The following is a 109,525-nucleotide window of genomic DNA, read 5'->3' on the forward strand; positions in this document are numbered from 1 at the left end:
AACCATCAGCTTAAGCTTTTGATTGAGTTGGTCCACTAACATATAAAATATGAGTAGCTCGTACATACTTGGTGGCATATATGATGTATAGTACATGTAAACCTACTTGAACGAATGAGGGATTAGGATACGGTTTAGATGGTAAGATCATTTCATTCCGAATAAAAAAAGGGTCTCATCAAGTTCAAAACTGATAAGACGGGATATAGTTTGCGTACAAATGTATGTGTACGTGTTTTTTTAATAATTTTATCGTGTTTCTGAACTTATTACTTCCTATGTCACTGAACTGACACAGGGCCTGTTCTCATTGACTGAACTCAGCTGAACTGAACTGAACTGAACTGAACTCAGCTGAACTGAACTAAACTGAACTGAACTAAACTCAACTGAACTGAACTGAACTGAACTGAATATTTTATAAAAGAAGGAAATTAGGAGCTGAACTGAACTGAACTGAACTGAATTGAGCTGAACTGAACTGAACTGAACTCAGCTGAGCTGAACTGAACTGAACTGAACTGAATTTCAACGTAAGAGAACAGGCCCATAATCAAACTTTACCCACATACCGATGTATTGGTTTGGCTTTATTTTTACATAAGTAAATATTAATTCAAATTATATGTATATATATATATATAAAAAAAAAAGTTATATCATGAAATTTATATCCAATATCTATCTAACAACATATTTTATGATAAAATATGTTGTTATTATGATAATATATAGTCAAAGTTAATATATAAATAGTGAAAAAAAGTCCAATATCAGTTATTCGATCTGGACGATGGAGTACAATACAGACAAATACAGATATTTGAACGAATTGAATGATAAAACTTACCCATGTTGGCAATGAGAAAAAACACGAGGCATAAAACCAAGAAATTGAATGAGCTACGACGAGAAGCCATTGTACTTGCACTAATCTCTTTTTATTTTTACTTGAATTGTATTTTGAGGTAATAGTGTATAGCTTTGAGGTGTGTATGTTATGTACTCTAGGTGCCGGTATTTATAGGAGAGGATCTGCTAACCAGTCACGCAATTTCTTGATTAGTTTATTAAGTAAAACTAGTTTACTTAAATTTCATCTCAAATTAATTTAATTCAAGCTTAGTATAATTATTGATTCAACATTTGACTTTCTCCCTTAGATGCTAAGTCTTATCCTCGAGTGACGCCCCTTGTTCAAAATATGAATATTGAAGCAAAGAAAGATAAGAACAAGTGAAGTTTTGCACATATATATTAATTATATGATCACTTCATTAATTCAAAGATTTGAATCTTTATTAGTGGCATCACATATGGGATATGACAGATTAGCATAATTATAGTACTAATTAACTTAATGATGATTTAATTAAAGTCAGCATTATGATCAATTCAAATTCCTCACCCAAAAAAGTAAATTAAATAATGTAATTTAGCTCGTCTTATGTATGGTTGACTACTGTATATATGACCGATTGTAAAAGAACAAAGTAACTCCTAAAACACTGACCGAGTAACCCTTGTAACACTGACAGAGTAGTCCCTATAACACCAACGAAGTAACCCTTGTAGCACTAAAAAAGTAACCCCTGAACATTGATCGGGTAGTGTAACCCCTATAACACTAACGAAGTAACCCCATTATGAACTGGCTATATATAAGAATTTGTGAATGTCATTAGACTCATTACTATTGGTCTATTGTTATACTAGTTCTATACTTTTCCTAAAAATAAAAATAAAAAAAAACCCTAGTACTATACTTCCCTTTCAAATGAAAAATAAGCATTATAAACTAGATCTCATATCAAAATATTTCAATATTTATAAAAAATGATATATCATTGGATCGAGCAGGAGCGAAGTGTTTTGCGGTGTTTGAGTAGGTCAAAGCTGTGTTCTGACTTGGTTACGTGGCGAGGTCGTCAATCAGTGGAGAACCTCCAGTTGATTGATGGTAGTTGGTTGTCTCACTTGCCCGCGCTAATGTTTAAAAAACTTAATTGGCTGTTGATTTCTGCTTTTGTTGAGAGATGGCAGCCAGATACAAACACTTTTCATATGCCATTTGGGGAGATTACGATCATGTTGCACGATGTGTACAACATTCTTAGGCTACGTGTACATGGCAAGATGGTCACCACTACACCTAGCACGGACTACTTATGGGACGCGTGCTCGATTACCATGGATATGACTCCGGATGATTTGTCTGAGATTTGCGGCACAAAGACGATTTGGCAGGGTAGTGGGGTGTTGACTGATAAGATTTTTGAGTCGACATTGGAGGTTGAGAGGCAGTTTAGTGCTCAGTATACTGCGTACTTGTGGTTAGTGCTTGGAGGTTCACTGTTTATAGACAAGAGTGGTAACCGTACGCATCCTTCCTTCCTCCACGAGCTATGTTATATGGATGTCCCTATTAACGAGTACGCTTGGGGCACAGCTGCACTGGCTTACTTGTTTAGGTAATTGGGCACGGCATCACGGAAAGGTGATGATTCGATCACTGGTTGTCTCACACTTCTGCAAGCGTGGATTTACGAGTACTTTCCGTGCTTTCGGCCTCAGCAGGGTACCTTGACGAGGGACCTCAATATCCCTCGTGCGTCTGCTTGGGATGTTGGAGCGGGATGTCCTAGCACGAACTTGGAGCGCCTGATATCTTTTCGTACTAGAATTGATGCGCTGACTGACCGTGAGGTGAATTGGCTTACGGAGTTGATCCTGGACTTGGAGTGCCCCCCCCCCCCACTTTATTCATTGGCTGCAGCCAGTACCGTGGGACTTCCGCCTAAAATTTCCGGATGTTCCATGGTGGATTCGGAAATTTCAGGCGGATCCACCATGGGACATCCGGAAATTTTGGGCGGATGTCCCATTTTTAGAAAATAAAAAAATAAAAAATAAAAAAAATTACAGAATGTTCCGACACATTCTCCGGCGTACGAATGTTCCAGTCGTCCATCATCCAAGACCCGTCGAAAAAAACTTGATGATTAATTTTTTTTAAAAAAACGATTTAAGGTGGTCGTAGGGACCGATTTGGTTTGAAGGTCGTGGGGATCGATGTGGTGGGCTCGGGATTCACGGTGTAGTACTTTGAGGGGACCGTTAGTATGTAAAATGTGCATGAAGGGATCAAAGTCCATTTTTAATATTACAACTTGCATAAAGGGCATATTTGTCCATTGAAGTCAAAATAGGAGCGTTACTATGTAAAATGGGAGCGACGAATAGCAATTTACAAAACAATTTGTATTGAATAACTGATCGTATACTTTATATGAAACAATTTTTACTTTATTTCCGTATTTGCTAAGGTCTAGCGCATAGCTCCTATATGCAAACATTACATATAAGATGACAATGTAGTAATAAAGTTGAAGTTGTAGTGGGAGTATAAAGTACCATTAAATAGGTAAAAAGTACCACTAAATATTGTAGTGGTATAAATATTATGCTAATACTACAAATAAGTATGTAAATGGTACATCAAATTGTTATAGTACTGTGAGATATAATAGTACTACTAAGATATAAATGGTATAATATACATGTATAATAATACAGAAAATGTACTACTTAAACCATAAAAAGTACCATCTGAGAAACTCCAAATGATGAGCACAAAAGAATGAGTTTACATTGTGTACGTTACATTCGGTACTATATATACAAGGGCAATTTGCCAATTTCCTTGTTCTTTATTACTGCAACCAAAATTATTAACCAAACTCAGAGTTAATCATCCCAATGGATATATCCACTTTTGTGAAAACATAAAACCAATAATAGAGTAGCAACTCATCAATCATCTAACAGGGTTGTTACAACAATTTTTAAGTTTGTACACCAAACAAAAAAATTAAAAAAAAAAAAAAAAAATCTAAATCTATTGTTCTATGTTACATCTAATTCATCAAAAAATCACAAACAATGTGAATGAAAAATAAATCCCATGTAAATTTATAAATCAAGGGAATGTGAACCCTGTACCACCTGAACCCTGAGAAGAAGCTGAGGGTGGATTTATAGCAATGTAAAGCAAAGAGATTGTGATGGCAATTAGTCCTGACCAAACAAACACTATTGTAGGTGTTTTCCTTCTTCTTCCCATCAAACCTTTAGCAAAAGGATACAAATGAGCCAACACCCAGAAACTAAAGAACGCGCCGCCCAAGAACTTACTCCAGGATGGGACTGAGCTGTATATGGTCCTAGCAAATGCATAGCATACTGCTATTATGTTTACCATTGCTATTACTATGGGTGGGAGCATCAGTGAACTCCATTTCACTAGGTAAAGCTCTGCAAACACGTCGTCTTCATCTTCTGATGCTGACTTTGAGGTCAATGTGAATGAGATCTCGATACCTACATGATATACATTACCCACGTATGAGTTGTCCCACATTCAATAACAAAGAGACAGACATTGGTATGATTATAATGAAATGTGATGACTAATAAACAATGGATTATGAGCAGGAAATTTATTGATTTATAAAATTTATACCTGCAATAACTTTGAGAAGGCCTTGAATAACAGCAGCAAGGTGAGAACTAGTCCCGGAAATGAGCCAAAACTGTTCATTTCTCCACCATTCCTCCAACTCGATCCCTGACCATTTCACCTCCAAAATGGCCAAAAATATCAAACAAAGTGTCATGATCAACAAGTATATCAAGAATGTAATGCTAAGCGTCTGCACGATGAACTGCCCAGAGAAAAGTGACAGTGCCGGGAGGAAGCAGTACATGATGAGGAAGAGAGAGGTGAAAGGGTATATCCCAACATTGATGTAGGCCAACCTCTGCAGCAGCTTTAGGCGGCGAGTTCCTAAGAAGGCGTTGTTTCTTGAGAAAAAGATTTCTACTGACCCGGTAGCCCACCGCAGCACCTGGTGTAGCCTGTCTGTCAGGTTAATTGGAGCAGACCCTCTGAAGGAGTCTCGTTTTGTGATGCAGTAGACTGAACGCCACCCACGATTGTGCATCCGATAGCCGGTTACAACGTCTTCTGTTACTGAGCCGTAAATCCATCCTACTCTGTCTCCCCATTCTGTTTTGTCTTCGTACCTGTGTTTGCATATTTTACAAAAAAAAAAAAAAACAATTTCTTTTTCATTAGTAATCCTAAAATACTGACTACGTTTGTTTCTGATACTAATTCTGAATTTTTTTTCAGATGTAAGTTCAGGTACGGAGTATATAAATTAGTGTAAGACGGTCTTACCAGCAAGAGATAACGGATACAGCTTCAGCGACAATGCTAGAATCAAGGGGCTCGCGAGGTACTCTAAGAGCACCCGGAGGCCTTCCATACTTAACTGCAGGATGATCAGCCAAGGGACGCCCTTGATACTCAGCAATAGGTATCGATTCCGACAGCATTGTTGAGTTTCCGAACCTCTTAGGAAGCAGATTCACGTCCAATTCCGGGTCTAGCTCTGAAGAAGTTAGTGCTCGAGTCTCCGAATCTTTGTTGTTGTTAGCTACCCTGTCTGGATTCGGTGGGTCAAAACCATACAACGCGAATCTCCTGAACATAGTACCAGTGCCTACATAAACTGGACCCTGCATCAAGGAACAAAATTAAAGGTTATAATTTTAAGCATCATTTACTGAAATTAGCATGTTTATAATGTTACAATACAATAAAATACATTAGAAACATGCTAATTTCAGGAAAAATTGGACCAGACTAGCTAAGGGATTATTATGTTAAATAGGTACTTAATTAGAAATCCAAGTGTTTAAACCTGAAGACCATCAAGAGCACGCATGTTCCCATCGAAGAACACATTGTTTCGATTAGCGTATCGATCAGAAGGATCAATGCCTTCGAACCTCTGAGGGAACTGTATGTAACATATGTCTTCACCACCTCGATCAAGCATGAAGCACATACCTTCACGAATGGCCTTACAGTTGTAAATGTAGTGATCACAATCAAGGTTAAGGATAAATGGGCCATTAGAGAGGATGGCAGATGATCGCACCAACGCGTTCATAGCTCCAGCCTTCTTGTTGTGATCATACCCTGGCCTCTTTTCACGTGACACGTACACGAACATAGGTAGGCGTATGTCAGTTTCAGAAAAGTCTAGGAGTTTGTCATCTGGTGTTCCCAATATTGGGTCTGGTGGTGGTGGCTTCAACATTACCTGCATTTCGTTTGTGTTATCTTAATGTTATGTAACCTTACTAACTCTTATAATTCCCTAAATAACATTTTCGTAAATAAATCAATAACTTTTTGCTAAATATAAGCCCATAAATATTGATTATTTATGAAAATGTCATGTTATCTGGGATTTTTTTTTTTTGTTGATTTATTTACAGAAATACCACTAGATAAACGACTTTTTATTTATTATAATGATGGGTCTTCAGTCTTCTTTAAATTAAAGTTAGTAGGCAAACCTGAAGGATTCCTGCATGATCACCCTTAGCATGTTCACCAGCAGAGACAACCCAAGTACCAGGCCAGTGAGTTCCATCAGCCATCCAAGTAGCCTTTTGGGCTCGAATAGGTTCGGACCGATCTCCACCACTATCCCTCATTTGTTTCATCATCTTCATTTCCTCCCTAGCATTAAACGCATCAGACCGCCTCCTAATAGAGTCAGGCAACCCATTAATTCGAACCTTAAACTCGTCGTATTTCCTCTTAATCTTCCTCCTATCTTTAACAAAATCAGGTTGCAGCTTATTTTTAGTAGGGTCACCCTTCAATGTAAAATAAGTCTCCGGGTTCCTAGGCTCAATGTCATGTTTCCTACAAAATGGCACCCACAGCTCAGCAAAACTAGCTGCCTCAGCCATTGCCTCAAACGTTAGGAGCGCGCCACCATCATCTGACACGTAACATGCTATCTTCTCGACTGGATAATCAACCGATAAGATTGAAAGGATGGTGTTAGCTGTAACAAGAGGCGGTTCTTTTTCAGGGTCAGCGGTTGAGACAAAAAGATCAACACCAGGTAAGTCAGACCGCCCAGTTGGGTTCGATGGGGAAGGTAGCTCGAATTTTTCCCTTAAGGCGTGGAGGTCCGTAGACCGGTTTATAGGACATATTTTAGGAATGATGTCAAGAAGCCAAGAAAAGGCGAACCATATTTCACAAATAACGGACATTAGCCAAAGCCATACTGCTTCTTCATTTGGATTTTTTACACGCCATGCTAAGAATAGGCCTAAAAAGACCAAACGTATCACAATTAATAACCTGCAAAATTAAAATAAAAAGATTGATTAGAGATGGCAAATATAAATCTTAAGATTACATTAATTGGTGTTATAAAATGTAACTTACAAAAGATAAGATTAAATGGATAATCAACCAAATCAATAATCGATAAAATTGTTACCAAATGAAACTAGGGAAATAATGTTGTGCTACAAAACAATCTTGAGCCAATATTTTTTGTATGAATTGTTTTTACCTCTGATGATAAACAAGTTAACATGGATGATGTGGTGTTTAATTTTATACTGAGAATTTATTGCTATTGCAAATTCGCAGTAGTAATAAATATTACGTAATAATCAAAGAAAATGGTCACGATAGTTAAAATAAAGAACTAACCTGTAAGGGCTAATGATGCCACTAGGAATAGGAATAATCCTACTAAGAGGCTTAAAAGGCTTATCAGCAGCTTCAAGCACACCACTCATTCCATCACCGTCGCCATCATAAGCATCCTCGGGTGGCCAATAAGCTGTCCCATGTCCATAAGTCCCCTGTGTCTCGTTGAACAACCACTTGTTATGGTCGAAATCACCACCTTTCTTCCTGCTCATCATTCGTCGGTCTTCATTCCCCTTGTTTGGAGCTGGCAATGGGAGAGCTCCACCGGAGAAATCCGGGTGTTCATCATCGTAGTCTTCTAGTCTATAGGGTTCCTTGCATCCTGGACATACTCCACTGCCTTTTTGAGCATCGATGAAGCAATCATTGCATATTGTAAATCTACCAAAAAAAAATGGAAAATGGAAATGTAACGGTCCAAATAAACATTCCAAAACAATAACAATACATTCAAAGCCTTTTTTCTGTAAAATAAATGCAAGAGTAGCACGTTTCATTTTGTTAGCAACTTCTGAATATTTGGTATTTTATATATTACAAATAATAATACCTTAAAGTTGCAAATTATAGGAAACATGAATACCTGCATTGACAAGGGTAGACTCGATTTCCACGATCATCTTTCATGCCTTCTCCATCACACACAGGCATTTGACAATAACCCGCCTTTCCACGAGCCACATGATCCGGTGGACATGAATCAGAATCAGTCACCTTATCCATAAGATGAGCCCTTGTGACACTATTGAACCCACCCGTAAATAAGGAATTAGACACGTATTGTTCCTCGGCCTTAGCTGCCACGGATGAGCTATCCATGGGTTGATTATCGGGTGTAGGAGGAATGTGCACGGTATAATTCATGTAATCCCCTGAAAAATCCCCTGACATGTCAAGATCTTCCCTTGAAAGGGTCACATACTTTCCACTTGATGTTCTCCTTGCGAACTTAACTGCTTGGCCATTGCCTCCGGAGGAGGTCCTCGTGTTTTGGGACCCGCCACTCCCCGAGCTCCCTTGGCTTCGGATAGCCTTCTTCGAAGGGTCAGAAGACGGCATCATCTTGTTTGTTATTATATTGTTGTTGCTAGAGAGTGTACGTGTAATAACATGAAATAATTAAATTAAACTATAGGATAATAGAGAATAATTATGTAATTTCAATTATCTACATGTTATTATTATTAATTTTTGTTGGTTTTGGTGAAAATGAGGAGAACAAAGTTAGGGAGAAGCCAGTGATAGAGAATTGCATTGGGGGAGATTAATCCTAGTTGTTTTTAGTTTGTGCTTCCCCTACTTTTAAGGATTGTCATTAGTGGACAAAATTATTTAGAAAGCTAAATAAAAATGTCAACGTGAATCTAGGTTTCAAAATGTTTGTTGGTTTTTAGCATTGCATGAAATCTTCTTGCGTTATATGCTTATAATAATTATGCTATTTTAATGGTAAATTATGAACGTAAATATTTGTGAATTGTGACGCCAACTACCACCTTTAGATGGTCAAACCTTTTGTCATGAAGATAAAAATAAAAAATAAAAAAATGCTCGTAATTGCTTTTTAAATTTATTATTATAAATATAAATGATATAATTAGGACATAATTATACAATTAAGCTGCTTAGTTGCAGGAACTAAAGATTATATAAACCAAATAACAAATTTGTTAAAGGTCAAATATTTCAATTTGATATCCGGTGAATCTGCATGATGATCAGTTGGATATTTGATTAATCAACAAATCTTTATTCAAAAAAAATTATTGTATAAAATTATAATTAAAACTAGTTTTATGCCTGTGCGATGTCTGGGTGGTTTTTAAAATTTTAAGAAAAACTTTTTGTCCCAATTACCAACACTTAACACATATCATTGACACAAATCATATTTTATGAAAAGATACAATTTCTTTTGATTTAAGATATTTTGAGATGAGATACCATTAATTTATTTTATGTGATAATGAATATTATAGAAACAAAAAAAAAGAAATAAAGAAAGAAACTCCGTATGTGAAAACAATGGTGAACTTTTTATAGTTTCAGTAGTATGATGATTTCTATATTATTTCATTCTGCAACCCACTAATTAATGATCAACAAATAGGTATATTTGCAAAATAATTATATTTGTAAAATAATAAATATAATACAACTGGTAAAAGTTGATTGTTAGTAATTTGGGATACAAACTATTTGATGTATCATAGATGTACTATACAAACATACACAAAAATTATTAAAACCAAACTAACTTCTAACCTACCTGACTACCTCTATCAAACTTTAAAAATAATAGGATTAATGGTATCATCATACCGCTTTAGTCTATAAGACAACATGATTATTAAAATTAAAATTAAAAATAATAATAAAATAATAATAAAAAAAACGTACATAATTAACTCCAATATGACCTAAAGCATAATAGTAATTAAAGCTCGATTTTTACTCTTGAAGCAAATACCTGTTGTGGTAGGAAGGGTATGAAGCAAAAATAAGATGTTAAGAGTGGTGCCTAGATTTGTACTGCTAATTATCCGATTAATATAATGTATGATTCCATTTTTTTAATATGTGAAAAGTGTTACCTTCGTGATTTTCTAATTAAGGGAATTATTATTATGGTGTTTCATCACATTATTCTTTGATATCAATAATGGAAGAAAAATAATTATAAGAGGGACATCACCAAATTATATCAATGAATGGTTTAAATATTCATTAGTAACTGATAAGATCATTAAAGAAAAAAAAAATGGAATACTAAGAATGTGACAATTTTGTGTGTCTAAAATCTTTAAGTTTCTCCAAAATCTTATGACATTGGCGAACATTAATCTTTAAGCAAACATAATTTATTCCTGTGCTGGTTTCCTAAAAAGATAATCATAGAAAGGTTTCGTTGCAACAAATGCATTAGTTTACGTACGTAGTTTTAAATTCGATGGAGTACGTCAATACATGTCTATATTTTGTAATCAACCCTGAGATAAAGACATTTGTAAATTGGTGGATAGCTTAAATTTTGCCAAGTGTCATGTCACATAGAGTGCAATTGAATGAGTATCAAAGTTAAAACATTTCTAATTGTACTTTTTGAGAAAATACAAGTTAATATCCTATATTAATAAAACTTATTTTATCAAGGTATATATGTCATTTTCACAAACTATTCAAGGATAGTGTTGTAAATTCACCAACAAAGATCTTCAACCTTCTACCTTGGAGGGTAACTGTGAGTATCCACCGCCGCCACCACCGCCGCCACCACACTCACAACCTTTTACTACGATTTCTCGTCGAACCACCAGAAAGGATGCAATTTTATCTTCTTCAAACGTGTTTTTAGCAATTACATCAACAATTAAACCCATGAAGCTTACTTCAAGCTCGTTTTTCGTCAAATAAAAAATCAGCAAAGCTCCATTGTTATTAAAGCCCAAGTACCGTCGAAAAATTCCTACTATTTTAAGTTACCATTCCCCTAATTTAATTCATGTATAATTTCTTAAGGTTTACTTTAAATTTGGCGTCTTGTCAATATTCATGGAAGAAGGGGATTGTTGGTGGCGTTTATGCTATTCATGCAAGTGTGGTGAACTGGTACGGTGATGGTGTTGTTCTACGGAGTACTATATGTTGTGCTGGGCGGGAGAAGATGAAAAAAAAAAATCGTTTTATAATCTAAAAATAATAGTACTCTGCATTGATACGATATCCTTTATCAATATTCACAAAGTTTCATACGGCTGATTACACCGTGTACAAAGGCAAAACCATTTAAGGAAATCCCCTCCCCCAGCTTGTCTCTAGTAGGTGACACTTTAAATACGAAGTACAACTGTACATGTAATGAATTATACTCCCTCCGTTTTTAAATATTTGCTCCACTTTTCTTTTCCGACCGTTTTTAAATACTTGCTCTATTTCCTTATTTAGAAACCTTTTACAATATTTAATTAATTTCTCTCACCAAGTAGACCCAACAATATTAATTCCATATTTTCTCTCCTTCAATTCTCTCCACTACTTTTAATTTTTTACAATTTTTTATTCTTCTACCAACCCCACTACCTTCATATTTTATTATTTTCTCTAATTTCTCCTAAAACTCCGCTCATGGAGAAATGGAGCAAGTATTTAAAAATGGAGGGAGTAGTATTCTAAAAAAAATGAATTATAACCGTCGATTTTATTTAAGAGTAGATCTGACGGTTGATATTATATGCGAGTCATTAATCGATTAATCGTCCTCTTTTGATTATTATTCCCCTTTTGAAGCTGTTTCACTTAAACGCAGCACCTCCCTCTCTCTCCCTTCCTCCATTGCAGCCTACATTGAGTTCTCCATTGAAGCAGCTTCTGAGATTTCCTTCCTCCATTGAAGAACCTCCCGAGGTTAGATGTTATTCTCTATTTCTTATTTCTTTTAATCATTTAACATATCAATTTCACAATCTAGGGTTTAGTTTCACGCTATTCTTAGTTTAATTGTCACTATAACCAATTTAGGGTTCTTCTAAGGTGGATTATTGAACTATTTGTTATGATTACTGTTGAACTATAACAAGCGATTTTGTTGCTAAAATTTTACGAGCCTATAGTGATATTCTTAAGCGACAGGAATTTATGTGATTTTTCGAGCCTAATTTGACAATTAAGATTAATTTGGTTGCTAATGTGTTGCATTATTCATGTTTAATCGATTCCACAAGCTGAGACCAGAATTGCTTGGGTTTTTAGGCTCGTCGAGCTCCAACCTAGCCTACTCATATTCGGGTTTGGCTCGAAGGTTTAGCACCCTTAACCCCTCTTAAGAAGTTTGGTGATTAGCAGATTTCCAGTACCATATTTGATTGATTATACAGCCTAATTGCAATTCTAATGCTATTATGGATTAATGAAAATGGGCTAACCTATATATTCACCCTAAGTTTGATAATTAATGTTAGGCTGAGAGCTCTGGTTATATATTTTTGACACTGTGAAGTTGTGTCATTGGTTGAGGTAGATAGAAGGAGAAAATGAAGCCAGTGGTGGGGGTGGTGGTCTCAAACAAGATGCAGAAATCGGTAGTGGTGGCAGTTGACCGTCTTTTCCATCATAAGCTCTTCAATCGGTATGTTAAAAGAACTAGCAAATTCATGGCACACGATGAGCAAAACGAGTGCAACATTGGTGACCGGGTAATTCACTTATCTCATACGAGTATCGTCTTACTTGCATTGTTTGTTTTCTTACATTTGGCTTATTTATTAGTTGCTTTGTGTAAGGTGCATTTAGGATAAAGAGAATTAAGATTAATTTTTCTTTTTCCCGTTGCTGATTTGGGTCCTCTTTTGTTGTGTGGATTGTAATACTGCCATTTCTCTGTTTGAGGTGTCCTACTGAAATATTTTGTTTTATCTTCAAACCAAGTTTGTGTGATGAGAATGGCATATAGTCTACCTTTGTAGTGGCATTCTAGTAGTATTGTCAAACAAAAGGCAGAATTTGTTAGGGCTGGATGGATCCTGGCTCCTCCCGAACTTTCAGTTGTCAAAACCTATATAATTCTGCAATTTTTGTCCCTACTAATTGTTGGTGTAAGAAGCATTGGCATTGTCACCAGTATCAACTTCATTATGGCCTTAGAGTTTGAATTATGACATCACCAAGATCACGACTTCATCAGTAGTCAAAAATTTTGTATGAGATTGCATAGTTCAAGTTATTGACTCAGTGATTAGGTCTCCTGGTGAAGTGCTGGAGAAAGTAAATGAAGTGAAGTATAAAAACGAGTGGCTGTAATTTTAAGGCATATTTACAACCAGACATAATATTAATTTATCATTATCAGTAAACTGTGCTGCTGTATATTATTAGTTCCTCAATCCAAGATATTTGGCTTTGCAAGGAGATTATCCACTTCAAATTATTTATGGGCCTTTGCTGAACTTGACTAGGTTGAAAATTTGTGGCTTTAACATAGATTATATAAACGTACTTGTGGATCCTGCTTGTTATGCGGTGAAGGCACTATTTTGGCTTTTTTTTCCCCATAACTCCTGCAGCCTTGTATGGCCCTTGCATGTGGTAAGGGTCAATATGTTGTTCAGATTACATTTTGCCTTAATTGGGTCTCAAACATATGTCTTATTGAACATAATCTACCTTTGTGGTGATTGTGCTCTACATTAATTGGGCTTCAAACATATTTCATATTGATCATAATGGTGAATAGTCAGCTTATCTTTCAAATGAGTATAGGACTATTGGTGACTCAATAAGTAGATTTATAAACCATGGAAGTTTTCCTCTTGGACATTATCTTCTTTTTATCTGTTAGTATGGAATTCAGTTGATTTATGAGTACTCATGCAAGGTTATATTTTGTAACTGCCTCTGTGTTTTAAACAACAAGCTGGACATTTGAATTTTCTAGGTGAAACTATTGTGGTTTGTGAATTGTGAATTGGAATTAGCTTGTTGATAGTTTTGTAATTAAAACCACTTCTCATTAAGAATTAGCTGAAGTGATGAATAGAGTTTGCAAAGCAGTCTCTCTGCTTGTCTAGATCGGCCTCTAATGTTAGACTCAGCCAGACCTCCCAAGAGTCACTGCCATAAGCAAAATCATTACTGGGTGTTGTTTTTAGCTGGGTCTGGAAATGCTTGGAATGGCTGTTTCTCTACCCCCTTAATGACTGGCAAGATGAAATCTTTATGTTCTACTATGATTATGCTCTTGTTATTTACCAAGTACTTCTTATGTTTTCTTTTAATGTACCTTGTTTCTAGGAGAGGTGAGTGAGTGTAGGGAAAAGGTGGAAAAAAAAAATTAGTGAGAAAGGTGAGTGGGTGTAAAACGGTGGAAAAAGTAAGAGAGAAGATGTAGAAAGGTGTAAATAATGTAGAATTAGGGGGTAAGATGGTAAAATTTATTTGCCAAAAACTAAAATAAATTTTGAAGTGGGTACATCAAGTTAAAACACCTCAAAACAGAAAGTGGGTGCATCAATAAAAATCTAAGGAAGTATGCAATATCCTCAGCCAACTTTTTCTTTTTTCTCCTATTTAAGCTTCTTTATTTTGTCTGAAACCTTTTTAAAGATCTATTGTCATATTTCTGAAACTTACTATGATGAGCATAATTGTATTTTCATGTTAATTTTATGCTTGAGTTGCCTTCCAAGTCATAGATGCTCTATTGTAACTCCCCATTCTCACCTAAAACTGCCTTTTCTTTCCCTTTTACCATACTGCATTGGTTGGAGTACTGTGCATTGATACAGTATTTGAAACTGTCATGACTTGTAGGTTCGACTGGATCCTTCAAGGCCACTCAGTAAACGAAAAAATTGGACTGTAGCTGAGATTCTGAAGAAAGCACGGATATATACACCACCACCATCAGCAGGCAAATTTCAGCAATCAAACAGCAATACTGAAGCTTCCTCAACTCCATCTGCATAACTTTTTTCAACCTTGTTTGTTTGCTACAGTGATCTTGAGAGCATTTCTAGGCTATAGGGCTGTACTTGGAAGTCACAAAGAAGCAGATTGTGCTCTCTATATTTTTATTCCTTAGAGAAGTGCCTTGAATTCTCTCAGCAGCACACTAGATTTTCAGTCTTTGATCCGATTTTAGTAGTTCAACCTTGCGTACATTGTATTAGTAGGAGCTATATCTTTTGTGCTTTTAATGAATGTGTTTTGAGCTCACAAGTGCGATTTTTCGATTCTCTCTAGATATGAACAGAGCAACAAGTATGTTGCATTAGACTAAATAATTATCCTTAGATATGGATTTGATTGTTAGTTTAGCTGGTAAGACAGCCAATTGCATATCAATCCAAAATAAGAGATTTTGTTATAAATCAGTGTGCGACCTAAATCACATTCCTTATAATATGGTATCAAAGTCTAATTTGTTATAAAATCTAAATCCAGTAGTTAACAATTGAAGTACAGAGAATTTATTAGAAGTAAGCACTTAGCACTGCAATTACTTTCTTGTGATATGTAGAGAGATCTAAAAATTAAAGGATGATACAATTGCATACTAAAGAGCTGTGTGAACGTAAAATACTGCAAAATAACAATCTCTTGGTATAATTTACATCTTTGCTCTAACAGCTAGCCTTGCTCTCAGCCCCTGAGCCACAGCGTCAATGAATTCCTCAGTGTTCAAATATTGAGATCTCTTGACTCTGAAGTAATGAATTTCACAAATTAGAGGAAAGGTCAATACAAAGGTTTAAAGAGCATGGCATATTTAAGTTCAGAAAACTTAGCAATTCAGCAGTTAACCACACACACACAAGAAGAAGAAACTGCTTTCAATCAGACAACCACCATTAACAGCAAAAATTAAATAAAACCATAATTAAGCTATTCCATGAAAAAAAAATTAATAATAATAATAAAAATCAGAACTCGACTGCAAATGATTGAAAAAAATTGTATAAAAGTTGGGAATAGAGAATGGTGTTTCGTGTTATTTCTGCAGTTATTGTATTTCTAAAGAGTTCAACTTATTGTCTAACTGTTCGGCAACCAACATGGGGTGAAATATCATTTGAGTTTAACCACTGCTCTTTCATTCCAAAGTATACATGACATATTGCCCTCTATTTAGTTGCATAACAAGTTAGGCTAACAGACTTTGACATTTCCGATTGGAAACCCACCCCAAAATTATAGGTGATTGTCTGCTAAACTATCTTACGAAACTTACTTGGGCCCATGAATAAGGAGTGCCAGATCTTTAGTCATCTTCCCTGATTCAACAGTTCCGATACATGCTGCTTCAAGCTTACTTGAAAAGTCTGAGAGCTGAACATTGTCATCTAACCTGGCCCTGGTAATGTCTCCATTCAGTTAAGTGTCATTAAAATTTGGGAACATAATCATTAAAACTTTTTGATACCTGTGTGCAAGCCCACGCGTCCATGCAAAGATGGATGCTATGCTATTTGTGCTGGTTTCACCTCCTTTCTGATGAACACGAAAATGGCGAGTTACAGTTCCATGGGCTGCTTCAGCTTCAATAGTCCGTCCATCTGGACATACCTGGAGCAGAAGATTAAATGTTCAACAAATTTAATGATGGACACAGATGCAAAATTGAAGACGAATATCCATATATAAATGAGCACAAGTATCGACTATGGCACAAACCAAAACAGAGGTCATCAACCCAAGTGATCCAAATCCTGCATTAGTTTAAAAAAAATGTAAGAGAAGTTAGAAAAATTAGTTCATGGGCTTCACACAAGCAGCTTAAGTTTACAGCAGAGCTGATTTCAAACCTTGAGCCAAAAAATCACTTTGGACATCTCCATCATAATTCTTGCATGCCCAAACATAGCCCCCTTCACTCTTCATAGCATAAGCAACCATGTCATCTATAAGACGATGTTCATACCTACATGTTACAGAATATTAGCTACATTACCAGTCAAAAATTTAGTTTAATGCATGATGCAGACTGAGAAAGAGAAGTTTGATCTCACCATATTCCCGCAGTTTCAAATTTTGACTTCCAATTTGCTTCATAAACTTCCTGGAATATATCCTTGAATCTTTAATGAAGAAACCAAAATCAACAGACTAAGTAAATGAGATTGTAATTTGCATGGAACAGACTTAGGGGGAAAAGAAACAGATATTGAATAATCACCTCCCGTCATATTTCTTCAGAATAGTGTTTTTTGTGCTAAGATAAAGTGGCCAGTTCTTTTGAAAAGCAGTATTCATTGAAGCCTCAGCAAAAGCTCGTATAGACTGTCAAACAGATAATTTACATAAAAATATCATATGGCAATCAGCTAGGATAAAGTGGTAGTACCGCAATACCTCATCAGTATTATACATCGACATTGCAACTCCTCCTGGATGTTTAAAACGATAAACTTCTAATTCTGTCTTGTCACCTTCCCCATCTGGAACTGCACATAGTATCACACTATTCTCACTTGAAGATTTTCAAGTAATGGAAAAACAAGCATTTATTAAATAAATTTCAAAAAAAAAAAAAAAAGAAAAAAGAAAAAAATCTGACAGAGAAATGGAAGAAGGCTAAATATTGCACTGGACAAAATTGTCAACTCAATTAACAGATTACATTCTTCAAACTTCTGCCGAGATGTGAAAAACAGTAAAATCTCAGCCAAGGTAGGAATTTACCAAATACCATTTTAAGAGTTCCTGCTCCTCGAATGATCTCTTCGGATGCACGGTACTGATCCCCAAAAGCATGTCTCCCAATGCATATTGGTTTTGTCCAGCCTGATACAATTGGTTTTAGCATGTGAATATAAAGATGATTAGATTTAAATCAGCACAAAAGGACTTTTGAGTTTTGATTACCTGGAACAAGCCTTGGAACATTTTTGCATATTATTGGTTCCCTGAAAACCGTACCTGAAAGGACGATACAACATATCAGTGATAAAGATCCTAAAGCACGATTATTCCAGTTGCAAAATAAGACAATGTCATCAGAAGTGAAGGGAAAGTTCATCATGATGTCAAGAAGTTCCTGCTTCTAGTGGATCTTATTAACAATAAATGTGTTTGCAAACAAGAGGACTTCAGAGAGAAAATAAATGTCTTATTACTATCCTTTTCAAGAAGGTAATGGAAGAAGCAGAAAAGAAATTAAACGAAACCTCCTTCTCACTGGATAGAAAATTTGAACTCAGGATCCCAAAAGGCAGACGTAGTTCAATTTTTCCTCACAAAACAAATTTATACACCTCATGAATCTTCACTGACCCCACAAAGTGATTTGGACGTGGAGAGCAGACACTCTTTTCCTAACTGCTCTACGGAAGACAGCAGACATATACCTAGATATAGAATTAAAAAATGATGAAACATACAGTGTACTAAAAAATCATCACTATAGAAGCCACAAAAGCTAGACCTTGAAATAAGCAAATATGACCCTAGATAGAAGACTTAGCAAAAAAAATCACGAGTATGAAAACATAGTCAGTAACTAGATGATTGCACATTGGTAAGTGAAGAAAATATTATCACCGTTAAGGATGTTTCTGATAGTTCCATTAGGACTCTTCCACATCTGCTTCAAGTTGAATTCCTTAACACGTCCTTCATCTGTTGGACAACAAAGATAGTTAAATACTAACACAATAGTATATATGTTCAACATGGAATTACATGGACAAACTCTAAAAACACTATACATTAAAGGTGATGGAAAATTCAATTACAATGTATAAACAATCCAATAGTTTTTTAGATAAGGAAATATTTTAATGAGACAATAAAAGAAACAAGAAGTCCTCCCTCCACCCCTTCATTTCTCTCTCTCTCTCTCTCTTCTACGTGATGCCTCCAATATTTTTCTAGATAAAATATTTACTGAGACAACAAAATAGGAAAAATAATCAAAGAAACGAGGGAAGAATAATAGCAAAAGAATTTATTCCAGCCTCACTTCACATCATCAAAACATCACAAATCTAAACATCATCATTTCTCTATGGCCACAAAATGGACATGATGACGAGGCAATCCACAAGCCTATCACCAAAGGAACATTGACCAACCCCTAGTTCCTCCCAAATCTAACTTAATTTTACCTTGGGATGGTAAGAAAAATTCAAATTCACCATTGATTATTTTCTATGATATCTAATAGATTGCCTCACTAGAGTCGCTACCCAACATCATGTTACTCAATCCTAAAATAAATCCACTTTAGCACCAAGCCCACTCCAAAAGCATCATACTCAATAGTGCTGCACTCTGACTAAGCCTCCAGGCCCCATGCATCACTAAATTCTGAGGCTGACCACCATTTTCCCTGCTATATTGCCTTTGAAAACAAACCCAATTAATTCATTCCTAGATCAATAGTGAGCTTCCCGTAACTATTGGAAGTTAAGAGAGTTTTGGAAACTATACAAAGACAACGAGAGAGTAGTTTCAAACTAAATTCAATAGTCTCTTTTTATGGTGAAATTAAATGTGGATCAAAACATTAGCACTATTAAAGTACTTATAAATAAAAGGCTCTGTCTCCAGAGGAGAAAAAAAGAATAGATACCTGGTGTTATAGTTGCACATTTGACTGCAACGTTGTACCTGAAACAGAGAAATCAATACACCATTGTGCTAAAATCACAGACAGCAGAAACCAATTTGTCATAGTACAGGCTTTTTAACAGTAACTGAAAGCTAACAGCATAGTTGGAACTTGAAAGTACATAGATAGTTTGGCATTATCAGCTTATAACAATACAATTGTGCACAGAAACAGATCTGAATAGAAGATCCAGTGAAAAAGTCATAGGAGTATTATCTACTTGATCCTGCCACAAATATTTATGACTAGAGACGAGTTAGGAGACAATTTTCAGTTGATTAACTCATCAAAGAGACTGTAATTGTAGCTTCCTCTAAACTTTACTGGTCTGCCAGTTCAAATGTTTTTAGTGCCAGCAAAAAAAAATATGAAGCTTTTGTACCATATCAGAACAAATGAATAAAGAGTCTATTCCTTGAAGTATACTCATGGTACTATGTGACTTGTACGGGAAATAAATAGATAAGATACAATATAGAGATATACTTGAGCGTAGCTTCTGCACTTTCGACTGTGACTTTATCATTGGTGGCCTCACGATTTGGGAGACCAAGATCAAAGTACTTTATATCAAGCTCCAGAAAAGGATATATAAGCTGCTCAACATCGGAAAAAATTGTAATTAGACGTCTTGCAAAATTATACTTCGTATGAAGAAAGTGATGGAACTATTCAACCAGAGTGAAAATATATTCCCGACCTTCTCTTTAATGGAATTCCAAATAATCCTAGTCATTTCATCTCCTGACATGTAAAAAAAGTAAGATTAAGATCTATGGAGACGAATTCAAAAGGAATGAGCATCTTGTAAACAATTTACGGCCACTTGACAATGTCGGCATCAGTTTAAGATCTAACTCAGTATATTGTGTAGAACGCGCTCTAAGGCCTCTATGGCACATTGCAGAGTTAAGGAATCCCAGATTACCAGAAAGAAACCCATGTGATATTGACCAACTATTAGCAAATCATTCAGGTTCAAGGAAAAGCAGCGCCTTTCAATGTTGGAAAATCCGATAAACATTCTTCACTTACTCACAAACACACACTCCATACTAGTTTTCATAGAATGAGTTCAATATACTACACAGTACAATCATACAACACCAAACATACATATTAATAACAAATTGAACAAAATAGCTGCAGAGTTAAATAATGGCCTAGATTAGAACACATTAGGCAAATCAATACATAATTAAATCTTCAAATTCTCGCTAATCGATCCAATAGGCCAATGCAATGTAAAAATTCCGACCTTATATTATATTGGATTGAATCAAAAATTAATCTATATTGTTATGAAGTTGTATGCCAACGAGGGTTCGTGCTTCAAAGTTCAATCTATGAAACAGCAGAAACAATCATTCTCCAACAATAAACCATTTTATTAATTCCTGCAAATCATTCCCAAATTCCCATAATGTAATATTATAAGCTCTATCCAACAATAAATTGAGCTTGAATATTTTGTTCAATTTCAATTTGGTTTCAATAACTCATTTCACATGTCAATTTCTAAGCTCAATTCATCAAAGTAATCATCTTTATCAAGATTTTAAACAAAGAAGGAATGAAACAACAAGAATTATAGTGTATGATTTACCCAAAATTGAATTCTTGCAGATTGGATTATTAATAAGAAAGGAAGAATAAGATAGAATTTTGAAGAAATTACCATCCATCTCAACGATTGGATTGGTGACTTTGATCTTCTGGGAAGCCATTGTTTTTCTCTTTCGATCGTTCGTTCGTTCTCTTTCTCTTTCTGTTTGTTTGTCTGACTGAAATTAATCAGTTGAGAGTCAACAGTCACCACCTCCTAAATTAGGCCCTGTTCATATTTACTGAACTGAGCTGAACTGAACTGAACTGAACTGATTGGAGCTGAATTGAACTGAACTGAACTGATTGAAACTGAACTGAACTGAACTGAACTGAACTGAATTGAGCTGAAATGAATATTTTATGTGAGAGGGAAATTAAGAGCTGAACTGAACTGAACTGATTGGAACTGAACTGAACTGAACTGAACTGATTGGAGCTGAACTGAACTGAACTGAACTGAAATTAAGTAAATATGAACAGGCCCTTAGTTGCATAATAAATCTATACCCCATTTGGTGCCACTGATTTCTGCACACCCAAACTTGATAACCGCATACTCTCTTTTGGCCCCACTATAATTTACTTTCCTAATTTCCTTCTAAGTGCACTAAGTCTCACGTGCCAATGCCAGTATTTTACTTTTTTTTTTTTTAATTTTTATTTTGACTTTGTGTGGGTAAATTACCCAACTCCCAAAATCGTAAACATTGATTTTGCTTTTTACTCTAACTCCCCACAATTAATTTTTAACCCCAAAAGCTTCCACCTTTTTATGGAACTTCACCTTTCCAAAATATCTTAATTGTAATTGCACTTTATTATAATTAGGAAGATGGATGGAGAATTTGATTTTGAAGGGATTAATGATAATGAATTTTGGGAGCTTTTTGGGTTAGATGATTTGCAGAATGTGATAGAGGAGAATAACCCTGAAGACTAGAATTCTTCACATTCTCATATTGATGGTAATAATTTTCAATCTTGTTTTATTTTTTACAAGCATCTTTGTAATTGGGGGTTGGGTTTTACTCAATTATACAATAAAATTAACTTAGGGTTTTAAAGGGAATTTTTCATAATTTTTTATAATGAGTCAAGTTGATTCCAATATTGTTATACCTTAGTATCAAATCAGTTTATTTGCAAATTATATGTCTCAATTTCAGCTTTTTAAGGTTTTGAGATTAAAAATAGTATAATAAGATTAGTTTTTTTTTAACTTTGGTGTTAATCAAAACCAAAAGAGTACTATTGTAAAACCAAAAGAACAAACTCGTATTATCGAACTCTTAGCAATAGGCTAAGTGTATATGTCTAATGGCTTTTTGATTATTCAAAATATAATTTTGTGACTATTCTTGTTAAATTTTTTGATTGTATAGGTTCACCACAGTTTGATAATTATCAACCTCCTCAAATGCCAACTGATATGTATCAACTTTCATCACAAAAAACTTCAAATAGAGAAACATTATTAGAGATTGTTCGAGGAATGGCCTACTCACAAGGCTTTGTTACGGTGATTCAAAAATCCAAAATAAACAGATGGGTTATTATTGGTTGTGATCGTGGTGGATCATATCGAACTAATCGTAGCCGTATCCCTAATAGTGGAAAGAAACAGTCAGGAACTCGATTAATGAATTGCCCATTCCAAATTTGTGGAAGAATGAACCAAGACACTAGTTGGAGAGTCAAAATTAAAGATCTTTCTCATAACCATGATTTATCAAGTGATAGTTTGGGACATCCTTATACCCGGCGTTTCTCAAGGGAGGAAGTTAATGAGATTAAAAAAATGATTGTTGCCGGCATTGCTCCACGGCAGATTCTTACAAAACTTCGAAAAGGTAACACTAATCTAAAAGTAATATCTAGAACACTTTATAATGTGAAGGCTAAAATTATTAAAGATGGGCTAGGAGGCCATTCAATGATCCAAGCTTTGACGGATGAACTTGGTAAAGGTGGTTTTATGTATGATGTTGAGTGTGATAATGAAGGACATGTGACACATTTGTTGTTTTCTCATCCAAGTTCGATTGGATTAGCAAGAATTTACTCATATACTTTTGTGATGGACTGCACTTATAAGACTAACAAGTATAAAATGTCTTTACTTGATATTGTTGGAGTTACTAGTTTTAATACATCATTCTTTTGCAGTTTTGCCTTCTTATTTAGAGAGGAGGAAAGTGATTATGTGTGGGCACTACAAAAATTTGGTAAGATTTTGGGTTATGATAAGCAACCATCGGTGATTGTGACTGATCGAGAATTGGCTTTGATGAATGCAATTAAAGTTGTTTTCCCTAATACTTGTAATTTGTTGTGTGTATGGCACATTGAAAAAAATATTTTAGCAAAGTGCAAGCCTGTTTTTGATGATGGTGATGAATGGGATGTGTTTATGTCCGATTGGACAAATTTGATTGAATCTTCAACTGAAAATCAATTTAATGAAGCTTGGTCTGAAATTGAAGTGAAGTATGGGAAGTACAGGGAGATTCTCATTTACATTCAGAATACTTGATTTCCATGGAAAAAAATATTTTGTTAGAGCATGGTCAAGTGAATATATGCATTTTGGGCATGTTGTTAGTTCTAGAGCCGAAGGTTCACATGCTACTTTGAAGAAATACCTTGAAGTTTCGAGTTGTGACCTTCGCACAGTGAAGGAAAAAATTTGTCATGTTGTTGATCATCAGTATAATGAGATTAAAACACAATTGTCAAGTGAGAAGATACACATTCCTCATGACTTGCGTATCCCCTTCTTAAGTAAGCTCATAGGTCGTGTTTCTCATTTTGCATTAAGAAAACTCCTTAACCAATTTGAGCTAGCTTATTCCGATTCTTTGTCTCCTACTTGTACTGGTCAGTTTTCAAAAACTATGGGCCTCCCTTGTGCTCACGTGATGAGAAGGATGACAAATGAGGATTTAAAGCTTGACAACATTCATTACCAGTGGAAAATTGACAACATATCACTTTCAAAGAACGGAGAGAATCAAGATGTTCATGGAGATCGGATTGATGTGCTTGTACAAGAGTTACAACTCAAATATCAGTAATTGCCTCTTACTCAAAAAGAAGGTATTCGAAAACAAATTTCCCAATTTGTTAGTTCTTCAAGTCCTTTGGTTCTTGAACCCATGATTCGTCAATCTAAAACTCTAAGAACTAATTCAAGAAAAAAGAAAAAACAAAGTACTTCTACAAAGAGGGATCCTTCAGGTTTTGAGATGGTCGAAAAGGTCAGAAGGTGCAGCATGTGTGGCAACACGAATCATGATCGTAGAAGATGTCCTAAAAATACTACTCAAAATTCTTCAATGTCCTTCATGCCTCCAATTTTGAATGACTTGACTAGTCCATCCACCTCTTTTGTTGTTGATTTGAACCTTTTGCCTCCAGACTCGGATTATAATAACCCATCGTAAGGTAAAATTTTTTTAATAAGTTGTGTTTATATTGTCATGCTATTGTATTATTATATAAAAGATATTATACTAACATGTTCAATTAATATTGTGAAGGTCAAGAATATTTGATATTATGTGATGTCCACGATATACAATGCAAAGACACTAATTAAGGTAATGTGTTTTTTCGTAGTTTGGTTTTATGTTTAATTGTCTAAACTAATTATTATATGCTATTGTAGTTTTGTCGTAATGGATGCAGGTTTCGTCATTGGAGTAGTTAGTTCGAAGTTACTGGCACAAGATCTTTGGAGTAGCTGTGGTCGATAAATCGTATTCATGTATCTTTTGAGACAATATTTGTAGATTTAACTTTTGCCAAACATTTGTATTTTGTTAAAAACTTAATTTGAGATAATCATAGCTATTAATTTAAGATGTTTAATATTTTATAATATCAAATTGATTATAAAGTGTCATTTTTTTTAAAGAAAAAAATATGTCATTTTTTTTGAAGAAAAAAAATGTCATTTTTATATTTATGGAAAAAAAAAAATCAGCTAGAAATACTTAACACTTATTTCAGACTTAGAACAAACAAAAGCTACTGCTACAAAAAAAAAATAATAATAATAAAAAAAAATAATACTAATAAAAGAAAATAGATTAATAACTGAAATAAAATGCATAAAGTAAAGAAAAAGTCAAAAAAAAAGTAAAACATTGGCATTGTCACATGAGACTTAGTGCACTTAGAAGGAAATTAGGAGAGTAAATTATAGTGGGGCCAAAAGGGGGTGTGCAGTTATCAAGTTTGGGTGTGCGAAAATCAGTGGCCCCCATTTGGGTGGGATACACATACACAACCATTTTTGCCCATTCTGGATATTTTAAAATGTGTCATTGGGTTGGCACGAGAGAATACAAGTTTATCTTTGTGATTATTAGAGGACAAAAGCGTAAATTTTACGGTGAAAATGGATAAAACCGCTATTTGAGGTAGCAATTTTGCCTTAAAATCTCTACTTTGTCGTGATAAACAAAATTTGGGGCAGCCTCGACCCTCGGTTGGCACAACCGCATAATTGTTCGGAATTTAAGTCTTAATTAATTTGACTTGTCTTGTTTAGATTTTTATTTTATTTTTTTATTTTATTTAATTTATTTATTTATTTTATTTTTTTGAAACCATAGATTCCTTTTAGAGTGATTTTTCAAAATAATGTAATAATATAAACTAATACCTTATATACAATGGTTTAAAAATTATTTTCTACAATACCGTTGCTCGGTTTCAAAGTTCGATATTTGCAAGTGTATTATTGGCGGTTTTAACTAATATAGAACCTCTAATGGTATTAGAGGTATTAGAAGTTCTATGCATAAAACCAATAATACCAACGGTTCTATATAATTTGGTTTTACGGTTTTACCATTAGTGGTATTATATAAACTACCAGAAGTGAAAACAAAAGTAACAAGGTAAGCTTCAACTTAGAACAGCTAATGGTATTAGAGGTTTTGTATAAGCGGTTTTATACTGCAAAATTTCAATCCTAAGAACCAATCATACATGGACAGTATTGCGAGAAATAGTTTTTAAACCAAATTATATAAGGAATAAATTAGTATTTTAGCATTGTTCAGGGACAGTAATCGCTCTTTTATTTTATTTAAAACTATCATAATAATTTAAATTCGCATAATTTTTTGGATTGAAGTCTCATATTAATTGACTTATTTTGTTTATATTTATTTTATGATTTAAAATTATCATAGTTTGATCCCGTTTCCTAAAAAAAAAAATCATAATCTATCAATCATCAATAACTATATACTAAAAGACACACCAGCAATGACACATGTCATCTCCTGGTGTGTCCTTAGTATTTTTTTTTTTTGCTGAATAAAATTTTATTAAAAAAACAAATCTTATACATAAATAATTTCATAATCTTATATGATATTATTACTTAAAATAAAAAAAAGATTTGACGTATCTTTAACACAAATATTTATATAGCTATTTAAAAAATTTCTTAACACAATTTTGATCATTTTCTATATCTTTTACACTCCCTCCGCTTCGGATTACTCGCAACAGTTTCCTTAAATGGGTGCTTCACATTACTTGCAACAACTTATTTTCTTTCCTTTTTTAGTAAGTTTTTTCCTACAAAATGACTATTTTACCCTTACTTTTTTTATAACACCATATTACTACTCTTAATATAATTTTATTAGGATTAACCTTAGTTTACTTATTTTAACCATTCCTACCAAATTTACCCAAATTCTTTTAAACCCCCCATCTCCCAACCACCTTCATTCAATGATTCAGCATTTTCAACTTGAATATGGTTGAATGCATTTAATTCTGGGTTTGATTTTTCCAGAACACACACCCACTCAACCCTAGTTCTTCATATACCCCCATTCTCTCTCTCTTTCTCTCTCCCAAACGGTCCCTTTCTCTCTCTTCTACTACTGACCTTTCTTCTTTCTCTCTCCTCCTTTCTTGGTATTCTCCTCTCTATGTTTGATACTCCCACTGAAAATGGGTTCTTCAGATGAAGAAAACCCAGATCTTCAAGGCTACGAGTCCCTTTCTGCTGCTACTAAACTCTCTTCTCCTCATCCATCTTTTACGACGTACATTCCGCGTCGTGGTACTGGTGTCATGAAACCACTTCGCCGCGCTTCCATCATAGCTAGGAGGAGGATAAGGGGTGCAAAACTGGCGGAGTACATCTCCAGTGACGAGGAGGAGAAACCAATCAAGGCTTCTCGATCTAAAAAAACCCGATCCTCCTACTGTCGTCGTAAATCTGGTCGAAAAACCTACTGTCGTCGTTGATCTGGTGGAAAAACCTGCCGGTGACGATGGATCTATTGCTGTTGTACCTGCTGAACCTGCTTGTAGGGTCCTAGACACTGGATCTGAGACTGGGGAGTCTCAAACCATTGAGCTCACTGCTAAGGAAGTTCTCCGTCCACCTGAGTCCCACCCTATGATGGCTGGGAGTGTTGTTGGGCCTAAATCTGGTGCTAAGCGCATCAAATCTGGGCTCCCTGAAGGTCTTGAGCCATATGACGTGTACATGGCTTATCTTCAGATCTACTACCCCCAGTACTATATTCCCCCAAACTAATTGGGCACCGTAATCTCTTAAACCCTAAATTTAATTTTTTTTTCATGTTGTTTATTTATTGGCTATGTTGCTGGGTGATGATTGTTGGCTATGTCCCTTGTTTGAGCCCTTTTTTTAGGTTTGATCTGATTATGAAGTTCATTTGTTGCCTTGGATTCATGGTGTGGTGTTGATAGTTGGCTGTATATCTTGTTATACTCCTGTTTTATTGGCTCTGATATCATTACGGTGGTGTTTTTTTTTTGCCTTGGATTCATGTGATGGTGTTGATTAGGATGCTATCGGGGATTGAATGTTGTTACCTTGTTGTTTCTGGGTGTAATCTGTTTAAGTTGCTAGTTAGTTGGGTTGAATACATGTTATTCCTGTGTTTGTTGGGTTTGTTGGTTGTTGGTTGATTTGGTTGTGTTTACATGTGGCATGGTACTTATTTAGTTGCCTGAACTGGTGTGGGGTGGCCTGATTATTTTGTGGGGTGGCTGTGAACTGGTGTTTTTAGTGGTGGTAGTTGTTGTTTCCTTATTTGAGTATCTCTGGCTAGTAACATCTGAGTCCCCAAATAGGCCCCTTCTTAGATGCATTGAGTCCCAAAACATGTAATGCATCACTGTTATTATGTTCCAAATGATGAAGGAACTCAACTGATAGCTTATTGTTCAGTGTGGAGGCTTTAGTGACTTCTTTTTGAAGTTGTTGTTGAGGTATCCACTGTCAAGATTGCTTTGACTGACAAAAAACCCTTTCTGATACTGGTTTTTAATTTTCATTCATTCAAAAAGTTGTGTTACTTACAAAAGTTAGGACAATAATCATTTGAGCCCTAATACATGACTGCCTACATAAGAGGACTAACTATTTAGCAAAATACACATAACCAACACTTAAACTAAAACAAAAAAGAAAGTTTAGGGTACAATGGTTATGTGTGGCAGTCTATGAGTCCCAAAAGCATCTTCATTGTTCCATGTTTGCTTAGTCTGCATCCACCTCCATGTTGGCTTCTTGTTGATGGTTGCTTGTTGTTAGCACTTCAATTGTGTTCAAATACTGTACCACTGTGTTCAAAAGCTCCTTATCTACCTCTAGCAAGTCTGGAAGTAGGCCAAGGCTGTCCAAGTGTCTCTTTTTCATGTGGGGGGGGGGGGGCAAAGTTGTTGTTGCCGTTCCTTGCTAGTATTTCAAGCATGACAGATTGTAGGGTAATCCATGTATACTTGTTGACTGTGGGATCAAATTCCTCCCAAGCTTCTTTGACTCTTTCTAGTAATTCATCAAGGTTTTTGGGGAATGATTGATATTGAATGGACTGTATGACCTTAAACAGACCTAAATCTAAAACATTTAAGTCTGGACTTTGTGCTGGTTGATACACAAACTGAATGTTGAACGCATATGCTTCACATGCTGCTGTAAATTCTGCATCTTTAGGTACATGATGTGGCCTAGCATTGTCCATTGGATGATGATATCCTTTGGTAATTAGGGGGGCCATTTCTCATGTACAGTTGGAATTACATGATTGAGTAGCATGTCCCTTATAGCTTCCTTGTTCACACACTGGACTGCCTTAGTTTCTAATATTCCCTTGTCTTTTTTCTTGCTTTTCTTCTTTGCTATTTCATACTTGACAAAAGGGAACAACCCATACTTCCCATCATGCAAGAGGTTCTTGCTTTCATCATACAGTGGGTTTGCCTACCATACCCATGAACATAGCCTTGAGTTTAAATCTCCTAGATTGTTGTGCTCTGTATGGGTCTTCTTCATTTGGTAGAAGATAAAAGGTTCTGGTTTCTGGGTTCAAGTAGAACCATTTCTCATCTATATGGATTGTGTACTGCATATCTCTAAAAGTAGGGTCCCTAACAGCTGGAATAGGGTGCACAAAGCTTAGAACCCACTTAAGTCTAGCAATTTTGTGATTGTCTGTGAGTGCTGGGTGATTAGTTGATGTGTGTGTTCTAAGTCTACCTTTTTTCTTTAACCTATGGATGACTGAGGAAGACACATGAAGGGAAGCAGCATAGCTCCTTTTAGTGGTCCTCTTATACAAAGGGACAGAGACCAACCACTCATCTGAATTTACTTTAGGTTTGGGGCTTGTTTTGCCAAGTTTTTTGGTTCTAACATCAATAACAATCCCCTCTCCTAAGTGTTTCTGATTACCTGGAACCATCTTGTTGTTGTTGATCTGTGGACATTGTGTTTTTCTGGCCAACTTGGCTAAAAATCCAAATGGCAGTGATTCCCCCTCCATGTTGAGCAAGATTTCATAAACAATTGCCTCTTTTCATCCACTGACATTTCTTTGTTGGCCTTGTACCACCTACTTCTTCTTCTTGAGTCCCACCATCATCTGTTTGTGCATCATCATCATCTGCATCATAACCATTATCTACATGTTCACTATTGGTTTGCTGGTTTCCCATGTCTGATTCACCATGGAATGAATCATGAAGTCCCATGCTTTAATAATCCCAATGTTGTTGTTGCTCTTCATAAAGTTGATGCATTCCATAAAAATCAGATTCAAAGAATTCCATGAGTCCCTTTTTTCTTATTTTGCAGATCAGGTGAAAGTGATGAAGTGGCGGTTGTAGGTTTTTTTTGCGGTCTTCAATGGAGCCTAATTTCAGTACATATGCTTGCTGCTAGTTCTAACAGGGCACTTAGAAATTAGGATGATTAACAACTAATTTTAGGAAAATGTAATTTGGTAGGGCTGCCTGTATTTTGTAAACTTAAAATTTGTTGGTTTTTGTTGAAAACAGTTGGAACTTATCCCCCCCCTCCCATCTAATCCCATTGATAGTGAAGAAAAAAAATTGGTTTATTTGGAGGGGAGACCTCTTTATAAAGAGGTCATTTTGGTTAAATTGAATGAATTTCAATTTGGGTGGATTTGGCAAAACATTTGAATTTTCGTGGAAAAATAAGGGAGGGAAAAAGAAAGTACCAAAAAAAAGAGGAACCTTTAAGGGAAATAAAAAAAAAAATAAAAAATAAAAAAAAAAGGTGGGAAAAATCCCACTGAAAAGATTCCCCCACTTTGCATCCTAAAAGTAAATAAGGACTACTATTTTTCCCTCCATTTTATCTCTCCTAATACTATACCCCTCCACTTAATTAATCTCATTTCAATCTTTTGCCTAGGTCTCCGCAAACTTGTACTTTGTTGCAAATAATCCGAAGCAGAGGGAGTATAACATATATTTTGTAATCCTTTATTTTGATCAAAATTTATCAACTACTACCTCCGTTTTTTATTCCTTTTTAGGAAGTTTTTTTTTTTGTTAACACGATTTCTTTTGGGGTAAGTTTTTTACCTTGTATTTTCAAGCTACCCCACTTGCTTTATAATTCTCTCTCACTCTTTCTCCTCTCCTTAATATATGTGCCTAAATTAAATGCGTCAACTAAATAGAAACGGAGGAAGTATATTCTTAGATTTTTTTTATTCATAAAAAAGTTAATTATAATGATAGTTTAATGATGATTATTGAAAATTACCGTGCATAACACGGGAATTAACCTAGTTATAATATATAAGCGTGATGTTTGTTTAAAATTTTCTCAAAAATGTAAATGAATATTCGCTTAAAATAATTTTGTCTGAAAAAATTATTGAATATTTTATGTCAAATTATTTATGGAACAAAATTTTTTACTAATGTAATTTTGCTAGTTTTATTTTCATACCTTAACATTTACTCTTTTCTTTTACTTTTTTTTTTTATTTTTTTTTTATTTATTTTTTTTTATAACTTGGTATCTTGTAGTCTTGTACTACGTAATAAAAAGTTTTTCATTTAAAGTAGTCATTATTTCCGATATATGTAGACGTAGTATATGACCCTTTATTTGAATGAACAAAATTCATTTAAAAAAAAAAAAGGTTTTTAGGGTAGCAAAATGAAATAAAATTACAATGATATGGAGCTAAGGTGTAATAATAGATCCTAACCTTTCCCCTTATTGATTGTGATCCAGGAGATCTATGACTTTTTTTTTATTTTTTTATTTTTACAACCTATTTATCGTTTATTTTCATGACAAAGTTGCTACTTGACATATGTGCGATAATTTATTAATTTATTCCATATCAAATAGTTCGAGTAAAGACCAAATACGGTCCCTAAACTTTGGTATAAGTTTGATTTAGATCCCTCAACTTTCAAAAGTCTGATTTTGATCCCTCCGCCACCACTAAAGACCTATTCCGACGAAAAATTGATGACTAGGCAAAGTTTAGGGACTAAATTGCTGATTTGTCAAATGAAAGGGAAAGTTTAGGGACTTTGCCCATATGACATGTCATTTAATATTAAGAACGGTGAAAGTTTAGGGGCCTTGGTGTTAGATATTTTTTAAGGGGAAAGTTTGGGGATTCAGCAAGACACGTGGCGCAATGAAACACTACAAAAATAAAACGACGCGTTTTGGTCTTCGCTTTGCCCCAAAAACAAAACCACAATAGTAACCTCCACCACCACATCCACCGCCACTACATAAACCACCACCATCACCATCACCATCACCATCATAACACCACAACTATCTTAAAACTAATTAATAAAAAAAAACCAAAATTTTCAACAAATCTAGAAAAACCAGTTAAATTTAACAAAAAAAAATCAAATCGAAAACAATTAGTTTTGTATTTAAGAAAAAAAAATTAAAGGATTAACCCATGTCAAATTCACGAGACGACCACCACCTTGAAGTTTGAGGATATAATATAGATCTGGACGCATTGAAGATCTAGAGGTGGTGGTTTTCGGTGAGTGATGGCGATGTAGGTGATTTTCGCTAAGAGTGGTGGGGGTATTGGTCAATCTTAATTCGAGTGGTGATGGTTTTGGTGAGAGTGATAGAGGTTTTGGTGGTTTTTGGTTGGGGTGTTGATGGTTTTGGTGTTTCGTTTTTTATGGCAGCAGTGTTGGTGGTTCGTTGATGGTGTTGGTGGGGGTTTTGGTGGTTTTCGTAAGGGGTGGCTGGGTTTTGGGTGATTTTAGTGGGAGTGGTACAGTGGGGAATTTGGTGGTTTCGGTTGGGGTTTATGTTCTTTTCGGTGGGAGAAGGTGGTGTTGATGGAAGTGGGTTGGATACGTAGGGTGGTAGAGCTTTAAAAATGGGGAAGGTAAGAAGTTGAGGAGAGAGAAACATAAAGTTATTAAAATTAATGTGGGTAATTAAATAAATTCAATATTAGATTAGATAGAGAAATAAAATAATAGTATTACACTTTTTTTGAAGGGAAATAATGAGTTAAGTATAGAAGGACTTCACTTTTTGATTTTTTCACCTTTAAGGACCTCCCACTTTTTTTTCACCTTTGAAGACCTAAGTTTTGATTTTCGGCCAAAATGGAGTTAAGTTAACTCAAAATGAGTTAAGCATTAAGTTCCGACATCACTAATAAGTAAGTAAACAAAACTCTAGGACCTAACATTTCATATTTTTCACCTTTAAGGACCTCTAACCTTTTTTATTCTTCACTTTAAGCACTTCAATATAAAATTTAAATGTGAACAATTTCTCTTCCTCCATTGCAACATTTTCTATTGAAAACCAAAATCCAACACTAACTCGGATAATTATTGAAGCAGATGCCACAAATTATCAAACTTTCATCAAGTCTCTTTGTCCAAAAATAAAATAAAAAAATGAAAAAAACAAATATTACTTTGGTTTCTTATTATTTATAACAAATGGATTTGTTTATATATATATATATATATTTCACAAATAATAACCCTTTTATTGCAAATAATAAGAAACAAAATTAGTAAATAAAACTTTCATAAAATCTAAAACCACATAAACCGCAAAACAATCAAATATCATCAACCTTATCAAATAATACACCATAAAAAACCGATCAACCAAAAAATTGCAGCAGCTCGGCATTATAATTGAACACACAATAATTTTTTAAATCCGTCAACACTCACGATGATAGTGGTTGTTGTGGCTTTTTCGTCATACAAACAAGGGGAGAGCTAGAGAAAATTAGAGGAAACAAGTTGGGGTTTTGGGATTTCTTTCATTCATACGCCAAACAAATTGAGGAAGGTGGGGGTTTCGTGATGATATATATATATATATCACTCAGTGTGAAATGACTAGCTTAGAACGTCGGCCAGCAAATTCACCGACGTGGTTACGGTGGAGCAACTGTCTAAGAATGAGAAAGAAATAATTCTGATTAAGAAACCATCATTTATGCATGATAATGAATTAATTATGATATGCACTTCGTAATGTATAAAGAATTGATATAAAGAATTTGGTAAGGACCTATATTATATATATATATATATATATATATATATATATAGTTTGGTGCCCCGTGCTATACCCGGTTTGTTTATTAAACTTTAAGATAAACTTTTTATCTATGTACCGAGCTTCAAAATATATAAGGAATCGATGTGATCTTGTGACGATTTAAATCATATTGTAGGCATGTAATGACTATAATATTGGTGAAAATGTTTAACTTAAAAAATAATATAAAAAAAATTAGCAAAGTAAGCTTGAAATATATAAAATATCTTAAAATTAGTCAAAAATACATTAAACAAAAAATTGTTCCAAGCCTGTTGGTTTGACCCGAACCCGAAACTTTGGGTTAGTGTTGAACATTTTGTTAACTCGTGACCTGAAGTGACTCGATACGACTTGAAATGACTCGTGACTCAACCCGATTGACAATTCTATATACAGTAATAAAATCATACTTAGATTGTGAAGTATTTTATTTCAATTGATTTGAATATAATATAAATGAACGTTGCACGTTTTGAACTACGTTACTTCCTTCACTCCAAAAAAATTATGATATAAAAATAAATTTATATGATAAATTAATTAATTGTTGTTTACATGGCACGACATCTGGTGAAAAGTTAAAACGTCAAGTGTCAATGTCTCGTGACCTGGCTAAAATTATAATTTATTTTGTACTTGTGAAATATTGGTATTTTATCGGAAATAAAACTCTAAACAAACAATTTTATCCTGTAAATTTAATAATTTATTTAAATTTTATTAAAAATAAAACTCTAAAATAACTTTTTTATCTTATAAAATCTATCCAAATTTTTAACCTAATAAAAAATATAACTTTTTCATTCATAAAAAATATACCAAATAAATCCTACATGTCATACTAATACTTAATTATTGCTTACGTGTCGCGACAATTGGCGAAAAACTAAAATGCCAAGTGTCACTGTCTTGTGACCTGGCTATATATATATATATATATATAATTAAAGAATTTAGTAAGGACTTAAGTTTTTTTTTTTTTAATAAAATAATTTGCTCCGTGAGTTAAGGTTGAGTTAAGTTGCCGGAAAGTTAACCACGAGTCCTCAAAAGTAAAAAAAAAAAAAGACAAAGTCCCTAAACTTTGGTCCATTCAGTATTAGAAGTCCCTGAACTATGGTCCAGTCAACAATAAAATAAGTCAAGTTCCCTAAACTTTGCTGACTTATTATACTAGCAACCACAATTGATGAGTCATTGGTGGTTGAGGGACCAAAATCAGACATTTGAAAATTTAGGGACCAAAATCAAACTTTTGGCAAAATTTAGGGACCGTATTTTATGTTTACTCCAAATAGTTCGGTTAGATAGAATGTTGATTTGCAAATTCTTTGGATATATAGAGAATTAAAAGTTTGCAGAAGAGTTTTCTAATGAAATACGCAAATTGGCCTAATTGGGTATTTCATCAACACACCACCACAAACAAATTTTTCAAAAAATCGGAAAACAAGAAAGAAAGAAAAAGAACCGGCCAAATTGAACCCACACGCCCACGGTTCCTTTAAGATGACGTGATTATGTAAAAGTATGATTCTAAATTTCCAAAAATATTGACTTTCTCACAATTTTTTTAATGAATAAAATCTAATGTATTGTTTTCCATGAATATACAAATATACTTTCTTTATTCTCCATTAGAATATGTTTGAGCTTGACCAATCCTGTTGATCACCATTTTCGGCCTATTAAATTTCTTCTATCCCAAGCAAATTTACTCTGTCAAACATACTCTGCAAAACTGCATTTCTCCCATTATTTTTTAACAATTTTAAACGCGTTTAATTTTATTATCAAATCCTAAACTAATTAAAACCTCATTATTCTATTTTTCATACAATTGAACCCTTTGAATTTGTATCCAATTTAAACCCCTTTTAAATTCTGATTTTCCCAAATTTTCTGATACCCAAATTTTCAAATACCCAATTTTACAAAACCCAAATCCCCAAATTCCCAAATTTTGAGATACCCAAATTCGTAAAGATGAAATCTTTGATGAAATTTCTTGTGTTTTCTCTGCTTTTTTCTCTGTCTCTTTGTTTCCAAGAATCAGCTAATAGTCATCAACTCCCAAGAAACATGATTCTGGAATACCCAGATGATGGAGGAAAAGCAGACCAAGAAGAAGTGAATTTACAGTGTACAAGTTGGAGGTTTGCAGTGGAGGCTAATAACTTGAATTCATGGAAAACTATCCCACAAGAATGTGCTGATTATGTCAAAGATTATATGATGGGTAAGGGTTATTTATTGGATCTTGAAAGGGTTTCTAATGAAGCTGCTGTTTTTGCTAGAAGTGTGAATGTTGAAGAAGATAGCAAAGATGCTTGGATTTTTGATATTGATGAAACTTTGCTCTCTAATCTTCCCTATTATACTGATCATGGTTATGGGTAAGTTCTTTTTATGTTAATTATTTTGATATTAATATTGTTTAATTTATGGATATTAATGTTTCATTGAGTCATTGAGTTTAGCTTCATTGTTAGGAGTCATTGTCCTAATTGATGTGCCTTATGGGAATTGAATGGTCTCAAAATCGTGTGTTATGGATATTAATGTTTCATTGAGTCATTGAGTTTAGCTTCATTGTTAGGAGTCATTGTCCTAATTGATGTGTCCCTTATGGGAGTTGAATGGTCTCGAAATCTTGTGTTTATGGATATTAATGAGTCATTGAGCTTCATTGTAAGGAGTTATTGTCCTAATTGATGGGCTTTTTGGTAAAATGAATGATCTCGAAATCGTGTGTTTCGATGTATTGTTTTGATTTTGTTTTGTGTTATAAATGTTGATGGTGAGATTGATGGATATATGATTTGTGCAATGGTTTGTGAAAAATTGTAGTTTGGAGGTGTTTGATGGTGTGGAGTTTGATAAGTGGGTTGGCAAAGGAATGGCTCCAGCTATTGAACCCAGTTTAAGGCTCTATGAGGAGGTTTTAAGTCTGGGATTCAAGGTTTTCCTGCTGACCGGACGTAACGAAAAGATGAGGGATGTTACTGCTCAGAATTTGATGAATGTAGGTTATAAGAACTGGGACAAGCTTATATTGAGGTAAAGAATTTGATCATTATTCATTCTCATACTACTTTATGATTATTTTTTATAATGTGATGAGAATTTGGCTGTCATATATTAATACATGTACCTGTCTTAACTTGCTGCTATCTGTTTTTGGGTTAATTTCCAAGTTATTCTGGAGAATGATATATCGTCAAAACTCATTGAGTTGACTTGCCAATTGACTATGATATAATCAATCTACAGAATGAGTATGTGTAGGCTGATACAAGCTTACCAGGTGTTTCTGATCCTTATTTGTTACAGTTGCTAAGTTAGCCTTATATGAGGGGTTGCTTTAAGGTGTTTTTCTGAGGTTTGTGTTTTTTACATTTAGCTGCTGTAGATCAATGTGCACAGTATGCTCTGAATTACCTTGTGGATAAGATGATGATATGTGAAACACCAGAATTTTGCAAGGAAATTATCAAGGGGATAATATGATTTTGGTGTTTCCTTTCACTTATCAAAATGCTTGCTTGAGATTGAGCTTTCAGAAACCCTAGACTTTGCCCTGATGTTCTTGATATTCTGATGTCTAGAATGATGAACTTTTGAAGTTCTTACATGTTACTGAATACAACATTGATTGACTGAGGATGATTTGGACTCTGAGAATTTGCCAACTTCCAGCTCAAAATGGATCACTTGTATCTGAGTCACCATTTCCACTTTCTCCCTATGCTTGCAAAATTGAATAGAATATGTAACCATTAGGCCTACCATTATGATTTCAATGTGAAATTCAACTCCGTATTACTGGTGATCCCTACTTAGCAAATAGCGTGAGAGTAGTTATCATGTGAAAGGCAATAGTAAGCATCGTATATCTACCCTAGAAAATTAAGTCCTTCTGCCCTAATCCCCTATATACTTGTATTAAGATAGAGCTTAATTTGGTTACGAGGCACATATTTATAAGCCAAAATAAGTACCAAACACAAATTTTCGTGTGTGATGCACAAAAACAAAAAATAAAATTTGAACTCCAATAGGGTCTAGTTTTAGGGAGTGAAGTTGCTCTCAGCTGCCCTGATGTGGGAAACACAAGCATATGGTAGCATTAACATCTGAAGTATCAATGCCATTAGTTAATCACTTAATCATAAACTTCTCCTTATGTTTCTTTGTTTTACTCAGCATGTTTTCCTTTTCGTTATCTTCTAAACACCAAGCTCTTTGATAACAGACACAAGCCTTCACAACTTATCTCTTGCTTGTCAAACTACAGAAATATGTTCTGATCTTTTGGTTCATGCTTGTTTGAACACTGATTTCTTTGAAAAACATCCCAGGGACACTGAAGACCATGGAAAATTAGCAACAATATTCAAATCAGAGAAGAGGAGTGAGATGATGAAGGAGGGATTCAGGATCCAAGGCAACTCCGGGGATCAATGGAGTGATCTGTTGGGTTTTCCAATGTCCACTCGTTCGTTCAAGCTCCCTAATCCTATGTATTACATTCCCTAGTGAAAGACCAAATTTATAATTATAAGTAAAACTTCAATAATGAAAATACTAGTCTAAATATTGGAGTAGACAATTGTACATTGTATAGAATTTAATGAATTGATTAGCAAGGACCTCTTATGTAACGAGAGGTGCATTATGTATATTGTGTTAGCTGATTTGGTGATTTAACAGATACAGAAATAACAAAATTTATTGACTGGATCAGGTGTAGTTCTTCACCTTGATGATCTAATGGTCTTAGTGAGATATTTTCTATTTCGCAATTTTATTTCTTGTGATGGGAAGAGGGTTAGAAATCTTATTGATTGTTTTATGATTATGTTTTATCTTAGAAATAATTTTTCAGATGAGGTAACAATAGAGAGAGATGTTGTCCGTTGGCCATAGAGAGAGATGTACGTAGAGAGATGTACGTTGAATGGTACGGAGTAACTTTTTATCTACAACTATACGAGTAGTATACTCTTCTGTAAAAAATTAAAAAAATAAAAATTAAAAAAATAAATTAGAGAGAGAGAGAGAGAGAGAGAGAGAGAGAGAGAGAGAGAGAGGGAGAGAGAGAGAGAGAGAGAGATTGTTTTATAGAAGGAAAAAAGAAGCTTTTAATAGTGAATGCTGCCTGGCATTTACTCATACACATGCAGTCAAAAATAATTAAATGCTAGGAGCCTAGGACCATTTGGTCATTTACCAACTAAGTTTATTTAGTCAGAGAAAACAAAAATGATGATTTTTTATGGGTAGATTTTGTCAAATAGTTGATCCAGATTCATGTTTATATCATATAAAATTATGTTGAATCTAAGACAGACTGTTAAGAATTACTACAGTTCTATATTTTATGTACTGCTTGGTTTTGTTTTTATCACTAGAGACTAAAATCTGAAAACTAATTTACTTAAAAACAATGATAACCACCATTAAGTTGACAATTTCTTTAATTATGTTTAGTTCAGCGGAACAACAAAGTCAGGAATAGATAACAACACTTCACCTACATCAGACAATATCAGCCTCCCACATTATTTGCATTGCCAGCCAAAGTAAAGATTTCACCGAATTAGTTGGAGTTATCGTCATTTCAAATGAGATTGAGATCCTATCTAATTATTGGACGGACCTATTAGCAATGTTGAAGACGACCTTAACAATTTGTCGTAGGGTGAAATGAGAGATTCAAATGATCAGCATAGATTTAAACTACTACAGAGTAACATTTTACAACATAATTTGAGTTCTCTGTGCTTTCGTTGTACAAGAATTTACTTCATTGCTCGAATTTGGGTGTTCGAGTTGAGTATAAATATCTACATCCCACAAAAAATACTATGCAGGCTTTGCCTCCCCACCCCTAAAAAATGAATAGAGCAAAAATCATTCTGTTAAGCATCATCATTAGCAAGATCTTGTTAAGCTTTCCTTTAGCCAAATTCTTGGGTAATCTCCAGACAAGAAGATCATTATGAGGGCCCCAATAAAATCCAGCATCCCATGTTTCCCTGATACTAGGCAATTAAATAAATCTTGGAAATTCCAGCAGCCTGAGAACAAATTCCAATGGATTTCTTTGCCATCTGACTCAAACCTTCAACTTTGTTAAGATTGTGGGCACATCAGATTCATCAAAAGTTTGAAACTTTCCCTACAACAAGATCTTTGTTGTCCCTGTCCCGGCGTGCCCCGATTTTTATGACAATGAAAAAATTGCCATAATATGATGTTAATCATTCATCAATCATTAGTGCCAAATGCCTGTGTTAAGTTCTTTTGTGTTGTAAAGCTGATTCCTTCCCAATTTCCTCGATTTTCCTTAGGACTTCATTTGCTGGTGGTCTAAGAGAAGGCGATGCAGAACAGCAAGACATTGCAAGCTGAACTAACTTCAGGGCGCGATCTTCTGTCCTGTGCCTTTGTTTTCCTGTTTGATTAGATACAATGTTGGGATGATACATGTCCTTGATCCGATGGTCCAAAATTGCAGTTCGGATGACATTAGGCAAGAAAAATTCCTGAGAGTCTGACGAGTTTACACTAATAGGTTCTCTGCCAGTAAGCAATTCTAGCAAGAGTATTCCAAGACTGTATATATCAGTACTTTCACTAACATCCTTCATTTTCATCAGCTCAGGCGCCTTATAGCCCTGAGCTGCAGAAGTCTCGAGCATTTCTAGTCCTGCTGTTGGGTTCAAGACCAGATATAGACTGTAATCTGATATACATGGCTGAAAATCTGGCCCCAACAATACATTTTTAGACTTGAGATTGCCATGTAGTAGGGGTTTGTGCAATCCCGTGTGAAGATAAGCCACTCCCTTTGCTAAACCGAGGGCAATGCTATAAATCACATCCCATTTGTAGGACTCATTGTTGCTATCTGTTCATAAAAACACAGATACTTAAAATGCATGCTTTTGGAATATTGGAGTTAAAAGTTTTAGAACTTTGAACAACCCAAAAGTAACTAAATATTATGCATTAGGAATCAGGACAGGCAGCATGTAAACTGCAAAGAAGGCAACTAATTATCTATAGTGAGGGCAGAATATGAAGACAGGTCGATTCAGCATGCGAATCCCTTTTTTGCTTCAAATATCAAACAAAATTTAGCAGAAGCTAAGTGATAAAAGGAATAGGAAGAAGTCATAATTTTTTAGAATACTAAATTTCAACAACAGAAAAGATGGGCTACGAAAAGGTTGTTAGCTTTCAGTCTTTGACCTAGTGTTTAATAAATAATTACATCCCCACAACTAAGTTGAGCCGTCCTGAGACGGATGGTTCTTTAATGCTTAAATTACTCAAAAAAATGAGGATCAGAAACTTCAATGCAAGGTTTAGGATAAAGTGGAAAGCCAGTACAGAAATGATTGGATTCAGAAGAATAGGTCTGATTGACCTACGAAGCCGGCTAACCTGCTGATCATAAATCACAGATTCATAGGCAGGAATCGTTCAATGGAATGAAAACAAGGTAATTTGTTCATCTAGGAAAAGAAAGAGAGAGAGAAGGCCAAAAACACCCAAAAGGACCCCAGATTCTAAAACTTGACAAGTCTGATTTTGACAGTAGCAGAGTTAGCTGGACTGAAAGAACATATTCAACAAAATATCAACATTAATGACATCAAGTGAATTAATGAGATGATTAGGACAAGTGACTAACAGCAAACCAGCAAGAAGTATATCTATCTTCGATTAACGGTGTAATTGTGTATAGATTAACAACAGAAGAAGAATCTTATGCTTTTTAAAATAGCTTAACCTTACAGCCAAATCTTACATAAACCCAAGTTTAGAAGCAAAGTACTAAAACCAACATTGAAATAATAAGCATGGTTTATGACCAAGGAAAGAATAAAACAGCAAGGAATCCAAGCATTATAAAGATTCACCAACAAAGTCCCTTTTTCACCAAAGGAAAATTTAAGAATAATGTGCCCGATTTAATTAAAAATTAAAAAATTGTTTGCCAATTTCTGAACAGACCATAATCTGCTTGCATAAGGAAACTCAGTTAACGACATAAATCAGAATATTACAGGATGATGGGATCAAATTCCGTTTACATAATTACTCTTTGTGGTTAGCTAAGCACCAAAAAAAAAAAAAAAAAAAAAAAACAAATTTTCAACATTTTACCAATCAAACAAGATGATTAAAACAATCAACTTCAGCAACAAACATGTTCTTAAGAAAAACCCAGCTCAAATTCAATTTTTTAGAACAAAATTAATTAAACAAGCAAGAACACTCTTCAGCAGAGAAATCCAGCTCAATTAAATTTCCAACCACACAAGAAAATTAAAAGAACCCACTTCATTAAAAGCAACAAACAACAAATTAAGACAAAACCCAGCTGAAATTGAAGTAGAAAAATGTAAAATTAAAGAAGAAAGAATCAAGAAAAATACCTTTAATAAACTGAGCAAGATTTCCATGAACATAAAATGAATGAACCAAAAGCTTCTCACCTCTGGGACCCATATAAAAAGCCTTAAGAGGGACCAAATTAGAATGCCTGACCAAACCAATTGCATGCACTACAGGTATTACTTCTCTAATGGTCCCACTACAAGCAGGTCTCAAAAATCTAAGCAACAAAACTGAATTACAATTATTATTTTTCCTAAATAAATCAGCTTTGTACAATGTACCATAGCTTGATTTTCCAATCACTTCACCCGGTGCGTCCAAAATGTCAGAAACGGCTAGATCTTCGCCCCCTTCAAAGCACATCAACTGCTCATCATTACTAATACTGTTAATTATGTTTCCTAATTCTGGGTCATCACTAGATTCACCACCTTCTTTCTGATTTTCTGGGTTTTTTCTCTTGAACAAGCAGATAAAGAGTATGAAGATGATGATTACAGTTAATGGGATTATTAGAAATAAGAATTTGAGGATTTGGGTGTGTTTCATTTTTTTTTTTTTTTTTTTTTGGGTATAATTTTAGGAGAGAGAAAAAAGGTAAGGTGTTGAAGAATGAGTATGCAAATGCAAAATCACATTTTGTTAAAGAATGTGGAAGTGTGGGGTGAGTTTAAAGAGTAGGACATAAAAGGTAGAAAAGGGTGTTATGATCTGGGAATTCTGTATTGATTATGATAGCCTTGAATTGATAGGGGAAGTAGGGACATTTTTTCTTGTTGCCATGGTTTGGATTTTATATACTACTAGTCTTCTAGTACTTGTACAAATATTTATTACCATTAAAACTTATTTTTGAGATTGATTTATTGCTTTATTTTAACTCTTTTCTTTGATTAGTTTGTGTTGTCAGAAAATTAATCAAATAAACTCTTGCCTGCCAATCTGCCATATCCATTATGCTGATCTGATGGCTTAAGGCTCACTAAAAGAATGTTCTTTAAGTAGTAAGGTCTTACCTTAATTCTAGGGTTGAATCCTGTCTTTTTTTTTTGTTTTATGTTAATAGCCTTGTTCTTAAATACATGGAATTGAATTCAGTCAATATTTTTGTTCTGTATTAATCAACTCGTTCTTAAATATACTCTGTAAAAAAAAAAAAAAAAAAAAAAAAGGTCTATATCAACTATTTTGGATGCAATATGTACAAAAATGCACTCCACGATCCATTCTTCCAATAGTTCATAGTAGGGTTTTAGACTCTTAGATAAATGTCAACTTACAAAGTTACAAGTTGAGGACCAATTTCTTGGAAATGAATACAAGTTGAAACTTGAAAGTGTAGGTTGTTAAACATTACTTAGTTAAGTACGGATAGATGTAAAGTATGATTGTTGTATTAAGAGTTTAAGAGTGCATAGTGCTCATTGTGCAGCAAAAGAACACAGTTGCTTGTGAAAAAAAAAAAAATGTCATTGTAATAAAAGATCATAATATATATTTTTTATAACTACAAATAGAAATTTTTCTATTCATAAATTTTATCTTACAAATTGTAATAAAAGTTATTATTTTTCTATTAATAAATTTTATCTTAAAAAAAAACTTATAATGTATTACAGTAATGATATTAGTCTTTATAGTATGTAATCACGTATTTATAAGAAATTACCCATAAAAATAAATTTCAAACCAAGTGACCAACGATAAATTAAAAGTTATCCTTAAAGTGGTTAAAGTTATCATAAAAATAGTTTAAGTCATGCTCAAACTAACCGTTGTACAATAAATTACACAAGACTTTATTCTTGATAATATTGTAAAAAAAAAAATTTTTTTTTTGAAAGGGTTAATACATGTATATTTTATTTTTAAAATTTGATAGACTATTGAATTTTCTTCCCCAAAATAATGTTTATTTCACATAAAAATATCCTTGTAATATTTTTGGCTTCTGGTCCAAATATCCATTATCCATAGTCTTATAAAATCAAATAAATAACCAAATCATGTTATTCACACCCCCACCCAACTTTGGCCATACTAGTACTTTCCGTCTCATTTACAAATCCTACTTTTTTCCACTGGTTATTCAGTTATGCACTCCTCTGTGATGACATCGTATTCCTATAGTTTCCCTTTCTTTTCTGAAAGGGGCAACACCACCTGCTTAACTGCCAAAATATTGCTTACCTCCATGCCCTCATACTAAGCTTTGAACCCGATTCACACTGGGGTTCCAACATCACTCCCCTCACCACCGCTAGTTGTTGCTGCTCTGCATCTTGTTCCAAGTTCGTGTTGTAATTATACTTCTCAACAGTTTCCCTAGTGATAAGGGAGACGGATTTTCTCGTATAAGATTCAAAGTCATTATACTCTTATTCATCATCACAAGAAGTTCTCACCCATATATTAACGATTTTACATCTTAAAAAATGAAACCAGATTTATCTTTATTACAGACTTGGTGTAAATCCTCACCATAAATTGGATAATACTGATCTTACAAAACACCAGTTGTGAAATAACCAACAAAAGAACCTAATAACATCAGTGCTAAATAAAGCAAATAAGTTTATCCGAACAAATTGAACGAGAAATATGGAATATAAACTATAAAGCAATGGGGCATCTTTGTTGCAAAAGTGACGTCTTACAAAAGATCATGTACATAGATTTAAGTATATGGAACCATATAATTAAAGAAACCCTACATCATGATTAAGCAAAATAACTGCTATCAGTGTCAAAAAAAAAAAAAAAAAAAAAAAAAAAACACTGCATATAAGCTGTTAAAAACCTTTACTACAAAAATATGACAATCCATTATGATATCTAAATGTCGGAGCAACAAAACATTGTCTATAGTTCTAGCATCATAACTTCAACGCGCATGATTGGTCAACCCAAATTCTATGCCACTATTATTTTGTTGAATTGAGAAGAGGATTCTCTAGAGGGCTGAACTTGAAGTTTCCGGAGAACATGGCTTCTTTATCTGCAAGAGTAACCATAAAATTGTATCATAGGATCAACGGGGATTAAAGTTCGTATACTAAGAGTATCATAAGATCAACAGAGCTTATGATAGACATGGTGCTACTTTTGACATTGCTACATCCTATAGAACTTCCTTACTTGGGAAATTGTAGGCCTAAGTTTTGATTAACTGAAAAGGCATTTAAAACTGGATCAAAACACCTATGAATAATCAAATAGAGAATGCAAGTTATATTTTGTTCAGACAACCCAGGACAGAAAGCAACTACTTAAGGACAAAACAATCGTTGGATTTAAAAGAGCAAGAGCATCTCAATCTATAAGCAGTAACACCTTCCTAAGTACCTAGCACACGCTAATATCAAGTATTCTGGCTCATCAAGGATCATGCAATACCCTTGAGAGCTTAGCACAAAGATGAAGCTATGATCTTCCTTCTCCTGTACTATAGGGAATACACATAAGGCTGCCTGCTGCCTCATTATGCACAGTTGAGGTTAAAGCATTTATGTATATTGTGTATACAGTACCCTTCACCGTATTTATTTGTTGAAGAAACAGAACAAGGTGCTTCAAGGTGAATGTAAATAGAAACTCAGACTAATTGAGATAATACAAGTCACCTACCAGTCAGGGAGAGGCAACTAACTTCACGACGAACATACCGAGCCATTGCCTGCAAAGATTGAAAAACCCAAAAAAGAGTATAAGAATGACTGAATGAGCCATAAACACTGAGAAAAATATACCATCAATTGTCAGACTTTGTGTTGTGGATTCAGAGAAAGGCAAAATGCTCACTTCCATTTTATCAGTAACATTTTACAAATTAATTTCATCAAGCCTACTCTTCAATAAGAGAATGAGAATGCACCTGAACAGGACGTCTAGCAGCATCACTTGGTTCTGACTCACCATCATCGGAAAACACATTCCTGCACCGCAAAGAAGTTCAAATATACATACAGAATCAGAGAACTTTGTATCAATAGCAAAGACTTTTGGGAGTAGTTGGTCTTATTTACTCAATTTTTCAGAAATTTTATTTCACGAAACAAATTGATACAGTGAATCTGTGAATGGAGTAAATATTTGCTTAAGAATGGGGCCTCGACACTTCAACATGGGTATGGATGCTTGACACATCATTTTGAACCAAAATCATAGAATGTTTTATAAATTGTTGAGAGCTGAAACTGGCATTTGACAATACGTGATTTGTGTAACATCACAGCAACAACATTGGGACAACTTCTGAATCATGCCAAGATTTCAAAACCAACATTAGACAGAAGAGGAGGAGTGTGAAATTACATGGTATTAAAGCTTCTACCTGAAAGAGATATAAATAAGAGTACTAGGTAGAGAGATCTGGAAAAAATAAGGATTAAAGGAAATCAAGTGGATAAGAGAGCCAAACACAAAGACTTGGTTAACAGTCAAAGATTTAAGCCCACTCATAAATAGCTACTTCCCATAAGTTGCCTTTTATCTCCTCAAAAACATCCTCTGGTCTTACAATTATTAAATTTTTGTCCCTCTTTACTTCTAATTTCTGTAGCTATTCCATATAGGGAAGAGATGAATAAAACTTAATTAAGTTCAACTAGTATAATGCCTTGAGTGAACAATGAGGAGGCAAGATATTATTTCACTCATTACAGCTCATCTAGATTATGTACTTTCAAACTTCAAACACCCTTAGTACTCTCATTAGCCTCGCCAATTTTCATCCTATTATAACGTTCATTTAACTTGAATTCCTACCCCATCCCTACATTAGCACCATTTCCTCATATTGATTACTAGGTCGTAATCCTACTGATATATGTGATTTATATTTACTGAACAGTACACCAACAGTCAAGCACAAGTAACTCAATAAGCTAAACCTTGTTTTTGGAAGTCAAAATGATACAATGTGATCAGTGTCACAACACACAAGACAATTGATTCCCAATGTTGAGAAGTTCCAGATCATCTTTTCTGATACTATGTAAACGGAAGGATTCAGTGACAAATTTCAGGTGTTTATTCATTCAGCTTAGGGGCCCAGACAAGAAACTTAAAAAAAGTAGACCACAACTCTATAGTAAGTGAGCTCCAAACTTAGGCCAATACCTCCATATGACATTCGAAAGATCATCTTTTCCAGCTTCGGGAAGTAAGGCAGCATCATATGCAACAAGGTTTCCATAGAATATCTTCTCCAAATCCTTCATCCACTTAGTCAATAGCAAGTTAACCTGACAATGCAGTAATATGAAGGAAAGAATTAAGCATCAATTAAATAAATAAGTAACTATATCTATAATAACATGATGACCTAAGCAAAATAATAAACAAATACCAGGAGGGATGTTATAATCTTGTTTACATAGTATCAACAGAGCCTTATTTACTTATTAAAAGATGAAAAGAAAAGAGTAACTAAGGCCTTGTTAATAGAGGTAGAGAGAGTCTTAAGGCTAAAGGCTGGTTGTACAAGGAAAAGAACCTCCAACATTCATAAGATAATAAGATAGCTTTGTCACCCTCTGTTTTCTTTAGTTCTTCCTATTAGAAAAAAGGACGAAGAATCAATGAAAACATTAAAGAATGGTAAGATTCCCACTTCATAATAAAACGAAATTTAAAAAAAAAAAAAAAATCCAACAAAATAAGGCTTCATGAGGTACTTTTCCATCAAGGCTTCTCATTATTATAACCCATGCATGCATCAAAAACACAATGATAAGTAATGAATGGGTGAATTTGGGCTTAATAACCCTAGGATTCTGTCAACTTAGATGTCAAGTTGGTGATTGGAACTACCTCTTATAGCTCTTCACAATCAAATACAACAACAATTTCCAAAATAGTTATGTATTTGAACTAACCTCATTCTCAAGACTATATAGACCTATGGGCAGGCCATTTATGGTTCCAAACCAACTTTTATGACCCGAGGGATGTCCCCCACAATTACTTCAATTTTGAAAAAAATTCCCAAAATTGATCCGAAAACGTGGGTTATAGCCTTTAATTTTGGAAAATTTTCGACTTTTCCTTCCCTAAAAATGAAAGAGGTCGAAAACTTCCCACAAACCCCAAGAGACATCGGGAGGCCATTTGGCTGCTTGGAACCATCTATTATGTTTTTAAACAATCAATTTAGCCGATTACGTACACGCCTCCCTTCATTAACTCAGTCACAAACAACCTTAATGTGATTGACTGGTGGCCATATTTGGTTTCAAACAACATTATATGACCCCAAAATATTTCTCCTGCCATCACTTGAGTTTTCGACACCAAGTCCCGAATTTCCGAACATGGTCCAATTTTGTTTAGCCTTCAAATTTAACCTTTAGAGATTATTTTTGGATCTAACAATGTTATCCATTAAGGTGCTTTTGGCGGTTCACAAAAGGCCTTAGGAAGCCTAGTTAATGCTTGAAATCTTCTAATTCATGCCTTAGCCCACTCATCGTTATCATGTCTTAAGATGCACTATTTTATGTTGTCTTGCCTTGATTTGGCCTTATGATCCCTTTCCTTCCCCCTAAGGCAAGCCAAGATGCTACCCCACCTAATAATGCCCTCCACCCATATCAACACACAAAGTGAACCTTAGGTCTAAAAGGAAGGGCATTGCTTTCACGAAGTAAAATAACATTAAAAGTAGAGGTATTTCCCTTGTGCCAAAATCCCACTTATACTACACCTCTCAAGTCATTTCACACATTCAGTTAATGCTAGGCTACCATCAACAACTATCATAGTATCATACACTCCCTTCATTCCTTTTTATTCTTTAAGTATTCTGTTTAGGGTGTTCCTATTCATTCTTAACGTTTTATCCTATAAAATACATATATTCCAATTTAATCTCTACTTTCCCACAAAAAAAAAAAATGAATCAATGATTTATATTTCTCTTGTTCATCCATTACTTTATTTAATTAAAGTAATCATAAAAGAAAAATCTATAATTTTTTAACAAAATATATGTAAGTACTATTATCATTTGTTAATTCAATTGCATGATACCACATGTAAATAAATAAAAGGAATAGAGGGAGCCATACTAGGATGAAATTATTAAAATAAATTATTTTAAAAGAAATTATTATATAAGGAGATTTTAATAATCAGAATGCAAGGGACTGCATAGGGACTTTGATCATTTGCATTTAAATTTCTTGAATACATATTAAAAATTGAGTTATGATATGTAAGATGCACTAACCCCAGCCTTGGATACTCTCAACTCCAAATCATGATTGTAAATTTCGTACACGTACTGACCAAATTCAACACCTTCTTGCCCTTCCTCTTTCAACCGTCGCAAGCACATCCACATATGAAGCACCAGCAGGGAAAACGTAGTTTTAAAAGTCTTCTCTATGTTAAAAACTGCAAGAAAGATTCACCTTTAGAGCCATACAATGATACATACACATGACCAAATAAACTCATCCTCTTAGAAAAGGAGGTGTGCATGGTCACAGTAAGAAAATTGCTCCTCCTAATACAGTTAGATTGCTGTTCATGAACTAAATAGGAGTGTATTGATCATAAAATTGTGTTTGCAATGCACACTAGCTGACTAGCAAGGCTACAACTAATAGGAATTTTTGAAAAAAAATAGTGCAACAATTTTACAAATGAATTATATGCTACCTTCATTCACAACAGTACCTAAGAAAAACTCTTGTTTCAGGACAGAGTAGCTCAATATATGTGATGGCAACAGATGTTTCACATTTGCAGTGTTTGTGCATGCACTGTTAGTCTGTTACATGATCAATTGACCACGAACACAACAATAATGAGCCTTGAGTTTTCAAGTCATTACCTTTTTACTACTATGGATGACAAAACTGAATTAAAAACCTAAGAAAGTAGCTTAACATACTCACAATTTCACAAAAATCAGATATGTTTTACAGAGAACAATATCAAGTTATGCATAAAAAGTTATTTGTATCTCTTACAATATAAATGGTAAGAAACAAAGAGAGCAGTTTAAGCTCACCATTGTAAATAGCAGGTTTATCAGCCTGTGTAATTATGCGTCTGTAAACCACATTTGCCCCTCGAATAGATTTGCTTTGTTTACTGTAAAAGAGCATCAATTTTAGGAAGAAGCGACGGATGCCCTGATAGTCTGGCTCTTCAATCCTCAAAGGTGAATCCTTGGCCAAAGCTAATGAACATGGCTTAGACCAAAACAACTTATCTAGCTTTACCTTAACCAACAGAAATTAAACAGTCACTATCAGATTTAGAAGCAGCAAAACTATACACACACATCCGAAAATCTAACAAAAACAAAAAGTCTTTCCTTTCAATCAATGTACCCTCACAAAACAATCCGTGTTTGATAACCAAAAAATAACAGCCCAGATTATTAAAGAACGCGTCGAATACATTCGATTCCATCCACCAAAAATCGAGCTAATGTAGGGCACTTATATTAAAATCAATCATACCCAATTAACCATTGTTTGCACAAGTCCAGATTATTAAACTAACAGTCCAGATTATCAAAGAACGCATTGAATACATTCGATTCCATCCACCAAAAATCAAGCCAATGTAATGCATTATAATTACTATTAAAAATCAATCTACGAAAAAAGAAGAAGAATAAGAAAGTCATACAGTGGGAATGTTGGTGTTGTTGAAGTCATTGGAATCAAGCGAAGAAGAAGAAGAAGAAGAAGGCATAGAAAAGGCAGCAACTTTAGCATAATTTTGAGTGTTTGAAAACCCTCCTAAAATCCTGCTTTGTGATCCACCTTTAGATATCTGAGCAATTGCTCTGCTCCATCTTGCCAACATTATTATGACCTAATCAATCAACGAAATCAAATTACAATTATCAATCCAAGAAATAATCAACTGGGAAATTGGTAAATTAGGGATTTTTGAATTGTATACCCAAAAAAATTGCAGAGGAAGAAGAGAGAGAATTGAAATATGGAGAGAGAGAACAGGAAAGCGTAGTGAAGTTGAAGGTGGAGTTGTGGACTCCTCTCAGCCGGAGAAGCTCGGAATCAATACTACTATGTGGTAATTACTGATTTTTATTAGTAGCAATTTTTGCATTATTAGGACTTTCATCATGTAATCAAAATCCAATTAATTGATTTTTTTATTAGCAATTGCACCTAAAAAAATATCCAATGAAAGGATAAAAAAAAAATTAAAAAAAAAAAAAAAAAAACAGATATCCAGTGAAAGGATAATTTTTAAAAAAAATCTACAAAAGCCGAAAACCTACAAGTGAGGGTAATTACTAATACTCCGTAATAAAATTAACGTTAACATATGATAATCAAATAAATTTATCATAGGACTCTTGTTAAGGAGCCCGATTATCAATTTGATAAACATAGGTTGTTTATTGAAGGTAATTTTTTACTATTTTACCCTAAAATCGGTAATGGTGTAGCATGAACAATGCAATTATAGACTATTTATTTATGTGTTTTTCACTTGATATACAACTAATGTATATCAAGATTAAATTTATATAGCCTCTAAGATCTAACCCTAGTAAGTTATACACTTTACAAAGTAAGAAGTATTATGATATGAATTATCTTATGATATGACCCAAATTTGACAAATTACAATGGTAACCAAGAAATATATGTTATGCGCACGATATTCTTTACAATCTGAATGATGGCTTGTTCTGATTTACTGAAAACAATTGAACTGATTGGAGATGAACTGAACTGAACTGAGTTGAAATGAATTGTTTATGAGAGAAGGAAATAAACTAAACTGATTGAATTGAAATTAAGCTGAAGAGAACAGACCCTTAATTGGTTTATATAACTAAGATATTTACTCATATATGCTCATTGTTTGTATTTTTACCTAGTAAAAAAAAAAAAAAAAAAAAAAAAAAAAAAAAAAAAAAAAAAGGTATGACTATTAAATTTTTGGCTAGTCTTTACCCAAGATAATATTACTCTATCTTGGATGATTAGAGAACAATGTTATACAAAGTTGTGTTTTATAAGACACTGTATATGAAATATAAACTTAAATTCCTTTCTTGTGCCACTTGTTTTCTTTTGCAACAAAAACATATGTCTTCCAACTTTCCAATGAAATTAGCATTCCATGTTTCTTAATGATGCCTTAAACTTTCTATCCTAACTTAACTCCCACCCTAATTAAGTGGGCTTTTAATATTGTTTTAACTCATTTATCAACTACTTTATCTTTTGCCAAATCATCTTCTCTTTTGCCATGGTGTTATCAATCACGTTATTAATTAAAAACCCTCTACATGATATTGTCTTCGTTTGAACTTAACTAGTGACAAACTTGTTGAATAAGAACTCTAGCAATTCACGACTAATATTGCATTTGTACATAATAAGGTTGAGAAATTCAATAAACAAACCTTAGCTTCTTGTTTGACACGTTTGACCTTTATTGATTTCACATATGATGTAATAATTTTGTTGTTCCATACTCTTTAATTTTTGATCCATCACTTATATTTCTTGTTGTTGATCATGGATCAACAAGTCAATTCATCGTCAATAATAACCTTAATACTACGGGAGTGACACGTATCACATCCTGGTGCTATTTTCCCCTTCAAAACTCCTTTTCCCTTTTTAACTTTTTTTTTGTTAATATTTTATTCTATAATAATATCTTTCCATATCTTTGATATTATTTTTATGACAAATATATATTCTTTTTTTTTTTTTTGAGAAAAAATATATATTCTTTTTATTTGGTGTTTATTATTTTCTATACACTTTTACCTAAATAATTATTCCAACTACTTTTTAATTATTTTTTAAATGCAGTTTTATTAAATTTTGCCAAAAACATAATAATTTGATTCGATCATATTAAAAATGTTAAAGAAATTACTTCAAAACATCACTTAATTTATTTTTTTCAAATACCTCTAGCTAATATTTTATTTCAATTTCAATATAACTATATATTCAAATTAATTACAATTTTGTTTCTGAAATTTACTACTACGTATATATTATCACAAATTAAGGATTTATAGAGTATAGTATTATTATAAAATAAATGTTGTGTTTGACAATTATATCATATGTCTAAATTTAGGGAAAGATAAAATATCAATCAATTTTATTTTTATAAATTACGTTATTAAAAAATCAATATCTTAGTAAAAGCAAAAAAATATTATCTTTTGCCGAGACACTTAATTGAGATGATAAATTTATTACATTTGTCATTCATAAATGATCTGCATACTGAAAGACACACCGTACCAGACGTAGTGACAATTGACATTTCCTTTTGTATATATACAAATTCTTAAATGGACCTGGTTCACACTAATTTATTGTGGACCACCAACATTAGAACACAATATGTTGATAAAAAAAAGGTTACTATATCAAAATAAAGGTTATTATGTTGAAATAAAAGTTAATTAGTGTGACATTATAAAAGCTATAAGAGGTTAATTTTTTTTTTTGAATAAAAAGCTATAAGAGGTTATTTTTTAATGAAATTTTTAATATAATGGTCAATATGAATAATAATAATCACTATGTTAAAATTAGGTCACTATCTAACACAATATCGTACTTTAAATTCATAATAACATTAAAAGGTCACACAAGTTTTAAAAAAGGTTACTATGTTAAAAAGTAAGATTACTATATTTAAATTAAGAGTCACTATGTTGAATATAATGCCAGTTACGTATGTATAAACCTTAGATCCACAATAATATTATTGTAGACCAGGTCCACGCAAGATTTTCTGTTGTATATATATGTGTGTGTTTTGTGGACTTTTGACAATAGTTTTAGTGGAGATTTTGGTTTGTTGTTTGATTAATTTTTTATGTTTATCAAATCAAACCCCGCCTAAAAAAATTCTCGGGTTTGGGTAGCCCAAAAAATTCATTTTTGTTTAATTTTTTGCTTTGCCTATCAATATAAATTATGACATTATAATTTCTATATATTTGATGTGTATATATGTTTAATCAAATTTTATTTGTTGGATATAATTAATTTTCTTAAAAAACATTACACTTACCGTGCATGGCACGGGCGTTAAGATAGTGTCTCTCTATAACGATTACTTCAAGATTAGAGGATGATTCCAATTAAATTACTACCATTATGCCATTTTAGGTAAGTTCTTCACGCTCTTTTAAATTATTAATCAAGCCATAGGCTAAAAATACAACGTTAATAACCGTTTAAAGTTGCTTGACCTTGAATAACTCAACTCGTCAAAAATTAATAAACCTAAAATTTATAGTATATTGAGTACTAAATTACTAATGATAATAATTATTTTAAACACAATCGATTAAATTGATGCAAATTTACACATCATCTATGGGTAAAAATTAAGTAAGAATTCAACAACATTAGATCCCATGATATATCAAATTTAAATACTACTTTTGTTACATATTATGTGCAACAATTAGGTATTTTCGTACTCCAATCAATTGTTGCACATAATGTGAAACTTTGATAGAAGATACTTGAAATTTTTAATGTTCAAGGTTAAACTAAAATAAAAGGAAAATAACGCAAGCAACCCAACATACATCAAATAAAATTGCTATTTTACCTTTTTTTTTTGAATAAAAATGTACTCTTCTATTAAAGTTTTTAATACTATATAGTTTATTCGATATAAATATATTATGGAGTAAAACTTAAATTTTGTCTAAATAATTGTCTTCCTTAATTTTTTTTTTTTCCCGGCAATAAGTCGGTAACAAAAGACACAAATTTTATTTTGTCAAAAAAAAAAAAAAAAAAAAAAAGACTCAAATTTTATGGTGAGAATCATTAATCCATAATTATATGATAAAGAGTAAAACACAGATTTCCAAAATTTAAACGTGTAAAAATAAAAAATTGAAAAGAAAAGGCTGGAAAAAAATGGTAGGGAATAGACACGTAATGCTGTCGACAAGGCAGTAACCAGTTAGTTTCCCTTCCATCGAAGCTCTTTGTATTCTCACCAAAAGAATTCGGAATTAGAATTCCCCTTTTCTTCCTACAACCGCCTGTCCCCTCTTCTTTACTCTTAATTTTCCAATTTTTATTCCTAATTCTTTTTATTTTCTAACTACCCCTAAATAACTGGGGAAAAAATATCCCTTCAAGATAAGATTTTTCCTAAATTTTTACACTTATTATTAATGAATTCAAACACTTCCCAGATTAAAATTATTTGGTGGGTTTGAGTTCAACTTTAATTCTTTTTTTGGGATTTTTTATTTATTTTTATTTTTTTATATTTGATTAATTTGATGGAAAACGGTATTGTTCTGGAAAACGGTGTTTGTCACAAGGATACTGGTAATGGAGGACAGGATATCTGGAATTGTGAAAATGGAGTCTCTTCACCTTCTTCTGCTGATCATCTTGTTGTTATGGTTCATGGCATTCTTGGCAGGTTTATATATTTTTATTTTCATGCATTTATTTTTGTAATTTGGTAATTTTGGGGTTTTTTGATCTGATCCTGTACATGAACATAACCTTGATTCAACTGGGTCAAACTTAGTTTCTTGTTTTTATACTTTAATTTTGGTTAATTGTTGGAAAACATGAAGTTTTGGTTTGTTTTGATGAATTTTGAGTTGGTTATTGTTGCATTTGTTACTAAATTTTGGTTCTTTAATTGTTTGAAATTTCTGGAAAACTTCCTACTTTGGATTTTTAAATTAAAAAAAAAAAAACATGTTCTGTGATTCCATATTAGTTGGAGATAATAATTTTGTTTGTATTCGTCGGCAGATTTAGTTTATGTAATTAGGTTTAAGCCCATAATTGAACAAAATTGGAGTCAATTTCAGTCCACTTTCTATTTATGAATTGGTAAATTGTGAAAATACATGGGATTTAAACTATTTTTTAATGATTGGGTATGTTCATGTGTGCAGTGCTGCAGATTGGAAGTTTGGAGCGGAGCAGTGTGTTAAAATGCTCCCAGATAAAGTATATGTTCATTGTAAGGATAATTTACCTTTATCCAACTTTGGTTTTATGCTATAATGTAGAAGTAATCATATATAGCTATTTTTAGATTGCTTGGTAGACTTATAGCTTTTTCCTCTTTTGATCATCCTGCTCTCTGTGCTTGTTTCGGGCGTTGTTGCTGCTTTGGTTACATATGAGGATAGGAAAAGATAGAATTGGAAATTATAGAGTGGTTTAACTAACTCAAAGATGGGGAATTTTTTGAGTGGTGAACTATGGTAAGGTTGTCCTGCAGAAATTTTCATCTGATTTATCATTTGTTTTTTCAGGCAGTGAAAAAAATGGGGCTACATTGACGCTAGATGGTGTAGACGTCATGGCTCAAAGATTGGCAGCAGAGGTTGGTTTGATATCAGCCTTACCTATATTAGCAAAGCTTATTATAAAAAGATATTGGCTGACTTTATGCCATTCTGTTTTCTATTTGATGTTTATGATTGAGCTTATCAATGCCAGGTGTTGGAGATCATTAAACAAAAGCCCAATCTAAGGAAAATTTCAATTGTTGCACATTCTGTTGGTGGTTTGGTTGCAAGATATGCAATTGGTATTCTGTATCAACCTCCGAAAGGTGTTAATGTGGAGGATTCATCCACTATCAATTCTAATGAGAATGCAAGAGGTACCATTGGTGGTCTTGAAGCAGTGAACTTTATTACTGTAGCTACTCCTCATCTTGGTTCTCGTGGTAATAAGCAGGTAACCATTTCTGGGATGCTTGAATACCTTTTTTGGTTTCCGAATTCATAAAATGTTATTCTTAAACTGGAAATCATACATTTGTACATTGGTTTTCCTTATCTATGTTTAATGGCTTGTTATACGACTAATGGGGTGATGATGTCATAGTATTCTCATGGATCTTCTTAGTGTTCTTAGGTGCTGTTTTATGATATATCCAAGAATCCTTTTAGTAATATACTCCCTCCGTCCCATAATATAGTTCCTGTTTGTATTTTTTCACGGTATTTAAGAAATAGAAGGAGAGAGTGGATAGATTACATTAATAAAAGTGAAAAGTACAATCATAGACAAAAGTTAGAGAGCGAAAGTGGAAAAAAGTACAAGGCATGTGCAAAATTCAAGGGTAAATTAGCTAGTACAATGAATAAAGTTTTAAAAAGTGAGGGTATAATGGTCTTTACATACTATTCAAAAATAGAAACAGGAACAACATTTTGGTTCTCTAAAATAAGAAAACAGGAATTATATTATGGGACGGAGGGAGTATTATTTATGTCTTGTCTCAAATTCAGTAAAGTTTTAGGCAGTTCATTCAACTTTTGTGTTTGCAGTAAGGGTTTCAGATCAAAAATTCAAATAGAATACAGGGATGTAGGACTTGAACCTATCTCTTCTTGCATGGTGAACCTGCTAACTGTATTTATAAGAGACTGTTTAGACTCTGTAGTCAAGAGGAACAATAGAGATGAAGTATGATGTCTATTAATTTGAAGATTTTAGTGAAACATCCTTAATAGGACTGTGTTTCTGGTGACTTATGCTCTCTGCGTTTAGATGGGATAGACCTAATTTTCGTGGAATAAACTTATGGCTTTATGTTCGAGCTTGATCCAATGCATTCTCCCACATCTTTTTTTGATTCAAATTTCGGCCTTTTAAAGGCATTTCTTGACAGATTTGCAGGTTGCAGCACAACTGACATTCATGCTTTACCCCCTCATTTCCTTACCCTCTTGGTTCATGTATCTTGTCTTACTGTTATGGTTCCCTTTATTTTGTGTCTGACTCATGCATATGGTGTCAAAGTCTGCTAATTCCCTTGTAGTTATCAGTATTATCATCCTCCTTGTATTTCTATGAATTTAAGCCTTTAAGGTAATGTAAGCTTGTTGCTTGATACAATTCTTATTTATTGCTGGGATTGTAGGTACCATTCCTCTTTGGTGTGACTGCTATTGAAAAAGTTGCTGGCCTTGTGATTCATTGGATATTTAGAAAAACGGGTAGACATCTTTTCTTGACTGATGGGGATGTTGAAGGGAAGCCTCCATTGCTTAAACGAATGGTGGAAGACAATAGTGAATATCGTTTCATGTATGTGTTGTAAATTTATTTATATAATCTGTGTTGTATTATTTTGTCCTTACTTGCACTAGTGTGAATTGAAAACGGTGTGCTGGCCTTTGGTGCAGATCAGCTTTGCGGGCATTCAGACGTAGAGTGGCATATTCAAATGTTGGATATGATCGTATCCTTTCAGTGTGATAGGAATTTCATGTCATTCCTGTACCTTATAGTTATGGTTTTTGTTATTGTTATCTGTATACATTATTACTTTTGTCTCCTTTAACTATGACCTTTTAAGATATCGTGGGCTGGAGAACATCTTGTATCAGACGTATGAGTGAATTACCTAAGGTATTGTCTTCTGTTTTGCTTCTATTATTATATGTTTACTATTTATATTTAATTTTTATGGCATGACTGACACATAAATCAATCTGGGCAGTGGGAAGATTCACTTAATGAGAAATACCCTCATATAGTCTATGAGGAGCTTTGCGAAGCACGTGAACCTAATCAAACTGCATCAGAAGAAGACCAATGCTGTGACAAAATAGAAGGTTCGTGAACCTCTGATTTGAAATGTACTTTGCTGTTTGATTTCAAGCCTGTCTTAGTCATCTAGTCTATTTGTTCCCTATGTGTTTGTGTGTCTGCTTTCATCATTCGCTGCTTTTGATTTTTTTTTTTATAAGTAATTTTTTTTTTTTTTTTTTTTTTTTTGGGGGGGGGGGGGGGGGGGCATGTTTCCTTTTCTATCCGGAGTATGTGCAATGAAACCATGCATAGTGATTCGAAGAGAGATGAGACTGGGACTTATCTTCTTAGCAGCCTGAGATTCTTTCTGTGTTTGACCAGACTCTGATATTGGCTTAGGTTGAGGGGATAGTAACCCAGTCAAAAAACATGTGGCAGTATTGTGAGGAGGAAATCAAAGATTGTGGTACAAGGGGATACTAAGATGTAATCATGGTGTGGATATGAGGGTCATAGGGGTCTCTCTTAGAGTACAAATTAGTCATGAGCTTGATCTTCTGTTGGTATACGCATTCTTTGAACAAAATCCATAACCCATTGGCTACATGGATTAAATGAAATATGAACTTGCATATCTGTGAACCTATAAACTTCATGCACTAAGCTATTGTCTGCCTTCTAAGGCCTTTTGGAGTGTGAATTAATCACTTTCTTTATCTCTTTCACTTCATGCAAACATAATGAAAACAACCCCTCGAGCATGGAGAATTGTGCAAGTTATCTACTCTGCAATGACTTTATCGTATTTCCTTACTAGTTCATTAAACATTGGGTCTGGTGTACTTAAGTAGGGGAGGCATTTTATTTTACTTCATATATTTCCTGCTTCCTGCTTTCGCGAATTCTGCCTTTTCAGTCACCTGAATCTTTTGCTTTGGATTATTATTTGCAGAGGAACTTGTGACAGGTTTATCTCGTGTTCCATGGGAGAAGGTTGATGTCAGCTTCCACAGCAGTAGACTGAGGTTTGCTGCCCATAGCGTGATACAGGTCATTCATTCTCACTTTCCTTCTAGCCTACTGTGTACAGTTGTCTGTGTGTGCTTATATTTGTTTGTCTGTGTATTGTAGAAGAGTAGTTCAGTATTACATGTATGTTTAACCTGAAATTATAACAACACTTAGGCTGGATCTATGAGTTGATTCCTGCATAATTGTTTGAGATAGCTTTAATTTCTAAGGTGGAGCACATTGCACACTAAAGATTTATCAGGGATGTCTCCTTAAGCTGCTTTGCTTAAACATACTGTAGGAATTCTAATCCATTCGTCTATTACAATTTTGTATACCCAACAAAGCTAGTTGCTCTTCAATTTGATTAGTTCAAGAACGTATTCCCTCTTTCATAATACTAGTCCCTAGTGGGAACATCGACTCATCAGGAGACATCATTTGATCATGCATTATCCACAGAGGATTGCTATTACATTTCTGATTGGTCCATGCAGTATGCAAATGCAACCATATTTGTGAAACAAGGATCTAACATATACTTTGTAAAACAAGGCATTTCCCTTCCAGTATTTTAAACTTCAGAGCAGAAATCAAGAATCTACTGTTTTTTTGTTTTTGTTTTGTTTTTTTTTTTTTTTTTTTAAGTTGTTCACTTCGATTTTGTGTTCTTGATTTACAGGTAAAAGAGCATTACATGCACGCAGAAGGTGCAGATGTTATCCAACATATGATCGACCATTTTGTCATCTAAGTGGTTTTGGATGTTACGCCTACATCAAGTTGTATGGTTCTTCAAGTCCCATTAATTCGTGCAGCTGATTTGCCTCTTGCATTAAACGATAGACATTCCAATGGATTTTCCTGTGGGAAATTTACTGCTTTGTCGAATCTTGGCTGGTGCAGATCCCTTTGGAGGTGGCCAATATATTTATATGTTGATAATTGGGACCTATTCTTGTTTATGCTTAAATTTTGTTGATTCATTATGGTTCAATTGTAAATGAACGTTACATATAATGTACCAAGCATAAAGGGAAACTCAATTTGTATCTGCTGCAGCAATTAAATGGATTTAAAAAGTTCAATCGATTTTTTTATTTTTTTCCTTCAATTGTACTTGAACTAAGCTACTAGTGTATGACTTGGCGTATGTGTCGGCCTATTGGGTGTTGTCTACGGCGAATTTCTAGTTGGTAGTTTGCCCGTTTAAAATGAACCCGAGCACTGTTACATCTTTACATTTAGGGGAATAACATTAATCTCATTAATATTCATATATCGTTCATTCATTCTAGCTAAGGACACCTTTGAGAGAAGATGAACCTAATAATTTTATGTATTTTTGTATCTAACAATTATAATTATTCCCTCTTTTCGTTGGCTACATCAATTACAAATGTCAAAATTTTCTAATTATTGGATACCTTAGCTATTTCTAAAAAGTAATTTTATAGGGTACTTCATACATCCTCCGTTCCTAAATATTTTACAATAATTATTAAATTAGAAAGTTGTAGATATTAAAACATTTTTTCTTATTGAAACATGAATTTTCTCTTTCTCTTTCTCTTTCTCTTTCTCTTTTCCTATCATATGAGTCCCTATCTTTATTTCTTATTATCTCTCTTTTCTTCTTAAAATCCGTGTCTCATCCATATGTTATAACATTTGAAAAACAGAGGAAATGTTAGCTAAAATTCTAAGTATTTTTTTAATAATAATAATCTACAAACGGCTTGGACGTGAATGTGAATTGTAAGACGAAATATTTTTTAATGAGTGTTAAATAACCAAGACTAATTAAAAAATCAAAACTTGGAATTAATAACAATAAGTTAAGCATAAAAAAATTGATAGAATATGATAAATATTCTCAATATTATTTCGTATAGAAGGATATAGTTTGTTAATATTATGTAATTATCTTGTGAGATCTCCTAACGTGTTTAGGACTCACCCTTGTAACCCTATATATATTTGATCAATGGAATCACTCCAATCTGAGGAGTTTATATTATCTAACATGGTATCACAGCTTTAGGTTACGATCTAGCTTCCGCAAAATTTTTTTTTAATGCGTGATAAAAACAAAGCATAGGAAAGTTGGATACTTGATCTTTTTTTTGTGGGTAGTACACAATAATGTAGGTTTACAATGAACATGCTTATGACAAAAATGGATACGTGTTACCTTCAAAGAATTACCACACACACTTACATGCAATTCCTGCATGATAAGCTACCCAACACGTGCCTCTCTTCTCTTCTCCACGTGCCCCCTCCTTCTCCTTTTATAAACCATTTCTTTCCTCAATTCATCATACTACATCCTATCTTACCTTTCAAGTTTTCTACTTTTTAACAAATTGTTTACATACTCTTACTATATTTTCTTCAAAAGGTTTCATATATTTACAATGGCTGATTACATGCAACACGGTGGTCAGATGACTCAACGCGGTGGTCAGCACATGACCTCGAGTCAGTACCCAGGGCAGCAGCAGCAGCAGCCACGGGCCCACCAGGTGATCAAGGCGGCCACCGCGATAACTGCAGGTGGATCGCTGTTAGTCCTTTCCGCGCTAACACTCGCAGGAACTGTGATTGCCTTGACTGTAGCCACGCCGTTGCTGGTTATATTCAGCCCGGTGTTGGTGCCAGCAGCCATCACAGTTGTGCTGTTGATCTGTGGGTTTTTGTCCTCGGGTGGGTTCGGGGTGGCGGCGTTGTCGGTGTTGGCTTGGATTTACAGGTACATGACGGGGCACCACCCGCCCGGGGCTGACCAGCTGGAGCAAGCGAGGATGAAGCTGTCCGGTAAGACGAGGGAAGCTAGAGAAAAGGGAGAGCACTTTATTCAGCAGGCTACTGGAGGAACTCATGCTACTCAGCAAAGTTCTTGATTTCGAAGTAAATAATTAAGGTTCGTTGTTGGATGTATGCTGCTACCTAGCTAGCTAAGTTGAAGTTAATGACCTCGAATAATAACTTTGACGGCGGATCGAAGAAAATGGCCTGGTGATGATCTAGGGGTTATGGTTAGGTTTTGGGGGGAATTCAAGTACTTATTTTGAGGGTTTATAGATCGTGGTTTAATTTGTTTGTAATTGTTTCTTAATTTTCTTTTTCTTTTTTCTTTGGTATGTTGAATTTCATTCCCCTCCTAGTTATGGTTAATTTTTGTGGTTTTATCATCTGCATTTTAAATTGTTAATTAGCTTTTTTGAATAAATAATGTTAGATGTCATATAATATGAATAAAAAATTAGTTAAATTTATTAAATTTATTGTAATTTTAAAAAATGACAACAGAAAAGTGGAAATACCTTTTTTTTTATTTTTTATTTAAAAAAAATAGAAAATTAAAAATAAAAAATAATGTCAAACAAGTCCTAAGAAATAATAAGATTGTAGCAAAATGCTACTCTTTCATGCTCATATCTTACACATGATGTATTGATATTGTCGGATTGATATTGTCGGATTTTAATTGTAGATTTTTATTTAAGCTATTCCTTTAATAACATGATACTACCCCTTATTAGTAGCTTATAAATTCTTAAATAGATCTGGTTTATACTAATTTATTATGGATCACTAATATTAGAGTAACTATGATTGTTTTATTAATTAATTATAAAAAAAAAGTCACTACATTAAAATAAAATAAAGGTTTTAATTGTTGAAATAAAAGCGATTGTGACATTATAAAAACTATAACAGGTTAATTTTTTGGGATGTAAATAGAAATATCATTAATGGTCACATAAAAATTTAATAAAAGTTACTATGTTAAAAAATAAGGATAATATGTTAAAATTACGATCATTATGTCCAAATAACGTAAGTTTTGCGTGTATATAAATCTTAGATCTACAATAAAATTATTATGGACCAGGTTCATGCAAGAATTTCTATTAGTCTTGAGAAAAAAAAAAAAAAAAAGAGTTAGTCTAGCTAGCTACTAGTAGCTAGTACGTATGCACAGTAAGAAAGTGTCATGACATTTTTTCATCGGTAAGAACAAATGAACACTAGGATAACTTCCTCTCAACATAAACTTCTAGCTAAATTTTAAGATATATATACTCAAAATTTAATTCGATATCAACAAATTGGAGAAAGGATAACATACAACCATCACACTCCTCGTTTGATTATAACTTTTTTTGGTAGGTCTATTATGTTATCAAACATCTAAATTTTGGTTTTTTTTTTTTTTTTTTTTTTGAAAAATTCTTTGAAAATAATCCAAAAAACGTGAATTAGCCTTTAATTTTAGGGAATTTTTAACTTTTTGGCACACAGTAGGGGTGAGTTTTATTTATTTATTTATTTTGTTCCAAACGGTTCATCCTTTGAGTTAATTCAGATTTGGAGATCAGTTTTGGGTGAATAGGTTCCAATTCCTTGCCAATTGTTGTTGCGGGGGATCGAACACAGGTTCTCTCTACTAAATGTAGTCCCAATCACCAATACACAAGGGGGGTAAATATATAAATCAGGGTACCTTGTAGTTAAATTCCTAGAAATTGGGAACTAGTTACAAAATCAAATTCTGTTTCGATTTTTGCTTCTCTGTCTTTTAATATATTTATTAATAGCTTTTTGCAAAAGTATTTTAAATAAATTTGAATTAACGTTTACAACTCGTAAACATAATAATAAATTAAACCAAAAGTAGTTTACTTTTTTAAAAAATTAAATTTAATTAATACATGTATTTATAATTGTTATATTTATATTTTATTAATTAAATATTGGGCTTGAATTGGTGTTTAATTTTTACATAAGTGAATATTTTATCAAGTTAGGGTACTCTACAGTTTTTGATTCTAAAAAAACTAAGAGTTTGAGCCTAAACCGAAACTTATTGCAATAGGTTTTCAATTTTACAACCTATAACCAGAACCGAAGCCTGCGGTTTCTAACAGGATCTGGTTGCAATTCAAGGTACCCTGATTTTTTGATATGATTCCCCAGCCCCATTACTCGTTCTTTCAACATGGGGTCTCAAATATCAAAAAATGATACTCCCTCCGTCCCCTTTTGATAGTCCCTTATGGACATTTTTCACGGAAATTAATAAATACAAATAAGAATAGTTAAAGTACATTGAAAAGTAAATTGACATTGGGTATGCAAAAAAGTAGAGAGAGAAAGTAATAAAAGTTAAATTTGCACAAATATTGTTGCAAATTAGAGGGAATTTTGGTAAAAAATTAATATTAATGGCTGTTGGAAAAAGCAAATGGGGTGAAAATTTTGGAACTTAAATTTGTCCATAAGGGACTATCAAAAGGGGACGGGGGGAGTATGATACTACTCACTCTGTTTTTGTAAGTCCCTTATTGGGAGTTTAGGCACTATAATATATGCACTAGGCCTACGTACTTTGACCAATGTTTGTGAATTATAGTGTTTGTGAGCACTTGTTAGAATCGTTCAATAAGTAGATTTTTTTAATATCCAATTTTTATGATATATAGTTATCGATAATTTAAGATATTATAGATCAAAGTTTTACATTGACATATACTATGAATGCTTAAAAAATAATAGAGGCAATATAATATCTTTTAATTTAGTTCCCCAAGAACATAAAAAATAATGGTCGGTGTAAAATCACTCTGAACAACCAATATCAACAAAAGTGTTATAATTTGATGAAGGATTTCCAACACCTTAATTTGAACCACGAAATGCCTAGCTAGTGTTGGTAGACCTGGAAATCGGGTCATTCGAGTTGGGTTCGGGTCGGTTCAATTCAGGTCAGGTCAAGTTTGGGTCAGCAAATGTTCGGATCGTGTCGGGTCGATTCGAGTTTCAGGTCAAATTCGGGTTAGCACTTCGGGTCAAGTTCGGGTCGGGTCAAGTTCGAGTCATGTCAAGTTCAGGTCGGGTCAATTTTTAAGATTAATTTTCGGGTTAATTTCGGATCGAGTTAATTCGGGTCGGGTCTATTCGGGTCAAGTTTGTGTCGGGTCACCAAAATAAATTCACTTAAAAAAATAGTTGGAAAAATAAAGTAAAGTTAAAAAAATATAAAAAAATCGTGAGTACCTATTACTTGGGAGAAAGAAGCCCTAAACTAAGTAATTCACCACCATTTCACCCTATTCACTTTAGGATTCGGGTTAATTCGGGTCGGGTCGATTCGGATCAATTAATTCGGGTTAAAATGGGGTAGGGTCACGGGTTTCGGGTCATTTCGAGTTGGGTCATGTTCGGGTTTCGGGTCAAGTCATTCGGGTCGGGGCACTTCGGGTCATGTTCGGGTCAACTCTATTTCGGATTAGTTCGGGTTTAGGTTATTTTTGAGTCAATGGTTTTAGGTCAACTTTCGGGTCATTCGGGCCGGGTCAGGATTGCCAAGTCTAAGTGTTGGTGATTGGGACCATCATTTACAAATCTTCACCGCCATTTCAATAGATTTTACAAGTACCCATGTCGTAGGATTAACTTATTTTCCAGACTTTATAACCCTTTTGGTACGCCAATTATACATGGTTTTAAGTTTTTAACCAACTTTTATTATCACAAAAGACATCTAACACTTTCTATTTAGTTTTTTTTTAAAAAAATTAATATTTGGTTTGAAAGCCTAGATTATAGCCTTTATTTTTAAATATATATTTAGACTCATGTTCGAGACTTTATAAATGAAAATTTTACAATAGTCTTTTGAAAAGTGACTATCACAAGCCTCATTATGTGGCATAATTTAATTGGATGTACTTTGACATGTAAGCGTTAACTTTTCAAAGCATAATTTTAATTAAAATTCATTTTTGTAATTTCTGATTTTTAATTAATTTATTTTCGAAAATTATATTTTATAATTTCTGAAATTTGTTTATTAATTTCTTAATTAATACTGTATCATAAAATCAAAATTAAATTAAAAATCAATGTAAAAAAGTTATGAAGTTCTTCCATCTGATGTTTTTGACCTCTCAAAACCTAAGCAGAAGAAAAATACCTCCATGGATGAAACCCAGAAAGCTGATAGGTCACTTACTAAGAAAATTAGTGGAAGGAAAGGTAAGAAGGTGGTTAAGAAAATTGTTTACAAGATGGAGAGGCTTCAACCTGGCAATGGTTTGGTTAATACCCAGAAAATTCGGGATAATTCCCTGAGAATTTGGGATGATACCCAGAAAAATTGGGATGATATCCACCACCACCATAACAACCCATATCGCCATCTCCCTCAACGCCACGACGAAGAATTGAAATTGAAGCTTGTAAACGTAAGGCTGAGAAGGAGGGTGCTCGCGGCGATCGGCTTTACCATAACAAGCATCTTATTGGTGGTGGACAGCATCAACGCCGCAAAGCCGTCGTGTTCAAATCATCAGTTGAAATTCAGAACAATGAAGAACAGTTTTTCTAATTTTAATTTTTTTATTTTGAATTTTTAATTTTCTGAAATTAATTAAGAAATTAAAAAGATAAGAAATTATAAAATATAGTTTTCGAAAATAAAAAAAAAAAATTCAGAAATTACAAAAATAAATTTTAATTGAAATATGTTTTGAAAAGTCAAAGATTACGTGACAAATTACATCCAATCAAATCATGCCACATAGTAAGGATTATGGTAGTCACTTTTCAATAGACTACTGTAAAATCATCCCTTTATATAGCATTTGTGTAGAATGCTTTGGTTCCAAAGAAACTAATTTTATGATCTCAAGATACTAGCTTCACACTTCCAATTTAATTTTGAATTTTTTTTCAAAATTAGTCCAAAAGCGTGGATTATAGTCTTCAATTTTAAAGAATATTTGCCTTTTTCAGACCCAAAAAGATAGAAGATGAGGTGCTTCTCGTAAATCCCAAGAGACCACGGGAAGCTACCTAGGTGAATTTTACTTTTTAACTATCAATTCAGTTTGTTTTGAACACAATTATCAGAAGAATAATTCAAAATTGAGCATTCGTAAGTCGTAACCCATGAAAACATTTATATACTTTATTAATGGAAATTCCAAAAGATTATTACAAACTAGTGACGGAATTACAATTCACATATGAATATGATACATAATTTGAAAGTCATGTAAGATGTAAATATGAAGAAGTGAGTCATCAAGAGGGCCACGACCTACGTTACATGCATGCCATGCATGAATACATGCCTATCTTCATACGTAAAAACTGCATCTTTGTTTCCCTTCTTCCATATCCAGTTTTACTAAATCTGTTACACCTACCTTTTTAAACGCTAAAAAACAACCGGCATAACAACCATCCTGAATTCAAAAATTAAATTAATGTTATTAGTAACTAGCAAGGAGAAATTTTAGTATAAATAATAAGCTAGGATATTACAAACACAAATTGTAAAAACATAGATCTATAAAAAAATCTCCTAAAATAATTTGTTGTTTACATTAATTAAAATAAACCTGATCGATCATTCAATCTCAACTCCTACCTTCAACCAGCCAACAAATCCGACACCCAATCGAATTTCAGCCCGTCCGAATTCACATTTTCTCTATCAACGTTATTGTTTTGCACCACTCTATTGTTGTTGTAGACCTTGTAGTAGTCACTAATACTTAGCATCCTCAAAGTCTCCAAAAACTCCAATTTCAATTCTTGAGGACTTTCCCTTGGTGGGGCACTACTACTACTAGGAAGCTCCCATAAAGCCAAGGTGGGCAAGGGATTGGACTTCTTAGGGCGTCCAATCACGCCCACCTCACGTCCGCCACCAGTGCTGCTATTGTGAGTAGCAGCACTAGTTGCGGACAATGATGGCTCAGCAAACGGGACCTGTAAATCAAGCTGTTGAGTACGAAGGGCTAGTCGGACCCACTTAGGGACGTGGGCCATTGGCTCAGCTCGAAGTTGCTTCAACGAGTGGGCGAAAAAGCAGATTGGACGGGTACAACGGTTACCTGCATTGCAAAATCGGGTTCGGTACTTGGTTGGGTGGAGCCAGTACTCGAACACGCCGTGGGCGTATTCACAAAGCTCGCCCCTTGGGCAGTTTCCGCTTGAGGCCCGATAGTCCGGGCAGGAAACTGCCACGTAGAGCACCTTCTTTAGGTCACGCCTTCTAGCCCGTTCGCCTTGGTGGGCGTACGGGCAGACGGTCCAGTCATGTGCCCTCATCAAAGGGCATCTCTTGACCTTGAAGCTGTACATTCTGAACTCATCCGACTCGAAATTATCGGGTTCAAATTCTGCATCAGTAAACAGGTTTGGGTATCGGGTTCGGTTATCATAGGCGTTGGAGTATTCTCTTAACATGTTCTCCACGTCTACTCTATACATGTTTCCCTCTTTAGCTCAAACAAATGCAGAATTGGATTATTTTTTATTTTTTTTTTGTGAAACTTTAGAAGATGATAAAAAAAAAAAAAATGTAGTATAGAATAAATGACGTTACTATGTTAGAGATGAGTGAGAAATTGATCCATGACGATGAAGATACAAGAAATGGAATGAATGATGAAAATGAAATAATGTATACTTAGAATATACAAAAATGAAATAATGTATACTTAGAATATACAAAAATGAAATAATGTATAGTTTATATGAAATGTGTTGTGAAGTGATTGTGAAAGTAGGGCGAAGGAGTACGTTTATATAGACAAGTAAACATTAATGCTAGTGTAGCATCATCCTCCTAAAATATGTATGTTTTTACAAAAGTATAGAGAAAAAGTTGTCTTTTAATTTGCTTCACAATTTCAACTTAATCATTAAATTAAATATCATTATTTCAAATATTGTTTCCTTCTTTTGATATTTTTTTTAATAAAATGTATTAATTGGTGTGGTTATGAATTTTTAAGGTTTATTGATATATAATTAAATAAACATTTCATTAGGTATTGTAAGGTAGCTATTTATTAGTTAATTAATAATTGATTAATGATCACCGGGAAACAAAAATTAGCGAATAAATAAGGTTCATACAATTCAGCGTAAGTTGGAATCAGTTCATGTTATACAGTTCAGCGTAATTTGAAATCAGTTCATGTTTCGATAAATACAACATATATGTCTCATATCGACAGTCCAAGTTGAAATTTCCAGAACGAACTAAACGGTGACTAAACGTAATCTATTACGTCTGTAGTATATATGTTTGTTGACTATTACCTAAAATTTTCCGGTATGAATCGGATATTATTCCAAAAGGAAATAATGGATTTTGAATCTTTTTATGGTTGATTAAAGCTGAAATTGACTACACTAACACGACAATCTTGCAACTATTATTGCACGTATGGAACATTTAGGAACGAAATCAATGCAAGTTTAGGGTGTGTTCTATTCACCTAATTGTATCTTATGTGTGGAAGGAAATTTAATGTGCTTCACAAAAGAAAATTTAACCCGTCACAAAAGAAACATTAAGAGTAAACTTATGCCATTCTTCATAATGCCTTATTGGCTTACGAATCTTTGTCATTGATATTTAGTTGTTCTCATTATTATACCTTATGTGTGAAATAATGCAAGTTAAGGGTGTGTTCTATTAACCGTATTTTCACTTATCTTATCTGCACTAATTTAAACTTATTAAACCTTATAAAAACTTATTGTAGTTGTAAAGTGTACTTGATTAACTCTTAAACTTATTACACTTGAAATAAGTTTAAATAGGGTGAATAAAACAAACTCTAAGGGTGCGTCCTGATCTTCACTTAATTATCTGAACATAACTGAACGTATCTGATCGAACTTATTAAAACTTATTTTAATTAGTTGTAATTTGAACTTGGTAACCCTTATCAGAACTTATTTAACCTGGATTTATTAGACCTGAAATAAGTGAAAATAAGGACATTTCCTTCATATAATTATCTATATTGGAATTAAATTAGATTTTTTTATTTATTTATTTGTGTGTATATGGATTACTCAAAATTTTGCCATTTTTATATTAGAACATCTATTATCAAAATCCTAAAGGTGTTAATTGTTGCCAATAAAAAAAAAAAAAGGAAAAATTAACATGAATAATCCGAACTATGAGGTGCCTTCCCATTTTAATCCCAACTATTATTTAACCTTGAATAATCCTAATTATACACTAACCCTTCCCAAATTAATCTAACAATATAGGAAACCCAAATAACCGGTAAAATAAAATAACATTAGTGGGTTACATTAGTAAAAGATATTCCTCTCTCTCCTCAACTAAAACCCCTGTTGAAAAAATAAAAATTCATCCTTCATCAATTTGCTACGCCATTGTTAACCCTTCTGTAGTTGGAAATTATGGTGATGCTAGCAATTGCCACATGCTACCCATTATAATTAGCAATTGTTATTTACTTCCCACACTAGTTTGTTGTCATTTACGAGTTCGATCAATTAAGTGTTCCATTTGCAGCAAGAAATTCTTAAATTGTGGTGATTACGGATTTGATTTATTGCGATAATGGTAAGATGTAGTACTAATTGGTTTGTATTATGCATTGATTTAATTTTTCTTACTTCTAAGTCCACTAATTGTTATACATTACATACAAATATACAATTGCAAAAATAACCCATAATCTCCTTTCTTAAACAGCAAAAAAAGGGGATTTGATTTTTTTTTTTTTTCCTTCAAAGTTTAGAAGCACAAATAATATGATAAATTCATAATTGTGATGACATTTCACAATGTATCTCAACGTGTAAGATCTTGTATCTAAAGAAATAAAAGGCAAAAAGAGTTACATCTAAAAAAGCTGGTTTAGAGAAGATGGAATAAGAGAAAAAAAAAAGTAAGGGAAGCAGGAAGGATTATCTAAGAATAAAGGAGAAAAAAAAAGAGAAAAAAGCTTGAAGATGATTAATGGAGGTGTAATCCATGATTAGATATAAAGAAAGAAAGAAGACAAGAAAATGAAAAAAAAAAGCAAGAATTTTATGAAGTTTACCGGCTAAACAAGTAATTTAATGATAAAGATTAATTAGGAAAGGGTTTGTGTATAATTAGGATTATTTAAGGTTAAATAGTAGTTGGGATTAAAATGGGAACACACCTCATAATTCAGATTATTAATGTTAATTTTCCAAAAAAAAAAAAAGTAAAATTGGCCTTAACACTCTGAAGTATGGCTTGGGTGCACCCAACACCCTTTACTTTACTTAGTGGCCAAAACACCACTAACTAATGACATGGGTGCAAAGCGCACCTTTAATGAGTTTTCCGGCCACCATTCTCACCGAAGTCGGTGAATTTTTTCGATTTGCGAGCCGAAAAATGTCCCGTAAGGGTTTCAGGGGTCATTTTGGTACTTAAGGGACCAAATTGAGCTCGAAACAAGCAAAAAAAAAGCGTAAATGACTCAATTCGGCTTAAAAAACAATGACACGCAAATCGAGTTATTTAACATGCGAAACGAATCATTTACGCTATTTTTTTGCTTGTTTCGAGCTCAATTTGGTATCTTAAGGACCAAAATGACCACCGAAACCTTTGCGGGACATTTTTCGACATGCAAATCGAAAAAATTCACCGACTCCCGTGAGAATGGTGGCCGGAAAACTCACTAAAGGTGCACTTTGCACCCAAGTCATTAGTTTGTGGTGTTTTGACCACTAAGCAAAGTAAAGGGTACTGAGTGCACCCAAACCATCAGAATGTTGTGGTGTTTTGGCCACTAAACAAAGTAAAGGGTGCTGGGTGCACCCAAACCATAGTTCAGAGTGTTGAGGTTAATTTTGCCTTAAAAAAAAAAATCCTAAAGGTTTTCAACTTCTTTAAAAACACTTGAAACTGGCTCAAATTTAATGGTTAGCCACGTAACCACATTCTAGTATTCTACTATTACAAAGCCTATATTAAGTTGAGTTTCTTTTATGAATCTTAATGTAAAATTAACTTGCTAAATTTAGTAAAAGTTCAAATGTTACTCTTTTGTTTTTATTTTTTAATTTTTTTGATATATAACTTGTAAGTAAAGGAATATATAAAGCATAGAGTAGCAAAAAGCCATAGAAAACTAAATAATTAAGAGTATCGTGTGGGATATGAATAGTTAAGCTGATCTATGCTTTTCATTTAAAAGATTGAATGTTACAATTAAACTTTAACTTAGGATACCAGTGGTTTTTCCAGGTTTTCGAATTGGTTGTTATTTTTTTATTAAAATAAAATTAAAATACCAACTTTATTTTGAGGAAGACAAGTTTTTTAAGCTACTATATATGTATTGCATGCATGAACACGTATATGAAAAGCCATAAAAAAATACAACAAAAACGTGAGTAACACGTGTTGAGGGTTGTTAATCAAGCTTCCAAAATTGCTGACTCGTTATTACCGGCCATGCATGCAATTTACGGAGTACCGGAGAGGAGGCGTAGTCAACTTATCTCAGCTCCCGTAAATAGCGTATGCGTTTTTCTCAAACTCTGGAAGAGCCGGCTATTTTTAGCGAATACTGCCTTTGTGTCATATTAATTGCATCAATTCTTTTCATAAAACAATCTCAAATGATAAGTCGTAACATTTCTATGGAGTATAAAAAAAGCAAAAGATTGAACCATTTTTTTTTTTTTTTTTACTTTTGCTTATTTTGAACCACTTTACTTAATCTTTGTGTTTGAAAACGGTAAATTTGAAGGATTTTTACTCATATTCCTTAAATGACTATGGTACACTTAACTCTAAACAAGACGCAATAAAATTAAAAAAATTATGTGTTAAGGCCTGTTCTTATTAATTGAACTGAAAAAAATCTGATGAGAACAGAGCCTTAGTGAAACTAATGTGACAAATCCAATAGAAGGAATACTTTATAATCAGGCCTTTATTTCATGACATTAGTTGATATAGAAAGAAACCACCTGCTTAATAAAAAGCAACACTCTACATTTAGAAGATAAGAAGATGATATTCATGCACAATATTTCAAAATTTATTTTCTCCATTCCCCAAAAATTGAGACAGTGACTTTGCTTTATACAGACTTTGGGGAAAAAATTTACTTCAAATTACACTTAAAACTTATCCCCGTTAATCCATTATACCAAACAACTTCTTGGTAGGATGAATGATAGTTAAATCCCATATCGTGACGATATATAATTTTATAAATTTCAGATGATAAAAATAGAGTATACAAATCAAACATCAAGGTTATACTTCAATCCACTTTTGAATTTACAATTCGACTTTCGTGTTTGGGTACATACAAACTTGATCATCAATACCTCTATAATCTTTTCATAAAACGGGGAGTTATCAGAGCATAATACCTCTGAAGAGATACAGGAATAATGTATGAAGCACTGTTACAGACCTTACAGTGATATGTACTGCTAGTACCAAAAATACTAAGTATAAATGCTTGTACCACTATTTTAAAAGGCCATCAACACACAACTTAGGAGGATTTTTTTCAAGGAGATGCCAAACGCCCACTAGTATATAGACTACGGACTTGTTCTCTTCGGCTTAATTTCAATTCAGTTCCTAATTTCCTTCTCTCATAAACAATTCAGTTCAGCACAGCTCAGTAAATCAGAACATGCCCTACGTACTTTGTATCTGTAGTAGTCAGTAATTTGTAGCAATGGTAGAGAATGAAGTAATTGACGGAGTACGTTGGTTTTACCCCTCCTAGCTTAACATATCCATGTAGTCATAAATTGTTTCAATATATTTCAATTACATTTTTGTAGTTATAACAAAGAGAAATTTGAAACAATAATTACATGGCCGATAGAAAAACAAATTTACAAGTTAATCGTTATCAAAACAGCGTCATGAATTATAATGTCAGCCGGCCAAAAGAGCAAGAGCACTTTCTTTCTGCTCTGTTGTGATTCTCAACCTTTTCAGTTACCACGGAAAGCCAAAATTGATGCACATAATGGTGATTTCTTTGGCAGTTTATAAGATCCATGAAAAAGTTGGCAACAAAATTCAAAAAGAGTACACTGGCTCAAAAATGCCACTTCAAATTGCCCAAGCAAGAACCTAAGATACCAAATTTTGATCTAGAAACTTTAGAAGGGCGATCTCGGTGGAGCTTTTAACACAGGAGTTGTCTCCTGCTTTTGGAATTGCTCAAGGATTATGCTACAGTTATTCATGGTGCGAGCATCAAGAAGTCCAAGGTTCCACAATTTGATCATAAATAATCTCCAACACCTGTATAGTAAATAAGAAAAAACAAATTCTTAATACAAAGTAATGATGATCATTAGATAGCCTTTGAATAAAATAATAAGTTAAAAAAAAAAAATGTATTCTACATAAACTCTCAAGGGCAGAAATATTGAAGATCAAAATTTCCCCAACCTTTAAAGTAGACAAACAAAAGAGAGCAAGTTTTTGTTAAGAGTAGAAGAACACATCTTGCAACCCTAATGGCTATATCTACTCATAGTCTTGAGGAGAAACGTTATCATTTCATATATTTAGCAAGAGTTCACACAGATATCAAATTCTAATAGATTATCACACATTGCTCTATGTATATATTGAAAAAGTATAATTTTTACTTCAACGTTTTTAGCAAGTCATGCTTGTTGGGAACTTCATGTGTCAACCTAGTGGGGTAGTTTCTAGTAGTTTGATAGCGGTGCATGTAAGGCCTTTTCATGTCACTTAAACATTGCATTTAAAAGCCTTAATTTAAGCTTTCTTCAGCGCTCGAATCAACGGGGGCATAGTTTCGATATCAGGCTTTAATGCTTTATAATGAATCCAAACCCACACTCTTGTAATTATAATGCATTCCTCTCATTCTCAATTTCTCATACTTGTGCCCAGACCTCAAGGAAGTGAATAGACACCACTCATAAACGTAAGCAGCTTAGCCAAATTGTATGATGGGGTGAAATGGGCAGCCATTACAAATTACAAGTAGCTTAACCCAACACAGCTCAAAAACTCATGTTCTACAGTAATATTCAGATGCAAACAATGTGATTCTACTCATTCTAGTAAGCTTATGGCAGACACAATTTTATCACTTCAACACCCATACATGTTTTAGTTCTTAAATTACTAAGTCATCATCCTAGGCAAAAGAAAAAATAGCAATAATTTCCAATTTTTTTAAGAAAAACTAGTGATTCTCTAGCAGAAACAACTCGTCCCTTGAAAAGAAAAAAGGTTTACCTTGTAAATGGTCAACAAAGTTTATAAAATACTAAGTACCGATTCAAAATATGGAGTAGTAAATAAAAGAAAAATACATATTAAAAAAAGAAAAAAAAATAACATATTAAAAACAGGAAGGAAAAAAAACACACACAATGAAAATCTTGTAATATGTTCCAGACAATAAAAAACACCTGCAAGAGCAAAAACAAGAAAAGCTTACCAAATCAGAGCAGGAGCTTGCACAAGATTATTCCCATGCAAACGAGAAAACGCCTCACAAGCCCAAGGGATATGACCGTCAGCAAGTATCCTGTTATAATTCAGAAACAGAACACTTCAGTAATGAGACACCACATCTGATTATCAGAAACAAAGCTTGCAAAGATGGCCTCAAAAGGTGTTTTTATCCATTCCCTCTAGGGCCCATACCCTCAACCAAAAAAAAAAAAAAACTTGGACAAGAAATATATGGGCCAAATTATACAAGTCTAAACAGCAAAACTCATATAGGTCACAAAGGAACTCTTAAGTTAGTTCCAAGTTTCCAACAGAAAATGCCTTTTTTAAGCTCATCATACCAACTAAGAACAAAACTTTATAGCAATATGACATATTGACCAGATTATACTACCCAAAAAGGTTTTTAGAATGAAACGAAGAAACTTGAAGCGTATATGATAGCACATCTTCACAGTACATAGATCATTTATGAAAGGCAAGTAACTTAAAAATTGGCTCAATACATGAAGTAAATGAATCAAGGCATCTATCAAAAGGCGCATTTTAATTTTTCCTTTCTCTTGCCATTATTAGAAAGGAAGTAGGACAAATGAGTGAAGGATTATCAGCAATATTGATGGCTCAAACTGAGTGAGTGAGTGCATGCGCAAGTCTGTGTGTGTAAGAGAGATAGCAGAGCCATGAATAATTAATGCAAGGAAACAACCTAGTTATTCAAATCCATAAAAGAACAGTATTCTGCCTCAAGAAATGGCATAGCATATACTAACATCATTCTCACATGAACTCTAAATACCATCCAAAGCTCTGAATATTCTGATGGAGCTGAAAATTCAGAACTTGATTGATTAGGTCACTGTTTGTTCAAACAAAGAAAACTTAATTGGGTCAGACAAATAAATAGATGATGAGCCACAAGAGAAGGCACATTCACCAGCATTTAATGGTACATCATAATTTCAACATACTTGAGTTGTGGCTTCCTAGAGATGCTCAAGCCTAACATATACTTGAGAGAGTGAATGTGCAGCAGCAACAGAAATATGTCTTGTTATAAGCATACAGAGAATTTGGCATAAACATACCTTTGTTTCCTGGCAAAAGAGTTCCAAAGATGCATGATTTGTTTCTCATCTTTGCTGACATCCACAAAATCATCCAGCATCTGCAATTAATATTTCAAACCCCAACATCAATAATAAGGCATAGAATTACAATCCTTCACATGGCAACTTTGTGTGTGCACTCACATACTCACAAATCAATCAAAAGAAAAGGTATAATACAAAATCATCCCCATACTGTATTTACCACAACTCCTTTTCCCCCCTCCCAAAAAATTAAAATAATAGTATAACTACAATGGCCACTGGCAACTTACAAAATTCAGTATCCCAGCAAAGGCACATAATATATACTACCTCAGTTTCATATTTTTTGCTACTTTTGCCAAAAATGGATGCTACACATTATTTGCAACTAATGTTTTCTTTCCTTTTTAGATTGTCATTTATCTCTATCTCTCTCCTCATCACATGCGTTCCTATTTTTCTCTCTCTATCTTACGCTCGCAAATTTTTTTTGCCTAGGAGTCCGTGCACCCTTCAAAGTTGCAAAAAATGTGAAATAGAAGTACTCATAGTGACAACTGATTACAACATAGATTGCCGCTTCTGTCAAACATGGCTATGTTATGAAATTTTGCATGTATTAGGTGACTTGGGTCCAATGTATAAGCGTCATACTCGTGTTGAGTGTTGATTATCCGACAGGGATACTCGACATGAAACTTTAGGTTGGAGTACCATAGCTTGTTAGTATCCTTAAAATCTCATCAAACCCAACAAATATACAACAGCTCGTTTGGATAGGTGGGTTTGTAGGGAAAGGGAGGAACAAGAAAGGAAGGGATACAATTTTCTTTGAATATCAAATTAGGGGGTTGAGAGAAATGAAGGGAAGGGAAATGGAAGGGCTTTATTACCTCATTGTTTAGGAAATACATCTCTCCAAAATTGGAAAGATCAGGAATATAGAAACATAATGTATAACAACATTGAAAAGGCTTTTTTACCCTTATTTTCCATTGTTTCTCCACTGCTGTTTCTTACTTTTTCATCCCTCCCTGTTTTGTTCTTCATTCTATGTTCATCCCCAAAGGCATTGTTTCTTACTCACTCCTTGTCTCTACAATTAATAATGTCAAACTATTTCCCCCAATTCAAAAATAAGATTCTAACTGCATCTAGGATCAAGCAATCATGCTTCTGACATCAACACATCGAAGGTAAATAGATATTCAATGTATTAATACCGATACGTTTGTGGGAAATGGCCAAAGGGGATTTGAATCAGTACCCTAACATCTAAAACCACTGCCAACGGCAAGGAATTGGAGGGGTAAGAGAAGATTCAAAGGGATTGATACATTTGGAGTGTTAAATCTGACTAGTCGGTTTTTTTCGAGCTGCATATCAATGGATACTTTCTCCATTGATGGTGTACATGAATTAGCAGGGGCAGACTGGAAAGAAAGATGATCTAAAGCAATGTTCCGTTTCCGTCCCCTTCCCTCATGCTCATGTTATCCAATTAAAGGAATTTGTTATCTTCTTCTTTACCCTCACTTTCCCTTGCTAAAAAGATATCCAAATAAACTGTAAAAGAGAAATTTAATCTCCCAGCAAAAGTGAGAACAAGGAGATGGACTGTGGAACTCAGGGGAGGATGACTAATACACCGCAACCATGAAGAAAAAAGAGCTCAAGTTCTTCAGCATGCCTAGAAAGCCACAAACAACAGTTCATGTGAGGTAAAAGTAAGGTGAGGAAAGAGAAAATGGAGAGAAACTGAGAAAGAACTGAAAAAAAGAAAATTTAGGGCTAGGAAAGGAATAGCTCAGAAGTAGGCTAGGGACAATAAATATTAGTTAATTTGTGACAACTACCATTCTACCAATATAATGTGTCTTTGCTACACAAAACGCTGCGCTACAATCTTCAGAGAATTTGGCCTACATCAAACTAGATTGCAGAATTAAATTAAATTCCAATTAGAGCTGGAAAAGGCTGAAAAGACAAAATAGCACGACACAAGATTAGAGCGTTTAATATAAGGCTTCCAGCACATGTAACTTGAGGGTTAGGTTCAAGAAAAAGCTTTGTAACTTGACAATGACCTATGAAAACGTTTATTCATTAGCTACACTGTTGCAAGTTTCCGTTTGTTTAAGAAACTTGAAACCGTTTATAATTTACCGTCTGCGCAACAATTAATGTAAAGGGGAGAGAGAGTGTAAAAAGGTGGGTGAGTGTAAGAAAAAAGTGGATAAAGTAAGCAGAGTGTGAAAGGTGTAAGAACTAGGGGGTAAGAGGGGTAAGGTAGAAAAAAAGGATTGCCAAAAATAAAATTAAGTAAATTTGAGAAGGACATTACACAACAGACAAACAACGGAATATGTTAAAAACATTATGTAAAGAAGGTAGTAGAATAAAGGCGCAATCCACTAGCCCATATTAGAATCCCAGAACCTAGAACTTATTAACCCTAAACTCTAAGCCATCAGTCCGTCAATGGCGTCATATATATGTAATATGCTATTATCCAACACCGCATTGAACGCTTTCTCTCTCTAAAATCAAATTATACACACCAAAATCACCACCTCTAACTTTCTCTATGAAGCTTGAAGATATATTCTTCCACTCATAGTAACACAATATGATCCACCTATTTGTCCCAATACCTGCAGAGGAAGGGCATTATGGGTAGTCTTTATTCTGTCAGTAGTCATTAGTTTTAGTATAAACCAGGGAGAGTAGGCATTGAGAAAAAGCATTCAGAATATTTGAGTTGTTATTTTGCTAGTTTTGGGAGAGGGTCAAGCCTTACAAATACTTGAAAATTATCTTCAGTTTTCTGTAAACTCAGATTTAACAATCAGAATCACTATTTTCATCTATTTGGAATCACTCGTATTATGCTACAGTCACACCAAAAAAAAATATTCACCAGAAATAGAATACAAATAAGGCATACCCTTCGATCTTCTAGATCAGCTACATCATCATCAACTTCATCTTCACTATCATGCTCTGAAAATATCTGCTCCAATGCCATTGGCTACAGTCACAAAATGAAGTCATCTTGTCAGCTATTGCCGCTGCTAATAACTTTGTATATTTGATTACAAGACTTTTCAAAAGTTGACAGCAGTAAATCAAGAAAATGTGATGTGGAAAGTCTGGAAACTGTAGACAAACAACAGTAGACCAAATTTGTTGGGATTCGGTGCCATATCAAGTTTGAAAATAGGTCGTTAGAGATTACAAAGCCATATCTTTGCATTTTGGTGTGGTTTGCTTTAACATCAAAACCGAAAAACTTTACAATTAGAACTATAAATGTCATTTATGAGCCTAAGAATCAAATACATATGAAAATACATTTGAATCTTTAGGCATGGACTGTGTTTGGCAAGCACTTGAACCATCACGTCTTTTTATATAGACTTCAACTAACTACTTAACCTTGGATGGTAACTAATGATTAAATCTTAGACAATTATTTGCAGTATGTGCTGCTAATGTTTGGATCAATAAATGGTCAGGAGCAGCTTACAAATCATAAATCAGCATTTGTAGATGATTACTAATTGCCAAAAGCCCAAAACAAAAGTATGCTGTATGTGAGATTGTGAGGACCTCTTATAAACTAATCATTATAAGATACCCAAGTACAAATGACAAAATTTGATCAATTACAGAAGCTTTCAGCTCAGCCTATATGTTAAACAGTAAACACATAGACAGAAGTAGCATATTGAAATGTTATATTTGTTACTCAGTACCCTTCAAAAACACAGAAGTAGAGCAGTAAAGGTTAATACTAAACTACTACAGACAAGATCATTCAGAATACGGTATAATAAAGATAAGTGGTAATTACAGCAGCTGTAGATCAAGATGCAACAGAAAATGCTACATACAATTTTCAGCAATAAGCTGAAGTTTTCTAGATTAGTCATCATTGTGTATATATTTTATAAACTTTGAGCTGTGTATACAAGTCTCTATTTAATTATTTAACACACAACTTTGTTAACCAATCTCTGCTATGGGTGATCAACAGCCTGTTGATAAGTTTTAAATTTGACACGCATCTTTGTTACCCAATCTTTGGCTTGGATGAAAAACAGCCTGTTGATATTTAAAATGTTGCATCTCAATGAAACCGATCCTACACATGTTAATAGTTAAATCATTGGTGGCGATAGAATCGATATAATAATGGATGTCAAATCATGTCCATGTCATGTAATTAACCCATATCTTCTCAGATTTTATTCATTGATTGACCTTCAGTGCAAGATGTCACTAAATATGTAGCAGTAAACAAGTGTTGATGACACAAGGCTAGTCATTAGGCAATAAGAAGAAAAACAATGATGGTGCAATAAAAAGAAATTAAATTAGGCAAAATTAAAAAAAAAAAATAAAAAAAAAAAAAATTAAAAACAAAACAAATTTAGATTGACATACTTGTGCTCTGTGAGAGTGAAAGAACTGCCTCTTCTCCATTACAGCACGACTAAAGACAACCAGAAATAAAAAGTAAGCAAAATAAATCAGACAGAACACCACATCTAAAATTACAGGATATAGATCTATAAGGACAATCAGGATTTACTATCCAAGAATCAATCTTTTTTTTTTTTTTTTTTTTACCCATTACTCTATAATAAATACATCCAATTGGCTCGATTGAGTCAGAATCTTGCACAAGTGAATCCAGCCTAGGGTAGGGGTAAGGAAATCCTACCCCCAAAGAGCCCTCTAGGGGAATATGATCCTACAACCTCATGATTGTTAGATTTAAACCTTTAATCTTTCAACTAGGCCACGCCTTGCTTGGTAGGATAGCTCACTTGTTACAGAGTGAATTTCTAACCATAGCTAGAGTTATAGATAATATAAATTTTGTAATTGTAATGATAAAAATTATAATATGGTGTTGGATAATAGAGGAAACTATGGTGAGGGATAGGATGGTGTGGAAGGAGAAAATTCATGTCAACTACGTGTCATGATTATATATATACTTCTGTTTATTTTAACAACAAACAACACTAGGGACAAAGAATAGTAAACAGGAAAGTGATGAACCTTCTAAAATCAGATCGTTCCATCGATAGCTTTCTCGTCTTTGCAAACTGGAGCAGTGCCGGGGGAGCGATACTGCTTCCTGATACAGACTGAATGCAATCTGGATCTGTAGAATTGTAAGATATATAAATCATAGGACGAAGATATAAATTAAAAATATTGTAGGTTTAGACGTGGGGTAAAACCTGGGATAGCATTTAGGGAATCATTGACACTTGAACTCCGAGCCCTTTCAATTTTACTGGAAAAGGCATCTAAAAAGCATGTGAGCAATTAAATTCCAGAGCGTGCATAGCTATTACAAGAAAGCAGAAAAAATTAAAGAAGATACAAAAACAGACAGAACAGATAAGAGAGAGTATACTAGGAGTCTTGGAGGGACTAATTTCTATGTCTTATTCTCCAAATTACCCTAAAGCTTCTTACAGCTAACGTGTGATTGGTTTAATAAGTAGTGAACTCAGAGTCATTTCCTCAAAATTCCACCTCAAGTCATTTATGGTTACTACAGTGTCATTCATTAGGTGATAGATATACTGTCATCTATTTATTAAAAAAAGAAACAGTAGAAACAAGATATACATCCTCCAAAAGCAAAGTAAGGACATTGTCACTGTTAAGTATAAAGAGTGAAAAGTATTATGAAAACAATAAACTTAAGCCAAAGATTCCTGATAAAACTCAGGTTTTGATGAATGGATCGAACAACAAATCCATCATTACAATCCGCAAGCTCAGCTTTATATAATGTTACTAACTGTTCTAATTGACTTATACTGTTTGAAATTAAATAAAAAGAGCAGAATTTTTCCACCATAGCAGAAATCATTTCGTGTTAGTGTATCATAATTCAGATTGTGAGCTGAACTTGAGCTCACTTTAGGCCCTGTTGGTTCCTTTGATTTACTGGTATAACTTTAAGTCAAGCAACTACAACCACAACTCAATCAAAAAGCTCATGAGAAGATCACTTTCTTTCACAGTATTTTTCCATGTCTAATATTAATATACTCCGTAACATACCTCCTTTTTTTTTCACTTGCAACATTTCAATAGTGTAAAATATACACATACAGGTTCAAATACATTTCATAATTAAGATTTTAAGAAAAATATAATCATATGGGACATAGTTGGGTTCGTAACAATGTCTATTTATTTTAAATCTAATTTTTTAGAAATGCGTGATTACAGACAAAAATGGTTATTGGAAAATGTGAGAGCAAGAGATTTCGCAAGTAAAAAAAATGAAGTACATTTTAAGTATTGTTAATAGTTTATAAAACCCGGTATTTGATTGCATTTTTCCAAAAAATTTCTCATTTTAAAAGTTAATAAATTCTCTCAACCTCTCCTCCTTCCGCCCCCCCCCCCCCCCCATCTTTCTCTCTCTCTTTTAACCTAACACACCTCCAAATCTTATTTATGTTTCTCTCCATCATTCAATAGCTTCACTCAATTCAAATTATAGCAGTAGGTCTGTACATCTCTTAACACTTATCGGATTCCTCTCCCCACTAAACAAAATATGATATTTCATTAATAATGTCTCTTCTTTACTAGAGATGTGTTGCCGTTGAATCAGATAAGTCAGTGGCTCATACAGATATCCGCTCATGTTCTAGCATTCCCTCATTTTCTCAAGCAACTTGCCGCTCGACTCTTATTCTATATCCACTTACTGTCAGATAAGAATATTAAATCATAGAAGTAATATGAGAATTAACAGGTGTAAAGTTTCGCACCTTTTTGCTGAGAACAGTTCATTTTTTGTTCTAACTGCCAAGCTTGGTCCAGCAAGTCGGCAACTTGAGGCAATTCTAGAAAAAATGTATCGCAAGCCCATGTCAAGGTTAACTTTTCAGGCTCACGATCTCAGCAACTTGAGGCAATCCTTGAAAAAATGTATCACAAGCCCAGCATGCTCATTACCAATTGCTACCTCGGAAACCTCAATATGCTCATTAGCAACTCTACCTCGGTAACCTCCTCCCTAAAAGTTCTGCCAAAGTTCAAATCCTATTTCGAAATAAAATTCCTGACAGCACAGCAATTGCTACCCTTAATTGGGAATCCTATGTTTTTATGGCACTGATTTCTATGTTTAAATTTTTCAGAGAGAAAATTCAAGAATAAAATTTAGAGATGCAAACCCCCCCCCCCCCCCCAAAAAAAAAAAAAAAAAAAAAAAAAGGGTCTTATTCACATTGTCCTCGGAAACTAAAATTTCTAGCCAAGTCCCAGAGGCCAAGCACAATAACGAAAAAGAAAATTTTAAGCAGCTTATACATTTCCGTTGGTTAGTTCTTAAAGACCAAAAAATATCTAACACGCAAAGACAATTCACCAAAACGACAAACAGAAAGTAATATTAAATCCTTCATTATTTGTTAACGGATAATACTTCATACAGAAGATTAATTCATATAAACAAAATTACAAAATAGAGCATACCATCAGCCTTATTCAGAAGATCACTTGCAGCAACACCCACATCCGATGTTAAAGTCAGCGGTTGTACATGCTTTGTCTTGTCAACTAGCAATTTGGTTGTTCTCCTGTTTTGCCTTTTAAAGCTTCAAAACAGAAGTTTAAAATAAAACAATAAAGCTGGTACAGTTACTAAAATCGCAAAAGTCAACAATAAGTAAAATCACAGACAAAGTAAACTAACCAAAGAAAAAATATAAGCTGTTTAGGATCAACTCCATCTGCAACAATCTAAACAGAAAATATTCAGGATAAGGGCTAAAGGTTTCCTCAGACAATAGAAAATAATACAGAAACATTATTAAGTTTATTGGCTGTTTTCAAGATACATTTATCTAAAGCATCTGGCCATGACAGAATCTAAACAAACAAGGACCATACACTTGCAAAATCCAGCTACTTGGTTTGAGGGATGTAAATCATGTAACTATCACGTAGTCTGAATCCTGAATCCTATAGATGGATCTAACATCAATGATTTTTTGACTCAAATATGAAAGACATCACTACTTCATCATAATGCAGATACTTAAAATAAATCCTAAAAATCCTACTATCCTAAACTTTAATTGATCTGCTCATTGGATTTACATACATCAATGAATATTAACAGCCATTGTTATCAGTGGTAAGGGAGATCATGATGTACAGAGATCAACTCTTGATTCTTAACTAGTCACCTTACAAAATACAGAGTATTTATGATATTAGGTGAGATAAAGCACATTGCTCAGAGATCTACAGTGATTTATGACAACGTATAATATCTGTACTTTTGGACTAACAATGTAGCAGAAATTTAAAGGTAATGTGCAGGCACAAAGGGCTCAACACCTTACTTAAGTGCTACCATAGGATACAAACAGTGTTGTTCAAAGATGACAGACGTTTTGAAAAATGCTGACAGCAAAATTACCTGATAGACTCTCAAACAACTCCGAAACATACAACTAAAACAAGGTGCTGGAAACGGATAACTCATTATTTGGTATGATTTTAGGGTAGTTTTGAACCTTGATTTCGCGAAAAATCGACATCATAGTTCATTATTTACTCTAATTTTATGCAAATTTTGTGCATCATATGTTTCACGGGTTTTGTTTGTCTTTTTGATGCATTTTAGCGCTTATTAGCACCCATGAAGTCTATGGAGTAATGGAGGACATAAGGACAAGGAATGAGGCAAGCACGGGATGATGGAGCATGAAAGAATGTCTTGGAGTGAAATAAGAGCATTTGAGAGTTAAGAAAGGATTTTTGCACAAGGGTCAACTTCAATGACCAATTAATACACAACATTTAGAGTGATTCAAATTGGAGAATACAGTTCACCTCAAGAGCTTTCCAACGAGTGGTCACATGCCTTTCTTCGACGAGTAAGAAGTTATGACTGTTTGATGATTTCATTCAAGTACTGACGCGTCTTTTGGAGAGGCCGCGACCTTCCTTTGGATAGGTCGCACCTCCCGAACATTCTACCCATCACCTGTTTTAAGGAGGCGCAGCCTCAACTTTTCTGCGATTTTTTTTACGGAGCTTTCAATGGAATTTAGGGGTGATATAAATGAACTCCTTAGCTTAGTTTTAAAGGGAGGAAATTTTTGTTGTTTTTAGCTTAGTTTAGTAATTTTAGAGAGACAAACTCATTTTCTTAGAGAGAGAAAAAGTGAGAGAAACTTGTTGAATTCTTGGATTTTAAGAATGGAAGGAACTTGAAGATTCAAATACTCCTTGCAATATCAATGAAAATTGCTTACTCTTTCTCTTAATTTTTTTTTTTTTTATTAAAATTACTTATTTGTATAACCCCGATAGAGAGTTTCCCGCTTCGAGTCCCAAGCCTAGATAGAGGAGGAGGGTTTCAGTACGCCAGTGTAAATCGTTGTCACATCCCATGATATGAGCCAAACTAATATTTTCATGAGGGTGTTCCCTACTCGGATTAAGACAGGGTGGCTTAAATGGAGAGCGGCCACAGGAGTGTTATGTGACCGAAGCATTCCCTTACAGTTGAAAGAAAAATTCTAAGGCCAATGTTGCTCTATGGTCCAGTATGTTGGGCTTCTTAGAAGGAGCACATAAAGAAATTGAAGGTTACGGAAATGCGCATGTTAAGGTGGATGTGCGGGAAGACTCTAAGAGATAGAATCAGAAATGAGATTATTCGCAAGAAAGTAGGTGTGGCAGGCATTGCAGACAAAATAATGGAAAATCGCCTGCGTTGGTTTGGGCATGTAAGACACACCCGAGGGTGCACCGGTTTGAAGAGTGGAAGAATGGGACCATGGAGGGGTTAAATGAGGGAGAGGGAGACCGAAAATGACTTGATTGGAAGGAGTTAGGAAGGATATAAAGTATAGGAATTTGCATGAGGATGAAGATCGTAAGGGATGGAGGAGGAAGATTTATGTGAATGACCACACGGAATAATCATTTTTGGTTCATGTAACCGACCCCACTTATGGGATTAAGGCTTTGATTGATTGAATAACTTGTTTGTATATCTTTTCTAGTTTTATTACTTGTTCATATTAGATTAGGATTTAATTTCATGTTCTTAGTTGCTAATACTTTTAGTTTTGCAACCTGTCATGATTTGTGACTAGTTATTTTACTTGGGATGATTGAAGCCATTGATGAATTCACAAATACTTATTTGCATGTGTTGACTAGCTAATGTGGGGAGTTAATTAGATGAGCCTAAGTTGTTTCATTGTTAGTTCTTGTAAGTGGCCCTTGCTAGAACTATTTCTCTTAGTTTTCCCAACCAAAGATCGAGATATAAACTTGAGTTAGCTCCCTTATACTTGGTAAACTCAAAATGCCATGAGAATACGATTTCTAGTCAAAGGAATGTACATGTCATCGTGATTATGCTTTAACGCTTGTTACTATGCTTTGTAACCACGAAAATAGGTTGTATTCATGACTCAAGTAATCCCTCAAAGTAGTTGGGTGCATTCAATGACTTCCCCTAATTTATCCCTAAAATGCTATATCTTGTATGTTTAATTGTACTTTGTGAATGACTTGATAGGTGGATACCTTCCTATCCTTTCTAGTTTCTGCAAGTTTTCCCAATAACTTCAAAGCCAAAGAAAAAAAAAACAAAAAAAAAAAAAAACAAAACAATAAAAAAAACTTTGACTTAGCTTATCACAAAACGATAATTGTTAGTGCTCCCATTAGTCCTAGTGGGATTGAACCTTACTTGCCCTTTCTACCCATTAGAGAGACCAAGTTAGGTTTTTTTTTATCTTTGGTAAGCTCGACGAGACGACGACATCCTATCAGATACCTCCCCCGTTTTTAGGATGAAGAAATTTTCATAACAGAGAACACAAAGAATCAGAATCAAAACATTAAAAAGAAATTTACAGAGAAATCCCTTTGGCGTTATTGCATTGATCCAAAGGACTGCGAATGTACTAAAGGTCAACATCTTACATAATAATAATACTTCTACTTCCCATACAAAGCATCCACAATATTCCAAAAAGGCGCAACACCACAACACTTTTCACCACTGGTTTCTCCAAAATTTCCCCAAAAAATTTGCAAGTTGGCAATGACTCTATAAATTGACGGTGAACAACCAAAAAAACCCCTATCACATCAAAGAGTTTATCCATAAAGAAGAAACCATCTGGCAACGTAAAAACATATCTTTATTGGGACACCAAAAGTCCCTTAGTTTAAAGCTGAGCAGTATAAAAACATCCAAAAAAAACCATAGTGGTAGTACAACAGGGAAGATACATGCATCTATCACAGAGTAATCATGCAGTCCTAAAGCTCATTATTCACCAAGTACCAGACAGGACAAACAATCTTAATTAAAGTGAAAAACCCTAGTGAATGAGTCATTTGGAAAGTTTACCTCCAATCTCAGTGGATCAATTTTGACTGAAACATTCACAGCTTGATACTCCTGTGTCACCTAAACAAGTTAAGATTAATGAGATGAAGCAATGGAGAGACTGAACATCATAAGGACATATTCCTGAAGCATACTGACCCAAAATTCAAAGTTGAATAGATCATGACATGAGAGCAAGTGTAACTTCAGGCCCTGCAAGGTTTTAGTAATACAGATGTATATCAAGCTTGGTTCAACCCAAAAAAATAAAATGAGGTGTAGAAGTTACCAACCTGAAAACTTGCACATTTGACCAAGCAGAAAGGGCAGGAGAAATCTTCAGTAACTGCATGTTCAGGCAGGATTTTAAGTCCAAATTTCAACACGTGAAATATATACCTCAAGACTCGGACAAAAAACAGCGAGAGAGGATATTCCAAACTAAAATATATGTTCACAATCTTCACACATAGCATAATGAAAATGGCATGTTAAGGATAAAAGACGCTAGAAAACTAGCTTCTGCAATCTCTTACAGCCTTTACCTAGCAAAAATAGACATAATAAGGGATGAAAGACCAATAAGGAGACAGATCATAATACTGAATCAGACATTGTGGCCAAGTATTGGATCATTGGATGTGAACCAATGCAGCAGACTAAAACTAGTGGAAGATGAAAATGTAACATGGGTAGCAAGTCAATTGAAAGATGTGCACAGCACAGCCACATTTTGGAAATCAGAACACTACTTAGAAACACTGAATGAAGTAAAAATGATTGAACTCCTCACCAACGATATCAAAAGCTGATTTTTTTGTTCCATTAAATTCAAAAGGATTACCTTCAGTCCTCTGCAACTTGTTGTGGTAGTACCTGTAGTTGAAAACTACATTGCCGGTCCTCAACCTTACCCATAAAAAAATAAACAATTAAAACATCAACTTGGCTTTAGAACAAATATAAAAGACATTGAAATTTTAGCAATAATTATGCAATACTCTACAGCAATCATAAAGTGAAGTTTCCCCCATGGCCCCATAGGTTCTCAAGCTATGTAATCATTACAAAATTGGTTGCCAACACAGTTGCTCACTTGAGATTGAAAAATAGATACAAGAGCGTATCAGGCATTACCCCAGAGCATGAGAAGATAAATTGGGAACGCTGTTAGATGTACAGGGAGAATAGGGTGATTTTTCTTTTGCCCCTCGCTCTTCTGCAGATATTATGACCTGTGCATGCTGCAAGGTGCTCTTTTCGAGCAGAAACAGAAAATAAATAAGATTAAATTGTAAATAGCTTAGACCATGTAGAAAAAAGCAGAAAATCAGAGACAAATTTGGAAGATATGGAAGTGGATCAGTGGATGAACAAACCATGAAAGTAGAACTCTTAGGTATCTGAAATGAGATACATTTCTCCTCGCCCAAGAAAAAAGACTGCAAAGACAGAAAATCCCATTGATGGCTTTGAGAGAAAACAGAGCCCAAGGGGCAATAAATGACAAGTTGAAACAAGGAAGCTTTTTTGGCTAAAATAAATCATAATGATAATATCACACAGAAATCAGTGATACAGACCTTCAAGTGGCAAAATCATTCAAGTTTACCTAATATTTTGTTCCCATTTTTTCTATCCTTGGATTGGGAAAGAGATTTTAGAAAAACTAAATTAGTGATAAATAAATTAGAAAAAATAAAGCGAATATAATCACTGATATAATAAGATTTACCTTTAGTAATGGAGGATACAACGCATATAAGGTGATAGGTATATAATTCTTCTCTTTTCTTTTTTTTTTTTTTTTCCTTTTTTTTCTTTTTTCTTTTTTTTCTTTTTTGTCAAGGAAGAAAATAAAGCTTTAGTTTGTTAGTTTGTTAATGTCAATGATAAAATTAGATTGAGTTGTGAATGAATTAAAACAAAAAAATAAAAAATTGTTACTTCAGATAAAATAAAATAAAAATTTTAGCTTTAACTTAATAGGTAAGACAACTCTAATTAGAGTTAAATACACAAAGATAATTCCTCAAATATATACTACTATGATAACATAATTACATAGTTTTTTTAATAAGAAAATACGGGATATGACAACCACACACCCCACAAATTAAACAAATCAACCATGTCTCTAGCAGTGCTTCTGCTCCCTCCAAGATTATATATCTCTACTCTCATAAATAAAACAAACTAATTTCAAAAGTGATTCTTCTATAGTATATAGCTTCTCTTGCCCGATAGAGGGATGAGATGCCCCTTGTTTTGAGTTGTCCAGCTTTTGTATGTTTATAAAATCACGTCCATACTTGAACTGGACAGCATAGGATTTAGGAGTAGGCCTTGTCAAAAACTCATAATCCACAAATGTGGTAAAGATCCTCCTGTGCAGATTAAATTCTTCCACTTTAAACAAACAATCCCCTATTACAGCTGAAAACTAAGTTACTCCTCCAATTCACCTCAAGTGCCCGTTCCATTTCAGGCAAAAAGTAAGAAAAATTTACATAAAGTGGCCATGTTTAGCAATATTGGACACATGTCTGACACTTTTGGTCAAGTTTTACGTAGCATAGACTAGTAATTAGCAAAATTTAGAGCAAATACTACTGCTATGACAGATGCCCTCCTCTAATTTTATTTAAGACATATACTTCTTAAACGGCAAATGATATATTTACAAATTTTGATATAATAGCTAATTTTTTAATATGAATTTCATTTTAATTATTTAATATTAGATTCTTATATCCAATAAATTAACCATATAAATCAATATTATTAATAAACAACATACCCAATGATAAAAAAGGTCAGTCATGTAAACTTTCATTATTCATCAAAATTATAGCAAAAATTTAATTTTTTATTTTTCTAACACTACCCTTCTACTGATCACTACTCAGTTAGTCAGTTCACCCCTCATACAAAACACAAAGCCACTATCTTCCATTCTTCATAATCTTTTGACAGGGTTTTCCAAAGAGAGAGAGAATTACAGAGACAAACAAACAAAATGTCCATGATTACTGACTACTAATGCTAAAATACAAGTTATATACAGTCAAACAGTAATTCTCCCCACCACCAAAGTAAGATAGCATACCTTCAAAAGACAGGGACGCAAGTCAATTGTAGACAACATTTCAACTCTCTCCCCTCGGCTCAAATTTGGAAACTTTTCCCAAGATAAGAATAGTGACTCCATAGATATTTTCCCCCATAAACAGGACTTTTCAACACTCGCTGCAATAGAGAAAAAGGTTCAAAACCAATTAGCTTTTGCAGTCAACTCACAAGACATGTAAATGTGCCACAGAAACTCATATTCAAGATAAGTACAGACAAGAATACGGTCAAAGAAACAAATCAAGATCCAGAGATATTACAGCTATGACAGGTATTGTGAAAGAAAAGAAGTTTTTATGAAAACTTTCTTTTTAAAAGTTTAGTTCTCTAAGCATAAAACGAGTAATATATACACATAAACATACACAATCTGTACTAGTACTACCTACTAGTTAAAAGTATCAATCATAGCTTTTGTACTATAAAAGAATAATATGGAAAATAAGGTTTAAGAAGATACTTTAAGCCTGTAATTCCCCCGTAAAAATAAATTTTATCAAACTTTTCAAAACTGAAATTACTCTTCCAAAATTCAAACACAGAAAGAAACTATCACCAACAGAGTTAGACTGATAACAATGTCTGCTCGGTCTACCAGACTTCCTAAGACATAAGAGAATGGTCTTCTTTGCCTGGGTCAATGTAGTTATATAAAGTACCATTTAACCAACATCAAATATAGCAATTTAGCAGGAGAATATGCTAACATAATGGTGTCCAAATTACTGCCTGTGAAGCAAGTTTTAAATAATCAACAACAGGACAGAACTTCGCTCCTCCAGCCCTCTCCTTCATTCTGTTCCTCTCCGAAATTCTAAAATCTCAATCATATAGTTCATTATACCTCTTCTGTAATACTTTCATTGCATCAATACAATCAATCAAAAAATGTATCTAAAAATTAAACAACTTTATTGGTTTACTTTGATCTTCTTAGTCTTCCCAGCCACCAAAATTCAAATTCCACTTACAAGTGCCAAGGAGAAACATCTTACTTGAAAGGGATATGTTATCCACTCTAGATGAATCAAATCCATATGAAGTATACACCCCAGCTGCAATTAGAACAAGAGAATAAGAGATCAAGATATACATACAGCATGCAATAAGAATAAGAAGAAAAAAAATATATATGATGCAATGTCAATACATCTGAATAGCATGGCTAAAATATTGAACTGAACAACATACCATAGCTAACAAATAAGATGAACAGGGATCCAGATTTGGCTTCCCTCACAAGCTTATTCATCTCAGGTAGAATGAATTTTACTTGTGCTACATTGCCTCCTTCAGTCCTTGGAGATGTGAGCAGTCGAGCTTTAGTGTAGCGATAAACTGCAGAGTGCTATTGACAACAGCATTACAAAATCGAATTGCTAAAAGTTCAATCACACACTGATATTAGGTACTTAAATATCATGCAATGTACGAAATTCAACCACAGCCTATGACACGACAATGATTGCGTAAAGCAGCATAAGATGAGGAGTACTTATGGCTATCACAAATACAGTCTAATAAGAATTATGTATTCTAAAATTCTACCTCCACGTCAGATGTATCAGATAGAGCCCTAGCCAATATGATATGCATGGGACACAAACTGCGCATTAGTAATCCATCATTCAATGCCCCTGACAGAGAAACTGTCATTTGTATCCTACACATCATCAAAAAATGTTCCGTTATATTATGAAATGTTTCTGAACAAAAACAGGAATGGGAAATGCAGAATGATAGGCAAGTCCAGTAACAGCAACAGCAATGACAGCAAGTTGATGATAATAACAATATCAATCATCTAAACATCAACTATATACCTTCTGTGGTGCCTTGTCTGTACTTTGTAATGTAAGGACCGTTGAAGAAATAATGGCTGCAACAAATTGTAAATTGTCAAGAACAATCAGTAAAGAAAGGCTGCTTGTCAATACGGCTATAAGACATAAAAAGATCCAACAACGCACGTCCAAACTTGTCTTCCTTTTCAGATAAATTCATCATGTATTTTTATTATGGTAAGGGGCTAAGGCTTTGTTGTTGGTGGTGAAGTCGTTATTGTTGTTTAAAAAAAAAAAAAAAAAAAAATCTTGAAAGAGAAAAATAAGTATACTTCAAAGATAGCTTCAATATTTACACTTAGTAATTTGAGAAAGAAAAATTTTAACTTAGCCAGCTTCATACTAGAATAAAGTCTCCCACAGTTTAACCTATTTCAAACTTTTTTGTACATATATAAAAAAAGAAAAAAAGATATAAAATAAACTGGGAAAAAAAAAAAGGAGGAAAGCTAATAGTGCAAGATCTATTTTTAAAACCTAATATGCAATACACCATTATACAGTAATCTTCCCAGCACATTGAAGGAGAAATAATCATTTTAGAGGTTTATATGAATAACTTAGCCTAAAAAAACCAAAAACAATTTTTGAAAGATCTTGGACCAGTCCGGACCAGAGACTGAAAAATAATAATTTCTGTCTCAGAGACCAAACCAGTTCACTGCAATCCTGTTCAGTCCATATTTTTTGAATACACCTGACTATAACAAAAGTAAAGCACACAACTCAAGAAATGAGATACCTTTTTTAATTTATTATTCGTAAGTAAAAGGAGGGCATGCTAAAATCATTATGTCAGCTACTCAGCTTAGACTCAGAATTTAAGCTAACTATCTAGCAAAATAATAATGTTGCCAGGTTTTCTAAATAGTTCTTACTGTGTCAATTTCATCAAACTCAAATTTCTCCCAAAAGATAAATAATGCTAATACTAGTATGCTACTAGTTCCTTAGATTTGTTAATCTACAAGCAAGTGCAGGAAATGGGAAGAAAGGATCAAAAGCATTTGATGGACTATAGGCTCCATCATTCCAGCCAGGCAATAACCTTCTTTTCAAACTGTTTTCTTCCCGTTTGTGTTTTTCTTGTCCATGTGCATATAATAATCCAACAACTATAACACCACGACATAAGAATGCCAAAAAAAATGAGAAAGAGTTCCAACAAACAAGGGTACAGAAATTGCCTATCCATGTCCATTTAATAATCCAACAACTATAACAAAATGAGATAAGGATGACAAAGAAAAAATGAGAAAGAGATCCAACAAACAAGGGTACAGAAATTACATTTCTTCTAGCACGGCGTTGAAGAATGTTATAAAGCTCTACAGGTTTGCAGTATGCAGATAAACTCTCCTCAGCAGCAATTTCCTCCTCAGCAGATAAGTGTACCCGAGAATCTTGACGGCACGACTGATCTCCATTTCTAGACTGGCTGCTATTAACAAAAAATAAAAATACTACCTTAAAAACAAGATCAATTACCAATGATATAAAAACAATATACAAACCGACACTCTCCCCAACAATATTAGTCAGCTCCAACTGCCTAAACAGAGAAAATGATCATATTATATGTGCTTTACATCACCAAAAAATTGCTTGAATGAAGTAAAACAATAGCTGCTAAAATTTAAAGAGGCGACACAATAAATGCAAATGCTTTAAAGCCGTACATTGTTTCTCGAGCCACAAGAGGTATGCCAGGCATTTTCAAATAGCTGCTACCACAAGCTCACAAAACGTAGGATATCACCAATCCAAAGTATGGAACAGCCTGCAACTAACATCATTTGACCAGTCACCAAAAAATGCAGAATCCATATGATAATATGAGATAAACTTAAGCATAAATTAAAATTAAATAGTTAATTTAAAACAAATGGCACGCTTAATTTAGGCCACAAAATGTGAGCTAAGAAACTTAGCAAACCTCGGTGCAAACCGAGGAGAGACACAGATGAGATAAATCACAAATGCGTCTATTTGTAACATGCATTTAGGCCTTACGGGGCAGATTAACGATCAGAAGTAGGTGGTACAAACGTACAATGAATCGTCTAATATCCGATCATTTTTGCTAATGATTTGGTATGGGAGTAGGATTAGCTCAAGGTCAATAGGATTTAGGCAGGCTCGGTTCCGTTCCAATAGCCACAAAATTTATCGAATTGGTTCATCGGCTCGATTAAGCTCAAAAAATTAACACATAAGCAATTAAATGTGACTCAATTATCAAAGTAGGCTCGAAAATCACAAAACAAAACGAAAAAAAAAAATTAAAAATTAAAACTCTTCTCGCTTGAAATTATCAACGCAAATTGCACATAGCAAAATTAACAACAAATTCTCTCGTTATAATTTTTCATAAATTGAATAATTTGCCTTTAAAAGAACCCTAAATTGAGTATACTGACAATCGGATTGACGATAACGTAAAATTAAACCCTAGATTGTGAAACTGAAATTCGATGATCAAAAAAACATCTTACCTGAGAAGCTGCTTCAATGGAGGAGAGAAAGATCAGAAGCCGCTTCAAGGGAGAATTCCTAGTACGCTTCAGGAGAGAGACAGAGAGAGGGGGATTGCAGAGTAAAAGTGAAAATGAGGACTAAAGTAGCATTAAAAATTAATACTACTTCCGTTATTAATACTACCGTATACGAACCAGTAGTTGACACGTTTTGACATTAATATTATTCATATTTTTTTTTACTGTGTGTTTGTGATTACCGGTGATAAAAAATGTAGTTTGGTAGATATATGTTTTCAAAATATCAACTTACTTTAAAAAACGTATTGACAAACGTGTGAATTAAAGAGAAACCAAGAAAGTAGTTAATATTACCTCTATTTCAAAGCAACATTTAATATAAATAGATAGAAAAGGAAAAAAAAATGACAACTCATCAAAAAGAGAGTAATAATGTCAAAAAGTATAACCTTTATATAAAAAAAAGGCATTATATTTTGGTTTACTGAAAGTGAGGGATAGAACAAGTGTTTAGAGCTTCCCTTCCGGTTTCAGAAGATCTAGGATCGATTCTCACCCCCGCCTTTGTGGCTCTCTAAAGTCTAAAAAAAAAAAATTATATTTTGGTTTACTTAAAAAGGAAAAGAGACAGAGTATTACGGGACAAGAGTACTATAAACTACTCCGTATTTGCAATAAATGTTTTATTTCCTTTATTTTTACTTGTTATTTCTTTTGATCACTATCCTTATTACGTACAACTTTATTTTTCTTTCTCTATTTACCGCTCACAAATATACTTATATTTTGATGAATGTCACGTCATTGCGAATAATTTAAAACGAGTGCAGTGACTAAAATTTATAAATAGTTAATCTTTAAAGATATTACATGATTGTGTTTATCATACTCTACAAGTCTGTCAAGGTAGTTTGTGAATGATGTTAAAAATCAAAATATTTTCCAAGTTTATATTGTCATATATAGTCTTCTTTTGTTTTTCAAAAATATTGTTCTATTCTTCATTTACACTCCGCTCACATTGGAAAAAAGCAAAATTGTTTGGAGACATGAGTTTTTTCAATTATCACAATAGGGGTTACGACAGTAGGGGTTAGGTCCGCCATGGCATGCAAGACACTAGTTCAGCTCCAATCGATGGTGCCAGGGCCATCATGGCATGTAGGGGTCTAGGTAGTAGGAGTTACGATAGTAGGGGTAAGGGTATCAAAAGTAACAACATTGATGTCATATGATTAGCTTAAGAAGGGGGATTAAACAACTCATTATGCAGAAAGTGATGGTAAATCCATTTTATCTCCAATCTTTGACGAGATTATCAGCAAGTTATTGCTATTAATAATTACTGTACAAACTAAACAGAAAAGCTGAAAATCATGTTTCAGAACTCTGAAATGAATAATGAACACCCGAAAGAAGTCATTCCAGTTTACTGGTAGCACATGAAATCTCTGATAGACTACATGAAACTGTACAAGAAGTAATACCCAACAATAGCAAACTTAGATTAAAGAGCATTATTATAGCACTGATGTAGTAATGTACAGAAGAGCAGGGGTTTCCCCAACCTCACCCCCGCTATATTTCTACAGATGGATGAGAACGGAATTTACTCGTGAAACACAGATTTCTTTGATCTTGTAACCTTCAGTAGCTTTTTTTATGAAAGTAAAAAATTAATGCTAGCCTCCAGTAACCTGAAACAGAGAGTAAACACATTTAGCTAAACCAGTCCAAAATAGCAAACTTTAGTAATATTGGCCAAAATCATACAGGCAATGACTGAATAATCAAAGGCCATCTAGATAACCTACCATTTTCAGCATATTAAATCAGCTCTAATTGATTCAATCAACATAACGACCATGAATCAAAATATCTGGTAGGTATTTTTTGTGACCTCTAGTTAAGCAAAATGTGCCTTGTCAGCTTCAAAAGTATATAATTCTAACAAAATACAGCAACATCAAACGACTGTGATTATAGTTCATTTGTTCTTGCTTATAGCTTCTAATTTATCTCAATGTACATAGAAGGTGCCTCCCCTGACAAGATATAAAAATTAAGTTTTCTCTTGCATCTAGATAAAAGTCAAATTTTGAATGTTGAAAAGATTTCCATAACAGTGATAGATAATGCAGGTGAATCATTTGTTTATTCACCTGTGATCAACTGCTGCTTCCCATGTCGAAATCCATGGTGTAATCATATTCAATAGTAGGAATTACTGATGCCATAAATTTTAAGAATAAGAAGAGGTACCTACACAAATCAGAAGAGGCCATTAAAATTTTTAGATAGCTCAAATACGTTGCAGAAAACATGAACACATGACACCAAGTAAAACGCCTGGGAAGGGGAAAAGATGAGAGGAGCATGCAGAAACCATATTAGAAATATATAAATCAATTTAAATAAGAGTGTATAAGAATTCTAGTAACCAGTAAGTTAGCATATCACTAAAAGCCCTAATTATTACATTGGGAGCATTTATGACAAGGTAAACATTTAGCTGACTAATCATCAACATTTTTCAGAATCATATTGTGCTAAGATAAGATAGAAAAAAATTAGCTGCAATTGCAAGATAAAAACAAATATAAAACAAGCACATATATGGTCAAGCCTATCGATTTTCGTCAAACTCAGCCAGAAAGAAATCAGGTCAGAACATGTGTTGCTTTAAACAGCTAAAGAGCATGAAATTTTATACAAGAAAAGGGAACTACTTGTCAACTTCTGGCTCAACCCCACGTGACATCAAAACATCAATAATTTTCTTCATCACTGCACCATGTTTGCATGGATGCACAGAAGCATGCTTTCCAGGTAAATGAGGATGATCTTCTATAGTCACCTGTAGTCAAAAATGAAACTGTAAGGCCAGTGCAGAGTATAATCAAATGATCGTATCAGAATATTAGGTGCACCTCAACTCATTTGATACATACATCAACGGAAAAGTTAAAACCTTCAAAGAATATTCAAAATAATAAAGGCGCCTCAAAAAGAAAAAAGAACAAAAAGGGGTTTCGACCTTTGTTTCTGCATTCCAAAGCTAGCACTAAAAAATAATTATAAATAGCTAAAAAAAAAATCTCCTGCATTAATCCTATAACCCTCTGCCCTGCTCAAATCTATATATGAAGCATTATGCTTTGTTTTACTTCTTTGCTTGAACAAATTCAATAAATTCTACATTGAATGGAAAGAAGGGTCCATGTCCCATGAACCACAATAAGATACTTTTGCTGTTGGATGATTCATAAGAAGAAGCTTACCACAATTATATTACTATTAAAATTTTTTCAGTGAAGAAATCTGAAATTAGTTGATGTTATTTTTGTACGCAGGCAAAATAAAAGATCCTACTTGATAAAAAATAAATAAAAAATAAAAAATAAAAATTGCATTGAAAGCATTCGAAGTCACTGACGTACTTATTTTTAAAATAAGAGCTTTTTAATTCAAAAGGTAATTACTACCCAATTTTTCTGTTGGCACATAAATTCATAATTAGTATCAGGCTTCAAGTTGTACCGGTAGGCTAATTTAATCTTTGATCAATTGCTATTATTTTACTTATTTTGAGCCTTTATCTGATTAATAGAACTAATCCCACATCATATAAGCAACACTATGGTTAGTGTACTAATCTTACATGGAGCTACCGCGCTAGAGAGAGAGAGAGAGAGAGAGAGATGCTATCAGCCAAGCACAATCCAAGGAGCACAAATAATACATGGCATATCATGATAAAAAATTTCAGATGATTGTCATCAGAATGCAGAAACATAAGGCTTAAATATCAATTAAGCACTGAAAAGAAAGGCTAAAAGAGAAAGCTGATTGCCATCATTGAAAAAATCATTATCTAACCGTTTTGCGAGCATGGTCTTGACTAACATCTTCAAGCACAAGCTCTGGTTGCAAAAGCATCCTTGACTGTATCAAAATGCAAAAATGCATCTGAGTGAGTAAAGCATGCACTAGAAAGAGTGTAGACCATCTTTATCAGAATACAGAAATAACACCATCGAACTCAATCTCCTCCCGTGGTACGCTTCAAAGATTAAATTCATTCAAAGTCATACGTTCTATTCTCAGACATATAATTTGAACTGATGTGATATGTGGCTTGTCTTTCTACAAGTAATGAGGCAACAGGCAGGCATATTGTAAAGCCTAATATATGCAATAGCAAGATAATTACCAACAGTATACAAAAGATAACAAGACAGTTGACTGACCTCATCATATCCAGTTAGCCATACACGAGGAGTTTGATAATACTTGTCATACCTGAGGAATCATAAAAAATCCTTGAGAATTGCAGGAGAAAAAAATGGCAAGAATTACAGCAAGAAATGAAACAAAAAAAGTTCATCTTTACATGAACTTACATCACATTGCAATTAGAATAAACTACATGTAAAATAAGCAATATCACATACACAAAAAGAACACTGCCCACATTTTCTCATTAACAAACAACATGCATATGCAATATTGAGAGTTCCCATACATAAGAAAGCAGGAAACCTATAGATAAGCCAACATATGCCCAAGAGTTACCTACGTTCCAATTCTTTATTTTAGGATCTTTTCTATATTGAAAACATTCAGACAGAAAGGTCCACTACCAAGAAAAATTCACCATTTTCCCGGAATCCAGGCTAATGCATTGGAGAAAATCAATCTGCCATTGGTAAACCGTAAATGACCCAAAATCTAAAATATAAAGCTGATGATGTCCCATGAGTTTTAGAACGCATACTAACTCAAGACTGTTAAATTTTTTGCACACAAAACTAAGCAACTTTCTAATGATCATACTTTATGCTGGTTTCATACTTTCATATGTATCAGTCACAGACTCACAAGCCCACATGCATCAAAGCAATTTCCCCAGAGTCAATTTTTTAACGGTGTGGACTATGAGTCACACGATTTACAAACCAAAAGATGATACAACCTTCAAATCATTAAAACTAGGATTTCTGCTTGCTTCTCTCACAAGAAACCAAAATCAGGCCGGTAGCACTGCAAAACCCTTCTACCCAACTTTCCCTTTCTTTGTGTAAAAGTTGGTGATCATTATTTAACAACATCAATGAATCATCAAGTAAACTTTACTTACTGATGCTTTCAAAATGTTGCAGATAACTAATCATAAAATATCAAATGAACAGCTACTAGTAAAGATTGCATCTTACGTAATGCTGACATCGTATGTACGAGTTCGTAGTATATTTTCCTCATCAGGTTCTTCAGCAACTAGATATGTGGTCTGAAGAGTAGCCTGAAATAAAAATTAAAAAAAATTAAGAAATTCTTCAACAACTTTGATTTCATTGGCCCAGAGAGTTGCAATCAGCAGTAATTATTGAAATCAAACCCAATCAAATATTGTTGTGGCAGAAAGGGAATTGGAGGAATCCATCAAAATATTAAAATAGCAAGAAGAAAGCCCTGCTATGCTGAGCTAGAGGAGTCACTTATATAGCACAGTGATAGTCAATTTTGTGTGAAATCAAAGCATATCAAATTGCAGGTTTGAGTAAACAAGAACATCTAAACCACTGTGTGAGTGTGTTCTACACCAAACTTAGCAGATTACAGGTACGTGGCATAGGCAGGACCCACATTCTCTTACTTGAAGCTCCCACACTCTCCTCACAAAGGTATTTTCCTTGTAGAAATATGGCATTAAAAAAATAACTACCTTGTGCCAAAGATCAGCCAGTAAAGTATACATCACTATAAACTATCCCAATCCAAACTTGTAAATTACAATATCGTTATTAGTTTATTACTATGCATTAGTGCAGTACAGTAGTATAAACTTACTGGATCTGCTTCAATGACATTATCTTGTCCTTCATACTCTGTCATCTCAGGAATATCATCGTCCTCTTCACCTCCAAAGTATGAAGATATAGACTGTATAGGTTTGTTTTCGGTAATTTCTAATGACTCCATTGAGGGCAAGTTTTCCTCCTCATCGGGCTTAGGTTCTGCAGAAGGTACAGCATACATTACATACATTGAGTTCAAAATAAACATTACAACAACTTAAAAGTATCCAGATTGATAACAAACCTTTTGGTCTTCCATGAGTAGCTAACCAACCATCATTATCTTCATCATCAAGCAGAATTTCCCCCCCAGCAGCTTCATATTCTTCCTCCACAGATGCAGCCCGACGAAGACAAGGAACTGTTAAGGAATACATAAAATTTATGGTCCCATCTTAATTGAAGTAAACGAGATAATGTAACAAACTACAGATAAAGCTAGAAATCAATAGTCCCCAGCCATATTCTAGTTAACAACAGGTGCCGTTTCAAAGTAACAAAAAGATATTCAAATGCAGGCTCAGCGGAAAAGATTACAAAATATCTATTAACAAAACTTTCAAAGCATATTGTATACATTGACAAATCTAAAGCATGCAGAGTAATGAGAAGGGATAAAAAGAGCAGGCTTCACCATTTCGCGTTATTAAAAATTGTTTTTCAGGTGGCAAGTAATGCTTCCTCTTGCTGGGTTCACCTGATTCCCTGTCCAAATCATTGCAGAAATTACAACAGTTTCTAAGTAAGTATTCAGATTGAAAGCTCGCAGTCATCCCAGGAAAAGGTTACAACAGTAATCACTCATAATTTGTTTAAATAGCAAGATAAAAGGGAATGGAAGGGAGGGAAAAGAAGGAAAGAGAGGGGAAAAGAAAAGGAGAGGGGGTGGAACTCTCCACTGCCCTCCCTACCCCTTCCCGTGATTTCCTAACAGTGTGTTTGGGTTGAAGGAGTTGGGGATAAAAAAAACGAAGGGAGGAATTTTCCATTGTTTAGATAGTACAATAAGAGGGTGAGGGAAAAAGAAGGGAAGGGGATGAAAGGAAATTGTGCTCTTTGATATTTTAGAAAGTAATCACTCCAATGTTGGAAAGATTTGGAAAGAAAATGGTAACATCATAAAATTCTACATCTACTCTTTCATTACTTTCTCTCACCTCCTTTCCCATGCTTCTTTGTCCACCCCTTCACAGTTTCCCTCCCGTCTTCCCCACTATTCCTATCTCCTGTTATTCCAACACATATGGCCCTGTTCTTAGATTTCCCTCCCATCCCTCCCTCTTCTCCATCATTCAAACAATGGAATTAAATTTCTTCCGCATTCCCTTCCCGTTCTCGCCCTTCCTCTTCACGCCCTTTCCTTTCTAGTTTCTATCCAAACACACTGTAAATATATATCAGTTACAAGTCTCTCCTTTAGAGGGGTGTTTCTTTTTTTTTTAATTATTAAAGACAGGGCCCTCCCTTTTCCCTCCCACAACCCTTGCCCGAACAAGGGATCGTATTCCCTTCTCTCTCCCCATGGCCCCATTCCCTCTTATACAAACAAAGTGTCAATGCCAATTGTATCTCTAAACGAAGGTCATTTACCCATGATGAGCGCGCTACAAAAGTCTTTATTTCCCACGTTTCCCCTAAAATATAAACATCCTTACTCCCAATTCCTCCAAATGAATAAATTTCAAAACATATACTTTGTAAAAGAGTTAAAAATATAAGCATCATCCATCACCAATTGATCACCCAAAGTAAACCAATCAAATCCCTCTTTATCACTTAATCTATCTAACGTCCCTCGAGATAAATATGCTCAATCAACAAACATATCCTCCAATTTAATCACCAAGCAGCACCCCCCAATTAAGTCATTAGTAGTACTAATACAGGTAAAATTTAGGTAATTAAGAAGAAAAAATTGTAATTAACACTAAGTATCCAACAATTAAATCCCCAATTTCCAAAAATTATATTCGTCCTTAGGAATTAAAACCAGAAATTATCGTAAATGAAAATATATTAGTAATATTAAATTGAAGTCAACAAGGTGAAATAAAAATGAAACAATTGAAAATTTAATCAAAAAAAAAATACCAAGACCAAGTAGGGCATTTGGAGACGAGATTGTCGCCGGCACGGATGAATTCGAAGACACTGAGAACGCCTTTCTCCTTGAAAGCGGAAACAGTGCGGGGCCCAGTAATTCGCTCAACTGTACCTTTGAATGCTTCGTGAATCTTCTGTGATAATACCATCTTCTTCTTCGCAGCTATGGAAGGAGAGAGAGAGATTGAATTGATTGATTTGCAGAAACAGAAACTGTGTTTCAATCAAGCAACCTTTCCGTCTTCCTTTTTCATTTTCATTTTTTTTTTCTTTATTTATTTCATCATATATCCCCTTAAATGAGTTGTATTATGATGTTATGAGTTGTAGGCTTGTACCTAGGGTGAGCAAAAATTCAAGGTATCCTAACGTGGAATCAGAATTTGTTTGGAATCATAGGTTTTAAAATCGAAATCTATAGATTAGGTTTTGGTTCCGAGTAATAAAAATGGAAATCTGTTGTAATAGGTTCTGAATTCGATTAATAAAATTTTAGATCCGAAACCTGTAAGATACCCTATTATTATAGGTTCTGTATATGGTATATGAAACCAAAACCTATCATTTAAGCCCAAGTATAAAAGTCCTATATCAAAATTGTATAAAAATCGTCACCTAACTCTCTCCCTCCTCTTATTTATTTTTCATCTTACTCTTAAAGGTTTAATTAATGGTATCAATATAAGTATTTGTAATTTTGTATTAAATATTTTAGACAATCAATTAACTATTAAGCTTATTTTGAAAAACAGGGTACCCTATTCCGGAACCGGAGCCTGCAGGTTCCAGTTCCCAATTTTTAGGAACCTGTTGAACAGATCCGGTTCCGATTTCTATTTTTGAGAACCTGTTGCCTGTTGCAACATGTTCCAGTTTCGGGTATCGAAATTTTTATACGGTACCCTACTATACTCACCCCTACTTGTACCTTAACCCAACCCAAAGTGCTAACCTTTCTAGTAAATCGCAAATTTGATTACGTACACAAACAAGCTCACGATTTTTTTTTTTCCTTTTTATGAAAAACAAGCTCACGATGATGAAAACTCTGTATCATGTACCCTAAAAAAAATGTACTGTACAATTTTGTAGTTATTAGGAGAGCACATTCGAGGTTCAATCCCACTACTGATAAGTTGGGGATGATATTTCATTACTTTCTACTCTTCTAGCCTACAAAATTGGGCTGGGTTGTAACCCGTGAGGGATTTTGGCCTGACAAGCCCTTTATCTTACCTACGCGAGCAAAAAAAAAATGTATAATATTACACATATAAAATAAAATACAAGTATAATAGTATTATGATACAGTAATAATCTATACCTTTTGTCTATTCATACTAGGGCCGAGCAAAACTACCCGAAAATTCGATCTGTAATCGTTCTAAAAATTATGGTACCTGATCCAATAATCATAACGGTTCGGGTACCCATTCCGATAATTTGTTATCGAGTATGGTTATTGGGTATCATTTTAAAATTAACGGTTACCCGATCCGATAAACATTATTTTGTTTTTTTTCCCTACTTTAATCTATTTGGTTTAAATCTAAACTCTTACTTTACTTCATAATCACTTTATAATATCAATGATTATCAATATTATTAATAATTTGGTCAAGATCATATGGTATTGCTGTTAATTAATGGTAAATGATATCTTAATAGCTATATTATTAAGTTTAATTATCATTATTGGATATGTTATTGGTTACTCGATAACCAATCCTGAAGTCCGGGTGCCCGAATTTATCGGGGCGAGTTATGGATATCACTTTTAGTGATTTTGTTATCAGGTTCCTGAACCATTAGTACTAATGGTACGGGTACCCGTCCCATGCTCCCCCCTAATTCATATTATAATTATAGAGTTGCATGTTGATGTGCAAAGAACAAGGACTTAGGGCCTGTTCTGATTTATTGAATTGAGCTGATTGGAGCTAAACTGAATTTATTGGAATTGAACTGAACTGAACTGAATATTTTATGAGAGAAGGAAATTAAAAACTAAACTGATTGGAGATGAGCTGAACTGAAATTAAGCTAAAAAAACAAATCCTTACAAGTTTAATTATGTATCAATATCAAATAGGGCAATATGGACCAAAAGCAATAAAATTATTCCGTATAAATATGCACATATTGAAGGACGGGTTACAAAGATAGTTGTAGCATATAATAAATTATAATCTTTAAAATCAAGTTAAAATTTAAGTCTGTTACTTGGTCTTATAAAAAAGTAAGAGGGGGTATTGGCATCATCCTTTGGTCATAGTTGCGTTATAAGCTAAAGTAAAAGGCAGAGAGCCCCTATAGCAATACTATTGGATTTGATCCACAACAGGAAAATGATCTAAAAATCGTGGGCCATACAAGTGGGCTTTAATCTGAAAATGAAGATTGGTCATTGGATCTGGCCCACATTGAAAAAGTTTGGCCCACATGTTTATTTTTATCTCAATAGAAGTCCGAGCCAAAGAAAGAGGCAAGTAGAAGAGGATTTATGTTATGAAAATGATGACGGTCAATAGTTAGGAGTTAAAAAGAGAAGAGAGGTGATCTTCTCCCAATCATGAAAAGTGGAAAGCTTATTAATGCTTTGAATATTCTTTGCTACTTCACACAAGCAAACCCCTATTGCAACTAATTCAACCTTACAAAGCAATTGAATAATTACCCCTTAATATTTTTTTAACAAGTTTTTATTTTATATTTTTTTTCAAAATAGAACACGAGTGATTATCGAATTAGCTTACCATAGTATATTAGTAGCCCTTCCTTGTGGCGGATCTTTAGCCAAAAAGTTGGGGGTGAGGGGAGGGAGGAAGACAAGGTTTGATCCCCTAACCTTTTAATAAAAAATAACAATACTTAACCAATAAATTTTGCCTTGATAACTGCAACCCCCTCCAAAGTTGCACATAACATTTAACGGAGATAGTATATGTAATTATTAGCCATCATATTACTTATAATCAACAGCTCAAAAATACTTAGGGGGGTCAAGCCCTTGCCTGTCCAAACAAAGATAGCCCCTCCCCCCCATATCAAATAGCTCTTATTTTGTTTGATTTTGGCAACTTTCAAAGTGAGTTACAACTTACAAGATAATGTAATTTACCTTGTCACATTATATTTCCAGGCTAAAACATTTTAATAACTTCTTCAAATACCAAATAAACAACCCACATACAACGTTTTGTAGTTAGCATGAGTTATTATGTTAATTTCCCATCCTTGAAGCTTTGTTGAGCTACATATGCTTGCGAACAAATTGATTTTATTTTTTCTACTCTAATGGTAAGCTTGCAGTTTTATCAAATTATCAACTGTTTTATACATGCAAGATAATACGTACTTTGACTCACTAATATACTTCCAATATGAATGTACACAAATTTTACTGTAATATCAAAGTAATTAACCCCATTAAAACTCATTTAGAATTTACTTTAAGTAATTGTCAAAATATATGCAAATTAAATAACAAGTAGTAGGTTGCTTATAAAGAGATCGAAGGGCCAATATATCTTCTGATCGTCATCACATCAAACATGCTTTAGCTTGAGATCAAAATCTTAGCTTAGAAGATTGCTAAGTCGTTTTTGAAAGATTAATGATCTTCTACCTCTAAGAGAACTACAAGCACTAATTAAACACAAAGTTTTATTTACAACTACCTTAATATGATTAACGTAACTATTAATAATCACTAAAGGAGAAAATTAAATTAACATTGATATTGTACATTTCACCATATGTAATAAATCCGATCAATTATTCAACCATAATACTTGAATTCATGAAATGAAGAAAATGTAGGAATTGAAGTAGTTAGAGAATTACATGACGTACTATTCATTAAAAAGTTGATGATATGATCAATCAATGACATACACGCGAAGATGGTTGTGATATGTTGTTGGGGGGAATGAAGCCTGGTCCGAGATCCTTCATATACGAATGAATGGTCTCGAACCAGACAGCATTCCCCTCAACTAATTGTTAAATTTCGAGGGGATTGAAGAGGAGCTAAGATAGCTAGCTAGAAGGTTAGAATGACGAAGAAGAAGAAAGGGTTAGAAGTTATTCTGGCCTGGCCATGCAATATAAGTGTGATGATATTAAATTCATGGGTTCGTTGGTTCTCTTTTATACGTGTGAACAAGCTCAATGTTTTTCTCATGATGTGGGTCTAGAGCAAGACCATGGAAAACCAACTTTCTAATTAATAAAAAAAATTGGCCATTTTCCACTTTTCTTGCCTTTTTTATTCTACCATGTTGGAGTATATACAAGACAAGCAAAAGTCTCTATCTCAATCTCCCATGTTGGAGTATATCCATGCTTATATTCTACCAAGTACAAGTACGTCTTTAGTTTCTAGTTTTTTTTTTCTTTTCCTAGTCCGTATATACCTTTTTTGTTTTGGCTGGTACAAATAATATATCTACTTATACTTCAGCGTAAATAATTAAGTTTGTTAGTGGTTCTCGAGTCATTAATGCTAACGTATAATAAGCGGATGCCAATTATCTTAATTAATTCGTTAAAGCTTTAGGATGATATACAATACATTATTTGAAATCATATCTAAAATTTGGCATTAATACATCACAATATCTACATTAATTAAGAGAGAGAGAGAGACGTGTAGAACTACATTCGAACTTTGTACGCATGTATCAACTTTGATACAATATTAATTTGAGACATTTCTTGTAGGACCTATTCTCTTCAGTTTTGTTCCTATATTTTTTTTTCTCTCATAAAAAATTTAGTTCAACTCAATTTAATTCAGTTCAGCTCAATTCAGTAAATCAGAACAGACTCTAAGTATAGGATATTTTTCATAAAGATGAAGTATGATGATATGGTTGAAAACAAGTGTTGAGGCCTTGAGGAGTTGAGGGAATATCACGTATATATACATAGTATATTTACATAGTAAGAGTACTAGTTTGCTCTCTTTCAAGGCAGGATTAGCGTGTTTCCAAGACGGTAATAATTTGGTGGTTCATCTGATAATATTTCAGATGACTACGTTAAAACCGGAGCTAGG

General features: G+C 33.9%; 12 protein-coding genes across 17 annotated transcripts; 5 read left to right on the top strand and 7 right to left on the bottom strand.

Moving 5' to 3' along the window:
- Positions 1–3,835: 3,835 nt before the first annotated feature.
- On the bottom strand, positions 3,836–8,659 carry LOC145580727 (cellulose synthase-like protein D4). Its single transcript, XM_081637842.1, has 7 exons — positions 8,184–8,659; positions 7,598–7,981; positions 6,433–7,237; positions 5,769–6,173; positions 5,243–5,583; positions 4,523–5,085; positions 3,836–4,380 (listed from the first exon to the last, which is right to left on the bottom strand). Exons 1-7 carry the CDS (start codon positions 8,657–8,659, stop codon positions 3,980–3,982), a joined length of 3,375 nt encoding a protein of 1,124 aa, XP_081493968.1. The 3' UTR covers positions 3,836–3,979.
- A 3,217-nt stretch (positions 8,660–11,876) lies between these two features.
- Positions 11,877–15,313, top strand: LOC145582865 (uncharacterized). Of its 2 annotated transcripts, none has more exons than XM_081639892.1 (3): positions 11,877–12,004; positions 12,618–12,792; positions 14,906–15,313. In XM_081639892.1, the coding sequence occupies exons 2-3, from the start codon at positions 12,631–12,633 to the stop codon at positions 15,059–15,061; spliced, it is 318 nt and encodes a 105-aa protein (XP_081496018.1). In that variant the 5' UTR covers positions 11,877–12,004; positions 12,618–12,630; the 3' UTR covers positions 15,062–15,313. The 2 variants fall into 2 exon arrangements, with proteins under 2 accessions (XP_081496018.1, XP_081496019.1); XM_081639893.1 differs by having other exon boundaries at positions 11,886–12,004; positions 12,614–12,792.
- Positions 15,314–15,499: 186 nt separating this feature from the next.
- On the bottom strand, positions 15,500–21,521 carry LOC145582864 (isocitrate dehydrogenase [NADP]-like). The gene is made up of 15 exons (XM_081639891.1): positions 21,385–21,521; positions 20,407–20,450; positions 20,193–20,302; positions 19,668–19,705; positions 18,635–18,712; positions 17,960–18,013; positions 17,777–17,878; positions 17,447–17,538; positions 17,271–17,374; positions 17,104–17,172; positions 16,900–17,015; positions 16,769–16,803; positions 16,518–16,660; positions 16,326–16,448; positions 15,500–15,798 (listed from the first exon to the last, which is right to left on the bottom strand). The coding sequence occupies exons 1-15, from the start codon at positions 21,431–21,433 to the stop codon at positions 15,705–15,707; spliced, it is 1,251 nt and encodes a 416-aa protein (XP_081496017.1). The 5' UTR covers positions 21,434–21,521; the 3' UTR covers positions 15,500–15,704.
- A 662-nt stretch (positions 21,522–22,183) lies between these two features.
- Positions 22,184–23,847, top strand: LOC145580728 (protein FAR1-RELATED SEQUENCE 5-like). Its single transcript, XM_081637843.1, has 2 exons — positions 22,184–22,205; positions 22,697–23,847. The coding sequence occupies exons 1-2, from the start codon at positions 22,184–22,186 to the stop codon at positions 23,845–23,847; spliced, it is 1,173 nt and encodes a 390-aa protein (XP_081493969.1).
- An 11,963-nt stretch (positions 23,848–35,810) lies between these two features.
- Positions 35,811–38,967, top strand: LOC145581785 (acid phosphatase 1-like). Its single transcript, XM_081638815.1, has 3 exons — positions 35,811–36,620; positions 37,075–37,284; positions 38,586–38,967. Exons 1-3 carry the CDS (start codon positions 36,211–36,213, stop codon positions 38,761–38,763), a joined length of 798 nt encoding a protein of 265 aa, XP_081494941.1. The 5' UTR covers positions 35,811–36,210; the 3' UTR covers positions 38,764–38,967.
- Positions 38,968–39,939: 972 nt separating this feature from the next.
- LOC145581787 (putative kinase-like protein TMKL1) lies at positions 39,940–43,373 on the bottom strand. The gene is made up of 2 exons (XM_081638816.1): positions 42,678–43,373; positions 39,940–41,140 (listed from the first exon to the last, which is right to left on the bottom strand). The coding sequence occupies exons 1-2, from the start codon at positions 43,186–43,188 to the stop codon at positions 40,524–40,526; spliced, it is 1,128 nt and encodes a 375-aa protein (XP_081494942.1). The 5' UTR covers positions 43,189–43,373; the 3' UTR covers positions 39,940–40,523.
- A 1,882-nt stretch (positions 43,374–45,255) lies between these two features.
- Positions 45,256–51,709, bottom strand: LOC145581788 (uncharacterized). The gene is made up of 8 exons (XM_081638817.1): positions 51,568–51,709; positions 51,289–51,477; positions 50,660–50,873; positions 49,871–50,037; positions 47,761–47,885; positions 46,514–46,574; positions 46,267–46,315; positions 45,256–45,637 (listed from the first exon to the last, which is right to left on the bottom strand). The coding sequence occupies exons 2-8, from the start codon at positions 51,466–51,468 to the stop codon at positions 45,564–45,566; spliced, it is 870 nt and encodes a 289-aa protein (XP_081494943.1). The 5' UTR covers positions 51,469–51,477; positions 51,568–51,709; the 3' UTR covers positions 45,256–45,563.
- Positions 51,710–55,636: 3,927 nt separating this feature from the next.
- Positions 55,637–61,277, top strand: LOC145581789 (putative lipase ROG1). The gene is made up of 10 exons (XM_081638818.1): positions 55,637–56,082; positions 56,573–56,640; positions 56,939–57,009; positions 57,126–57,368; positions 58,561–58,727; positions 58,826–58,881; positions 58,999–59,051; positions 59,143–59,257; positions 60,127–60,224; positions 60,868–61,277. The coding sequence occupies exons 1-10, from the start codon at positions 55,937–55,939 to the stop codon at positions 60,937–60,939; spliced, it is 1,089 nt and encodes a 362-aa protein (XP_081494944.1). The 5' UTR covers positions 55,637–55,936; the 3' UTR covers positions 60,940–61,277.
- A 1,328-nt stretch (positions 61,278–62,605) lies between these two features.
- On the top strand, positions 62,606–63,159 carry LOC145581790 (oleosin L-like). The gene has a single exon (XM_081638820.1). It carries the CDS (start codon positions 62,606–62,608, stop codon positions 63,089–63,091), a length of 486 nt encoding a protein of 161 aa, XP_081494946.1. The 3' UTR covers positions 63,092–63,159.
- A 5,474-nt stretch (positions 63,160–68,633) lies between these two features.
- LOC145580729 (zinc finger CCCH domain-containing protein 23-like) lies at positions 68,634–69,479 on the bottom strand. The gene has a single exon (XM_081637844.1). The coding sequence runs from the start codon at positions 69,477–69,479 to the stop codon at positions 68,634–68,636; it is 846 nt and encodes a 281-aa protein (XP_081493970.1).
- A 5,303-nt stretch (positions 69,480–74,782) lies between these two features.
- Positions 74,783–96,617, bottom strand: LOC145582866 (polycomb group protein EMBRYONIC FLOWER 2-like). Of its 5 annotated transcripts, none has more exons than XM_081639896.1 (23): positions 96,500–96,617; positions 95,684–95,784; positions 95,295–95,442; positions 93,984–94,039; positions 93,709–93,823; positions 93,352–93,508; positions 93,156–93,215; positions 92,138–92,277; positions 90,408–90,470; positions 90,166–90,284; positions 89,873–89,937; positions 89,322–89,374; positions 89,188–89,241; positions 89,050–89,109; positions 85,354–85,400; positions 85,134–85,255; positions 82,865–82,933; positions 82,680–82,785; positions 82,056–82,104; positions 80,554–80,637; positions 77,601–77,680; positions 76,496–76,585; positions 74,783–75,315 (listed from the first exon to the last, which is right to left on the bottom strand). In XM_081639896.1, exons 2-23 carry the CDS (start codon positions 95,716–95,718, stop codon positions 75,171–75,173), a joined length of 1,917 nt encoding a protein of 638 aa, XP_081496022.1. In that variant the 5' UTR covers positions 95,719–95,784; positions 96,500–96,617; the 3' UTR covers positions 74,783–75,170. The 5 variants fall into 5 exon arrangements, with proteins under 5 accessions (XP_081496022.1, XP_081496024.1, XP_081496020.1 ...); XM_081639898.1 differs by having other exon boundaries at positions 89,050–89,100; positions 95,295–95,445; XM_081639894.1 differs by having other exon boundaries at positions 95,295–95,445.
- A 1,280-nt stretch (positions 96,618–97,897) lies between these two features.
- LOC145581791 (autophagy-related protein 3) lies at positions 97,898–104,760 on the bottom strand. Its single transcript, XM_081638821.1, has 10 exons — positions 104,452–104,760; positions 102,995–103,065; positions 102,605–102,721; positions 102,353–102,519; positions 101,719–101,804; positions 100,753–100,804; positions 100,382–100,447; positions 99,232–99,359; positions 98,665–98,764; positions 97,898–98,199 (listed from the first exon to the last, which is right to left on the bottom strand). Exons 1-9 carry the CDS (start codon positions 104,610–104,612, stop codon positions 98,671–98,673), a joined length of 942 nt encoding a protein of 313 aa, XP_081494947.1. The 5' UTR covers positions 104,613–104,760; the 3' UTR covers positions 97,898–98,199; positions 98,665–98,670.
- Positions 104,761–109,525: the final 4,765 nt, after the last annotated feature.

The sequence above is a fragment of the Chenopodium album genome, chromosome 15, assembly GCF_948465745.1.
Source record: "Chenopodium album chromosome 15, dcCheAlbu1.1, whole genome shotgun sequence".
Classification (NCBI taxonomy): Eukaryota; Viridiplantae; Streptophyta; class Magnoliopsida; order Caryophyllales; family Amaranthaceae; genus Chenopodium; species Chenopodium album.

Bases quoted from the DNA above. Each gene is read 5' to 3' on its own strand.
- LOC145582865 (XM_081639892.1), top strand. From the start codon at position 12,631: ATGAAGCCAGTGGTGGGGGTGGTGGTCTCAAACAAGATGCAGAAATCG. The intron at 12,793-14,905 runs GTAATTCACTTA...CATGACTTGTAG, and splicing joins AGTGCAACATTGGTGACCGG to GTTCGACTGGATCCTTCAAG.
- LOC145581790 (XM_081638820.1), top strand. From the start codon at position 62,606: ATGGCTGATTACATGCAACACGGTGGTCAGATGACTCAACGCGGTGGT.
- LOC145580727 (XM_081637842.1), bottom strand. From the start codon at position 8,659: ATGCCGTCTTCTGACCCTTCGAAGAAGGCTATCCGAAGCCAAGGGAGC. The intron at 7,982-8,183 runs GTATTCATGTTT...TTTTTTTGGTAG, and splicing joins GTCTACCCTTGTCAATGCAG to ATTTACAATATGCAATGATT. The intron at 4,381-4,522 runs GTATAAATTTTA...TATATCATGTAG, and splicing joins CCTTCTCAAAGTTATTGCAG to GTATCGAGATCTCATTCACA.
- LOC145581787 (XM_081638816.1), bottom strand. From the start codon at position 43,188: ATGAAACACACCCAAATCCTCAAATTCTTATTTCTAATAATCCCATTA. The intron at 41,141-42,677 runs GTATTTTTCTTG...TTTTATGAACAG, and splicing joins TCTTGCTCAGTTTATTAAAG to ATAGCAACAATGAGTCCTAC.
- LOC145581789 (XM_081638818.1), top strand. From the start codon at position 55,937: ATGGAAAACGGTATTGTTCTGGAAAACGGTGTTTGTCACAAGGATACT. The intron at 56,083-56,572 runs GTTTATATATTT...TCATGTGTGCAG, and splicing joins GTTCATGGCATTCTTGGCAG to TGCTGCAGATTGGAAGTTTG. The intron at 57,010-57,125 runs GTTGGTTTGATA...TATCAATGCCAG, and splicing joins CTCAAAGATTGGCAGCAGAG to GTGTTGGAGATCATTAAACA.
- LOC145581788 (XM_081638817.1), bottom strand. From the start codon at position 51,468: ATGTTGGCAAGATGGAGCAGAGCAATTGCTCAGATATCTAAAGGTGGA. The intron at 50,038-50,659 runs GTGAGCTTAAAC...TCTTTCTTGCAG, and splicing joins TAAACCTGCTATTTACAATG to TTTTTAACATAGAGAAGACT. The intron at 47,886-49,870 runs GTTAGTGCATCT...CTGCATTGTCAG, and splicing joins TGAGAGTATCCAAGGCTGGG to GTTAACTTGCTATTGACTAA.
- LOC145580729 (XM_081637844.1), bottom strand. From the start codon at position 69,479: ATGTATAGAGTAGACGTGGAGAACATGTTAAGAGAATACTCCAACGCC.
- LOC145581791 (XM_081638821.1), bottom strand. From the start codon at position 104,612: ATGGTATTATCACAGAAGATTCACGAAGCATTCAAAGGTACAGTTGAG. The intron at 102,722-102,994 runs GTGAAGCCTGCT...ATTCCTTAACAG, and splicing joins ATTTTTAATAACGCGAAATG to TTCCTTGTCTTCGTCGGGCT. The intron at 98,765-99,231 runs GTAGTTCCCTTT...TGATTTGTGTAG, and splicing joins GTTGAGCCAGAAGTTGACAA to GTACCTCTTCTTATTCTTAA.
- LOC145582866 (XM_081639894.1), bottom strand. From the start codon at position 95,718: ATGCCTGGCATACCTCTTGTGGCTCGAGAAACAAT. The intron at 89,242-89,321 runs GTTGGTAACTTC...AAAACCTTGCAG, and splicing joins TCAAATGTGCAAGTTTTCAG to GGCCTGAAGTTACACTTGCT. The intron at 82,786-82,864 runs GTTTTACCCCAC...ACAATTCTACAG, and splicing joins TTCCCTAAATGCTATCCCAG to ATCCAGATTGCATTCAGTCT.
- LOC145580728 (XM_081637843.1), top strand. From the start codon at position 22,184: ATGAATTTTGGGAGCTTTTTGG. The intron at 22,206-22,696 runs GTTAGATGATTT...TTGATTGTATAG, and splicing joins GAATTTTGGGAGCTTTTTGG to GTTCACCACAGTTTGATAAT.
- LOC145582864 (XM_081639891.1), bottom strand. From the start codon at position 21,433: ATGGCTTCCCAGAAGATCAAAGTCACCAATCCAATCGTTGAGATGGAT. The intron at 17,173-17,270 runs GTGATTATTCAA...TCTTCATTAAAG, and splicing joins CTGAAGAAATATGACGGGAG to ATTCAAGGATATATTCCAGG. The intron at 17,016-17,103 runs GTGAGATCAAAC...TGTAACATGTAG, and splicing joins TTTGAAACTGCGGGAATATG to GTATGAACATCGTCTTATAG.
- LOC145581785 (XM_081638815.1), top strand. From the start codon at position 36,211: ATGAAATCTTTGATGAAATTTCTTGTGTTTTCTCTGCTTTTTTCTCTG. The intron at 36,621-37,074 runs GTAAGTTCTTTT...GAAAAATTGTAG, and splicing joins TATACTGATCATGGTTATGG to TTTGGAGGTGTTTGATGGTG. The intron at 37,285-38,585 runs GTAAAGAATTTG...AAAACATCCCAG, and splicing joins TGGGACAAGCTTATATTGAG to GGACACTGAAGACCATGGAA.